The following is a 144,179-nucleotide window of genomic DNA, read 5'->3' as shown; positions in this document are numbered from 1 at the left end:
CGTTGTGACTCTAACTGAAAACTCATTGCGGAATAATAATATAAAATGCCTAGATATCATAGAATACTTCTCTCAAGACACCAAGGGGTTCCCATAAACTCACTTAGCCTAAATCTCACTTTTACGTTTTCTACCTATTCGAACATGGTTCGATATTCTAGTTATGGCAGGAAATCCGCATGTCGCAAACCTCCCATCATTTAGTAGGTTATTTTAAACTTAATTATCTTTCTAACGAGCTATCACACGATCAACAAAGTTCTCGTTTGCTCCGGTTATCACTGTTTGAAGTTGGGCAAGCAAATCTGCCAGCCAACCCCAAACAGGGCTCTAAACAGCCCCCACTCTCTCAACAATTCTGGAAACTCCCCTCCACCAATTACTCACGAATATTTATATAGTAAACCAGACACCTCAAGCTTTAATTTGACATATAAAGTACCTAATTTGACCAAGAAACGAAACGGTAATAAATTTCCCAAAAACGCACAGTGACAGCCCCATGTGCAGGGGCGTTTTGAGCAGTCTGTGCTCTCTAGCTTCTACAGGGCTGCGTACAACTCCTATGGATCTCAAATTTTGACACAAGGTAACTGACATCTCAAGCTTTAAAATGGTATATTGAACGTCCCTATTGGGCCTTTGTGGAGGGACATATGCTCTACCAAAATGCACCCAAAATCTGCCAATTTCAAGAAATTTCGCCAGAGTCTCCTTTGTTTTTCCAACATATCCCACATTTAAAGGTGTGTTATCTAACCTCAAATGGTACCTAATAAACATGGGTGGCACTCAAGGACAAGAAATGACTTGGTGCTCTTATAACCCTCCACAATTTATATCAATTAGCTTACTTTACAATTTCATAATGGCATTATCAAATCTTAAACCATTTCAATCACATTAATTCCTTTGCATGCATTTTCTTAACATAAAACATAAATCAAATCCTAGAATAGGTCTATTGCCCTTACATTATATACATGCTTCAACATTACACAAGGTCTCCATGTTACAAATTACAATTTACATTCCTCCAATGAGGCTTAATACAAATAAAACTCCAAATGAAACATGGTAAAACATAAGCTAAACTTAGACAAAATATGGCATGAACATCAATGATAAAATGCATAATCTTAACTCTACATACAATGTGCATGCCCTAAGTCTAGCCTAGGCCCAATGGCCATAAAATGCAAAATAAACTCCATGTGCAAGCTCAACCTACGGGCCTCTTGTCCGCCGCTCCAACGCCACTGCCACTACCTGAAATAAAGTCTCCAAACAGGGTGAGATATATGAATATATCTCAGTAACCCAGAGGTTCTGGAGATTACTTCGCCCAATGGCTCACTTCGATGCATATCAATAATATAATACAACATTCAAAACGGGATAAAGTAAGAGATTTAGTAAAGTAGGGAAGCATAGAGAATAAAATATGATGGAGCTGGAATGGTCAATGCAAATACCACGCAACATCCGGCCTATTGTCCTCGGCATATAGCCTACGGGTTCCAATCCAAGGAAGTGTTCCCAGAACATCAACCAAGGCACCCTCCATCCATATACACCCGAGACTTCCTAGTGTGCTCCTCTACGGATGACACACCACGATCTCAGGTCAACTGGAACTCCCTCATTAAGACCTATCCAGTGGAAGTCCGTAACGCCCGAAAGCAACTGTCTACTGGCCAGAGACACAGTACATCCTGTGTACCACTAAACATACAACAATGCATGAACATGTTATGCTACATTACCAACATACACCTCCAACCACTACCCTCAACGGGCATGGTGGAGGACACACGGGGATCAAATCCCAGTACCAAGGGATTACCTGATTAATCTTCTTCTTAGCAGCTCCAATTTAGTACGTCGCCGAGCTTGGTACTACTAGAAATGCCTACACATAGGACATTCCCATTTCAATTTCCATTCACCAATGCATATACATAATTATAAAGAATTCATGCACATATTCATAATCACTCAAAATCCCTTTGGTCAAGGACCAAAGGCAACCCACCAAGCTCAAGGCTCCAAGTTGAATTCCGTGGGAGGCAACCTACAATGATCACACAAGGATCATCAACACAAGGTGCAATCAACAAGATTACAAAGCATCAAAATTCGTACCTCCCACAATCATAGGTTCGGCCTCTTTAGGCCAAATTTACAAAATAATTTTCTTAATTTTATTTTAATTTTCCATTAGCATTCTAAGGTTACCACAACACCATTTCAAGTCCCATTTTTCATCCCACTCCATCACAACACCATTCTTCCAATTATTCTCTTTTAGGCCAATTCCTACATTTATACCTATCCAATGGTTCCAACCCTAATCCTCATGCATCCAACCAACTTACCACTCATTTAATTTCCCTTGATAAGATGAATCCAGAGTTTTTCGGTCGTTCGAAGAAATCACAGTTTTAAGCTGTTATGCGTGACGTGGGCACGCTTCCCCAAACACACTAATTTCCATCAATTTTCATCAAAAATCATATTTCCTAGTCCTATGTACTATTTATAATTTATATCCAAACCTAGAGCTCAAAATTCATTCGGCACATTTTACGGTGCAACTGTACCGCAATATTTTTACCCGATAAAAATACACCAAATTTTCAGAAACTTGCCTAACCACTCAATTTTTTGTTCTAAATCTATTTCCAGGGTTAGTTTTTTCATTTGAGACTTCCTACTCAATTTTACCTTCCTAGGGTTACATGTTTCGCTAATTACCGTTTTACCTTTCATTTGTATTTTGGCCTTAATTTCAAGATTTTCACTAATCCTACCCTTTAATCCATATTTAATATATTAATATATATTTTAGAAATGTGGGGTGTTATATAAATAATTGGGAATCGCAGAAATGGTGAGGGAGGTTAGGTGCTCTGTTTGTAGTTGGTTGGCAGCCTTACTTATCCAACTTCAAACGGTTATAACCGGAGCTAAAGAACTCCAAGTAAGGCATGTGATATCTTGTTAGAAAGGTGATAAAGTCTAGTTTAACATATTAACAGATGAGAAAGTAATGATAATTATGTCACACATAGTGTTGAGAAAATAGAAGCATGTTCAGTGTTAGAAAAAGTGAGTTTTATGCTAAGTTGGTTTATGAGAACCTCTTAATAACTTAAAATAAGTATTGTATGATAGTTAAGCAAGTATAATATTAATTATGTATTTAGATTTCAGTTATGATCATAGTTTGTATCATTATGATTTATATTATTTTCAAATGCTTACGTAATGAAAAGAAAAAAGTTTACTCATATTTTTAAATAAACTGTTGTGATTGTAACTGCGCTTAATATCATAATCAATGTTAACAATACTGGTGTACAACTGGTTGTTACAACTTCGGGGCCAAATTCTGCGGTAAACTACAATTGTCACACAATAGGAATGCATATTGAATGCTTTAGCTCAATTCATGATTTCATATTTAGACAATTGGGGCACACATATCAATTTTGATAATGGTTAAATTGATAATATGTTGTGGCCTTTCGGATATAATATTGTAAATTTTCATATATATATATATATATGACCACACAAGATTAATCTAGGTAGTGGCCATATAGTGCATTATATATATACATATATACCTTAATCAAGGTATATATGTTGTGGCCTTTCCTTGCACAAACTTACAACCTCAAATCAAGTGGCCCACACAAGATTGGAAGTGTAAAAGAAAGGGAACAATCATTCTTCTAGCATGTTGAAATGCCTTATAGCGCATTTTAAAGCACATAACATGTATTCTTCTGCTGGGAGAGCACGTTAAACTTGCTAAGCGCATTTTAATGCTCTCGGACAGAGAACCAAGACTCATTTTTCTGTTGCAACATTTTTTAACGCCCTATGAGCATGTTTTGACGCACTGAGGCAGAAACATGTGCTCCTTTCCATAATCTAATTGATCATAGTTCAATTATATAGATGAAATCCAACGCTACATGCACTCATTTCCAAGAGAATCATCAATGGATTCAATAACAAGGGCTTCAAGCCATCACATAGACATCCTATACATTTTCATACAATTATGCTAATGAAGTACATCATTCGTAGCATATACATCATACTTAAACACTTGAATTACAACAATAACATAATAATTTGAATCTAAATATACATGCTATCCTTACAAGTCATTAACCAAAATATTACAAATTCTATCAAAATATGGTTTTATATAAGTGCTATATAAAAGAGATAATATCACTTCAAATTACAAAATACCACTCTAAATACTCCAAGTAAACTAAGCGTGTCCCTTTCCTCAGGTAATGCTAGCTCCTCCTGCTTTAGGACTTGAAACATATCTCCATTGGTTCAATTGGCCCAAGAACTAATCAATCAATCCATCACATTAAGCATTCAATTGCATATTAGTCTACCCATTATTCCTGCAATCTAGCCTCTAATGTTTGCCCATTGGTTCGTTCACCAATGAAAAAATACTATATGAATGCAATTATGCCATACATCTAAAATCAACCAATCATTCAAGTCATTAACCAAGACTCTCTAGGAGTATGATGGAACACTAAGTGGGACTAATCCCAAGGTTCAAGAGTTTACCTTTGAAGATCAATTTCCTAAGCCTTTTAGCCTTTAAGTTCCAAAAGTCAATAAGCTCAAATACACCTCCACTACATGTTTCACAGTATGAGCTCAATCAAAACCACATATAACACATGAATCACGATCGTTTGTTCCATTACACTTCCATGGTCATGTTGGGTTTAAGAAACTTACCCCAAATTCTTGCAACTTCAAAAATAAATCCTAACCTAATAATGGGTCCAGGTGGCGGGTTTCCAACATAATCAACACTCCTACACCAAAATATACATACACATAGCATCAATTTTATTATATCATACTTTCAATCAAAAAACCCCAAAACTTAAGAAACCCCAAGTTATAAACTCTCAAAAGTGAGCCATAGGTTATTACCTTTCAAGCTTCAAACAAGAAGAAGAGGAGACTACCAAGCATCGCAAGTAGCAAAACCTTCCTCCTTGCTTCAAGCTCTAGGGATGCCTAAGGTAGGATTCGAGAGTGATAAATTTTCTCTTGCATACGTAATGAAAAGGAAAAAAAATTACTCGTATTTTTAAATAAATTGTTGTGATTGTAACTGCGCTTAATATCATAATTAATGTTAACAATACTGGTGTAAAATGGGCTGTTACAGGAGCCCTTTCGAACACCTCAAGTTCTGCATTCCAAAAAAAATCCACCACTTTATCTACCACTTGAGTTTCGCAGCACCGCACCACAAGTAGCGACCCCCAGATTGCCCATACAAGCACCATTTATATTTGATTTAATAAATTCTTTCATAGGAGGAAGCCAAATTATATGCTAGACTAGAAGAGAGGTGTCCTTCACAAAAGCATCACAAACTTGCTGTGTATTATCAATCACAGCGAGATGCGAGTGTAGGAAAGGAGGGGTTGGTTGGCCATGTGCAACTGAATTACACCACTACTGTATCATCCAATAGCCAACAACAAAAAGTGTAACCCATGGAATCCTACATGTACTTTCCACCTTATGATTCCAGTTCCATTGACACCTCATGAATAATGTCATATATATATATATATATATATATATATATATATATAGGCAAAATGATTTGTAATGTGACTGCATATAAGCATCGATGCAGTCACCTAAAAACTACGTTGTTTTGGGTAGATAAAGAAAATTTGCGCTCAAAATTAATTGTAGAAAATAGAAATATTATATTTATTTTTATCTTTGTATGGTTATGATTCTCAATATTTAATACTTTATATTTATATCCTCTTTTGTATGGTTATAATTTTCCATATTTAATACTTTTACACTATAAAACGACGTAGTTTTATATGACTGCACCAATCCTTAAGTATAGTCATTGTACATCCGCTAAACCCATATATATATATATATATATATATATATATATATATATATATGATAAAAACCGTACATGTATTATTTAATTGCTTATTTTTATTTTTGCATGTTCATTATATTGATATGTTATGTCTTTAATTTTCATGTAAATTATATCGATAAATTTTGCACAGTAAATCTTGTACAGTAAATTTCATATGGTAAAAATTTCTATAAATTATATTTTTTAAGTTTACTATAGGGATGCGATTGTTCTTATTATTATTGTTATTAGGGGTGTAAATGGGGCAGCTGGCCTAATAGGGACCTACGACTTGGCTTACATCAGGTCAGACTCAACCTATTACATATGTTGGAAAGAATATCTTAGGATATCTTTATTATTTGTAAAGATCTATTTTCTTATTTCATTAGGATTTAGGTTAGGTCTGGGCTAAGCCTATTAGTATTTCTTTATATATTGTACTCTCCTGAATCAATTTAATATACAGATTTATTTCAATATTCCTCTCGTTTCTTGTTATTTTACATGGTATTAGAGCCTAACGAGAGGAATCCTTGTCCTCTTTTTCTTACTCTTTTTCATAATTTTAATATGGTAGTAGAGAGATATCACCCTCCGTGAGTGATTGGCTTTCCTGTTTGTTCCCTTTCTCTCTTTGCTTCTCTTTGATCCATTTTTTTTCCCGGTGAACCCAATGTTCGCTGTCTTTTTTCGGATACTGTCTCCTTGTCAGTTTTCGGACGTCTTTTTCATTCTTATACCGTATTTTCGTCGTTACTGGATCTTTCTTTCCGCGAACTTACATCCAAACACCATTACCGCCGCTTCTCCATCGCTGTCCACCACCGTCTGGTGGCCTTTTTCGGCGAGCCACCTATCGTCATGCTCGTCTCGACAGTGCGGTCTCGTCTGTGCCGGTCGCGTCCCCGAAAGCTTCCTCACAAGCTCTCCCACTCTCTGCGCGTGGCTGCCATCCACACACCACCTTCTTCCGGCGCGTGCGATATTTTTTGGCAGCCGTTTGCTGTCGACCAAAATCGTTTGGGTCGCGAGTGAGTGATCTCGCGCTCACCAATTTGCGTTTCCAGATCTGTTCATCTTCGGCCAACATCCGTCGGCGTCCATCAACATCGTCTTCAGCCACCTCTATTCGAGTTCTATCTTGTGCTACTGTCTTTATTTTTGGCCTCCCACTTAGGGGGAGAATTTATCTCAGTTGTTGCCCGGTCCGTGGATTTTTCCGGTTAAAGTGGCTCCGTCGGCTTGTATCCCAGTTGCAGCAATATCTTTCCTAGCCCTTTTCGCTGATGTCTTTCTCAGTTGTTGCCTGGTCCGCAGATTTTTCCAGTTAAAATGGCTCTGTCGGCTTATATTCCAGCCCTTTAGGCTGATGTCTTTTCCAGCTCTTCAGACTGATGTTCATTGCAGTTGATTTGCTGTCGATTTCTCAGACTTATATTCCGTGAAGCTTTGTTTTAGTTTTAATTTCTTTTTTCTCAAGATAAAGTGTCCCTCCATCTTGAGAGGGAGTATTCGAGATATAGATAATATTTTATTTTAGTTTATTATGTTTGTTATTTTTCTTTAGGGTGAGTTGTAGAGTTATTACAACCCCCGCTCGTTTATTTTGATGTCATGTTTCTTAGTCTTTCTTGTTCAAGCTTGTTGCTTATGATCTATACCCTCCAGCTTGAGGGGGAGTGTTGAAAAAAAAAACTATAGGATATCTTTATTATTTGTAAAGATCTATTTTCTTATTTCATTAGAATTTAGGTTAGGTCTGGGTTAAGCCTATTAGTATTTCTTTATATGTTGTACTCTCCTGAATCAATTTAATATACAAATTTATTTCAATATTCCTCTCGTTTCTTGTTATTTTACAATATATAGTCAAATAGAACATGTTTAAATCTAAAAAAGCCTATTTAGAAAGCAAACTATTTGGTTTCTTTTAAATGATGGGCATATAAGCCCTACAAGGCAGCTATATCATATTTTTTATTTTAATAAAATAAGTACATTATTATTTTCATAATTATGAATAACAACGTAATATTATTATAATTATTTTTAATTATTAAATGACTAATAGGCTTAAACAAGCTAGCAGGCCTAGGTCAAGACTTCTGTTTTTTAAATAGATGAGACCATAATTATAATTTGAGCCTAACAGACCAGATCAGGTCAAAAATATTTTACAGAGGCCTGACCTATTTAAGCTAAAGCCTAACTCATCCCAACCTAATTACACCCTTTTGTGATGTCAAATTTAAGTAATAATATATTATAAATTACAATTTTTTATTTTTTTTTATGAAATCCTTTCTACCACAGATAGAAAAAAGAGAGGATATTTAAGTGTTTAGTAAGATGGATGACCATAATTTTGTCAAATGCCCTAATAATAAGCCGTTCCACTAAGCTATCGAGACTAATTTATTAGGCCACGTAACAAAAGAAATAGTCCAATTGATAAGCCCAACCAAACTTAAAACATGAAATTGTGAGAAAATTTTCCCATCCCATGACATTTTGCAAATTTTTTTACAAAAGTATCACACCATTTCCGGGTACTTCCGGGTACTCTTGCCCTATGTTACATGTATAAGTTACGCCTGCGCAAAATATCTCCTGAAACCCCATCCTTTCTTTTCTAACAAATAATCTTCACAAGTATTACACTTCATAATAACATCAAAAAACCAATCTAGAAGAGCGTTTGGTAAAAGATTTTTTTTTAAGATTTTTGAAAAATTGAAAGTTATAATCATATGTACCCACGATTGCTACAAAATTTTTAATTTTTTTCCGAAAAATTGATTTTCTCGAGATTTTATTTTGTGTGTAATTTTTTTTGAAAATATCATCTAGGAATATCATTCAGGGGTGATATTCTAGGATTTCTATAACAAGAAAAAATTTAATACAATTAAACATAGCGTCAATAAAATTAATCCAATATTCCTATAAATATTTTAGTCTACAAAACAATTTTTTGATAATATTATCAAAAAAATTCATTTTTCCATCATATTTCTAGAAATCGTGATTCTTTTGAATAATTTTTTTTTGTCCTAAACGCATCTTAATATTTGTAAGCAGTTCATTCAACATTCTTCTTTTCTCAATTAATTGTCATTGTGACGAAAAAAAAACAGAAACGTACGGTTTAGTTCCTTGTCAACCTTAGCCCGTGCTTAGCTTGGGTGCGTAGCGCGTGCCACTCGTACTACTGAGAAAAAGTAAGAAACTCCAATCTCAAACAAAACTGAAACCTTAAACAGAATCAAAAGCCACTCTTCTTTCTCTTCCTCCATTCTCCAACGCTTCCACCAACATAAGCACAGTGCCACCTTCATTGACGGTAAGCTTCTCCTTCTCTCTCAACCCCCCCTCTTTTCTTTTTTGTTTGAATCTTATTCAAACCCCATCAAAAGGGTCACAAAAAATTGTGATTTTTTTGGTTTTCCTTTCTTGGAATGAATGTTACAAGTTTGCCATTTGAAACTGAAACGAAAGGAAAAAAAAAAAAAAATTGTGCATACGAGGTTGTCCCTACCCTGATCTCCCTTTTTACCACTTGTTTCAATGCTGCCCTTCTGGATCTGAGATCCCTTTCTGGATCTATGGGAAAACTGGACGTGGAAGTTGTTTTAAATTGTGAAATCTTCTTGTGGGGTTCCTTGAATATCGGAGTTTGGAATGGTCTTAGCTGATTTGGCTGCAGCCAAACGTGATCGATGAACACACACACACACACACACACACATATATATATATATTAGCATCCATCACTTAGTAAATCGAAATTAGAATTGGAATTGACATTTTTTTTATTTAAATGGACTGTAATGTCTTCAAATTTTTGTGTATTAAATCTATTGGTTTCTCGCAGATCCGATGCTATTTCTGAATAAGAAAGATTCTTTATAATGGACTCTGAATGTTAAACTATGTCAGAATAGAACATCACGAGGGGTTGAATTGAAAGCCATACTATGTCGACACGTTTTTAAAGATATGGTGTGATTTTGGCAATGAATTGTCCTTCTTGTTATTCTTTTTTATAATCTTTAGTTGGCCAATACATAAGTATAGTTGTTTCTAGGTGGTCAATCATTTGGGTGGTTTTTGTGAATAGTCCCTTGTGCAAAAGAAGGATGCAATTACTGCATATAGATGAGAAAATGGAGCTATGACGTTACCTGAATATCTTGAAGGGATATGCTGTGGGTTATGTAATGTTACCGTTAAACCTTAAAGTAAAATACACAGTTTTTTTAATCTTGACTGTATCTGATGCATAGAACTTCTTTATTTTATTAATGTGACTGAATACTCTTTGTCCTAGTCTGTAGCATTTCTCTTTTTATCTAGGGGTCAACTTTCTACCAAAGTAAGCCTTTCCTCACAACCAGGAGAAATCTAATGGGGTAGATGCTAGATGTTATACATTAATTGTTGCTAATTTCATAAATAAATAATATTACCAGCAGGTTATTGTTAAATATTATGAAATGAATGGCCATTCTTTTGCTTGTCCGCTTCTAACCCTTTTGATGGCCATAAGATGATTTTAGGTTGCAGTTGTTTTGTTGAATTACCGATTGTTTTTTTAATGTATTTTAGATCTGAGAATTTCTTGGCCATCCACTTTTCCAGGCTTCTCTGTTTGCAAGTTTAGTTGAATGGCGTAAGTCATTTGAATGTGGATGGAATGTTATGGAGTTTAGTTAGAAAACACCAGTGGTAAAGTTGTGAGAAGCTTAAAAAACATGGCTCCAGCTAGCAAGGCTGAGAAAAAGGCTGCAGTGGATGCAGCTGCATGGATGTTCAACGTTGTTACTTCTGTTGGAGTTATCATTGTAAACAAAGCTTTGATGGCCACTTATGGCTTCAGTTTTGGTAAATTCCCTTTTCAATTTCTTAATGACATTTCTGTTACTGGTCTACTTTGTCTTTTCCCAGGTGGTATGCATCATGCTTTTATATTAATTTCTTACCTTCTTTTAATACGATTCGTCTATACTGCATGCAGCTACGACATTAACAGGTCTACACTTTCTTACTACAACTTTGATGACAATCATACTTAGGATGCTGGGATACATCCAGGCTTCACATTTACCCTTGCCAGAACTTCTAAAATTTGTTTTATTCGCTAACTTCTCTATTGTTGGAATGAATGTTAGTCTAATGTGGAACTCCGTTGGATTTTATCAAGTGAGTTGGGCTGAGCTTTAGCTATTGGTTCATTGATGTCTTCAGAAGTTATATTCACTTTTTAACCATTGGCAGATTGCAAAGTTAAGTATGATCCCTATATCCTGCCTATTGGAAGTTGTTCTCGACAAGATTCGGTATTCAAGAGATACTAAACTGAGCATATGTGTTGTTCTTTTGGGTGTCGGTGTTTGCACTGTTACTGATGTGAGTGTTAACACAAGAGGATTCATTGCTGCCTTAATAGCAGTATGGAGCACTTCTTTGCAACAATATGTACGTATGACATTCCTCTACATGGCATGAACTGCATATGTTCAAACTTAAATGGCATAGTTAACTCACAAATAGATTTAAGCAAGCACAAACACACACATGCACAACTTTACAGAGGTATGAAAGTAAGACAACAAAATCTAAAACATTTGTCTGAATACAGCTGCTAAACTCAATTAGTAGTCTTACGTATTATGCTTATATTTTCACATGAATGCTTTTTTCTCATCATAGTGTTAGAAAATCTTTTGATATTTCATACTGCTGATTACTCTTATATCTGTTAACTGGTATATCTTAATCTGAATTTTTTTCTTATTAATTTATACCTGGTACTCATGCTTTTTCAAATCTATTATTTGCAGTATGTTCATTTTCTTCAACGAAAGTATTCACTAAGTTCTTTCAACCTATTGGGACATACAGCACCTGCACAGGCTGCATCACTACTGTTATTAGGACCTTTTCTAGATTATTGGTTGACAAACAAAAGAGTTGACAGATATGATTACAACACTGGCTCTTTGGTAAGTACTAGATAATGGAAAAATATGAATGCTATTAAATTAAATATTTAGAGGCTAAATCATTTGTTTTCTCCGTGAAAATGAGTGTACCTGTGTATGTGTGTGTAGATTGACATGGATATGCATATTATAGTGGATGGATTGATGTGTTGGATCAATGTTGATTTGATATTTGACCTGGAAATGTATCCACATGGTTGTGCATATGATGTATAGGGTCTTTGTTGGCAGGCCTGTGTCTATCTCTTTGCACATGATTTATTTAGACATTAGTCATTCCTCAAAAACTAATTTTTCAAAGAGGCCATTTAGATCTAAATTGTTAAGTAAATTTTTGGATGTTGACAGAATTGGTGAGAGAGAGAGAGAAAGAGAGAGTAATTGGAATGAAGTTGTAATTGCTTACTTTCCATGTAGTCAGTTGGCTTTCTTATAGCCGATTACATCTTGTTCTAGCAGATTAAGATAAACTAACTAATTTGAAATGTAACTAACTTATTGAGATAACACCATTTGAAATATAATTAACATAATTTGAAATAATTTAGCTTGGTTTTGGCCTTTTGTTTTACTGAAATAAACTTTCAGTCGTTGTGATGAAACATAAATCTTTTTTAATGGTTTCACTTAGAGTTTTTCTTGGTCTTCCTCTACCTCTCTAATCATTTGGTTATCCTCCATCTAATCTTCTTCTCACATGTCCAAATTAGGTGTGATTCTACCATCTTTTCCTCAATAGGTGCAATTCCTACTTTCCCTCTAATATATTCATTCTAATCTCATCTTTTCTTGTATTACCACTCATCCAAAGCAACATTCCTACTGCATTTGTTGGACCTTTACCGCTCAACATTCAGTGCCATAAAGCATCACTGATCTTGTGAATTTGTGGTAAAGTTTTTCTTTTAGTTGAAGAAGCACCTTTCTATCACAAATAACACATGAAGCATTCCTCCATTTCATTCACACAACTTGGATCATGATTTACATCTCCATCTATATGTGTGATAGATCCTAGATAACTACTGTGTGACATTTTGTATGGTATGATCTCCAATTTTCACCTTCAAGCTATTCCTAGTTCGCGTTTGTGCTAAACTTGCATTGCCTGTACTTTTTTTCTTACTTCTCTGCTTAAACCGAAGCCATGTGATTCTAAAGCTTTCCTGCATAGCTTTAGTTTACCATTTATTCCTTTTCTCAACTCTCCCACTAGAATTATATCATTTGCAAAAGGCATGCATTGAGGCATTAGCTCCTAGATATGTTAAGTAAGAATGGCCAAGCCAAGGGTAATAAGATAAGGGCTTGAAGTTGACCGTTGGTGTAAACTTATAGTTATAGGGAAATCCTCCGTGGTCACACCATGTTTGTACACAGGTTTCAACTCCATACATATACTTGGCCCGAATATAAGTTACATGAACTCCCTTCTTCTCTTGTGCTTTTACACGACTTCTCTTGGTACCCTATTAATTGGCCTTTTCCATGTCATTGAAAATTATGAATAGATCTTTTTGTTTCTTGATACTTTGCCATCAAACCCAGTTAAAAGTATATTTCTATGTTCAGTAACTATTTTTTTTTTTTTGTAATTGAACATGAAGCTTACAGCTCCCCAAATAGGGGGATACGAAACATTGAAATGAAAATTGTAAAGAAAGATCTGACTTAGATGAGGAATTGAATTTTTTTCTTTTTCTTTGTGATCCTACTAAATTTCATCTTCTCTATCAAACATACTCTTTAAGATTGTGGAAAAATCATCTTTCATTCTAAAGTTTTACCCAACTTTTAATTTTTTCTCTCAGTTTTTATTGTGCCAATTTTTGTCTTTAGACTGTTGAATTTGTTTAATTGTTTTTCTTTTCATTATGACCACTTACATAATTGAAGGGAATTTTGCTCCCTGTATATTTTTTAGCATGTTGGGTTTGTGGAAGTTGATAAATATGTTTAACATATATGATATGATTTTCGTAGAAAGATTAATCATTATTTCATCAACTATTTATAAGTTTGAGGAAAAAGAAAACGTTCAACAAAATTTGAGGATTTAATGACAAAAGTGAAACAAAAGTTTGGGGAACAAAATTGAGAACAGAGTGAGAATTGAAGAACCAAATTTAGCTGTGGATTCATAAGCATTTACAGTGCTCAATCAATGTAAAGATAAACATGATAAATCATGAGGACTCATGAAGCACCTTTTGTTACTTTTTGGCTCTGTCTTATGTGGGTTGATATTTTCTTAATACTTTCACTAAGTAACTCTTCATTTTCTTGGTTTTGGCAGACGTTCATAATTATGTCATGCACTATTGCAGTTGGTACCAACCTCAGCCAATTTATTTGCATTGGGAGATTCACTGCTGTTTCTTTTCAAGTACTGGGACATATGAAGACAATACTTGTTTTAATAATGGGGTTCTTTTTCTTTGGGAAGGAGGGTCTCAATCTCCAAGTGGTTTTTGGAATGGTCATAGCTGTAGTTGGAATGATTTGGTATGGTAATGCCTCATCAAAACCTGGTGGAAAGGAACGTAGGAGTCATTCTCTCCCTACCAACAAAACAGAAACACGATAGTATGACATAGCATTCACTGATTTTGGTGTTTTTTTTAAGTGCAATGGTTTTATTTTCAAAAGATGAGCATAAGAAGATAGGTGATTCTAGGGAAAGTGTTTTAAATTATTTGAATGTTAAACCTCATTGGTTCTAATTATTTTTGCAGTCATTATGTAATTCTTAAAAATTTGATTTCTTGTTTTGGATTGTTAGGGCCACTGGATACTCCCTTACATATAGGTGTAGGTTCCCAGCAAAAATTTTTCATCTTTTTCATTATTAGAATAATATTTTTATATTATTTCTTGACTCATTATTTGAAATGTGTACTTTGAAAGTGTGCATTTGAGATTGATTGGGTGATTCATATATGAAGCACATTAAGGCATGTGAAGATATTGTTTAGGATTCTCATCTTTGATAAAGTATGTTATTCAATCCTCAAATAAGAGGAACTGTCTATAGAAATGTGATATTATTGGTAACATTCAATAATCATCTATTTATTTTTATGTTTATGATTCTCAGTTTAGAAATGAAAAACTTTGATGCATGCTAGGGGGAAGGGAAGGGTTATGCAAACTTTGCTGAGATGATGAGAGTATCAACAAAACTATTTTAAACTTTAGATTAAACTTTTATACGTAAGATCAGCTATACCCTGAACGGGTGCTTTTACGTTTAGTTAAAATAATGTATATGAGTCACGATTATTTTAATATATATAAAAAACGGTTAATTAGTCGGGAGAATAAAATTTAAAATAATAGAGAAATATCATTTTTTATCCCTGACAATATTCACGAAGTCTCTTTTGGTCTCTAACAATAAAAGATGCTGATTTTGGTCTTAATTTTACAAAAATAGGGCCATGTTTGTCCTTCCGTTAATTGGCATCCAACGGCCCAACTAACGGAGCACACATGGAACGTTAGTTTGTTGAGTCATCGTTAAGTATGCCAGCGTGGAAGTAATACGGCGTCGTTTTGCACATGCCTTATGTCTTCTTCGAGTTTTGGACAGCTGACCCTAGCATCGAAGGCCCTATTTGATCTTTGACAAATTTATCGAGGCCTTATTTGGTCCTTAACACTAAAAAAAGAAAGTCTGCAAAAATGCTTACCAAGGAGAACCTTTCACATATTTAACAGCCCAAACTCTCTCTAGTCCATAATTCAGTGTGTTTTCAAGCCTGCAAAGTGGAGTCAATTATTTGATCATTCCACTCTGAATTTCATTCCTTTGGTTTTGGTTGATTTCCTCGTTTGAGTTAAGGTTTATTTTTTTTATTTTATTTTTTGAAATTTATCATTTTGTGTGTGAATTCTAGTATTCAGGGGTGGGTTTGGAATTGTGTTAACTTGTTTGTTTTGCATGTTATTTATGGGTGTGTCTCAGCAAAATAGAAATTTTGGGGCTGGTTGAAATGGATTGAGTCATTGAGAAAATGTAGTAGAACTTGATGTTATGTGGTTGGTGATTATGTTGTTTCTGAAGATGTGTTTAGTTATCTTTTGTATGTTGTGGCATTTACTGTTAATCAGAGCTGGGCAACTTCGTGGATGATTTGGGAAAGTTTGAACTCGTAGATGCATGAATATTGAAGATTTGGCTAAGGTTGTATGTCATTGCAATAACTAGGTTCGAAATCAATTGAGGGTCACTTGAATTTCTAACTTAATTTCTAGTTTTTAGGAACTCATGTATGTAAGAGCCTGTTTGGAAGCAACATTTTTAACACGTTAGCAAAATAAATACAAGGTGTTATTTTTTTAATTATAATGAAAACATATTAACCGAAAATGAAAACAAGAAACTGAACTGAATATGCACCTTTCAGTTTCAGTTTGGAGGTAGGAACAATGTTTTATGGATTTGACACTTCTAAGAAATTGAAGTATCAGTACTCTGGCAATCCATCCCATACCAGTGCATTGGAAGGATAAGAGAATTCTTGTTTTCTTTTCTTGAACTATCTTTTGAGTACTGTAGAAAGCAACCTGTTTAGGTGGATTTTTTATAAAATTAATTGTTTCTGATGTATTATCATAAAATTGTTATTTGCATAGTTCAGTACTGGTTTCATCAGTTTTTTTTTCCTGATTACCGTGAAGTATTTAACTGTGAAATTACATGTTTAGGTTTTGTCAACTTTATGAACACCCTAAAGTTTGCAGATAAAGATTTGTTATAAACTGATAAAAAAATTTAGTTTTGGTAAGTGAAGAAAATGATTCTCACGAAGCAGTACCGATGCATACACTCAGCTAGCTGTCAATGTACTAAAGGGCATTTGAGTGAAGATGTGATATTCTTAGTATTTCATAATTTGAATTGGAATCCCAAACTAATTGCTACTCTGTCATGTGTTCGCAAATTGATTGATGATCTTGCCAAGCGAGTTCTATGGAAAGAGTTTTGTCAAACAAGAGCTCCTAAGATGTTGCATGATCTGCAATCTAGTGGGAGCCACATTGTTGATGGGAATTGGAGGGCCCTGGGGAAGTTGCTTATATACTGTTCAGGATGCAATAAAGGTGGCTTGTTCAATAGCATTCATATCCCTAGTCACTTTGTTTATCAAACTCGATTTTCTAGAACATCAGGAAAGAGCTTTCTTTTGCCACAATGCAGAACTGATGTTTTATATGTGTTTGATCCTTGTGAGCATCTTGACCAAGGTGAAGAGGGAGATGTAGGATTCTTCCGTGGAGATTTTAAGTCATTTGCAACCTCAAAGGTCAGGAAGATGCTTATTAGTAAAGGTGCCAAGCTCCATCCAATCGAAGTCTGCCCTTATTGTAAGGCAAAGTTGTGGAGCATGTTGCAGGCCAAAATGATCCCTCAAAGTGGTAGTTGCAGGTTGGGTTCTTATGAACATTGTATTGAGTATTTTGTGTGCCTCAATGGTCACATGCTTGGGATATGTACCTTATTACCATTGTCTGTATTGAGCATCTTGAGTATTTTAGTGTTAAGGACCAAATAGGGCCTCGATAAATTTGTCAGGGACCAAATAGGGCCTTCAATGGTAAGGTTAGCTGTCCAAAACTCCAAGAAGATATAAGGCATGTAGAAAAGGCGTCGTATTATATAACACCTCACATTTATAAATCATGTATTAATATATTAAATGAGGATTAAAGGGAAGGATTAGTGAAAATCCTAGAAATTAGGCTAAAATACAAAGAAAGGGTAAAACGGTAAATAGCCCAACACACAACCCTAGGAAGGTAAAATTGAATAGAAGGTCTCAAATGATGGAATTAACTAGGGGTGTCAAAACGGGTCGACACGACACGAATTCGACACGACACGAATACATCAACACTAACACGACACAAATTTTTATTCGTGTCGAAATCTTCAACACTGACACGACACGAATTTTTTGCGGGTTGACACGACACGACACGAATAACACGCAAAATAAGGGTCAAAATGGTAATTGACAAAAAAAATTTAAAAAAATGGATCGATATTAAAAAAATTAAAAAAATAATAATAAAAAATTAAAAATAAAATAATTTTAAAAAAATACGGGTCGACACGAACACGAATACATCAACACTAACACGGCACGAATTTTTTACGTGTCATTTTTCCCAACACGAACACGACACGAATTTTTTTGCGGGTCAACCCGAACACGAATTTTCGTGTCGTGTCGCGGGTCGACCCGCGTGTCAAAACCTATATTGACACCCCTAGAATTAACCCTGGGAATGGATTCAGAACGAAAAATTGAGTGGTTACGCAAGTTTCAGAAAATTCAGTGAATAGTGTTTTTACCAGGTAAAATTACCGCGGTATAGTTGCACCGTAAAACATGCCGATTGAGTTTTGAGCTCTAGGTTTTGAATACAAGTTATAAATGGTTTATAGAACTTGGAAATATGATTTCTGATGAAATTTGACGGAAATTAGTAAGTTTGGGGAAGCGTGCCTACAGCGCGCGTAACAGCTTAAAACTACATTTTCTCCGAACGACCAAAAAACTCAGGATTCATCTGATCAAGGGTAATTAAAGAACAATGGTTAATGTTAAAAATTAGAGTTTCTAAATAGGTTATGAATTTTCGGACGTTTAGTGGATTAAGCGAGGGTTTTAAATTAATTTGAAACGCGTGAGGTGGCGGTGGGGCCATCCCACTTAAGTGATAAGATGACAACTTGGCAAAAGGACACTATTCATCATCTCTCTCTCCCCCCTCCCTTGGTGAAACCCGCCCTCCCCTCCCAAAGACCCCATTTTCATTCAAATCTTCCTCCTCCTCTAACTCACATTATACTTCATCAAATCAAGTAAACTTGGACTTGAAATTTGTTGGAAACCACCTCCTAAACACATTGGTGGCACCCTTGAGCCTTGAAAACCATTAGATTTTGAGAAAACCCTCCCCAAAAGCCGTGGCCCTTTTGTGTAGATTTGTGTTCATGGAGTTGTTTGGAGCTCCAATGATTTAGTATGATGTGGAGGAGCCCTCTACCAACCTTTTGAGTAAGTTTCCTCACATTTTAATGGTTTGATTCATGGATTTAGTTTCATGAACCCTAAGCTTGTTTTGGTTGATTTGTGTTGTTAGAGAGCTCAAATGGAAAATGTGTATTAGATGATTATGTCTTAGAATGATGTGTTAGAGCTATAAATGCAATAAAAATTATTGGTGAAAATGTTATCATAACTTAGGAAAATTTGGATGATGCCATGACTTTGTGTTTTGGATTGTTGTTAGGATTGTGTAATTGGATTGTTGTAGGGTTGTATGATATAATAATAGGATTGTATGAGGTGAGGAATAGTTGATTTGAAGTGAATCACCCTTGGTGAGGAGGGCCTTGGTACAATTCGGCCATTATGGAAAGAATGAGGATTGAATGTTGTGAAAATTATTTGGATGATGTGTTGTTTGTTAAATGGTAATTAGTAGGGTTGTGTGATGGTTGGAAGGTTGGAAAAATATTGGATAGTGTGAAATTGTGGAATTGGACCTAGAGCAAACTATTAGGCAAAATAATGTTTGAATGATGTAGATTGCAAATTGGCACCTAAAATGGTATTTTGGTAACCTAAGAGTGCTTACGAAAATAAGAAAGAAAATAAAGAAAAATATTTTGCAAAATAACACTCATTTGGCCGAACCTACCATGGTGTAGGGGAAGAATTTGACGTTTTTGGATTTTGATAGATTCACCGTATATTAATGGTGCATATATGATCCATGTAGGTTGCCGTACGTGGATTGGAACCCCGAACCGTGAGCTCGGAGGGTTGCCCTTGGTCCCGGACCAAAGGGATTGTGATGAGTATTTTAAATCATGCATTTGTGCTTGAGAATTGGCATGAAATTGTTGAATGGGAGTTGATTGGAAATGTCCTCTGTGTAGGCATTTCTGTTGTGTAACGAGCTTGGAATATATATTGCATTGGAGCTACGTGGAGAGGATTATATAGGTAACCTCTTGGTACTGGGGCTTGATCCCCTTGTGTGTTCCATCATGCCCGTTGAGGGTGATGGTAGGAAGTGTATGTAAGTAATATAGGATAACATGTTCATGCATATAGTATGTGTGTTGGTACATAGGATGTACCGTGTCTCTGGCCAGTAGACGTGTTGCCTTCGGGCGTTACGGACTTCCGCTGGATAGGTCTCCGAGAGGGAGTTCCAGTTGACTTGGGGTCGTGGTGTGTGATCTGGATAGGAGCACACTAGGAAGTCTCGAGTGGTATTGGATGGAGGGTGCCTTGGTTTGATGTTCTGGGAACACGCCTTGGTTGAGACCCGTAGGCTTATATGCCGAGGTCAATAGGCTGGACGTTGCGTGGTTTTGGCATTGACCATTCCAGCTTCGTCGTATTTTGTATCCCTATGCTCCCCTATTTTACTAAATCCTTTGCTTTATCCCGTTTTACAGATGTTATGTTATGTTATTTATATGCATCGAAGTGAGCCATTGGGCGGAGTATTCTCCAGAACCTCTGGGTTACTGAGATATATTCGTATATCTCACCCCGCTTTGGGGACTTTATTTCAGGAGGTAGCAGTGGTGCAGGAGCGGTGGGCAAGAAGCCCATGGGATGACTGAGACATAGGATTATTTATTTTGCATTTTGGTGGCCATTGGGCCTAGCTAGACTTAGGGTATGAAAATTGCATATGGATGTAGGAGGAGATTTATTGTCATATTTGTTCATGCCGTTTTTGCCTAAGTCTAGTTACATTTGGATTATGTCATTTGAGGTTTCTTTATCATGTTTATTTTGGAGTATTTATCATGTATTATTTGAAGGTTAAGGTTTGTAATTGTAACATGCCATTGAAAGCCTTGTAATTTGTACATGAACTGATGTAACCATGAAGCATATGTAATATGATGAAAGGGCCATAGGCCTATTCTAGGATTATGACTATGTGTATGTTTAGAAAATGCATGCAAATGGACCTAGATGATTGAAACATGTTAAGTGTTAACAAAGTAAGCGATGTGATATGAATTGAGTAATTTAATATAGACTGTGATGGGTTGTAAGAGCCTCAAGACATTGTTGGTCCTTGTGTGTGCCACCCAATGATTATTAGGTACATTTTGAGGTCATAGATCACTTGTGCAAACTTGGGGATTATTGGAAAAACAAAGGAAACTCTGGCAAACTTTGAGAGAGCATATCTCCCTCCACAAAGGTCCGATAGGGACTTGCCATACGCCATTTTGAAGCTTGAGATGTCCTCTATCTCGTGTTATAATTCGAGGAAATTCTGGGTTTCGAGTCGGCCTGTAGGAGGCAGAGAACACGGACTATTCAGTGGGCTACTGCACATTGGACAGTTCTGAACCGAGTTTGGGAAATTTATTCCCGCTTCGTTTCTTGGTCAAATTAGGTGTATGATATATCAAATTGAAGCTTTAGGTGTCTAGTTGTTTTTATAAAACTGTGAGACGAATTGGTTGAGTTGATTTTCTGCAGTAATTGATTGAGTGAAGGATATTTGGAGCTGTTTTGGGGTTGGCTGGTAGATTTACTTGTCCAACTTCAAACGGCGATATCCGGAGCAAACAATAATTTTATGACTCGTGTGATAGCTTCCTAGAAATTTAATTGAGTCTAGAATAACATACTAAAAGATGGGAGACTTGTCGTATGCGGTTTGTCCGCAGAAAATTTAAGAGCGAACCATGTCCGGATAGGTAGAAAACGTAAAAGTGAGATTTTGGCTAAGTGGGTTTATGGGAACCCCTTAGTGAATTGAGAGATGTAAAATAAGTTATAAAAGTAGTTTAAATAATTATTCCGCAAAGAGTTTACAGTTACGGTCACAGCTTTTATTTATTACGCTTTTATTGTTTTAAATGCTCGTGTAATAAACAGAAAAAGTTTACTCTCATTTTTATAAATAAACTGATATGATTGTAACTGCGCTTAATATCATAATTAATGTTAACAATACCGGTGTACAACGGGCTGTTACATTTTATGGTATCAGAGCAGTTTTGTAAGGGAACTCTGATAATGTATAACTGTATTTTGTGTTGCATAGCTATCTGTGAACTGTTTATGATTAATGTATATGTGATTCCTCAGTGTGAGTCTGATCAACTCATTCCTTTGTGTTACATATACAGATATCATGAGTAGGGCACGAGGTCGCCGTGGAACTCGAGGTGCAGGTCGTCTAGCAGCACCAGATCCTATTACTGCAGTTCTAAATGCTCTGCAGGAAGAGACTGCTGCCAATAGAACAATGGCCGAGAACCTGATGAAAAATAATCAAGATATCATGCATGCCTTCATGAATGAGATAAGGGCAGATAGGACTCGGCACAGGAGGGATGATTCTCCTCCGTAAAGGTCCGATAGGGACATGCCATACGCCATTTTGAAGCTTGAGATGTCCCCTATCTCGTGTTAAAATTGGAGGAAATTCTGGGTTGCGCGTCGTCCTGTAGGAAGCAAAGAACACGGACTGTTCAGTGGGCTACTGCACATTGAACAGTTCTGGACCGAGTTTGGGAAATTTATTCCCGCTTCGTTTCTTAGTCAAATTAGGTGTATGATATATCAAATTGAAGCTTTAGGTGTCTAGTTGTTTTTATAAAACAGTGAGAGGAATTGGTTGAGTTGATTTTCTGCAGTAATTGATTGAGTGAAGGATATTTGGAGTTGTTTTGGGGTTAGCTGGCAGATTTGCTTGTCCAACTTCAAACGGCGATATCCGGAGCAAACGAGAACTTTATGACTCGTGTGATAGCTTCCTAGAAATTTAATTGAGTCTAGAATAACATACTAAAAGATGGGAGACTTGTCGTATGCGGTTTGTCCGCAGAAAATTTAAGAGCGAACCATGTCAGGATAGGTAGAAAACGTAAAAGTTAGATTTTGGCTAAGTGGGTTTGTGGGAACCCCTTAGTGACTTGAGAGATGTAAAATAAGTTATAAAAGTAGTTTAAATAATTATTCCGCAAAGTGTTTACAGTTACGGTCACAACTTTTATTTATTACGCTTTTATTGTTTTAAATGCTCGCGTAATAAACGGAAAAAGTTTACTCGCATTTTTATAAATGAATTGATGTGATTGTAACTGCGCTTAATATCATAATTAATGTTAATAATACCGGTGTACAACGGGCTGTTACATATTACTTCCACACTGACATACTTAACGGTGACTCAGCAAACTAACGTTCCACGTGTGCTCCGTTAGTTGGGCCGTTGGATGCCACGTAACGGAAGGACAAACGTGGCCCTATTTGTGTAAAATTAAGGACCAAAATGAGTCTTTTTTATTGTTGGGGACCAAAAGGGGCTTTTTTAAAAATTGTCAGAAAAAAAAGGGTATTTACTCAAAATAATGTTACCACCTAGCACATTGTTCAGTTTTGTCGTCCTTCTCAAAGTAGGTAATTAAGAAATCTGTAGAGAGATAATAATAATAATAATAATAATAATAATAATAATAAAGAATTAGTGTTTTTTATGTTGTAGAAGATAATTCTTTCTTTTATACATACATAAAAATGTGTGGGGTTTATATTAAGAGAAAAGAGAAAAAAAGAAAGTATGAGTTTCACAAACTTTTATATATGTATAGGAGATAAAATTATTTCTTATAATATGAGAAATACTAATTGCTAATAATAATACATGTCATTTTTTTGGAGAATAAAATAGGAAAGTAACATAATCTCAAGTAAATATACTATTTAATTTAATAGATTAGAGATGATTAATTAAATCACATATTGACTGTACCAACTTAGATTTCTTGTAACAAATGTTCGATAAACTGATGAGTTTGTTATGGTTCGGGATTCAATTTTTAATCATTATCTCAAACATTATCATCTAATTATGCTGATATATATCGCAAGAGTGATTGATTATCGAGCATATTTTTTATTTCAAAGATGTTCAAGTAGAGCTGCTAGCGGAAACGTTGGGGCTCCAATTTGCATGAGAATTTGGTATTCAAAAGCTTCTTTATCAAGAAGGAAATGCTAGTAATGTTTACCATGACAATAATTTGGGACTAGAATTTGTATAATAACTCCATTGTTAGATATACAAGTTTATTTTTAACGCATGCATATCTTGTTTTAAATGTGGGTAAAAACCAGGAAATTGTATTAGGGTGGCTGCCTATTTAACACATTATGATAAGAATTATATATTCACCCACATTTATTGTTTCATTATTGAACATGAATTTGTAGTTGGATTAAAGTTTTATTTTGTGGAAAAATTACATGATAGATGATGGGTTATAAAAAAATTAATAAATATGAAAATTCTTTTAATAATGTAATATCAAAGACTTTCTGCTAAAAAAAAAAAATCATAAGGAAGAACTAGATGGAACTTCAAGAAGCTAGTTACAGAGTTCAGATATAGGAGAAAGGAATTGGATAAGGGTCCTATATGCAGTTCTAAAAGAACTGCACGAAGAGTGCTCAAAAAAATAAAATAAAAAATCACAAGGAAGAACTAGATGGAACTTCAAGAAGCTAGTTACAGATTTCAGATACAGGTGAAAGGAATTGGATAAGAGTCTTATATGCAGTTCTAAAGGTAAAAGAACTCGCTAAGTGAGGTTAGATACTAGTATTCCACTAGAGTCAGAGAAGACCTTTCAATTTCTTTGAGAATTTTCAAAAGAGATTATATATTACCCACCAACAAAATTCTCACATCAATCAGTGGAGTTTGAACCCATACGCTTCTGAGTTATGGATCAAACCCTTAGTTAATGTGCCTAAACCCACGCCATTATAAAATATGGACCACATCCTTAACTAATTGTACCGATATGCAATTCTTTTAAACTATACATGACCGTCATAAAAAAGGAATCACATGAAAATGAGTATGTGTTATAATAAAGTATTAAATAACAAATGATAGTGAGTTTTAACTCAAAAAAAGTTTAATATCTTATAAACATTAAAATTATTCACTACTAAATTCATTTAGTAATGATCAGGAAGATTTTAAGAAATTATAAAGGGAAAAGTGTGTGTCGTTTTAAAGGATGTAAAATTATATATATATATATATTTTTTTTTGGATATTAAAGTTATGTTATTTTAAGAGAGAGAAAGAAATAGATAAAGGGGGAGAGAGAGTTGACAAAATAAAATAAAATTGTGGGTCCCACCTCTTTGTGAGAGTGAAAGGATATAAGTTGTGTTATCTTAAAGGATAAACATTTTTCTCAATTATAAATTATTCATAAAAATATATAATAAAGGGAATAGATATATTGACAAAGTAAATAGTTTACAAATGTTTACAAACAATTAATAACCATTAGATTAATTGTTTCGTCGACGGTTCTGATTTAATTTCTCCATTTCACAAGTAGCTTCCATTTCACGTCTAACGTCTACCACACTTTCCTTTCCCGCTCTCTTACCCTCTCCGCTCAAGCCTCCGGTAGATTGTCGTCTGCGTCCACGTCACTCCATCGCGACCATCTGCCATCGCCGTCTCAGCCCTCTGTTTGTGACCCACCATCGTTGCGCCAGCCCTTGTGCTCTTTTACTGCCGGAGGCTGACCTTGCTGTTGGCGTTTCCCACCTGCGCGTGGAATGATATATTGAGTCGACCTTGTTGCCGCCATTACCGGACCTGTGAGTGAGGCAATTTGATTGGAGTTTTCATCTGTTAACGTGGGTGATTCGTCATTTTTTTTCTCCTTTGATTTTTTTTCTTTTTTTGGGGTTTATTCTTTTTAAGTTTCGATTGTTGAAGACTACCAAATATAATGAAAACTCTTAACAAGTAGTCTAGCATTTACATGATTTGATAGTCGACCAATTATTTCGTTTGTGTCTTAACAGAATGGATGCCATTAAACCTTAAAACGGTGAAGTCTTGTTTATTTCAATTACTTTTATCAACTTCAAGTTAATCAAACACTAGAGTCTGTACTTCAATAATCATAAGTCTCTTGTTCATTTTTTTTCTAAGATATAATTGTTGTTTAATTTTCATAGAACACAAATTTTTGTTTTTGTTGTTTCGATTGTTGGTAATGATTGTTGAAGCTGTAATTCTTTTTAAGGTAATCAAATACTAGAGTCTGTAATTCTTTTTAAGTTTCAATTGTTGAAGCTGTTTCAAATTTAATAGGAATTTTTTGAAATGTGTTGAAGTTATTATACTTATCTTTCATTTTTTTGTGTAAATTTTTAAATGGGTTGTGGTATTGGGGCTGAATCTGGAAAATGAATTGGAATTTGCCCTTGAGTTGACTGTTAGGGATGCAAAAGATAAGAGATTTTAGAACACCGAATTTTGTGAACTGATGCAAGTTGACAAATGAGAAATCTCAACTTGCTTAAATCTATAATGACCAATGATATTTAATGCTAGCCTTTTCTGTTTGATTATATGACAAGAGGTTGGGATAACTGGAGTCCAAGGTTCAAGTTTTGACAAGTTTAGAGTAATTTTCTCTTTACATGGACTTAAAAATATAGAAAATATATGTTGCTCTGTGATATCTTATGGGTTCAGTATTAGGTTTTGAATCCTGATGTGAACTTCACGGATTGGTGTGTGTATATTTGGATTTGACTGCTACAAGAATTTCAATAATTTAGTCTAATTTCAAATGCTTAGACCTTATAGTCTTGAGATTTCATTTAATTTTGTTTGTAAGAATTCTCTGAATTGAATTCATTGACTCCTCCACATTTTATATCTCTTACCCATAATCTCATGAAGTATTTCTTATACATGTTTTCCCTCTTTTTGCTGGTCTTTTAGATTTGAAGCTGAAGAATGGACTTCTTTACTAGAGACATAAATGAACTCTATGCTTAAATATCCATTCAAAGAAAGTGCAGGCTGAGCTTCCCAAATCCCAATTCAATCATTGATGTAAGGGCAGCAACTATTAGTATATCATCATTTGGATTTGGCGGATTCAGTTTTGATTCATTATTTGATAAGTGGAACAACCAGAAAAGATAGCCCAAATCATCAAAAAAGAACATTCTTCACAGGTATATATTACATTAAGTATATTATTCTGGCCATGACCAAATCATTTTTCGTTACAAGATTTTCTGCTAAAGGTTTTAAAATTATAAATAATATGTTTGGGCCTACTAGATTTTTCATCATTTTATTTATTATAAGGAAAGAGAAATTAACAAGTCTTTGTGTAGTTGGAGAGAATCACTAAGATATTTATTTTTAAACATTGTAAAACAGAACAACTTCCAATCATGATGTGGATTACTTTTTCAATCTCCCTGATGTGTATTTAATTTAATTGATATTCAGGATAGTTAATCAAAGCATGAGGCAAAAGGCAATGAGTGGCTGCAAAGAATGACCCAATTGCAAAGTCATAACGCGCAGTTAGCAAAATCCTTCCACTTGTTGCAAAGGCTATTCAACCTCCTCCAGGCATGAAATGCAAGTGTCCACCAACAATATGGAGACAATATACTAAGAAATTTTCACCATCATGTTTTGCTGCTATCTATGCAGCTGTTCCATTCATAGCAATGTTAAGGAAGACTGTCTTAATGCCTAAAACAGCTATGGCAATTTTATTTTTTTTGATAAACAGCTATGGCATTTACTATTGCAGCAGTAGTGTCAGATTCTTCACAATGACTTTGGTTATCTGGAATTTTGTTATTTGTAATCACAATGATTTTAGCTATCAATTTATTGATTTGTTGGATTTAGGAATTCTTTTCCTTTGGGAAGATTTTGATATCTGTCAAATTCTGAAATATTATTATTAAAATTTTATTTAATTAACTTACATGACCAAAAAAACTAATGTATTACAAAAAATTTAAAATTAGTACATATTTTTAAAATGAATTTAAGAAAGCTTAAAAAGCTAATTAATTAAAATAATTATCAATACTAGTTTCATACAATTGCAGACTAACTCATGACTAGTTTCATGAAATGTCTCGTAATTTTATGTAACAGACATCAGTACTGAATCAAGTCACTAAGTTTTGCATTTATGAGAGTGAAATAGGTTCCTTTTCTTTAGGTTTTTGTCATAAATTAGAAAGAAGGTAATGAAAGTAAGCTTGATTCTGCAGCAGAAATTAAACACAAGAAAGCTTCAGCAGTAGACACATCATCCACCTTCCTTAATGATAATTCAATATCTACTATACCTTTTTAGTTTCAATTATATTCAAGCTGATTTCTCAAACAATTTACAAGACTTCACCATCAATTGAAAATCAAGCTCATTATTTAAAATATTTAAAATCAATTCTGCAGAGACTTCCCTCTCTATAACAAGGAAAAATAATAATAAAATGCCTTTACATAACATCAACAATGTCATCCTTAGCTTATCTCTTTGGGAAAATAGAATTCCAAAACCATGTCAAAGTTGTCATTGCAAGCTTAAAATATAACCCACAATATAAACAGTTGTGTTGAACCTAAACACACTGCATATACAACAAGTTAGAAACTAGCTACTACAGTGCCAGTGGCTCGATGGCAGTTTAGGACATTAGCTTAACACATCACTTGTGGCTTGATAATATGTTGTAGAAAATTAACGCAAGCTCCAAAAGCCCTCTCACCCTTTAGGACATTAGCTTAACACATCACTTGTGGCTTGCCAATTGGTGAACATGTTACCTGAACAATGAAGATAATAACATAATAGAGTTAAAGTTGCTAACAAAATTGAGTTGATGTTAAGATAACTTACTTCTTTCTCCCAATTGGTGTGTAATATGACTAGAAGAAAACACACCACTTTTACTATAAGTGCTACTACAATTGCCAAAAATAACCCCTGTAATATGAAGAATCAAGATAATTTCAAAAGCATTAGCCCCAGTTGAACACATTTACAATTAGGCAGAACAGGAACTTGATAACACAATGGTTAAATCTTACCCACCCATTCATATGGAGGATAAAAGCAAACACAACTGCTAAAGGAACTCCCACAAGATAATAAGATCCTAGATTGACAATGCACCAAGCTTCTGCCAACCACATCGTCTAGATGACGCGTATTCACAATCAAAGAATTAGCTAAGGTAAGTTTACATATGAAGATAAACATAAGGTTCCTCAATAAATGAAAAAATGTATTATCTAAGTTATTAATTTTTTGATACTAATAAAATATAAGCAGTACATTTCAGCATGAAAGACTGACCTTTTTGTAGCACTAACTCCAAATGGTATCATCCAAAACATACCAATTGTATTAAGGCTGGAGAGGAGAAAAGTATAGATGATCATTGACAACAACTCAGGAAAATGACATATCAAACGCCCATGTTTCTAAGCTGTAACATGGCAACACATTAAAGCAGTAATTAGAAATTCTGAACATTGGTCATTCAGATGACTAGTCACTAAGAAAAGATATAAGATTTTACAAGGCATTCTATCTGATGGTGTTGCAATAAAATCATGAAGTTGACAACTTGAAATGCAAAACTTAGCAACACAAGGTAGTGGGTATCCAAAAACTGGCACCATCTTTTGATGTAAATCCATCATCCTCTGTCACAAGAAATAATTCTTTTCTCAGCATAGTTGGACTTCTTGACAGCAAAACAGTGAACTTTTTTTTGTTTTACTCTATTAAGCTACACTTACATGCAAAGCTTAGCAACACAAAAAGAGACCATATCCATGTCAAAATCAGACTCAAAAATCATGGTTGTCAGATGTACTTGATATTACAAAACACCAGATCAATGTTGTTTGCTCAACATTGAATGTATTGCATCTATATATTCTTTGCATGTGCGTTTATTATGTCCCCGCTTCTTACAATTGCCACAAATATTAGTATGCTTTGATGCTTCTTCAATCCCGCTACGAATCCTGTGTCCCTGTGAAGTACTTTCTGAGTCCCTTTTCCGCCCTTTCGTTTGTGAAATATTTGGATCCTTCAAGTACATCATAGAAGGCTCTTCATGATGAAAACTCAACAACTGTAAATTAGAATCCCCAAGACCACTACTCTCTTCGCACGCTAGAACTTTTTCTGCAGCTTTATAGAGAGAATCAATACCATCACAAATTAATTTAAATGCTTCATCTGACTTATATGCAAGGTCATCAAGTTTGGAATATCTAGAGCGTAGATGAAAGCTGCGAAGAAGTCTATCTCCATTTGCAGTACATTTGTCCTTCTCTCCGCTTGGTATCACATTTCCTTCCTTGCTCCAACGCTGCAGAATGAAGTGTTCAGGAATCTGTTCAACATTTTCAATAAGAAAAATAGCAAGCATGTGCCGACATAAGATTCCCATGAACTGAAAATAATGGCAAGAACACCTAGCTTCTCTGTTTTCCAATTTCATCTCAACTGTTGCATAATCTTCTACATCTTTCCTGTTAAAAACTCGGTAAATAACCCACTCACAATCATCCCCAAGTTTCTCCTTAGAAAATCGTAAACTAAGAGAAAGTTGATCGCAAAACTTTGAAAAAATTGCACGGGTATACACTTTAGCAGCATGCTCCTCCAATGGCATATTAAATGTCAAAATCCTTTCTTTGTGCCTAGATTCAAAGTCTTCTTTTTTAAATGACTCGTAGCGAGCATCTATTGCTTGGTTATATTTCTCCACAAATTCCTTTAAAGTTGTGCCAGATGTAACAAAACCATCAAAAAATGAATTTATACTTTCGCTACGTGGAGTAGTGTTCATACCAGCAAAGAAAGTGGAATGGTTAAAGATTGGTACCCAAGAGGATCTAATTATATAAAGTACATTCAACCACTCATTTTCAATAAGACCATACTGAATAAGAAATCTTTGCCATCTATCTTCAAACTCTTGAGTGCTCTTGAAGCTCCAAATACAGTCATTCAAATGCCTTTTAAATGATGCGTGGTCATGGTAGAGATGAGATAACTTTTCTGGAAACTTTTTCATGATATGCCACAAACAAAATCTGTGTTTCGTATTTGGAAAAACTTTGGAGACTGCATTGCTAATCGCCAAGTCCTGTAAATTTAATAACATGAGTAAGTATGCAATCACTAATAAGTAGTCATATTTGAGATAATATACAAAACATAATAACCAATGCAATAAATTGATCATACTTGATCAGTAATTATGGCAACTGGATGTTTTCCATTCATTGCTCGAAGCCATTCCTCAAAAAGCCATACAAAACTATCCTCAGTCTCATCGTGTAATAAAGCACATCCTAATAAGAGGGACTGCAAATGATTATTTACACCGACAAAGGGTCCAAATGGCATGGAATACTTATTAGTCCTATATGTTGTGTCAAATGTGATGACATCCCCAAAAAGCTCATAGGCGTGCCTGGATCTTGCATCAATCCAAAAAAAAACTAACCATCCGATCATCATCGTCACATAATAGAATAAAAAAAACTAGGATTCAGTGATTGTTGTTTAATACAATAAAGTAGCACAGCTTGTGCATCCCCGACATCGTATACCCTTCTCCTCACATTTTTCATATGATTATAACAATCTCGACTGTCAAACCCTAAATCATGGCTTTTGAAGATAGTGGCCACCTTTCCAGTAGGCAAACCCGCGTTATTGAATTCTTCTATCAAACATTTTGCAGCATCGGGCATTTTTCTATGTGATCTCAAATATGAAACACTTTTTGGAGTAACCATCTCATGGTTATGCTTGTCAATGAAATATGTGATTTTCCACATTTTTGTTTTTTTCTCTCTAGAAGCCTTGAGACAAGCTTCACACCCCATACGTGATGATGATGTCCACCTTGGTTTGGTTGCACACAATTCACACACATCTTTTCCCTTTCTCGGTTGATGATAACCCTCTCTAACACATGTTAGCATCACGTAGTTCTCGTTGGATGTTCTTTTCCGAATTCCAAAACCGTTTGCCTTCCCAAATGTTGTATACAAGTCTAATATATCCTTTTGTTCGGAAAATTTCATTCCAACCTCAATCACAACAGTAGTACTCTTTGTTGGTGATGGTAGAATGGCATTAAACTTATTATCAGACAAGTCATTAGGTATATCATCTTCTATTTCATCATTTCTGGAATCTTTGATTTCACCATATTCCATTTCATTAGATAAGTCATTTGGAATGCAATCTTCACTGCAGTCAATATAACTTATTGGATCCTCATCCGCTGAAGTGGCTTGATTAGTGGTCATATCTTCTACATTTTATATTTTTAATAACATAAGTAATATGGGAGAAACTAATATAACATGAATAAAAAAATGTAAAGTCAAGAGAGAATCAATGCACCAAATAGATAATGTAGCGAGTTCTTGCTTCCTATCATATTTTCATTTTATAGATCAATCACCCTGTATTGATACAAAAATATAATAAGAGTCCAGAAGTCCATTAACAACTACAAAATAATGGGTCTTAACAGAAGTAATATCATACTTTCTTTTCCATAGCTTGACATAATTATTTGTAGTCTTCAATTTTTTTTTACACATATATATAAAAACCAAGCATTCAATATCTATGCCTTAAGTTAGTAGCAGTACTCATCATTTATACATTTGACTGAAAGCATAGGTACAAAAAAAATTTAAACAACAATTATATCTTAGAAAAACAAATGAACGAGAAACTTATGATTATTGAAGTACAGACTCTAGTGTTTGATTAACTTGAAGTTGATAAAAGTAATTGAAATAAACAAGACTTCACCGTTTTAAGGTTTAATGGCATCCATTATGTTAAGACACAAACGAAATAATTGGTCGACTATCAAATCATGTAAATGCTAGACTACTTGTTAGGAGTTTTCATTATATTTGGTAGTCTTCAACAATCGAAACTTAAAAAGAATAAAACCCAAAAAAAGAAAAAAAAATCAAAGGAGAAAAAAAATGGCGAATCACCCACGTTAACAGATGAAAACTCCAATCAAATTGCCTCACTCACAGGTCCTGTAATGGCGGCAACAAGGTCGACTCAATATATCATTCCACGCGCAGGTGGAAAACGCCAACAGCAAGGTCAGCCTCCGACAATAAAAGAGCACAAGGGCTGGCGCAACGATGGTGGGTCACAAACAGAGGGCTGAGACGGCGATGGCAGATGGTCGCGATGGAGTGACGTGGACGCAGACGACAATCTACCGGAGGCTTGAGCGGAGATGGTAAGAGAGCGGGAAAGGAAAGTGTGGTAGACGTTAGACGTGAAATGGAAGCTACTTGTGAAATGGAGAAATTAAATCAGAACCGTCGACGAAACAATTAATCTAACGTTTATTAATTGTTTGTAAACATTTGTAAACTATTTACTTTGTCAATATATCTATTCCCTATAATAAATACTAAACTAAAGATAGTTGAACTAATAAAATTATTTAGTTTTGAAAGAAAACAAACAATGAGTTATATAAGTTTCCTAGGTATGAACAAATTCCAGACGTGCATAGTAACGACTAAATTATACTAATATACAATAGCAGAGATCTATATATTGTTAGGAAATTAAATCCCATAAAACAGAAAAATAATAACAGATAAATAAAAGCAATAAATGGAATACATATATTTAACGTGCAAAATCCACAAACCAAAAAGGAAAAAAAATCACAGGCAAAAGTAGAAAATTTTTACTATTATGCAAAACCCCAAAATTACAATTTCTCTTTAATTACAAGGAGAGAATATTTTTATCCCTCACAAAACCCGCTTTGGAGAATATATAGAAGAAGGAGATTTTGTGTTCGATTCCCGCTGAATGCATTCTTGGGGAGGGGGCTGAACCTTTAGCCATCACTGACCCCCGCACTCCAGATTAGTCTCATAGCTGGCTCAAAGAGTCGAAGCTTGTGAAAATACCGGAGGGAGCTAACTCGCCTCAAAGAGGTAATTAGGGTTGGGTAACTCCAAAAAAAAGAAAAGAAGAAGATTTTTTTGGTATGAATGGAAATGAGGGAGGGGTGCTTTTATTTATGGGTTTGATTTTTTTCATTTTAAAAGGATATAGAGTTGTGTCATTTTTAGTGAGAGAAATATATAAGTAATGGAAATCATGAGAGAGAAAGTGAGTAGGGGTGTAAATGAGCCAAACTGCTTGTTAAGGACCTAAGACTTGGCTTGTTTTAAACTTGGCTTGGCCTGACTTGTTTAATAAATAGAACGGGCTCAAGCTTTAAAAAAAAATTGTTTAGCAAACAAGCTCAAGCCTAATTTAACGAGGCTTGGTTTGAAAGTCAATGAGCTGGCCGAATATATTTTATAATAAATAATATATTTTTATGTCACTAAATCATAACTCTATTTTTTTACTATTGTCTTTAACTCCACAAGTAGCTGACCAAACTCTGGTTTTCTTTCTCTATTCTTCTTTGAAGATTATAATATAATATAATAAACTTAGCAGTGAAGTCGTTGTTTTTTTTTTCTACACTGCAAGCGGTGCCAATTGCACATTCTCTTGGTTTATTAAGTCATCATGAGCTGGATCAATATTTAAGAAGAAATTGCGAAACTCATTATTCGATCTTAAAATATGTGTACTGAGTGAGTTCTATGATTTTTTTTTCTCTAACGTAGGAATACAGAATTTGATGCATTTATAATCTCAATATTTGAACGTATGTGAGTTTAGAAAAAATATATTTTATAATTATAAATGAGTCAAACCAAGCCTTTAATTTTTTATAAACAAGTTAAGCCTAGAATTTAGCTCATACCAAGCTAATGAGCCAAGTTAAGCTCAAAATATTTTTCATAAGCTTGACTCGACTCGGTTCAGCTCATTTACACCTTTATAATGAGTGGTTTTTTTTAATTTGAATTTTAAATAAAAATATTAATTTATATCTTTCTCTCATTTAAAATAACATAAATCTATATCCTTTAAAATAATAAATATTTTCTCCTTTGTTTATAGCGGCTTTGTCATCCTAAAGACCCACCAACGTGGGCTCCGATCTTCTAACAAATATTACATGTTGTGTGGGCAAGTAGAGGTGTTTGTCTAGAATTAATTAATTATTTGTTCATATTTTTTTTGTTTCTCCCCAAACTTCTATAATGTCATAAGTTAAGGTGAGGACATGTATTGGTATTAGTATTTTGCCCCCATAATATTTAAGAAAAAACTAACTTATTTAAATTATAGTTAATTGTAAGTCATTGTCATTCGTTCACAAAGAATAATGGATAATTTAACCAAAAAAGAAGAAGGAATAATGGATAAAACAATCCGAAGTCTTAAGCTAAGCAAAACAAAGAAGCTAAAGAGTCAAAAAGATCAAGTGACTTGTCAACAGAAAAAAACTATAAAGCAGTTAACAAATAAATACAGGAAATGTTGCTTCATGACTCAAATGCTTATAAAGAAATAAAGCTGTTGCGTCCCATTATGGTTAACCAGGCCCATAAGACGGAAATGTTGTTTTATATTTATTTTATGTCGCAGGAAAAATGATTGTGTAATGTTATAGAGATTTGCTTTATGTGTCGTAATTTCTTTTTTCTTTTTTCTTCAAAAAGTGTGGGCCCCACAAAATATTATGTATGTAAGAAAGTTTGTTGTGTCATGTTAAATGACAAATGCAAACTCCTTATCTTATCTGCTAATATTCAATATTATTAGATCATAATTTCATTTAATTTTTATTATTTTTTTTCCTTTTCTTTTGTGATATAACAGTATCAGAGATAAGTAGATAGAATTAACATATTGTAACTACAATCTACCTCCCATTTTAAACAAGTATTTAAATAAAAAAACAAAAGTCGAACAATTTTTTTTTTTTAAGTAAACTCAGGGTGTCCCCACCTCGTAGGATGAGATTAATCCCTTCGTAGCTTGGGAGCGTCATTGGACTTCACCACCGGCCCTAAAATGCTTCTCCTAGCATTTTAAACAAGTATTTAAATAAAAAAACAAAAGTCGAACAATTTTTTATTTTTAAGTAAACTCAGGGTGTCCCTACCTCATAGGATAAGATTAATCCTTTCGTGGCTTGGGAGTGTCATTGGACTTCACCACGGCCCCAAAATGCTTCTCCTAAACCTCGAACACATGACCTCATCGGTCACAAGAATCCGACCTCTTAAGCTCAATCAACCTTCCAACTGAGCTACTATACCTTCGAGTTAAGTCGAACAAAATTTCACTATTGTGGTTTTTTATTAAGTCAATATTTGTGGCTTTAAAAAATAATAAGATATTATGCCTATTTTTTTATGTATATTTTACCCATTTATTTCTAATATTTTTAGATTAAAATCTCAACAATATAATAATATTAGAAAGGAATAAATATAATAAGCTTGAGAAAATACATGTATAATATTCTCTGTCTATTTCTAAAAAAAAGTATTTTATATGTAATTGTGGCGAAAAAATATTTTTGAAAAAAAAATATAAATGGTAAACCCTAGTTTTATAAAAACTTCGTTGTTATAGACAGAAAAGAAATCTTTTTGAAAATAAAGATTTACTCCACGAGCGTTGTTGTTCTTTTTTATGGATGAGTTTGCTTCGTTGTGTTGTTGATGGGTTTCCCTTCGACGAAACCTCTTCGTGACTCGTTTGTGACCTGCAACCTGCGAAGACCAGCGACCTGCGACAGACGACAACTTCTGTAACTTCGTGATTCCCCCTCTCTCACTGTTCTGTAACTTCTGTTCTAAGGTTTTTAGCTCTGTTCTTTTTCTTTTCTTTTTTTCCTTAAAACCATAAACATCCTTTATATTATTAACTCACTCCCTCTACTTTGAGGATTTTTTTTTTTTTTGATGATGATGATGTTTTTTTTATATGATGCTGTTACTTGCGTGCCTTTTTTGTTTTTTGTTTTTTTAACTCTCTTTTTTTTGTATTTGATATCGAAGGCTTCCTCTTTTTTTTATATGATGTTTTTTCTTTGATTAAACTTAAGATGAGATATCATTTTCAATAATGTAATGTAATTGGAGGATATCTCAATAAAGAGAGTTTCAGATTTCAAGATTGCGAGAAATTTATAACTTTTTTTCTTTCTTTTTAGGAGACAATATTATAGTTAATGGAGGAGCTAACCATCAAAGAGCATCAATGTTTGGGGCATATTCTAAAAAAATCCGTTAACAATCTCATGAAAGTTTAAAACATAAGAAACAAGGAAACGTAAGTTATGCATAGTTTTAAAAAGATTTTCCGCAACTTGAGTTGGGAATAGTTAGTTAATACCTTAATAGCTTTGAGTAATGGTGACTAGGTAATTTATTTATAAAAGTACTATGGGTGCCACACTTGGACAAATTAAACCTCATTACTTGTTTGACTTTATTCTATAGTGTTTGTGAATGCCCACCATCATGAATTCCCTTGTTTGTTTCATCTGAAAGCTTGTTTGGTTATGTGAGACTTACCTGGCAACTATATCTTCATCCACCTAATTGATTATGTAATTTGCATCTATTTTGTTAGTAGTAGATTGAAAAAAGTATCCTTTGGCTTTCTATGTCCCTAAGATTTATGTATTTTTTTTTCCTACATGACCCGACACCTCCCTTTTCCTTCCTCTGTTAGAACGGTATATGTTAGACAATACCATAGATATTGATGTCAAATGAAATCAATTGCGAATTGTAACACTTTTTTAAATGGCCAGAAAGGGAGTTGGTTGCATTCAAAGACTACTGAGGATACTGATGTTTTCTTGTTTTTGGAATTGCACCACCTTTTGTTCGTAGGGAAGAAAATGTAGATATCTTAGTCTTGGTTCAAAGTTGGAGTTTCTGGCTGAGCTTTACATGTTCTTATAGTTCTATTGAGAGATCATTAAATTCGATGCGGTATATTCATACGAATAACTTGTGCTTGCATAGTTTAACTAAGAGTTCCAATCTTGTAGACCTATATTAAAACTTAGCATAAGGAATTGATGGATATCTCTTGTCTCAAATAGTTGTATGAATAGACAGACTTTTCAAAAAGTTGATCTTTCGTTGATTATTGTTAGAATATTAGATATGATATGATTAGATATGATTAGATATGATTGGATTCTGTCTTATCCGTAAATATTCTGACTGTATTCTGACTGTATTCTGACTGTATTAGGATTAGGTTTGACTGTATTAGGAATAGGTTTGGGCCTTACACTTAAGCCCATTAGGGTCTCTATATATTGTAATTCCCTGACACAGATCAATACACAACGTATTCTTTTACATTTAACTTGGTACCAGAGCTATTTCGTTCTGGGAACCCTCGCTTCCGCTTAGAAATCTTGTTCTTCGCTTTAAAACCTAAGCCCACTGCTTAGGAGTCATCTTCTCTTTGCCGTGCGTCCTTCCGGCAAGACATCAAGGACTGTAAGTCCTCTCCAGGCATCTTCTGCACGTGTCCACATCCCCAAACAGTCACCAGAGCCACCGTCAGCCACTGTTCAGGCTGCCGGAGTACTTTTCTGGCGAGTTTTCAGACTGGAACGAACGCAAACAGCACTCTCTCCTCCCGGCGACCTGATCTGTGGAAGTCCGGCCACCATCGGAGTTGTCACGCGCTCTCACGCGCCTCCAGTCTTCTCTGCGCGTGGGCTTCACGCGCCACCTTCTATCGGCGCGTGAGCACTATTCCAGCGGCTTTTTCCGGCCGGTCTTGGACAGAGAAGCTCGTCTTCTCCTCCTCTTTCTGGATCTGTGGTTGGTTCTTTGTGGGTCTGACTTTTTGTGCGCACCTCTTCTTGAATGGTGATCAGGTTCGTTTCTCTTTATTCGGTTTATATCTTTGTGATTTAATACTATGGCAGCAAACCCTCCAATTCATTCGGAGGTCAAGTCTGCATCTCCTCCTGTGAGAAATTCTCCCAATATCATCTCTACCAATATTGGGTCCATTACCTCTTCAAAATTGAAGGGATCTGTTAATTACAAGAATTGGGCCACCTCTGTTCGAGTTTGGTTCTTTGGACAAGGATATGGGAACCATCTCATGACTAAGTCTACTGATGTCCCTAAGGAGGACAAGTCTGATTGGGAAAAGATTGACAACCAGCTTCTGAGTATCCTCTGGCAATCCATTGATCCGATCGTCTTGGATATCTTTTATTCCTTTCAAACTTGCACTGAAGTATGGGAGGAAGCAAAAAACCTCTACACTAATGATGTTCAGCAACTCTATTTCATCATCTCCCAGTTTATGGAATTGAGCAAATCATCCGACATTCAGATGGAGACATATATTGGCAAGAGTGGCTCTTTGATGCAGGCATATTTGGATATGCTGCCATACCCTACTGATGCTACTGCATATCGGAAACAAGTGGAACGTCTCTTTATGGTTGCCACACTTTCTGGCCTTCCCGAAGAATATGATAATGTCCGTGATACTATCTTGACTAGTGGGGAGCCTGATCTATCCATGACGTATCAGCGTCTTCTGAATTTGAATAAGAAATCTGCTCCTGCATCGTCTTCTGCTGTTGATTCTACTGCTCTAGTTTCCCGTACTGATTTTTGCGGGAATATTGGAGGTGGACGTGGTCGTGGTAGAGGCCCAGAAGGCTGTGCCCAGGAGGTTGTGGCCCAGGAGGTCCAGTCGGACGTGGTCAGCGACCTCGTTGTCATTACTGTCAGCAACTTGGTCATTATGAGGAACGCTGCTACACAAAGTATCCTCACATGCGACCTTCTTTTGCTGCTAATATAGCTCAATCGGATACTGCTTCAAATGGTACAGTCTCTCTCTCCTCTGAAGAATATGTAGCATTCCAGGCCCTTCTCAGGAAGTCCTCTCCTCAATCTCAGGCCTCCGCTTCAGAAACTGGTAATCCTGTTGCTTGTGTTTCTCATTCTGCATCACTTGGTCCTTGGATATTTGACTCAGGTGCTACCGATCACCTCTGTGGTAATAAGGAACTCTTTTCTTCCCTTACATATTCTGAAAATTTACCCTCTTTTACTCTTGCTGATGGAACTAAGGCCCCCCGTTCATGGGATTGGACAAATCTGTCCAACCTCCTCATTGACCTTGACATCTGTCTATTACATTCCTCACATCCCTTATAACTTAATACCTGTTAGTAAATTGATCAATTCTCTTAATTGTATTGTCACATTCTCAAACCAATCTGTTTCTGTGCAGGACCCGGGTACGGGGAAAATGATTGGAGTGGGCCGTGAGTCACGGGGTCTCTTCTACCTTGATGTGCCGAGTCCTTCAGTTGCTTGTTCTCTCACAGAATCTCCACAACTCATCCACAGTCGTCTTGGGCATCCTAGTCTTGCGAAATTGCAGAAGATGGTTCCTCTTTTATCCGGTCTTCAAACTTTAGATTGTCAGTCATGTCAGCAAGGAAAGCACATCCGCTCCTCCTTTGCTAATCGTGTCAATAAGCGAGCTGATGCTCCTTTTTCAATTATTCATTCAGATGTTTGGGGTCCTAGTCGAAGTGTGTCTGTTTTAGGGTTTCGGTATTTTGTTACCTTTATTGATGATTTCTCCCGTTGTACTTGGATTTATTTAATGAAAAACCGATCTGAGTTGTTTTCTATTTATCAAAGGTTTTCTGCTGAAATTCATACTCAATTTGGTGCTTCTATTCGTATTTTACGTAGTGATAATGCTAAGGAATATGTTTCTGTTGACTTTTCTCATTTCTTAGCCACACAGGGTACTTTACACCAAACCACTTTTCCTCACACTCCACAACAAAATGGAGTAGCTGAACGTAAGAATAGACATCTCATTGAGATTGCCAGGACTCTTCTTATTCACATGCATGTTCCTCTTCACTTCTGGGCTGATGCAGTCCTTGCTTCTTGCTTTCTCATCAACCGCATGCCTTCATTTGTGCTTAATAATGATATTCCTCATAACTTATTGTTTCCGGATGTTCCTCTCTTTCCTCTATCCCCACATGTTTTTGGTTGTACCTGTTTTGTTCATGATCTCACTCCTGGTAAGGATAAGTTAACATCCAAAGCCTTTAAATGCATTTTTCTGGGTTATTCTCGTCTTCAAAAGGGTTATCGTTGTTACTCTCCTGATCTCAAGCGTTACTTAGTTTCTGCTGATGTCACCTTTCTTGATCAACAACCCTTTAATTCTATCCCATCTCCATTGTCACAGGTTGATCATGTTCTTCCTGTTCCTTTTCTTGACTTGTCTTTGCCAGATGCAGCTGCTTCTACTCCAGATAAGCAATCACCTATTGCTCCAGTACCTGAGAACCGTCCACTTCTCACTTATCAGCGTCGTAACACAGTACCTCCAGTCGACTCGACCCCTGCTGACTCATTGCCCCCTGCAGTTGATTCTTCCCCTCCGGATCCTTCACCAGAGGCTCTTCCCATTGCTCAAAGAAAAGGTACACGTACTACTCGTAACCCTTATCCTCTTTATACCTTCTTGAGCTATGATCGTCTTTCTCCTCCTCATTTCACCTTTGTTTCTAGTCTTTCTTCTGTTTCTATTCCTAAGACCACAGGTGAAGCACTTTGCCATCCAGATGGCGCCAAGCGATGCTTGATGAGATGACCGCACTTCATACCAATGGCACTTGGGACCTTGTTTCTGCTCCTCCAGAGAAGTCTATAGTTGGTTGTCGTTGGGTGTTTACTGTGAAAGTTGGACCTGATGGCCATGTTGATCGTCTCAAGGCACGCCTAGTTGCCAAGGGTTTTACTCAAATATTTGGTCTTGATTATAGCGATACATTCTCTCCAGTCGCTAAGATGGCGTCCGTCCGCCTATTTCTTGCCCTTGCTGCTGTTCGTCACTGGCCACTCCTTCAAGTTGACATAAAAAATGCCTTTCTTCATGGTGATTTACAAGAAGTTTACATGGAGCAACCACCTGGTTTTGTTCCTCAGGGGGAGTCTGGGAAGGTATGTCGTCTTCGAAAATCCTTATATGGTCTCAAGCAGTCTCCTCGAGCATGGTTCAGTCGCTTTAGTTCTGCTGTACAGGCGTTTGGCCTGATTCGCAGTAAAGTTGACCATTCTGTATTCTATAGAATTACATCTCCTAACAAGTGCATCTATTTGTTAGTCTATGTTGATGACATCATCATCACCGGAAGTGATCAAGACAGAATCCGTCAGTTAAAACAACATTTATTCAGTGCATTTCAAACAAAGGACCTTGGGAAGCTGCGTTACTTCTTGGGAATTGAGGTGGCGCAATCTAGACAGGGCATTTCTATCTGTCAAAGGAAGTATGCCTTGGATATCCTAGAAGAGACTGGTATGTTGGGGTGTAAACCAGTTGATACACCCATGGATCTTAATGTTAAGTTATTGCCCAGACAAGGGGAGCCGTTATCTGATCCTGGACGTTATCGGAGGCTGATTGGGAAGCTCAATTATCTTACTGTGACTAGGCCAGATATTTCTTTCGCTGTCAGTACGGCTAGTCAGTTCCTTGATTCCCCTTGTGATTCACATTGGGATGCTGCTGTGAGGATCCTCCGATACATCAAAGGAGCACCAGGAAAAGGTTTGTTGTATTCGGATCAGGGAAATACAGAAATTTGTGGTTACTCAGATGCTGATTGGGCAGGATCACCCTCGGACAGACGCTCTACTTCTGGTTATTGTGTCTTCTTCGGAGGAAACTTAATCTCATGGAAAAGCAAGAAACAACCTGTTGTTTCCCGATCTAGTGCAGAAGCTGAGTATCGTGCAATGGCAAATACTACCTGTGAGTTGATCTGGTTAAAGCAGTTGATTCAGGAGCTTCATCTTTGTGAACAGAAACAACCCATGACACTCATCTGTGATAATCAAGCTGCGCTACATATATCCTCTAATCCTGTTTTTCATGAGAGGACCAAACATATAGAGATTGATTGTCACTTCATTCGGGAAAAGATTCAGTCAGGAGAAATCAAGACAGCTTTTGTCAACTCGTCTAATCAACTAGCAGATGTTTTCACTAAAGCTCTTAGAGGTCCTCGGGTTGAATACATTTGTAACAAGCTTGGTGCTCATAATATATTCGCACCAGCTTGAGGGGGAGTGTTAGAATATTAGATATGATATGATTAGATATGATTAGATATGATTGGATTCTGTCTTATCCGTAAATATTCTGACTGTATTCTGACTGTATTAGGATTAGGTTTGACTGTATTAGGAATAGGTTTGGGCCTTACACTTAAGCCCATTAGGGTCGCTATATATTGTAATTCCCTGACACATATCAATACACAACGTATTCTTTTACATTTAACTATTATAATGGTACTTCAAGTGAAGTTAGGTATAACATAGAATGGATTTCCCCCCCTAAGTTTTAGAGATGAGAAGATCCATACTGGATAGTTCATATTCTTTTGAAGTTAGGTATATTATTTTATTGTTCATATTCTTTTTATATATAAACAGTTCAGATTCTCATACTTCTATAAATATTAAATAGTTGTTAGGAGAAGATCTTTTGCTCTTTTGCTCCTGTGCAGCTATGTTCTGTATGTCTTTGTTGCTATGTCCTTCTAATTAAACACAATAGAACATAAACATAGGATTTTAATATAATCAAATATGTGTTTTGTGTACAGTTTGTGTTGTGTGTGGAGGTCAGGCTACTGTAGAAGCTTTCCTTTCTTTATCCACAATTGGCTTTTATTTTCTATTTTTCCCTTTTCAATCAAGACTATACATGTGTTTTATTGGCTTGATTAAATTGCAATTGTATTTTAACTTTTAAGGTTTTATTATTTAAGTGTTTTGACTCGCCAATCCGTCATAAAATGGGATGATTTGGTGTTTTCCACCCCTTTATAAAATGCAAATCAACCTATCCTGTCCTGTATTTGTTGGGTTAAAAGCTGGTTGAGACGGATTGGCCCGAATTGCTGGCTCTTGTTTACTTTTACTTTACCACTCAATTACCCATATAACTACTTATTAACTATTAATTTTTGTGCAGCTTTATTTACCACAACAGTGTTTAATCTTGGTTGGTGTTGGTACTAGTTGCAATGGAATTCTCAGATGAATGGAAGCCCTTCTTCCCGATAGGTGCATCCACTGTATCCCCCCTTCTTCTATCTGATTCTGAATCTGCTGAAATGGGACTGGGTCCCCTCCTCTTTAACCCTGATCCTCACTCACTCACCCTTCTCTTCTCTTCAACCTCTCTCTTGCCCCCTCTTCATCTCCCTCCTCACCTCTTACCCTCTCGCTTCCTTCTTTCCTCTGACCCTTCTTCTGTTCTTCCCTCCACCGCTTCCTCCATTGCCTCCCTTTTTACTTCCCACCATGAAAATGACACTGGTTCCTATTTCCTCCACACTCGCATCCACCTCCTCAAGTACCCCAATTGCCCAAACGTCGTTGTTTTCTTCCCAACTGGTGTCAATGATGAGAAAGTTGGGTTTTTTATGCTGCATGTTAAGGATTCCAAATTGCATATTCAGCTTGACAGCAATGGCGATTTTTTTCAGGCTGCTAGTGGATCCTCACACCGAATCTTGAGGATTTCACTGAACCCAGTTGCTGATTTTGGTCTTGGAATCTCTTGTTTGACAGATAATCCTTCCCCTGTTATTGGGTATTTGTTGGTTTCTACGCTCTATTCTGTTCATTGGTTTGCTGTGAAGCACAATTTGATTTTGGAGAGGCCCAATGTGTTTTATCTTGGTGGTAAAGTATTCAAGACTTGCCCTGTTGTGCATGCTTGTTGGAGTCCTCATATATTGGAAGAAAGCCTGGTTCTGCTAGAAAGTGGTCAGTTATTCTTGTTTGATTTGGAGTCTCATAGTTCAAGTGCGAGTTTCAAGGGGACTAGGTTGAGAGTTTCATGGAATGATTTGGGTATTTCTGAAAACATGGCATGGCTGAGTTGTGAATTTAGTTGGCACCCAAGGATTTTGATTGTTGCACGATCTGATGCCATTTTTTTAGTTGACGTGAGATTAAAAGAATGTAATGTGAGTTGCCTAATGAAAATTGAGACATTGCGTATGTATGCTCCAAATGAAAATGAGCAGTTTCTTGCCTTGTCAAGGGCTGGTCCTGAGAACTTCTTCTTTACTGTGGCTTCTAGCAGTCTTTTACTTCTATGTGATGTAAGAAAGCCTTTGATGCCAGTATTACAATGGGTGCATGGTATTGACAAACCATGCTACATAACTGCATTAAGCTTGTCTTTGTTGAGGTCCCACTCAAGGGAAAATACTTTTAAGTTGGCTTCTGAATCTGGATTTTGCATTTTATTGGGATCGTTTTGGAATTCTGAGATCAATATCTTCTGCTATGGACATTCATTGCCATTTCAAAAAGGATCTATTGCTTTGAAGCTTTCGAAGATTAACACCACCTTTTGTGCTTGGGGGCTTCCATTTGAGATCAATTTATCTAGTTGCGAGTGTCATTGTGGAAGTTGTCTCTTAAGGAAAGAGATGTCAAAGGATGCTCTTCCTGAGTGGATTGATTGGCAGCTAAAGAAAGAGATAGTTTTGGGATTTGGCATTTTAAGCAATGACCTTGCTGCCTTACTTTGTGAACCAAATGAACATGGTGGTTTTACTCTGGTAAGGCTAATGTCCTCAGGAAAGTTTGAATTGCAGAGATATCATGCCTCTTGGGCTCCAGCTAGAAACTTAGCAGATTGCCTCGAACAAGAATTATGTTTGGACCGACACTTTTTGTATCCCATGAGTGATGAGAAATACAAGTTTTCTAAAGTTTTTAATTACTTAAAATTCAATTGTCTTTATGCATATGCTAGTGGTAATCTTACTCAATTCCTAGTTACAAAACTAAATGATACCTGTAGAGATGCTCAGGACAAGGAACCTTTTGGTACAGAAGTGCATGAGTTATTGTGTGAGAAATTAAATGCTTGTGGATTTGGCCAATCAAGATCATGTCCTGCAATTACTGCAGTTTTTAAAGATGTCAAGCTACCAGCAAGCTACCATGAGGTTGCTTTAAGAAGATTGTGGGCTGACTTGCCGTTGGAGCTATTACAGTTGGCATTTTTTAGTTATTCTGAATGTCGTGAAGTTGTTACAGACCCAGACCAAAATAGTGTAGCTTTGCAATTTTTAGCTGTTCCAAACCTTCCTCAATTGCCTCCGTTCTTTTTAAGGAAATCTTCACCTCACAGCAATGATTGCATTGTAGGTCCAGTTATTCCTTTTCCTGTTCTACTTGTGCTTAATGAATTTCAAAATGGGTGCTCAGATTTGGAAGGAGGTAAATTTTCCATCGAAGCAGAGCTTGACCTCAAATACAAAGAAGTTAGGCGGGTGGCTGCTGAGATTGCTGTTTCACCTGTTGGTTCTATGCACTTTGATGATCATGCAGTCTCACTTGCTGATGATGGAGAGGAAACATGGGTTGGTTCTTCAAAACCAAAATCTTTTTATAGATACCGTCCGGTTGCATTCAGTTGCAGTGCCCCAGATCTTGTACTGGGAAATTCTGTTTGTAGTGATGAAATTTATGATACATTTATTTTTCATATTCCGGAGAAGAAGTCCATTGAGCAGACTGAATCTGTTGGGCAAGAGATATTTGATGATCTTTGCCCTATTGAGTTGAGGTTTGATGCTCCTGTGAAGAAGCTTGAACCCCAGGGTTTAAAGGTATACGATCTATTGAAGAGACAGATGTCTAAATGGCAAAAAAGTTTTGATTTGTATAAGGAATTCTGTACTCAAAATAGGTCTGAAAAAGTAGTTAACGGGTGATGCCTTCATTATTCATCCTCGTCTTCTTAGAACACTGATGATAGATGCAAATGAATTTTGTCCCCCACAATATGCTGCTTTTGGTTGATCCTGGACACAATACAAACATTGTAAATTTTTGTAATGAAGCAAGTTTAAGGTATGCTTTCTTCAATTTCACTGGTGCTATTATCATTTCTCTGTGCTAATGATGGATGGATAAGTAATCAGAAGATGACAAATTATTGATCTGATTTTGTGGCTGCATTTTGGGCCTTGGGATGTTAGATGAGCAATGATAAATTTTAGACAATATAATGTTGTTTGATAGGTAAGGCATTACTGGCAAACAGGCTTGAGGCTACAGTAAAACTAAAAATAAATATGAAGCAAACTATGGGGAAATGAAAACTAAGAAGAAAAAAATTTATTTAAAAAAAAGGAACAATGAAGGTTTTATGCTTTTTTTAAATTTTGGGAATTGCAGTAAAAGAAGAGGTTCTGCTCTTCAGATGCTGGATGAAAATATAAAGGAGAAATGAAAGAACTGGAAATAATGTGGATCTAACTGAAAACCGCCAGCTTGAGGTTCCTTTCACTCCATGATATATGTACACCTTGTTTATCTGTTTCTGTTTTTAAACATAATTGAATGACACACGATTTTTTTTTTAAAGAGTTTTTTCCCCCTTTGTTTATGACAACCTTGAGCCTGAAATCTTTGATAAATTGAATATGTTAGCATCTAATTGGAGACTTTAGCTTAATTGTTATTTTTACATAAGCTTTATATTTTCTTAGTCCAATCACTTACCATAGAACATAGATTACATGGCTTGTTTATGATTAAATAATTGGGATAATCCAAGTTATGTGTGCTTTCTTAATTTTCATTTTCAACTATTTTGCTTATGCAGGTAGAGGGAGGTGTTGTGCAGATCGTGAAAGCACTAGCAAGCCATCCAGCAGCAGTACAGAGCTAGATAGAGGATGAGTCACTTCAGTTGCTTTTTCAAATGGATGCCAAGGGATCGTGGATTATTTTTTCTCGTTATAAGGAAGGACTTGTTCCATTGCACAATATATATACAACTTCATAGACATGCTATGCAGGTAAAGGGAGGTACATTTGTTTGCAGTAACGATAGTGATGAAAATGTTATAAATATTGCTTATGTTGAGTAGTTTGAGCATTTTGTGCTCTGATGGTTGAATATTCATGCTGTTGCTGCTTATATGATTCTAGATCTAGATACTTGGTCTTCTTTTGGTCAACGACAATGTAAGCACATACATCTGCAAGCATCATATGATCTGTCGTTAACTTTTCAATCAATACTTCTTTTTTTTGTTTTAAAGAACTTTTCTTGCATTGCTGATCTCATACTTGATGTTTATATGTTATTATCATGTAGTTTATGTTCAGCTTTATCACTTCACTATCATGTTCAAATGGTCAACAGCATCCCTAAGCTAGATTGAAATGATATATTTAGAAACTTATGTTCTTGCTTTCCGGAGGCAGGTTGGTGTAGTTCTAGGATTTGAATATTGTGACAAAAAGATATCCTCTTGGTTATTTCTTGTCATCTTATGCAAATAAAGTGAAAATCAGTGTGAAATGCTATCAGATGTACTCTTAAGTTAACAAGGAAGATGGCATCACCTTGTTAGTCATTCCCCGCAAACCAAATGCTCTTGCTGGGCTGTTTCAAGCTAGTAATGCATATGTTTATCTAAATGGAAAGCTAAGACACCCTAGGAAATTAGGATATTTGTCATCCCCACCTGGTAAACCTTTTCAGGTCACTATTGGGATGTCAGTTGGAACTTGGAAATGCTAGAGTTAGTGACTTGATTTGGAAACTACGTCCTTGCTATCTTTTTAATGAAGTGCTTACACCAGACTGTATTTGTTTTATGTATATACTTGGTAGAGGATATAGAGGGCTTTTCCATATTAGATTAATTAGATGATGATTTGACTTAGGCTGCTAATGGTCAGAGACTGGATAGTACCAGCAAGCAGGGAGATCTAAAGGTAGATGGGAGTGGAATTGTCTGGGATTTGGAGAGACTTGGAAACCTTTCTTTACAGCTTTCTGTAATGAAACTTAACTTTTGCATTTGATGGAACTTCTACAGAATTCTTTTGATTGTCAAGCAGCTTTTCAATGCTCAATCTGATTGATCCTGAGTGGAATTGTCTGCTTCTCCTATTGGATGTGTGTGACTAAATTTAGAAAGTTACTGCTTTTGTTTCTTTTTCCTATTGGAGTTGTTTAATCAATCTCAGTTTTATTGCCATTTTGGGGGTTGCAGGGTATTCCACATTTTGGACATCTCTGTGGAGATATTTACATCAGTAAGCAAGGTGTGATTGGAGAGACTATCTGTCCTATAGGTGGGATGGAACATGTCCTTGCTCTTGTGGAAGCTGCAGAAACTACGGATATGTGGCCCTTAATCTACTTGCATGTGCTCTTCATCAATATCCTTAAAATCTTTAGGACATGCAAACATATTGGAGCTACCGTCTGCTTGCTCTTTTCCTGCATCTTAGAATGTCATTATTTGACATGCAATCTCATGGGGACATGGATGATTTTTCTGTACAAAAAGATTCGTCTAGTCACATTTCAGAGATGGAAAATACTGATATTGCTGCTGAAATTTCAAATTGCATTGTCTTGTCAAATGCAGATATGGTTGAACATGTCTTGTTGGATTGGACATTGTGGGTAACAGCCCCAGTTTGGATTCATTGAAAATTTAGTGTTATGCATTGGTACAGAAATCATAATCATACAGTTTTGCGGCGAATGAACCCTGTTCAACATTTACTAGTGACTTTGCAAAGGGGTTTAAGTTGAAGTTCCCATCCTAGAAAACCTGTGGTGCTTACAGGGATTTACATGCTGTTAAGATAGCTAAAGAACTCTCTGCAGTGACAGAAGAGATAACCTTGAATGATTGTGATGATACTTGCAGTTCCCAAAATACATTGTCTAGCTTGCCTCTGGATCAGGATCAGTCTGTCAAAACCTATATTAGTGTTGGAAGCTTTCCTCAAGGACAGGTAAGTACAGGTTCTGATGATATGGCTGCGCCAGTGAACTATATGGCTCATGAGAGATCACAGAATAATATTATTGTATCTGAGATGGAGTCAACTAAATCTGTGCGCGTAGATATAAAAACTATATTCAGATGCAAAATCTTCCTTAACTGCCACTCCTTTTGATTCTTCCATGTCTTCTGGGGAGATTGATCCATCTTCAAATGTGAATATAAATGATTCTGGACATGGTGGTGGTGGTCCATGTTCTGCATGAGCTACTGCTATGTTAGGTTACATTGCAGAAGTCCTTTCTGTTTTGTGACAGAGCCAGTGAAAGCATCACAGCTCATAGAGAACATATTGGAAAGTTTTCCTCCAAGTTGATGGTGAAACTATGTTAGTTTTCCAGAGCCTGTGCCTTAGTAGATTCATAAACTTCCTTGAAAGGTGACTGTTGTGTGATGATGATGAAGCTGAGAAAAAATTGGATAAGATTCGCTGGTCCTCAATGCCTTGTGCTGGATGATAGTGGATCCTGTATGCATAGGTGCTATTCCTTGGCCACTGAAGACACTATCCTAAAAAGCAAGTGTATTTTCACCTCCTTTACTTGGATTAGATTATTGATACGAAATTACATGAATTGGGTTGGCCTTCATGCGTTTTAATTGAAGCTTGATCCTCAATGAGTGCAAATAATGGGTAATTCGTGTTTTGAAGATAACTAAATGTAATATTATTTTGTTATTTTTATAGATTATGGGTTTTTAATGATCCAATTTATAACAATGCGATTAATAGGATTTGAAGACTTATTATGTAGTAAAATATTTTACACTATGGTTTTTCCTTTTTTACTAAATAAAAATTGGTACTTAATTAAATGTTGTAAATTCATGCATCGCAAGGGAATAATAACTACGTCATTGGTATTATTGATACCGGCGCCCTGTCTGATTGATTATGATTTTGACTGTTCATGAATATAAAAATCTAATTAAATATAAAAAGGATTGAAACTATTATTTAATTATGCATTCTCATACAATTAAAAGAGTTTAACTATACTAATAACATGAAAGGTTAAGTCCATTTTAATAATGTGACACAGGTTTGGATAATATATTAGTGGTGAATTAAATTCGAACTCCTCAACTAAATCTAATTAAACTTTAGTAAGACGTTTAAAAAAATAAAATAAAATTCTGACAATCTTTTGTACGCTTCATAAACTAAAAGATGCAAGTAGCGTTTTCCAAAAGTATAGGGACTTAGGTGAAGCAATGAACTTGTTCCGGATGGCCCAACAACTCAGCGGCCCAAAGACCCAAGCCCAATCTCAACTCTCAATCCACGTCAGTCCTACCGAATGTCAGCCCCCCTAACCCCCAACACGATGACACTCCCTAGGACAACACGATGACACTCCCTAGGAGAAACACCAAAATGTCCCGTCTTGAGAACCCAACCCCCAAAGGCGACCGCTCCAGATACTATAAGAGGAAATTGCCCTTTGTCGCACGCTGACACCGCCAGACACAAGGGGCGCATAGCTGCTATCATAGCAGCGCCTGCCTCGCCCAGCAGCGCCTGCCACCCTTAGCAGATCCCAAGGAGGGTTGACCCCCTCCTCACCAACCCACACAAGATTCACATCACCTTCTCCTATAAATAGCCCCCTTGATATACCAAGAAGGTATCTTATGTATCGTTATTCTGCCCATTTACATTGAGTCACACATATACACACCTAACTCCATTGTTGATTGCTTGCTTCATACTTGGAACAATACCTCTTAGCTTGGTTTCTACCTATGCTAAGGGTATCATCCATACAGTGACTCCATCCCCAAAGGGAACATAGTGGGCTTATAGTCGCAACGGTGCATTGGCGCCGTCTGTGGGAAGCTATAAACTTCTATTCCCATTTGCCTACCAAAGATCTACGAGAGGCATTTCATTTTCTGGCAGCTAAACATGGCTATTACGACAAGAAGAGCAGAGCAGACCAGAGCCGTTACCCCTGAAGGTCATGTGCAAACAGTTCATTCCAACTCCCCACCATCTATGCACTCAGCCCCCGCTGAACAAGCAGCAGGAGAGGCGCTCCCCCCGGTGCTGCAGTCTGTTGACCCATAGTTTCCAGCAGCTGATGCTAGAGTAGAACAGTTGAATCGTCGTGTAGCCATACGCGAAGTCCAAGGAGAGAACTTACTCCCAACTCAACCGCCACCACCAGGAGTTCGTTTCAGAACGCCATTTCCCGCCGCCAGCCCACAAACTATCCCACCAGCTTATCATCTACAACCGGCCCGAAGTCAGCCAGTGCATCTTTATAATGATCATCGAATCCCTATGGTTGCCCCATATCACCCTGGACCTTACACATGCGGTCGCCCCTTACCCGCCCACCTTTCCCTACTAGTTTTCCATTCCACGGTTACGCAATACCGCCTCATAATGCGCCGTTCCACAACCTCAAGGATCATGTATGAATCCTGGCCTGCCACAATATGTGGCCCATCAAGCCCCAACCCTCTCTTACTCTGTTGAAGCCCCACATGCACCTCGCCCACCACCAAACCAGCATGCGCACAACCCGAACTTACGGGTAATGCTAATACTTCAGGACGCAACAAACCCTTAACTGATATCCTGCGTCTAACCCCCATACCCCTTGGTTTCAAAGGCCCTTCCAATATCGCTACATATGTTGGTGACACTGATCCTTTCGAATGGATCCAAAAATTTGAAGCAGCGATGACCCTTCACGGTGAGACTGATCTCCTCATGTGCAGGACTTTCCCTACGCTTCTGGGCGGGAGAGCATTGACATGGTACACCACTTTGTCAACTGGTAGTATTGCGTCATGGGATGATTTGGCAGGCAAGTTCCAAACCCATTTCGCAACCAGTCGCCCTGTGCCTAAATTCGTCCACTCCCTTGAAAAGATTCGCCAACAATCAGGGGAGTCTCTTAGATCCTTTTTGGACCGCTTTGATAAAGAGGCTTTGCAGGTCCAAGGCCTGGACCCTAAGGTGCAAGTGCATATACTCCTATCAGGCTTGCGACAAGGAGCGTTCGCCTACGAGCTTGCTCGCCATGAAATTACCGACCTAGAAGAGGTCAAGAAAAAAGCTCAAGAGTTTATGCAGATTGAAGAGGACAAAGGGAGCCGAGTCGAAGACGCCCACAACCAAGAGAAGAGAGCCAGCAAATGTAAAGACCACGTGGAAGAAGGCAGGAAGGGTCACAAACCCTCCAAATATGTCAGTCGCCCTTTGGGGTGTGACACCACAGGACGCCAACCACACAGCGTCCTGTAAACTGAATACAAAGAAGAGCGCAAGAGTAACCCACGGCACCAACAGCCGACCAGGGAAGTCACTGTATACTGCAAATTCCACCGCAACAACGACCATAGTACTGAAGAATGCAGACACCTCAAAGATGAGATTGACGAGCTTATCAAGGGCGGGGCTCAAAGGAGGGCGAGTGAAGGTGCCCGTACTGTCGGTTTTGGCAGGCGACACCGTGAGTGTAGCAAGTCACTGGAACGAAGAAGAACTAACCAATCCGGTTACTGGCCCCGCCATGAACGTGACAGAAGAGAAGACTCTCCAAGAGACCGCAGAGTGCAAGCTAGCCCAAGCAATAGAGGAAGAGGGAGGAAGATGATGAAGACTCAGCTGTCATCAAGCACGGAGTGATAAACATAATCTCAGGCGGATTGAGCGGAGGTAGTGAAATAGCTAACGCCAGGAAGAAACACTTGAAACAATGTTTGACGGTAGTTGGCAAAGTCATCAGCAAAGTGCAAGTTGATTCGGGTCCAACCAAGCCTAAAATCGTGTAGGACTACAATGGTTTGGGCGACGTCCTTCCTGGACATGATGACCCCCTAGTCATTCAAGCAATAATAACCAATTTTGGCGTCAATCGCGTGTTTGTTGATCACAGCAGTTCTGCTGACATTTTGTTTTTACCATGTTTCAGGGCGTTGGGGTTTACAGTCAATGACTTAACCCCAGTTGCAGGTGAACTCTGAGGTTTCAACGCAACAGTTACCTAGCCGCTCGGAATGATAAACCTGCGTTTATCCATGGGAACGCCACGCACTTCAAGGTCAGCCGACATCCATTTCCTGGTGCTTGACACCCCATCAACATACAACGCAATTCTTGGCAGAAGGATGTTCGCCGCCTTCGAGGCGAGCGTATCACACCCGCACTTGGCAATGAAGTTTGTAGCCAGGGATAACAAAGTCGCAACGGTAAAAGAGACCAAACAGTAGCCAGGAGCTGCTACAATATATGCTTGAGACCAGCGACCAAGGTTACCTTCAGAGATCAACCAACAACCCAACAAATAACAGCCCAGCCAATTGAAGGAAGCCCTAGCAGGAATGGGAAGGAGCATGACCAATGTTTCCTAGTAGAATTTGATTCAAGGGACGACCCTCGGGTGGAACATGCTAGACCCACTCCAGATTGAGCGCTGGAACATGTCGTCTTAGGCGATGTTGATCATCATACAACAACCATCGGGGAGACCATTGACCCAGAAATGAAAAGCAAATTGATCAAACTGCTGCGAGACAACAGAGATCTTTTCGCTTGGAAACCATCAGACATGCCGGGCATCGACCCTGAAGTGTGCTGCCACCGGTTATCTGTGGACCCCAAAGAAAAGCCTGTTTCCCAGAAAAAGAGAAAGTTTGGCCCCGACACCCAGAAGGTCATTGATGAGGAAGTTAAAAGAATCCATGACGTCGGCTTCATTAGGGAAATCAAGTACACCACTTGGTTGTCCAACCCAGTATTGGTAAAAAAGCCAAATGGAGCGTGGAGGATGTGTGTCGACTACACTAACATGAACAAGGTATGTCCCAAGGGTGCTTATCCTTTTCCCAGCATCGACCAGTTGGTCGATAATGCATCTGGTTTCAAAATGCTATCATTCATGGATGCGTACTCTAGTTACAATCAAATCCCACTGCTCCAGGAGGATCAAGATAAAAAGGCGTTCATCTCCTAGAACGCCAATTATTGTTATACCATGATGCCCTTTGGGTTGAAGAATGCCAGTGCCACATATCAGCGGATGATGAATAAACTGTTCAAAGATTTAATTGGCGGTAGCATCAAAGTTTATATCGATGACATGATCGCCAAGTCGCGAACGCCAGAACAACACTTATCGGACCTTTAAGGCGTGTTCGATAGGTTGAGAAAGTACAATATGCGGCTTAATCCTAGCAAATGCACTTTCGGTGTACCCGCCGACAAGTTTCTAGGCTTCATGCTTACCGAGAGAGGCATCGAGGTCAACCCTGACAAATGCAAGGCGGTTATCGAAATGTGAAGCCCCCAAATGGTCAAAGAAGTTCAACAGTTAACCGGGAGGCTTATGGCCCTCACCTATTTTTTAGCAAATTCGGCACATAAGTCTCTCCCCCTGTTCGGCCTACTCAAAAAAGGAACTACCTTTCGGTGGTCCGAAGAATGTGAGAAAGCTTTCCAGGAGTTTAAAAGAGCACTCTCTTGCCCACCAGTCCTCGCCAAGCGAGACAATGGTGAGACGCTGTATTTATACCTCGCCGTAGGTGCCGAGGCTATCAGCGCAACCTTAGTCAAAGAATCAAGAGAGGAAGGGCAGAAACCAGTCTACTTTATCAGCAAAGTTCTACAAGGGGCCGAACTTCAGTACCAACAGGTGGAAAAAGTTTCCTTCACACTTATCTTCACCGCACGAAGGTTAAGACCGTATTTCCAATACCATCCGATCACCGTCAGGACCAATCAGCTAATCCTCCAAGTTTTGCACAAGCCTGACCTCGCTGGAAGAATGATGTCTTGCGCGATTGAGCTGTCGGAGTACAAAGTCACCTATGAGCCAAGAACCGCCATTAAGCCTCAAGCCCTCACAGACTTCATAGCCGAAATGATGCACAGTTCCTAGCCTGATGGCCAAATCGTCAAGACGCCGCTCCCAGCGATATGGAAGCTATATGTTGAATGCTCATCAAACGCCAAAGGCTCAGGGGCAGGAATGATAGTTGAAAATCCAGACGGTGTGGCTATCGAGCATTCCTTATCCTTCGACTTCAACACCACAAATAACCAGGAAGAGTATGAGGCCATGATAGCTGGCCTAATTCAATCAAAGGAGATGGGAACCCAGCACCTCAAAGTCTTCAGTGACTCTCATTTGGTGACATTTCAGATCTCGGGTGAGTATCAAGCTAAAGGACCGCTGATATGCAAGTACTTAGAGAAAGTCAAAGAGTTAATACAAACCTTCGAAAGCGTTGAGGTAGAGCATATCAGGCGGGATGAAAATACCCGGGCAGATATCCTCGCCAAGTTAGCGAGCACCAAAAGCCCAGGTAACAATCGCTCTGTGATCCAACATAATTTGCCTAACCCATGCATAGTCATGAGCATTTCAGACACGGCTGCCGAAGTCGCCAACGAGACCTGGATCACGCCCATTGTCAATTACCTGTCTGAAGGAGCCCTACCTCTCGACCAAAAGGAAGCTAGTACGAAGAAGTGCCCATTTCTGCATGGTACAAGGACGACTGTATAAGAGAGGACTCTCAACTCCACTTCTGAAGTGTCTGAACCCCAACGACGTTCAGTATGTTTTAGAGGAAATCCACGAAGGAATCAACGGTCACCATATGGGCGGGCGCTCGCTAGCAAGGAAAGCACTGAGAGCTGGTTTTTATTGGCCGACCATGGAGCGCGACGCCCACGAGCACGTCAAAAAATGCGAAAAATGCCAGAGGTTCGCCGACGTACACAAAGCCCCGCCAGGAGAGCTAACGTCAATCACCTCACCATGGCCTTTCTACAAGTAGGGAATCGACATTCTAGGTCCTTTTTCCCATGGCGGTTGGCCGGGTCCAATGGCTGATTGTTGCTATAGACTACTTTACCAAGTGGGTAGAGGCTGAACCTTTAGCCAGCATTACATCCCAGAAAGCGAGGAAGTTCTTTTGGAGAAGTAATGTCTACCGCTTCGGCATCCCTGGAGAGGTCATTACCGACAATGGTACCCAGTTCACCGATGCTAAGTTCCGTGAATTAATGAGAAATTTGCAGATCCGACATCATTCTGCCGCAGTAGAACATCCCCAATCCAACGGCTTAGTGGAGTCGGCCAACAAAATGCTGGCTAAGGGAATCAGGAAGAAATTGGAAGCGCATAAAGGGGCGTGGATTGACAATTTGGATAACGTCCTATAGGGATACAGGACAACCGTCCAGTCTTCCATTAGAGATACGCCTTTCAGATTAACGTACGGCACTAAAGCCATGATTCCCTTAGAAGTTGGCGAACCCTCTTGGCGGAGAGATCACGTTGCTGAGGTCGCCAACAGTCAAAATCTTAAAGAAGCATTAGATCTACTGGATGAGCTCAGAGAACATGCTGATCAGTCTGACCGTTGTTCCAAGGAAAGGTCAGCCAGTTGTTACAATAAGAAAGTTGTCCCCTGAAAGTTTGCAGAAAAAGATTTAGTGCTTAGACGAGCAGACGTTGGAAACAAAAACGCCCGCGAAGGAAAGCTCGCCCCAAACTGGGAAGGACCTTACCGGATAGCAAACAAACTAGGAAAAAGAGCGTACTCCTTCGAAACACTGGATGGAAAAGCAATCCCCAGGGCGTGGAACGCAGACAAGCTCAAGAAGTATTATAGTTAAACTACCATGTAACATTTCCTGCACTCTTTTCCTTTCCCCAGTTTTTGTCCCAATGGATTTTGCTGGGAAAGGTTTTTAACGAGGCAGGGTCCCACTTTTTCAATAAACATGATTGCCAATTTTTCACAACTCTTAGTGCAAGTCAAACGTCCAATTAACGGGACGGTTCTCACCCCCGCCATGCGTTGGACTGGGACGGTTCTCACCCCCAGCCAACGACCAAGTAACGGGACGGTTCTCACCCCCTCCATGCGTTGGTCTGGGACGGTCCTCACCTCCAGCCAACGACCAAGTAACGGGACGGTTCTCACCCACGCCATGCGTTGGACTGGGACAGTTCTCACCCCCAACCAACGATCAAGTTGCGGGACGGTTCTCACCCTCGCCATACGTTGGACTAGGATGGTCCTCTCCCCCAGCCAACGACCAAGTAGCGGAACGGTTCTCACCCCTGCCATGAGTTGGACTGGGATGGTCCTCACCCCCAGCCAACGACAAAGTAACGGGACGGTTCTTACCCCCGCCATACGTTGGACTGGGACGGTCCTCACCCCCAGCCAATGACCAAGTAGCGGGACGGTTCTCACCCCTGCCATGAGTTGGACTGGGACGGTTCTCAACCCTATCCAACGACCAAGTAACGGGACGGTTCTCACCCCCGTCATGAGTTGGACTGGGACGGTTCTCACCCCTAGCCAACGACCAAGTAACGGGATGGTTCTTACCCCCGCCATACGTTGGACTGGGACGGTCCTCTCCCCCAGCTAGCGACCAAGTAGCGGGACGATTCTCACCCCCGCCATGAGTTGGACTGGGACGGTTCTCACCCTCATCCAACGACCAAGTAATAGGACGGTTCTCACCCCCGCCATGCGTTGGGTTGGGACGGTTCTCACCCCCAGCCAACGACCGAGTAACGGGAAGTTCTCACCTCCAGCAAGTGCCTAAGTAACGGAACGGTTCTCACCACCGCCACGCGTTAAAGGAAAGTTACAACGTATTAGACCCACACATTTGGTATTAGCAAGAAGGATTAAACAAGGAGCGGAAAAATTCATTAATAGTTAAGGAAGTACAAGTCCATGGATGACATACCACCCATGGAAGAAAAAAAAACAAAAAAAAGGGAAACCTAACAGTTGGCATGCCAACCGTGCAAAAAGGGAAATCTAAATCTACAAGTTAAACTTGGCGGTCTCCTTTCGGTGCCACCTCTTCTACAGCTACCGAGGCCTGTTCAGCCACGCCAACGGCGACAACACCACCCCGGCTCCCCGCATCCAGGCCAGATAAAGTCACGCCAGCAAGTTCCGTCGACAAGTCACGCCCAGCCTCATCCTCAACAGGATAGCCATCACCAATTGCTTTGCCAGTATTAGGGGCTCCCAGCGAGCCTTCATCTTCGTCAGTGGTGGGACCCTCCTCAATTACCTCCACCCCGCCACCTTCTAGCCGCTTAATTATCTTGTTTCCTTCCACCTCATACTCAGGGCTAAAACCGGTTATGTCAAGCTCAGGATGCCGAACGCAGACCTGTCGGATCGCAATGTTGAACAACTCGTACATAAGGTTCGCCAGGGCTTCTTCCAATTCTTACACCTGCCCAGTTGATTTTTTGAGATCTTCCTGAGTGGCGTGAAGGTTACCATGAACGGAGGCCAATTCAGCAGATAATAGGTCTTTTTTCGATTGGAGGCCCTCCTTGTCCTTTTTGGATTCGTCTAGCAATTTTGACAGGTCATCTTTCTCGGAGGTTAGACGCTTAACCTCTTCATTCGCCTTCTTCAGCTGCGCAGCCAGAGACTTCTTAGCAGCTTTCTCGTCACTAACCTCCTTACCAAGGCGTCCAACGTCAGCGGTCGGACCATCTACCTTACGCCCCATCTCATCAAGGCGATCATCCTGAGCAGAGCAGCGAATGTCAACGGCAAGGGCGACCTCTTGGATACCGAAGATTCGGCCAATAACCACTTGCGTGCAATTCAGGATTTCCTGGCGATTGATTCGTTCTGGCACCACCATCTTAGGTCGTCCGAGGTTAGGAAAGGTGGAGTGAAGGTCCCTTTCCGATAACTTGAGGGCCCTGCCAACTGGGATCTCAGCAGGAGAAGGAACCTCCTGCGCACCCGCCGCTACCAAAAGCCCCTTACCACCAGGAGCACTAGTCACCATCGTCCCACCGTCGCCAGAGTCCTCAAGAAAGCCACCCGAGACGTGGCAGTCGCTATCTGTTAACTGCCTCGACTCATGTAACTCAAGGCGTGGCATATTCGAACCCCCAGGCTAGACTAAGTTTCTGTCTCCTCCCTGTTTTAGCCCTGAGCTTCCATGCCCAGGCGACACTGATCCGAATGTCGACTTGCTTGTCGACGAACCTCCCACCAAATTTGCGGGATCTTTGATTATAGAGCCAGTCTCCCTCCTTTCCAACTCGCCAGCAGGAATGTCAGCTGCAGATCGGATCTTCTTCCGGCGGTGGTGAACTTCTTTCTTCTTTCCTTTGTCCACATCTTTTCTCTTCGAGGCAGAACTCGGCGCTACCTGAGGAGCCACAGCCTTAGCAGCCCTAACCTTTGCAGCTGCCTGACGAGCCAGTCTCAAGGTTTCCATCGACAAGCTCTCAACTGCAACATAGAAAAAACACAAGTGTTAGTAAAGACAGATAATACTCACAACATAACTGGTACAAATCACCACCACACCTCCATAACACAACACTTTCTTCGTAGGCCACCGATCAAGGCCTCTCTTAACCTCCACAAACCAGTCCACTACCAATACTTCTTCAGGAGACAAGGCTTCGCGCCCAAATGAATATTGACTGGCGGGTGTCTCATAATGGGCCTTGGTCCAATATAGCTCAAACCGACTTCTCCCACTCTCCCGGTCAACGAAAAAAGGCAATTCCCCCTCGCCAAGTACTGGTTGAATCCAGAAAAAAGTCCCCCTCCAGTTCTTATATGAATTGGCGTACTGAGCAAATATCGATCCCAATTTGGTCCCCGCCTTCAGCGAAACCTAGCCAAGCTTTTTCAATGAAGGCGACACTTGAAAGCAATAAAAGATCAACCGCACAGAGCACACCCACCCAAAATATCGGCATATCTTTTCAAAGACCCGAACAAACGCCCAAGCATTAGGGTGCAGTTGAGAAGACGTAACCCGTAGATGGGCTAACACCCCCATCTCGAACTCAGATAAAAGAAACCTAACTTTCTGATCCGTAAAGTGAGTCTTGTACACCATGAACCGCCATCGAGGGATCGCCCTATGGCTAGGCTTGTCACAAACTCGGCCACTGCCCTCGACCGCAATGCTTTGCCATTTTGTCTCTTCTTCGGCGCTTTCAGTGAAATCAAAATTGCCTTCTGATTGATAAGCCTGGTCCAAAATAGCCCCACTGGTATAACAAGATGAAGAAAATTCCACCATCGAGTCTACCCAATCCCTCGCCAAGAAGCATTCGTGATCTTGCGCAACTGCCATTACTCAAGAGAATACCCACAAATCAAACCTGGGAGCGACAAACACACAGTCAATCGCCAAACACTTCAACCGACGCCAAGAAGATCAACAAAGAGTCAAACTCCAATCCTCCATATCACCCAACTCATACTCCCTAGACCACCGGCATCCCCTTACCAATAACTCAATCAAAAAAGGACTCAAACATAAGAAACTTACCAGAAGAGTCAGAGGTTTTCGAAGATCTCGATGTGTAAAAATCTGAATAGCTTAAAGAGGAAGGCACCATGCAGGCAGTATCTTATAAAGCCCCAGGTCTTCATAAATGGCATCCCACACGCCATACCTTATAAGCCTACCATCCTCTGGGTGGTATCTACCTAAACGATTGTCAGTGGATTCGTCATATTTACGACGATGGAAGGACTGGGAAATGTTGTGAATATGGCCACGAGATGTGCACAAGGCAACCGGAAATGCAACAGTCGGACGGGTTGTCCCTTAGGGGTGAGGCTTGTAATAATACTCTAATGGACGATTCTGCGGTAGGCGATTAATAGAGGATAAAGGCCGAACAAGTCTCCCTGCTCCAAAATCTGAACGCCGCGAGACAGGGCGGCGCAAACCGGTCCTCTGATCATAAGAACGACCAGAAGACCTAGAATGACTCCTCCGTGAAGGGCGAGACCCAGCCCCTTCACCAGACCCACCAGATCGTCGCCTCCTAGACCCAGCAGACTGGCGCCTATCAGATCTAGAAGCGTTCTCACCAGTCACCACCTGGCGCCCACCATTGAGACGGGAACCAGACGCCTCATTAGAATACAGAACCACAGGTCCCAAAGCCCTCTCCGGCAAGAGATGTTGAATCTCCTCTTCACTGAAACCCAGAAGCTCAGTTATCCTACCCTGGGGTAACGACTCAACCCCAGGAATTAAAGATCGGTATGGGGGAACGCTACTGCTTTCCCCACCACGAATAGCAAGGTATTCCTACATAGCCGGCCCCACTGTATAGCCATCAAGTGCTTCGAAAGCTTAATCAAACTCCTCCTCCTTAACATCCACCTCCAACTCAGGCAAGACTAAACCAGGGATGTCCGTTAACTTGACCATCACAGGAAAAAGGAGAAAGGAAGCAAAGCCAAAGAAATTTAAGAAATATCAAAGCTACAAGCCAGAAACACTGTACCTGAGATAAAGCAGAGAATGAAGAAAGGAAGACCGGCACAAACACTCTCACAAGGAAAGAAAGAGAAAATAAGGAAGGCAGGAATGCGAAGAGCTTGAGATTTGTGAGGAAGGCCCTCAAGGGATCCCGAACCATTTCAACCTTAGGATAATACAACCGTCAGATAATAGGCGGTTGTGATGAGGGGCCTGGTGGTAATTACAGGGGGACAAGACCCCCCTCACGTCGCATTAATGCGCCGTGCTTTGTGACGCTTGAGTGCCTGTAGTAAATTACAATTATGGAAGGATCCATCATTACTACTCCTCGAAAACTGAAAAGCCACCTTTCCTGTCAGAAATGGCGAAAGGTCTCCTTTACCCCTTGCAAACCACGCGGCCAGCTGAAGATACAAATGGTAGGAAACCCCACCTCGAACCGCCAAGACTCCAAGATCTCACTGAGTCATCAAGAGATCCCTCACCACGTCTACACCAACCACTCAGATCGCCAGAAAGGCGTCGCCCAAATACATTTACCTTGGCACCAACCACTCATATCGCTAGCAAGGCATCGCCCAAATACATTTACCTTGGCACCAACCTACACTTGCTACCAAGCTGGGGGGATCCTATTCCGGATGGCCCAACAACACAGCGGTCCAAAGACCCAAGCCCAATCTCAACCCCCAATCCACGTCAGCCTTACCAATTGTCAGCCCCCCAACCCCCAACACGACGACACTCCCTAGGGAAAACACCAAAATGTCCCATCTTGGGAACCCAACCCCCAAAGGTGACCGCCCCAGATACTATAAGAGGAAACTGCCCTTTGTCGCACGTTGACACCGCCAGGCACAGGGGGCGCATCGCTGCTATCATAACAGCGCCTGCCACGCCCAGCAGCATCTGCCACCCTTAGCAGATCCCAAGGAGGGTTGACCCCCTCCTCACCAACCCACACAAGATTTACATCACCTTCCCCCTATAAATATCCCCCTTGGTATACCAAGAAGGTATCTTATGTATCGTTATTCTGCCCATTTACATTGAGTCACACATACACACACCTAACTCCATTGTTGATTGCTTGCTTCATACTTGGAACAGTGCCTCTTAGGTTGGTCTCTACCTGTGCTAAGGGTATCATCCATACAGTGACTCCATTGAATCATAAAAAAAAAAGAAAAAAAGCAAAAGAAGAAAAAGGGGAATCTATGGGCATAGAAAGAAGCAGAGTGGGGGTGAGCATATGTTCAATCTTTTTCAGTACCATTTTTGAAAAGGATTTAAAATTTTAATTCTGAAACTCATCCCAATCCGAACTAGTCGCGAAATGATGAACCGATTGAAATATCTAAAAAAAAAAACTGGAGTTCATATTGTTTGAGACAACACAACACGAACAAGCTAGATTTTGAATCTGGCAACATACTTTAACTGGAAAATAGCTTGTGATTTGTAACATCCCATACAATCAGGAAGTTGATAAGAATGCTTATAGGAACTTGAAAGCTTATTGAATCAGAATTATATATATATATATATATATATATATATATATATATATATATATATATATATATATATATAGAGTGGACTTAATTTAAATTAGGAAAAATTATCCTTGTGGAAATTTCAAGTGAATACATGTACATTTGAAGAATTCAAAATAATAGTTAAAAAGAGATAGTGTAAGTTTAATTACTATAGGTGTAGAAACTCTAGTTACTAACTAGTGGGAACGAGAAATAATAATTAATATTATATTACATAAGATAGGTGACCTTAAGAAGTTATTTAATTTTGTCATGAAGGATGGGAACGCATGTCATGGATTAAAGGTCGAATAAATATAGTGTAAGAATATTTTAGGAACCCTTATGAAAACTCAAAATTTCGACTTAGTGACTTCATGAAACAATAGGGTATACATAAATTATTAGGACCAAGTTCCCCCATGGGCCACGGCCCAAATGGTTTCAAGGAAGGTTTAGGGCAGCCTTGTATTTTTCTCTACATGATCCTTAGTTTATCCCCAAATAAAATCTGCATGCTTAATCTTGATTGGCCAAAGGGAAACACTTGGCAACCTCCATCCATTTTTCCTCTTGTCTTGCGCAAGGTGTGGAGAAAAGAAATTAGATTTCTTGTGTTAGTATCCCTAACAAACCTGAGTTGCCACCCCATGCAACCAATTAGAAGGAAGCCTTTCCATTTGTGCCACTTGTGCGCTGATTAGGAACAAAACCACTTGGGTTACTGGTTATTGCAATCAGAATACAACTTATCCACATCAAGCATTATTTGTAATTAACAAGTGAAATTAGCATGCCTGCTATCCGATTGGTAGAGAAGCAATCCTCATCTACCTTGCCCCCCTCTCTCGTGCGCCGTGGCTTGTGGAAGACATAAGTCAGTTGCTGCCATACTTGATTTTTGTTGAAGAAAACACAGCTTCCATTCCCTCATTATGCGTTTAGATTATTTGATCCAAAGGCTGAGCATTATCATCTTCTTCCCTGACCAAACTCAGCCCTCCTATCTCCCTCTGAACCGTAGGCCATATAAGAGGAGACAATAAAATGCCTGAGCAACCTCCTTCTATTTTCCTTTGTCCAGCCGAAGACCAACCTCCAAGAGGTGAAGTGTTTTCTGTACCCCTTTGGTCGTTACAACTTGAATCGGCTCTCACTAAGTTTGTCCTTTTTTTTCTTGTACATAATTCTGCCTCAATGAAGTACTACCGCCATTGCATGCAGTGAGAACTAATCTCTTGGAACGATGGAGGGTAAAAGACAATCCCCTTCCCAATTCACGGTCCTTGATGTGTAGACTAGAAGGAGTAAGTGAAACCTCAAGCATCCCTTTTGGGTCCTGGCTGTTTGACCGCATGTACAGGTTAGGAAGATGAAGTTGTGTCACTTGTTTTCCTTTTGTTCAGCTATAAAAAAAAAAAAAAAAAAACCTTGGTCGTTGATGCATGTAGATCTAAATAATTTATCATGTGAGCATGGAATTAGCTCTTTTAATTTTGTGGACTGCCTCTTGAATTAGAAAAAAATTTAGGGAGTTCTACATGTGTTAAACTTATGTAGGCAGCCTGTTAAAATGTGTTATTCATGCCTGAGGACCGATTTTGGGAACTTGAACATAGCCATTTAAATGGGTTGGTCTGTCCCTTAATTAGAAAATTTAGTAATTTTGGCATGTGTTAGAGAGTATGAAGGTTGTATGCTATTTTTAATTGTCCATGACCAAGTAATAATAGTAGAGTATGTTGGAGAAAGAAATAAAATTGATTAAGTGATAGTTGTAAGACTAAATTGATGCATGTAGGAACAATGGGATTATTTCCAAATTAATATTTATTAAGGGATTAAATTGTAAGACAGAAAACTAGTGACATTGAAGCATGATGATCCGGTTAGAAAACTAGGATGTGAAAATTGATAAAATTATGAGAGCATCTTGGACGATGAAAACCGAGCCTCGATGGTATAAGGAAATGTGGATTGTGTCGGTTACATTCTTTTGTTTTTAATCATTAGATTAGCCTTGAACTTCGGTACAGCAAGCCGAAATAGACTTTGTGAATTTGGAAAATAAACCTTGTTATGCTTTGGGGCTGTCCAGTTGAATTAGTATTTTTATTCAGCCTTGCATATTCTAAATTTATATAGACAATATGTATAATGTGTAATTTAATTAACAGTGATTAAATGACTATGGTAGAGTTTTGTTAAGATGAATCTATAGGCAACTAGTAATCATGAAAATCGAACCTGTATGCTTAAGGAATTGTGGGTGTAAATTTTGTATAAATGGAAAAGGCTATGTGTACCTTGTTGTTAACTAAACCGAACCTGCATGTGTAGGTCCTTGGAATGATTTTTTTGTTACTTGATAGAAATTAATAGGACAAAAATTAAAGACAGGAAGATAATTAACTTATGGTAAGGTAGATTTGAATTAGATTGTTAATTTAATTTAAGAACCTTGAAACCGATTGGAAACCAAGGATTTAGGAGAATGGAAAGGTATGTAACATAATTGAATAAATATGATAAACTCTGATTTGGCGAACGTGGTTGTTTAGGTGCGCAAGGTCCGGAATAATTGGATTGTTTGATGATATTCGGAATGCTTGATGTAAAAGCTAAAGAGTTAAGGTATGTGTTTGGTGGTGAGACCTACTGTGACTATTAGCTAGAGTATGGAATTTTGAACTGATGCTCACATGTGCGTTATGCTTAGTATTCAGTTATATGATATATGTAATCTGCCTTTAGACTTGTCTTGATGGAAAATTCTGCCTATGGAAGTATTTGTTAGTTAGCAGCTTGGCATTACATATACAAGAGATATATGCTATATGATTATGATCTAGTCATGCATATGCACTTCATGTTTCATCTGTGTCTGTTTGTGTGTGTGTGTCAAGCATGTCATCACTTAACCCATTATGCATTCATCTTGGAGACTAAAATATATAATAAATAAGCATACGTTTGAGCACGCATCATATAGGCATCCATACGGTACCAGGGTATGGGACACTTGGCTTCAGTCCGCATAGGTTACAGTTGGAACCCTCTGAGGAGCCATTAAGGGAGGGACCTCCACTGTACTTGTTAAGTACGGGCACAACGGTGCTGTAGACGTACTCTTGGCGTTATATACGCGTCTTGACTAGTATCTTGGCGTTATATACGCAATATGATTAGTATCTTGGCGTGATGTACGCACTATGATTATTATGTTAGCATCTATCTAGGAAAATTAAATGTTGATGCGACTGTTTTGGAATTTTGTACCTAGTCTAATATTGTTGCTGTATTGGTTTTATTGCCATACTACTGAGATTTTTCTCACCCCTTCGGGGGCTGCATTTTTATAAATTGCAGGAAGATAAAGAAATATTTGGTAAAGCATGTCATTGGAAGTATTTGGTTGATGCTTTGCTGTTTGAGGATTACTGCTGTTAGTTTTGTTTCTGTTGGATTAAATGCTGAAAGATTATATGCAATAAGATGTTATGAAGATTAGCAAACTTGTTTAGTGATTTGAATTCTAAAGATTTGATGAAGCATTTTTGAACTATGTAATTATGTATATGTATATTCTGTTTTGAAAAAGAAACGTAGCATGATATGTATATGATGATGGTATTTAGATTGCAAAAATAATTATGCTGTATTATAAAAATTCGGATTTTTGCATTGTTTTTATGAGCACTTTGCGAGTTGTTGTTCTGGGGCTACAGACCTCCGATTGAGGTATATTTTGTATGAATGTAAAGCCCTAGTTGTGTACTTTCAGATTATGTAAACCTTACAATGAAACTTTGAAAACTCGAATTATTATAATTTTTACAAGTCAGGAGGTTTTTAGAAAAATATATTGAATTTTTGAGGAACTTGCGAGTTCGGTTTCGTGGGGCTAGAGACCTTCGATTCGCGTATAATTTATATGTACGCGAAGCTCCAGATGTCTTGTTTCTTTGTAGCAAAGAATATTTTTGTAAATTTTTGTACTCGAAGTTTTTATAATGTTTTCAAGACAGCAAGGTCTGTCAGGAAAGTCAGGAAATTCATCAAGCTATGTATTTTAAAATTGACACTCTGATTTTTATAAACCACTGGATTTCGACGCAAATTTTTAATTAGCAACTTAAAATGATTTTTCAGTACTCGGCTAATGACATTAAGAACTCTAATCCGCTTAGCAAACAACTCTCTTGGATGCATACAAGGAAGGGTGTTACATGATTCCTGCGAATTTGAGATTGTAGTGGCTATTCCTTCCTGTTCAATCTTCCTAATTTGTCTAATTAAGATAGATTTAATTCTTGTAAAAAAAAATGTTTGTATAATTTATGATTATATTAAGAATTGGTCATATGTAACCTATTGCAAAATCAGTGTTTGTCCTCCCTTATCCCTCAAAGATTAACGTGAACCTCAATATTAGGGGTGTTCATCAACTGATCCAAACCGATTCAAACCGCGGTGACCGAACCGAAAAACCGAAAACCGAAAAACGAAAAACCGAAAAAAAACCGCAAATTTTAATTGGATTGGATCGGTTTTCGGATGGGTTGATGAAAACTGATCCAATCCAAACCGATCCAATATATTAATTCCCTTCTACTTACTTGGGCCTTTTCCTAATTATAACCTAAAAATTTCTAAACCCAATACCTATTAACCTATCAACTAAACCCAAGAAAAAAAACCTAGTCACATCTCATAAATAATATTTCAAAAAAAAAAACTATATTATCGTCTATTGATGCTTCATATCTCATTGCCAAAAAAAAACCTACATTATCGTCTATTGATGCTTTTGTATTTCAAAAAATAAATAAATTTACAAATCAATATATACAAAAGATGTTATTTGCATAATAATCATGAAACAAATTTTAGGATTTTCAAAAAACCGAAAATCGATCCAATCCAAACCGTAAAAAATTGGATTGGATCGGATCGGATTTGAAAAAAAATCCAAATCGAATGGATGATTACATGAACAAACTGAAGTGATTGGATCAGATGATTTTTGCTTCCAAGACCGATCCAATCCAGATCGCGAACACCCCTACTCAATATCACTAACACATTTATTCCTAATTAGTTTGGATCAGTGGTTGGCAAACTCAAATGAAAAGATGGATGAAAAAAAGGAGGGGAAAATGAATAAATAAATAATTTTTAAAAAAGAGATGTGTGAGGAAAAAAGAGAGTGAAAATGTAGTGAAAATAAAGATACATAAAAAAAAGTAAATAAGAGAAAGAAAAAAAAGAAATAAATAAATAGAGAAAATAAAAATGGATCAATAAAAGAAAAAAATAAATTAGAGAGTATAAATAAATATAGGAAAATATAGGTTTTGGGTGGTTTGCTGATGGTGGAAAATTATAAGTTCTGATAGGGGACGTTCCTCTGTTCTTGCAGAACACAGATTTGTTCCCTTAGTTCCAACCCAAGTGCGCAAGTGCATGCATCAAGTAATAAAGGGAGTATTAATGTCCAAATTAGCGTTCCCACGAGGATAGAATCCTAATTATTGTCTTACACTGTTTTATAAAGAGTGAAAATGAGAAGAAAAGTTAGTAAATGAACTGTCTGGTCAAACGTTCCCTACTGTCTTGACAACGTTCCTCAGGAACAGTAGGTTCAATCTGCTGGCAAACAATTACTCGCTGCGTGATGTATGTAATCCTTCCTGTTTAGAAGAAGGTGAGATAATAATCATTGGAGTTGATAGTTATAATTATATAAAGTAAAAAAACTATTAAAGCAGAAATAACTATAATCAAGAGACAACAGGGTGATGTTTTATAACAGTTAAACAGAAGGAACCGATTCACTGATTCACTCTTAAATAGCTGTTTTCTCTGCTCAAGACTTAGCACTTATTGGCTTTGTCCCAGTTTCTTGTCTGCCAACTCTGATTCCTCAGCTCATGGACTATATGGCTCACAAGTTTCCATATTCCTACGGCTCCCTTGACTCCAACAGGTACTTAGTACAGAACCTTAAAATGGACGAGTTGGCCCCTTATTCCTAAGGTGACCAGTAGTGTTTTTGCCATAACACTACCTTCCCCCAATGGCTAAGCTGTCTGAAATCCCTTCCTTTATGGAAGTTCCTTTCTCAGTATGTGCCCAATTTTTATTGGTACACAATGAATATAGCTCACTTAGCCAAAGAAATACAAAAAAGCTTCAGTCAAGAGTTTTGAAAACAGTTCTTTAAGAGTTTCACAGATTACCCGTTCCACAGATAGTTCAGCTCATGGCTGATATTTTAAACATAATTATTCCCAACTGAAGTCCCATAAACCCGAGATTCAGTTAAGAGATAACGAATGGAACGAAGAGAAAAACACTTATATTAATTTTAAAGACAGTTTACAGAAGAAACAGAAAATGGAGAAAAATAGGTTATTGCTCGTGAGGAGTCTTAATGGTTGATACAGAGAAGAGAAGAGAGGTTGTCACTTAACTATAGTTACAACTTAAAATAAATCTAAGTTACTAATTACTACTACTACTAGGTGATCTCTTCCTTTCGGACTTCAAACCCTCCAGGATTCATGATGTTTTTGTGTGTGGGTCGTCCTATTTATAGATGGAAGAGGAGTGGCAGTCTTGTAAATCCTTTAGATCAAGTTGCTTGAATGAGAGGACGGGATGGTGGCGGCAGAGTGAGCAGACTGCGCATATTGCTGGATGGAACAAGTTTTGGTGATAATTAGTCGTTGTTTGCAGTCTGCCCCATGCCTTGCTTTCTTTTTCAGCCAATGAGAACTCTTGATTCTCTGCTCTTCACGTTTCCAACTGCTCAGTTGGTGCACCGCCTTGCTTTTAGAAGACTTTAAATCCACGTTACCTGCAAAGTGTACAGAGGCATTAAATGAGTGGAGCAGGTGCATTAAATGAGTCTCAGTCCGTTCCCCTTTTAATATATTTAAAGGAATACGTTACCATACGTTCCCCCACTGTGTTTTTGTCACAAATGTGTAAAACAAGTGATTTCCGTGCTGAAGTTGCTCATCAGATGAGGGAACGTGTGGTATTTTTCCATCAAAATGGGCTTAGATGGGAACGAATTTACGTCCCATCAATAGGGAAAGATGACTAGACAAGGAAAGTCTAGAGCATAGGAAGTAAAGCGAATTCATCCCTCTTGTAGTGCTAATAGCTTTCTTCTAATCTGTCCTAAGACACAACATATTTCCAATCTAATTTTTACTTCATTAATTCTTGTTTTATCACTTTCTTTCAAATAAGTTTTAGTCAATCTCTTCCTCTTTTTATGTTGAGCTCTTGGTAACAAGCTTTCATTCTCATAGGAGCATCTAAAGCTCTCCGTATTATGTGTTTAAATCGTGTCAATCTCTACTTTCGCATCTTTTCACCCATTGGTGCTGCTTCTATCTTTCATCTAATATCTTTATTTCTTATCTTATACATCCTTGTATGATCACACATTCATCTTAACATCCTTATTTCTACTACTCTCATTTTATGCTTTAGTTGCATGTGTGTTGGTCAATATTCAACTCAGTATAACATTGCTGACCTTACTGTTGTTTTATAAAACTTTTCTTTTAGCATTATAGGAAATTTGTCATCACACAAAAATCCTGATCCACTACATCATTTCATCCATCTTGCTTTGATTTTATGATTTGTATTCCCACCAATCTGTTAATTCTTTTGCAAAATAGATTCCAAATATAGAAAAAAAACATCTTTCTCGAGTACCTCCTATCCAAACAACTGCATGGAATCTTTATCTCAATCACATGCTAGAGCAAACTCACACCTCATATACTCAGTTTTATTATGACTTAGCATAATTATTTTGAACTCCAACGTGCTTCTCCACAATCTTAGTTTTTAAAGCTTTGGTCTCATCAATAAACACAATATCATCTGCAAATAGTATATTTTACAGATGCATTTTATTTTTTCTGTTTTAATTGTTTTACTTGCTGTAATTCAGTTATCCCTTAGCTGTGCATTTTGATTGCACCCCTTTTCTTTCGTTAGACTCCCGTATTTCTAGGGAGCTTGTTATTCTTGCTTTCAGCTATAAAGAGCTACACTGTACACGATGAAATGATCAACAAATATAATGAAAAGTTTTCTATTGTCTTCTTTCTTTCTGCTCTGTTCATTTTTCATTTGTAAAATGGTATCAGTTGAGTTTTGAATCTTGCCCTTGCCTTCTCTCATGGCTTGTGGCAATGCTAATAATTCTTCCACCACCAACCCTGGTGGTGCTGCCTCTTCCAGATCTTCACCATTGATTGAAGATTCCAGTAGTCCCTATTTCCTTAGCAACAGTGACCACCCTGGCTTAGTTTTGGTTACTCATACCCTTACTGGCCAAAATTTCAACTCATGGTCCCGTGCTATGTTACTTGCCCTAACAACAAAGAACAAATCCATCTTTGTTAATGGTTCTCTGATTCGTCCTTCCCCAGATCAACTTCTCTTTAATGCTTGGAATCGCTACAATTCAATGGTGATTTCCTGGTTTCTAAATTCTGTTTCCAAGGACATCACTGACAGTTTAATGTATTTTGACAATGCATATGATACCTGGAACGACCTTCGTAATAGATTTCATCAATCTAACAGTCCTCGCATTTTTAGCTCAAGTTGCAAATATCCTCTCTGCTACAGGGTGCTTTGACCGTAAATGGCTACTATACCCGACTGAAAACTCTTTGGGACGAGCTCCTTGATTACTCCCCTTCTTACCCCTGCACTTGTGGTGCTCTCCGATCCATATCTCATGATCGTGACCAGGACCACGCTATGCATTTTCTCATGGGTTTGAATGACTCTTTTTCTTCAATTCGAGCCCAGATTCTGTTAATGGACCCTCTTCCATCGCTCTCCAAGGTTTTTTCTCTGGTCTTACAAGAAGAACGTCAACATAAAATTACGACCTCTATTCCTCTGGTCGCTGAGGCTTCACTCTTTTCTTCCGCTGTTCCACCACCGTCTATTGCTGTTGCTCATGGTGCTCCTCTGCGTCGTCAACGTCCATTCTGTAGCCATTGTAATATTTTGGGCCATACAAAAAAAAGTGTTTTAAAATACATGGCTATCCACTTGAGTATCAAGCCCAAACCATCCAAGCCCAATACCAACCCTCGCTCAAACGCCATCGTTTCAACTTTACCAGATGCAAACTCCAATGCTTGTCCCTCACCTTCCCTCACCCACCATCAGTACCAACAATTGATTTCCCTTCTCTCTACCACACCTAACCCAAATCCTCAGCCTCCTTCTCCAACCGTAGACATCAACCCCACCGTAGCAAGCCTCAGTGGTGAGTTCCCTTCTTTGTTGCCTTCTACCTGCTGGGTTTTGGACACTGGAGCAACTCACCATGTTTCCTGTGCTCCTTTGTCCTCTTCCTCTACTCCCTCCACCTCCGATTCAGTCGTGTCCCTTCCCAATGGCACGGTTGCTCCGGTGGTCTCAAAGGGCTCTTCCATTATTTTTGCATGTCTGGTTCTTTATGATGTTCTTTATGTTCCTGCTTTTTCTTTCAATCTTCTAAGCATCAGTGCTCTTGCTCACACCACTAACATTGTTGCTCTCTTTTTTCATCTCATTGTCTCCTTCAGGATCGTCTCTCAGGCAAGACGATTGGGATTGCTAATCTTGTTCGTGGTCTGTACGTCCTTGATTCGGCCAGTCTTCTTTCTCTCAAGCTCGTTGTTCCTCCCATTTGTTTATCTGCATTTTCTCTAAATGTAGCCTTATGGCATTCTAGACTAGGTCATTTGTCTCTACCTGTTTTGTCATCAATGAAAACGAGTTTGAATTTGTCTTCTGTTTCTGACCATTTAAATTGCAATGTTTGTCCCTTGCCTAAGCAGAAACGCTTACCATTTTTATTCAATCCCAAATTGTCTCCTAAACCATTTGATCTCGTTCACTGAGACATTTGAGGACCCTTTACCCCCAATTGATGGCTTTCGTTATTTTCTGACCCTGGTTGATGATCACACACGTTACACATGGGTTGCTTTTCTCAAACATAAATCGGAATTTTCTTCTGCCTTCAGTAATTTTTTACACTCTCATTCTCAACCAATTTCAATTCTCAATTAAATCTATCCGTTGCGATAATGCACCAGAATTTAACATTCCTTTTTTTACTTCTAAAGGTATCACTATTTTTCACTCATGTGTTGAGAGACCACAACAAAATTCTGTGGTTGAGCGCAAACATCAACACATCCTGAATGTTTAACTTGATGATGCGACTGCTTTGTAATTCTGTATCTAGTTAGTATTGTTGCATTATTGGTTTTGTTATCACACTATTGGAATTTTTCTCACCCCTTTGGGGTTGCTATTTTTACAAAATGGCAGGAGGACGGAAGAACATATGAAGACTTGATTATATGGATATTTGTTGTTATGTTTTGTTGTTTGGACTTTGCTGTTGCTATTTATTTGATGGATAACTGTATTAAATTGAGAAGTTTGGATTATTGTTGGATTATGATTTTATTGCTGTATTAAGACTTTTATTATCAGCAAGTATTTTGGAAACAAATTCTAGAAACGTTTTGCGAAAATAATTTCTGACGTTTTATTAAGTGCTGATTTTAAACAGTTTCGCGAGCACTTTGCGAGTTATGTTTCGAGGGGCAAACGAACTCAGAATTACTATTATTTTATATGCACGCGAAGCCCCAGACGCGCTCTTTCTAGATTATTTGGAATTTTTTTTGAATCGTTGAATTTGATTTGATACGAATTTTACAAGACAGCAACGTATGCCAAATAAATTAATATTTTCAGCAAGTTAAGAAATTTTGAAAGTACACTCTGATTTTGGAAGGAAACTGATTTCAATTACAAGTTTTAATTAGCAACATCAAAATGGTTTTTCAGTTCTTAAAATATGACGAACGGACTCTAATTCCGCTTAGCAAACAATTCTCTTGGATGCATACAAATGAGGGTGTTACAAATATCTTTCCATCAACCATAATATCAAGAAAATAGCCTTCATGATACATCTTATGGACATAAATCTATATTGATTTATAGATACCTTGGTCTCTATTCTCAAGGATGTTTAACAATTATCTCCCACGACTTCATAGCATGATTCATAAGTTTGATGCTTTGATAACTAAAACAATTCTAATATCTCCTTTATTTTCATAAATAAACACAAACATTGTTGCATTGATGTTAAAATCGCTTGGAACATCACAGGATTGGTTGATCCTAGATCTTATAGCGATCTAGATCTCTTATAAGATCGCAATCTGTTCAAATCTTGTGGAATCGATGATGAAAAACGTAAAATCGGTGGGATAATTTGATCCTACCTTTTCAAAGAGAGAAAGGACTCATGCTTGTTCTCCAAGTGCAAGTGTACTTCAACCATTGAGGAGAGAGAATAAAAATAATCTATTTGTTGAAAAGAAACCAAAGGGATCCACTTTTCAGTTTCACATTCTAAAAACATATTCAGACATAACATATCCCACATTTTTATTCACATGTTTCTTATCTTATCTTTTGCATTTTTATTTTCTATTATCAGAATTTACATTAACTTCTCTTTTCCATTTCATTTTATTTTATTTATATTATTTTTTATATAATTAATAAAATTTATTTGTTAAATTATCCTTATAATTTGATATTTTCATTAAATTTAATAATGATTTAAATATTTTATTTTATTTTTAATATATGGAAAATGTTATTCTCCTTTCACATAAGATAATTTTTCTTATGTTATCTTACCTCGATTTTAGCACCTCACTTTTTTCTTTTTTTATGCAATGGTGGAATCTACTCATTTTCTTTCTACAACATAAGATAATTATCTTATGTGAAAAGAAAGTAATAAAACCCTATATATATATATATATATATATATATATATATATATATATATATATATGCAAAATTAATTTAATTATCTCCTGTCACACTCAAGTTCATAAAACGTGCCCAATTATATATATATATATATATATATATATATATATATATATATATATATATATAAATTTTAAAAAAAGCTGATGGGACCCAACTTGTTTCTATCTACAGGAAAAATCGATGATCTCCGGGGACAGAAGAAAAACAATGCCCATATATATATATATATATGAATTTTACATTTTTGTACGTAAAACTCTCTAACATAACCATACACTTGTCTATATAACATAATTTTATGTTGTAAGATTTATTTATGGGATATTTTTTTCTCCTTTTACAGGAAAAACAAAATCTCATTCCCGCACTCACAAAATATTGTAAGGTCCACAAGTTAAAAAAGTCAAAAAAAATAAAAATAAGAAATCTCCAGATTCGATGGGTATGTAGAAAAGTGTTAATTTCATCTGCAACAGAAGAAAATGAACACCCTTTATTTATTAGATAAATGAATTATTATTAAAATCTTGAATTTTTTAATTTGATAATAAGTTAGAGTTTTATATATTTGAACTCTTTTGTTATCTATTATATTTGCTATCTTTTTTCTGTTTCAAAAATAAAATAAAAAAATACGCTAGTTAACTCGTGACGAATTGTGTCAAAAGTACTAAAACTTCAGAGTGACACGATAATTCATATTATTTCCCCAAATCCATTATAATTCATTTTATTTTTCCAACTTTAATTTACATTATTTTCCCAAATCCATTATGCCAGAAGTGGACACAACACAATTTTGACATGTTTTAAGCACTTTTTTTATTGATTAATTACAAATCAACTTAAGCCACACAACGAATGAATTGTAAGTGCATCCTTAATAAATTTAATATAATAATTGTTTAATTCAATTCGACATTTAATTAATTTCATATATTAGCAACCCTTGAGGATAGGCAACACATTGGGAATAAATTACTTGAGTGCTTTTATCCATCTATCACAAATACTCTGTGTAGGCTAAAGTCTCCTACGTCATTTTCAAACCCATGCTTTGTGAATGCAGAAAAGAGGTATGCATTAACACCATTACAGATATATCAAGAAATTATCAACATCACACCCATTGCTTTGTGAAAGTAGCATTTTTCCTTTTCTAAACAAGGTGCATACGTAATTTCAACAATCCTACGTAAAGTCTCTACAACTCAGAATTCCAGCATGCGACTGATCACAAAGTAAAGCAAATAACAAAAATATGAAATCTTGAAAGTACTAAACAACCAAAACAAATAATGGCAAAACTTGCCTTTCGTAATTCAAATTTTTCTTCCCCAACAACATATATTCTCCAAGCAAAAAGATAAAAGCTTAACGCTTCTTAGAGACACCAACAGTTTTCCCCCTGCGACCAGTAGTTTTAGTATGCTGGCCACGAACACGAAGACCCCAGTAGTGCCTCAAACCACGGTGGTTTCTGCATAAACAGCAATAATGTGAGATTGAAGTGTTATTACCAATGAAGCACGTACACCGAAGCAGATACTCAACATGACAGAGAGAGACACCAAATTCTAAAATTGTAGGAAACAAACACAATCATGTCTCAGATATCTTCCAAAAAGTTTCCTAAACAAACTTGTTATAGTAGAACTAGTGATGTACAACTACAAGTACAATCCAAAAACAAAAAGTTTCATATTTTGAATCGCTGTCTATGCCATGTCCGAGCAAAACAAAAAAATGTAAACTGGAGTACTGGACACATGTTAGTGAGTCATAGACAGGGGCACACACCACCAATATGGTGTATCCTCACTTTATAGGTTATTAATCAATGCATAAGTTATTTCTCAGAAGAAGAAAACCTAGAGTATTATGTAGGTTTTTACACAGTTGGGTAAGTGAAAATATAAGGCTGATTTTACATCAACATACACCATCCCATATCATAACATTAATAACCTATCAAGTGCAACAGGGTCTTCCTAGATTTTTAGAGACTATCATCCAAGATCACTATTTATATATACAATAATTACACCGAGTTCTTGGAACAATATGGTTGACAGAACAACTTGAAATAGATGTTATTGCTAATATTCAGTAAAAATCCAGCAAACTAAATACTTTCTTCAAAGAATAAACTTCCGTGTCAGGCTCTGACAATATTGCATGCAGTCAGGTTACAATTAAATCATCACAACAGGAGAAGAACAAGGAGACAAGTGACAACATAAAATCCAAATCAAAACCGACAAAGATAACTCTTTCAATATGATTCACCACACATGACATATCATATGTTACACATATCAATCAGAGGATTCTTGAGCTGCTCTGCATATGCAATGTATATTTTGGGGGTAGATCTCTAGTTGTCAATTAGGCTCTGTCAAAACAGGTTTCTTTTGAACAAAATGTACATGATTTTGTAACAAAAAAACATAATTCTCAACCCTACATAGAAATAGAAGTTGCTCCTAATAGAAAAATCTTATCAACCCAAGTTTTAATAAAATTTCAACATCAAGATACCCAAAATGAATCACCTGATTTTCTTCAATCGCTCCAAATCATCCCTCAACTTCATATCCAGTGCATTTGACACCACCTGAGAATACTTCCCATCCTTGTAGTCCTTCTTCCTATTCAAAAACCAATCTGGGATCTTGAATTGCCTAGGGTTGGCAACCACAGTCATAAGATTATCCAACTCAGCAGCACTCAATTCACCAGCTCTGAAAACAAAACAACCAAAACCCATTTCAATAAAAATCATGAAATTAAAAAAGAAGAAGCAAACATTCCAATAAAAACATAAAATTTAGAAAAATAAAAGCTCATAACTAACTAACTGACAGACAAAAAAAAAACAGAGAGGTTCCATAAAACCGAACCTCTTGTTCATGTCGACATCGGCTTTTTTGCACACGATGTTAGCGAATCGCCTACCAATACCCTTGATTGAGGTAAGAGCGAACATGATGTTTTGCTTCCCATCAACGTTGGTGTTTAGCACACGCAAGATGTGCTGGAATTCCTCGTTAGCCACCAAAGACTGCGAACACACAGAAAAACCAAACAAATCAAAAACCATATAAGGTGATTCCAAATACAGTGACCAAAAAATCATCATTTAAAATGGCTAAAATAAAATGCATCTTTTGAAGAATGCCCATATACCCAAATCGCAGAGAATGAAACATGGAAATAGTACCATTTTTTTTGTTTTTCGCAGAGGAGGTGATTTGTGAGAGGAAGAGGATCGAGATTGCCGCCGAAGCTCTTACACTTAGCCGATTTGGAATTTGGGAATTTAGGGTTTCTGCATTTTATACTCTGCACGCTGAGGCTACTTACTTGAGTACTAATTAGGGTTTCTATGTGGGGAATGTTACAAGTGGAATGACGACTTCGCCCCTCGAGAAAACCAAGTATATCTCTTGGGCCTAGAATAAAACGTTGGCCAATTAACATCTTAGAGTCAATATGAAACAAAACAATAATAAACCCAAAGTATATGGATTTAGTGTTTTTAGATTCGAAAACAATTATTTTATCTTTTCCTAAAAGGGATTAGTGTTTGTTCTTTATATAAGATTGTGTTATTTTAGTAAAATTTATTGTATTTTATAGTAAAAGAAACAATTATATAATTGTAATTATAGAGGAGAAAGTGAAAGGTTTTTTTTATAATTTAAATATTAAATAAAACACGTTATTTTTAACTAAAATAGTTATCTTTTAAAAGGACAAATATTATTTCTTTAATAAAATCAATTTTTTAAAAGGAAGAATGTTTTTTTCAATAATCCCATAGTATTATTTTGAGATTTCTTTATTGGTTTATCGATTATTCAATTAATCCAGTTGAATTGTGCAACTCGAGACCATTGATTAAGTTGGAATAATTCATATCATTGATAAACTCACCTCTAAGTTAGGCAGTTGGCAGCAACTTTCTCTCTTTCAAGCTTGGGCGTATCACCTTGGCTAAATCTGTTCTTTCTTTGGCTCTTTACTTTCACATGCAACATGGTATGTTACCTGTTGGTGTTTGTAAGGAAATTGAGAAAATTATTCAAAATTTTATTTGGGAAGACACCTGATCACAGAACTGCTTATCTCTTAAGATGGGATATTCTCCAACGTCCTAAAGGTAAAGGTGGTCTGGGTCTTAAGAATATGGTGGTAATGAATGAAACATTCTTGGGTAAACTATTATGGAGGCTTTACTCTGAGGAGGACTCATTGTGGGGAGAGCATCTTGCGTGCCTTCTATAGTACTAATGATACTCTTACATTCATTGCTTCTTCTGTTGTTCTCGGTTGTGGTCTCATTTATGCCATGTTTGGGCCAAGGTTCATTTTCATGCTTACTGGAAGGTGGGAGATGGCAACAAAACTTCATTTTGGAATAGTAGTTGGTTATTTCATGAGGTTAGGCTTGGAGATTCATGAGGTTGTTTCAGATTCTGGTAATTGGCAGTTTGAGATGCTTACGTCTTGGCTTCTTAATAATGTAATTCACTATATCAGGAGTATCCTTCCCCATTCGGCTAATGACCCTCCAGACCGTAAAATATGGTTTTTGGGTTCTGGTGAATCAGTTTCGGTCAAGGGTTGTACAATTTTCTTAGTGATTTGGAGCAGAATGGTTAGGATGATGGATGAGAGGATTGGTGCTGGCGTAAGATTTGAAAGTGGCCTGGTCCTCATCGAATGAAAATTCTACTTTGAAAGTTAGCTCTTGGGAGGTTACCTACTAAATTATTGATTACCTCGTGGTCTAATAGGGAAAGTCTTTGCCCGATCTATAGGATTGAGGATGAGTCTATTATCTATGTTTTTCAGGACTGTGAAGTTGTCCGTGAATTATGGTGTGAATTCATTCCTTTGATTCACCAGGATGACTTTTTCATCGGCAATCTCGGTTCTTGGCTACGTGATTATTGGTTTACAGAAAAGCTAGATATCCATAATTGGTCATCTATTTTTGCTACTTTTATTTTTCAAGTTTGGTGTTGAAGAAATGATGTTGCTCATTCACAGTTGATGGCTCATTCGTCGCCTCATTCTGCTGGTGTCATTAAGCGCACTATTGCTGAGGTGTTGGGGTTTTTTTTTCCTCTTCCATTTCCCATCCAGTGGTCTCTTTAATACGCTAGGATTTTCCTTCCTTTGTGTATGTTAAACTTAACACAGATGGTGCTGCTGAGGGAATTCTTTGTATTGCTACTTGTGGTGGTTTATTCCGTAATTATCAAGGGAATTGGTTACTTGGCTTATATGTTCTCTTTTACAGCTGAGTTATGCGGAGTTTGGCATGGTCTTAATATTGCTTGGCACGGAGGTTGGCGTCGTCTAATCCTTGAGAGCGATTCTACCTCAGTGGTCGCTTTGCTCACCAATCGTGGAGGTGCAACTTGTGAGTCTCGTTTGTTAACCCGTATACGGGCACTTTTAGATCGTAATTGGCAGGTCTCGGTTACATATGCTTTTAGAGAAGCCAACAGTTGTGCTGATTGTTTAGTTAATCTCCTTATTCTGAATTCTTTTTTGTCAGATGACTCTATCTTTGTGGTTCCTCCTACTCCTTTAAGGTTGATGCTTTAGGCGGACGTTGCGGGCATTTGTCATCCTAGGAGAGGAATGGGATAGAACTATATCTTTTTTGTTTATCTCTTTTTTGCAATTTTTGTTTCGCTGTTTTAATTTCTTGTATAAAAAAGTTGGAATAATTCCATACTAATTGATTTATGTGCTTGATAATTCTCCCGTAATACTAAATACTTGGTACATCATTTATTAGAAATGAAAAAATTTACTTACCTTAAGCCATTTATCTTATTCCTTCTTTTATGGTTAATGACATATGAATTACATGTTTATTTACTTTAGTTAAAAAAAAATCTCTATTACGAAATCACTAAAAATATACTAGAAAATAAAGATCATCAAAATAAGTAAGACTCAAAGTGTTGTGTCTTCAAGTGGTGCAATTCAAGTGGTGCAGGCAAACTCGTAACAAGCAGACGTCCTCCTACATGGATTGCTGACTATGTAAGTTCCTGAGAAAGAATGTCACGTCAAATGCAATAGTTAATTAAGAGTTATTGGTTGTGAGCTATTGTAACAAGATAGAATAGGACACATGTGCAATTTCATAGTTTTCTCTCTCCTCTACTTTTCTTCTCCTTCCTCTTATACAAACGTATCAATTGGTGTTTTTATTTCGATTGCAACTCCACCATGAGGATTTAGGAAGTAATGGATGAATTACGCTCTGAACTTCAACAAGAGGTTCAATCCACACATTCAGATCTGAATTAGAAGTTGGAGCAACTCACTGAATGTGTCCTCACTCTTGACGCTTGTCCGAGGGATTTCTTGCAATGTTATTAGACACACTCGGTCATTGACCCGGCTGGGGTATTGAGTTATCGGGTCATTAGTTCAAATCGTAAATCACCGGTTGACCTGGTAAGCATATGCAAATCTATATTTTATGCTAAAATATCTACAAACATACTCAAATACAAGTAAAAAATGATATCAGTTCAAAATATTCCAATATGAAAAATAATAAATCACACACTATTGTCCAACAAACATATAACATTTGTCATGTCCTTAAACATTTAACATCTACCACAAGTCTACAACATCAAACTTTTCCACTATTAAAGGGAAACAAAGAAAACAAATTGTTAGCACAAAAACATATCATCATGCCTGTTGGGTGTGAACTTGTTGGTTGCTTAGATGTTCTTTTAAAGACGTTCCCTGTAAGAACCTGCACCGTTAATTATGGAAGTTAATTAATTGCTTAAGAGAAATTAGGAAATAATTTCATAAGTGAGTAATATTGCTGAAAATCACTTTTCTGACGAAAAGTGCAGATATCGGTTCTGCTACTCGGTATAAATGCATACCGATGAAGTATCCCGGAAAATTATAATAAGTGTATGAATATTCCTAGAATAATATGTAGGACTGTGATTTCAAGTTTTAAGTTAAAATAATGAGAACTGGTGCCAGAACTGATACTGGCTACGTAAAAGCGTGTACCGGAAATGTACTGCAAAAATTAATATAAAAATATGATAAATCTTGTAAAATTGAGTAGGTTCGAATCCTAAGTTTGGGATTAAAATTCTTAGAGTAACTATTATTGTTAATACTGTGTGTTTAAAGCTTAAGTGTCTATAAATACAACTTTTGGGCTCAAAACCCTAGGAAATTTCTATTCCTACGTGACCTTTGGAGGCTGATCAGCCTTGGTACTGTTCCATTGCTTGTTCCCTTTCAAACTTGAGTTTCTCCCTTGAAACCAACCAAGTCTTAGCATTTTCTTTTGATTCTTCCTCTTCCATCTTGTGTGCACTTTATAGTATACATTGTGGGGAAGAAAGACACCTTCTTGCTGAGTTTAGCTTATGAGTTGTGTTACTTGGGGCTGAGTTTGTGAACTACCTTAGTGGAGGCTTTGTTCATGACTTTTGTGGTGCCAAGAAGTGATCTTTTGGCTTAAAGGACCAAGCTTGGTGGTCAAATTCGTGTCTTGCCTAAGTCTGAACTTTGGTGCTGTGTTGAGGACCCTTATGGTGTCTCATTTTTAGATTTTTGGAGCTTAGAGGTATACCATGAACACCTCTTTGTCTTTTGATGATTTTAAGCTTGTTTAATCGGTTAAAAAGTAAAACTTTGATCAATTGAATAAAGGAATGTGTTTATGAGTCCTAATCATGTTAGTAAACATCTGTTTAAGGAGTTCTTGGACTCTAGATCGAGTTTGGATCATTGGAGGTCAATCATACCTTTAAAACTCAGTTTTCTGCATTCTGTCGAAGAAGTATTCGAACACTTTTCAGGAAGTATTCGAATACTTCCTGGAAAAATACAGTAATCGAATACTTCGCGAGACAACAGCGACCTAGTTTAGTAAAATTTTGATATCTTGAGCTACAGAGCTCTAAATTGAGTTAGGTTTGGACCTATGTGAAGCTAACACATAGGGCTACAACTCTGTAAATTTTCAGATCCATTGGATAAGTGGATTGCTCTCAGTTTATGTTTGAAGTCGCAACCCTATTGCTAGAAATTCAGTTGTTGTAGGAACTTTGCAAAAATCATAACCGGAGTTGTTTGAGACATAAAATATGTCGTTGGAAAGCTTGAGATGTCTAATTTAACATATTAAAATCTTAGAGTATTTTGTAAAGAGTTGCAATTGAAGTTTTAAATTGGTAGTCGAATACTCCTTGCAGGAGTATTGGAATACTTTTCTGTGAAGAAAAGTATTCGGATATCTTTGAAGAAGAATTCGAATACTGGAAAGTATTCGAATACAGTGAGGTTTGGTATTCGGATACTGTGGTATTCGGATACTGGGGGAAAAGTATTCGGATACTTGGTAGTATTCGAATACTTAAGTGAAAGTAGTCAAATACTTTCTCGAGAGCTGGAGTATTCGAATACTACTTGTGGAGTATTCGAATACCTCCCTCAGAAACAACATGAAATGACTTAAAATGAGTTAGAAAGCCTTAATCATTTATAGAATCTTGAGCAATGATTATTGATGATTAATTATTGTATAAACAGATTGTGATTGTGTTGTTTGTGGGCCTTGAGCTTGTGTGGACTCTTGGTTTGGATTGTTAGCTTGCAAGGTAAGCTTTCGTGTCCTCGGATTAGTCTGTTGTTTGTTCCACCGACCTCCATGGGAGGGTGGTTTATATGCATGGGATGCTTTTATGAAAATGTTATATGCATGATATATGCCTGAGATATGTGAATATGATGTTGTTACTTACACAATCAGACAACGACTCTGGTGTGTAAGGCATGTAGTGTGTGAATATGATGTCGTTACTTACACAATCTAACAACGACTCTGGTGTGTAAGGCATGTAGTGTATGAAAGTGATGTTTTTACTTATATAATCAGACAGCAACTCTGGTGTGTAAGGCACATGACTGCAACTCTTATGTCAGATGGGTCGCATACATGCATAATCCCTATCCTGTTCCCTGGCCAGTCGAACCACATTTACATACATCACATGATTACTGAGTTAAATGTTTAGCTCGTTGAGCAAGAGATTATACTGTCATGATTTATATGCTTAACCTGAACATGCATTGCAATTACTGTTTTGAGCTTATATTATGCCTGTAAGTGAGCTTGGGGCGGGAGAGTCCTTGAGGACCCCTTGTCTTACTGAGATTTCTTTTTAGAGATCTCACCCCACGTTTAGGGCACATTTTAAGGTTCAGGTAATGCGGAGGTTAACTCCTCTAGCGGCAGGAGGCCAGAGCTTAGTTGACTGCTGTTTATGTTTTCCCGCTTATGTTTATGGATTGTTGTTTAGCCTGTATTCCTTATGTTGTTGTTGAGTTGAGACTATGTTGCGCTTCGTTGCCTTATTTGCTGAGCATGGGGTTTGTCCATGCCACATTGATGTTAGTACTTTTAGTTTGAGTTGTATAAACTATCAGGGTTTGTCCGGTCTACATGTTGTAGTTTCGTGACTAGAGACACATTTATGTTATTTATATATTAAGGTATTTCAATTAGCTGTCTATTTGCAATTACATACACGCGATGTTTTGGAAAATGATTAAGTAAGCAAGTTGGTAATGATAATGACGTCATAATTGGAAAGAAAAAGATATTCCGCATTTTAAAATTAAGCGTAGCTTAATACGATGGCATGTTAACAAATCGGGTATACACGAGGTGTTACATTCCCTGTATTTAGTTCATCAAGAAGAAACACTTTTGTTTCCTCTTGATTTCAACCCAAGTGCGCAAGTGCACGCTTCAAGTAATAAATGAGATTATTAATGCCCAGATTATCATTCCCACGAGGATACAACTCTAAATAATACCTTGAACTATTTCACAAAGAATTAAAATGAAAAAAAAGACAGTATTTGAACTGTTTGGTCATTCATTCCCTACTATCTTGAAAACATTCCTCAAAGATAGTAAGTTTAGTCTGACTTCAAACAACTCCTCGCGTCGTTATATATCAAATCCTTCTTGATGTGAGAAGGAACGACAATATTCATTGGAGTTTTGATTTTATAGTCACAAGATTTATGAAAGAAAATAACTACAAGATAACAATATTTAAGAGACAACAAGATGGATGGATAAAATAGTTTTTAACACAAGGAACAGAACCACTGTTCCATTCTTAAATAGCTATATTCTCAACCTAAGACTTAACCCTTCTGAATTTGTTCAGGTCTTTTCACTGCCAACTCTGATTCCTCAGCTCCTGGACTTTAATGGCTCACAAGTTTCCATATTCCTATGGCTCTCTTGACTCCAACAGTTACTAACTTCAGATTAAGTTGTCTGAAATTCCTTCCTTATGGAAGTTCCTTTCTCAGTTGAGTTCAATTTCCATTGATACACAAAGAATAAAGCACACTTAAATCACAGAAATACAAAAGCTTCAGTGCAAAAGTTTGGAATATAGTTCTTTAAGAACTTCACAGTTTTTCCGTTCCACAAATAACTTAGCCCATGGCTATAACTATAAACACAATTATTCCAAACTGAAGTCCCATAGACCTGAGATTCAGTTCAGAGATAACGATTGGAAGAGAGATTAGGTTACAAGAAAATAAAATGGAGAAGTATGGAGGTTGCTCATGAGGAGTCTCAAACGAAAGGTATAGAATAGAGGAAGGGTTGTTGTCGCTTAACTATTGCTAAAAACTATACAACTGAAAAGTAAAAACTAAAACTGAAACTAAGTGATCTCTTCTTAAGAAATTCGATGCTTTCTTCGTGTTGGAACATCCTATTTATAGGCTAGAAGAATGGATGGAAAATCTTGTAATTTCATTTGAGTTGCTTTCTTGACTGCATGAAAGGGGGGTGTGAACAGTGCTCTTTTGAGAGGCAAGTTGCTGGATGGGACACTTATTGTTGAGAATTGCCTTTTCTTCTGCATTTCTCATGCTTGCTTTTTCTCTCACCCAATGGTAACTCTTTATTCTCTGCTGCGCACGTTTCTTTCTGCTTTTCGGAAGCTTCTTTTCAACGTTTCGTGCAAAGTGGTCAGCGAGATTGAGTTAGTGGAGCAGGTGTATTTAATAATCAATCTGTTCCCCGTTTTCCTATATTTCTCAAATGATTACCTCATCATCTGTTCCTTACTGTGTTTTTGTTGTAAAGATCTAAACATGTATTTTTAATGCAAAAGTTGTTCACCAGATGAAGGAACGAATGGAATTTTACCATCAAAATGAGCTTAGATGGGAACAAATTTCCGTCACATCAATGCTTAAGGAGTCAAAGTTGTGTCAAATTCATGCTCTCTTTCTTCATCAAATAAATATAATGCTTGGCCAACATTGCCTTCCGTTTAATTCACATTTCCCATGGCGTTGTCTTGTGCCTCATCTTTATCATCATCTTCCAAATTTAATTGATCTTAAACAAATATCATTTTTCATGTAAGTTAGTAATTAACATAAATGGATCAAACAATAAAGTTATAATCATAACAGGACAAAAAAACACACCAACACCATCTAAAGGTGGTTGAATGGAAACATTTATAAGATCATTCAACAAAGCCTCAATTTCTTTAGCTATTAAGTATGGTGGTGACACCTCCAGTATCCAATTAGAGTCGTCCTAAAATATTTTAAAATTTATAGGATCATAATTTTGATGCTTCAATCAATTTCTATGTTTGTTAGTTTGTCCAATTTTCAACATTAGAAAAAAAAACTTGGAGAGACACTTACATAAAAAAAGTAAATAGTCAATAAACATAATACCTTTGTGCCAGCCTCAAGTTGTAATGAACATGGACAAGATTAATAGCTTTTGATGCTCTAGTCTATTTCTCTTATTCGAATGAATATGTTCCCACCAGTTGTGTTCACAACCCAAAGTACATCAAGTTTGCCTTAAAACACGAATAGCCAATTTTTGCAAAGCGCACCACATCCATAAGATTACCACCAGTGATCTAGAATATTGCATGTGATAAAATAAATTAGTATTAAAATTATTCAACAACAATAAAAAAATATGCTCATAAAAAATAAAAATATCAACCATTATTTTTACCTAGTATCACAATATTTTGTTCATGTTTAGCAAATGGCATTCCAAAATCTAACTCAACATTTTTGAATATTCTCATCTCAATTTTCAACTTGGAATTTAAATCAAGATCCCCATAAACATATCTCTCAATGACATCCAAAAAGCTTGATGTTGTGAACTGATGTTTTTTAAATTCTTGAGCATTGTAACGACAACCTGGATTTAACCAATAACCAGCGACGTGAAGATTTTTGCAAAGCGTTGAATCCCAATGAATATCTAAGATGTTCAAGTAAGGTCCCACTTTATTTCTTTTTTTTTCTTTGAAATCTCCTTCCTCTCCTCTCTAGCTTTAAATACAGCTTGATAAAGAAAACCCATGGCAAGATTATCTTCACTATCAATAATATGCAACACATGAATAAGCGACTCAGTAAGTTTCACAATATCGGCACATTTGTTTTTCAAAAATTAGAATCTAAGACTTGTTCACAATTTTTTTTCCCATGGCCTCCCTAGAATAGGCTGAGCTTGTCCAATCTCTAGAAGTTACCATGGCCCTTACTATATCTTTTTGAGCCAATATGCTTTGTAATGCAATAAAATTAGTGACAAAATGGGTTGGAGCTGGACGAAGTATTTCTCTTCCACCTATATATCTTCTCATCAAGTGCAATGGATGACAATGATTATATATGTACTTGTTAATTTTGACAGCATTGGACACAACAAAACTTACTTCCTCTAACTTTCCAATGTCATGTAACATCAAATTTATATAATGAGTAGCACAAGAAGACAAAAAAATCTCAGAAAACTTAGCCTCTAATAACCTTGTAGCAACACAATTTGAACGATTATTAATCATAATTTGAACAACATTCTTAGGGCCAACATCTAACACCACATCTCTAAAAATCTTATATAATGAATTTGTAGTTTTGGACACATTAGAAGCATCAACCGACTTGATAACCTGATGAAGAATAATCAGGACATGTTGCAGGCCTTCATGACTGAGATGAGGGCTGAGAGAGCTCAGCATAGGAGGGGTGATTCTCCTCCTCATATGGCTACGGTGACTCCTACACCTACGCCATCTGTTACACCCCAGCAGGGGAATAGTGGGGCTAGTCATCATTCTGGTGAGGCTAGTCAGCCCACTGTTGATCTTACATATGTTGCTCAGTCTTCTGAGGTTGCTGAGCAGTTTGATGCTGGTGTTGCTGAGCAGTTTGATGCTGGTGTTGCTGATGAGCAGAGACTCATATCCTTCAAAAAACATAAACCTCCAGCATTACATGGGTCAAAGGACCCGAAGGTGGTTACTACCTGGCTTATGGGTATGGACAAAATATTTCAGGTGATGAGGTGCCAGGATCCTCAGAAATTAATGTATTCTGTTTATATGTTGGAGGGTGATGCCCACGAGTGGTGGTGCAATGTATCTCGCCCGTTCGTTATTCAGGGAGAGGAGCTGAATTGGGCTTTATTTGAGAGCTTGTTCCATGAAGAATACTTTCCCTGAGATGTTAGAGAAGCTAAACAGGGGGAGTTTGATAAATTGGTACAGGGTTCTATGACGGTGGATGCGTACTTGGCCAAGTTCAATAAATTGGTCAAGTTTGCTAATTATGGGGGTACTCTGCCTACTTCGGAATTTCTATCTGCAAAATTTCAAAGAAGATTAAGCGAGAAAATTGCTAAGCGTATGTCAAACACTGCTGTGAGGAATTTTGCTGACTTAGTGACCCAGTGCAAGTGGGTTGAGACTGTATATGGAAGGTATCCGAAATCAAATTCTGCTAAAGACCAAGAGGTTAAGAGGACAGATGGTCCTTCTGGTTCTAATTACAGAGGTGGCTATCATCATAATAATAACAGAGGTAGGGGGTTACTGGTAAGGCAGCCTCCTGGTCAATTAAGATAGGTGGTGGCCAGAGGGGTGGCTTCAATGACAGGAGTTCTGCTCCTCAATGTGATAAGTGTAAGAGGTACCATCAGGGTCCTTGTACTGCGGTTCCAAATTCATGTTTCAAGTGTGGTAAGGTTGGGCACTTTGCCAGAGAATGCTATAGTAATACTGGGCAGATAGCGAATCTGCAGGCCTTGCCATCTGTTCCTAATATGGGACGTATTTATACTACCAATGTGCAGCAGACAGAGAAGGCACCGAATCTGGTTAAAGGTATAATTTTCATCTATAATATTGATTTATCTGTGTTGTTTGATTCGGGAGCGACACATTCGTTCGTGACGAAATATGTGGCTAAAGGATTGAATTTAAAGGTAACACGAATGATTCCTCCCATGTGTATTACTACTGCTATAGGAGAGGTTAGTGATTCCTCTTTATTTGTAGAGAGGTTGAGTTTGTCAACTACATTGTGTCAAAATTTGGTAGCCATTGGAGTTGTACGCAGACCTGTAGAGTAGTTTGAGTAGAGACTGTCTAGAAGTGCCCTGCACATGGGGCTGTCGGGTGCTGTTTTTGGAAAAATTATTCCCGCCTCAATTCTTGGTCAAATCAGGCCCATGATATGTTACATTGAATCTTGAGATGTCTAGTTTACTGTATAAAAATTTGAGAGCAATTAGTGAAATAGTTTGTCTAGAATCGTTGAAAGAGTAGAGGCTGTTTGGTATCCTATTTGAGGTTGGCTGGCAACTTTGCTTGTCTAACTTCAAACGGTGATAATCGGAGCAAACGAGAACTTTATGGAGTGTTTGATAGCTTGTTGGAAAGATAATTAAGTCTAGAATAGCATACTAAAATATGGGAGGTTCATAGCATGCGTATCTATCGCAATATCAAGATTGCTGAACCATGTTCAGTTATATAAAAATCGTAAAAGTGAGAATTATGCTAAGTGGATTTATGGGAACCCCTTAGTGACTTGAGAGAAGCATTATATGATAGTTAGACATTTATTGTAATTATTCTGTGCTTAGTTTTCAGTTATGATCATAAATTTTACTCATTACGTTTTATTATTGTTTTAAATGATGACGTAATGAAAAGGAAAAAGTTTACTCGCATTTTTAAATGAACTGTTGTGATTGTAACTACGCTTACAGGCTGTTACACTTAACCTTTTGGATTGAATTGGTTCTTTAGATGGTATCAGAGTCTCGGTGTCACGGGTTCGATCCTCACAGCCCCAATTTAATTAATAATTAATTAAGTTTTGTGGAGTTTCTTAACAAAGGTATATGGGCCTGTGCATTATCCACTCAAGCCTAGTGTGCTCTCGTATAAGGGGGCATGTTAGAGAAGTATAAAAACCATTAATGTAGCTTCACCCAACAACTTGAACTTTTTGGTTGAATTGGTTCTTTACACTCTTAGACTTTTCTTTTTTTGTTTCTACGCTCGTCAATATTTTGCTTTATTTCAAAACGAATTTATGCTATAGCCTTCTTACATTGACTAACTTGCCCTTTTTCCTCGACTAAGTGGATCTTAAGTCGATTGATGCCACATCCCTTAATTATCTTATCACAATATAGACAAACTAGGATAATTTCCCTATTCTCTTCAACAAGTTGTTTACAATGTCCCCAACTTGGAAAGGTTTTTCCTCTATGTTGATTTCTTTGAGATGAAATTTCTTGTGAGACTGGAGCTTTAGGTTCAATAGATGACATTTCTATCTATAAATAAATAATCAATTCTTCAAAAACCTCAGTGTTAGATATATCATATAAAAAAGAATTGAAACAAAAAAAAACTTTAACTAAAAAAAATAAGAAACTAAAACTTGACAACAGATAAAAGTAGAAAAATAATAAATAGTGAATAAGAAAACTAAACATTATGTTAGATGAGTAATTATATTAAAAAAAAAATTGTCATGGACATTATGTTAGATTAGCAATTATATTTAATAACAAAAAACCAAGTGATTTTAATGATGAAAGCACGTAATAAACGAAGAAAATATAACAGAATGTAAGAGATTCACCACCTCATGTAGTAATTTTAACAAAAAGGAAAAACAAAAAAATAATAATAAGGTTTTTCCAGGATCAGTGGGTACCTTTGTGTAATTGATAGAGATCAAATAACTGAAAAGCAAGTCTAAAATGTTGGAGATTGTTTTTTAGATGATGATGATATTGTATGCATTAAACAACAGAAGCACATATACTTGGGAAGCATTTCCAATGACCATGAAAATTCAGCTAAACTTGTCTTGAGTCCACATTAAGCACCATTAATGTTAACACAATTTAGAACCAAACCAAAAGCGAGGAAGTGCAATGATAATTCTCTCATGGAAAGTTATTTTTAGGCTCTTATTTGATGATTTGGTGCCATATTTTATGCATAATTCCCTTAGACATATATGATATTAGCATTAATATTGTATCTTCATGTTTTGAATGAGAAATATACTAAGTGTTGATATTTGATGTTATTTCAAGTGCTAGAGTTATTCATTATCTTTGAAGTTTTTATTGCATATCAAAGTCGTAGCAAAGATATAGCAATCGGGCTTAAGTGAAACAGTGTGTTTGGGATAGGATAAGCAACTAACATTTGAAATTCAAATTCAAACAGAGAGATAAGACAGTTATAGCACTGGATAAGGATTGGGAACCTACGGAAGTTAAACGATAAGCACATATCTTCTCTAATCCTTACAATTCAGCAACAAATAGGGTAAATATGATTTTAAGGATAAAATCAATCCTCTTACGAAGCTACTTTTTAGGGAATTCGAATTAAGAAGTTACTTGGAGCACAAGTCATTCATATCTATAAATAAAGATGCAGAAACACACTTCAACTCACCTTGTTGAGAAAGGTCCAACATGTCAAATGGTCAAGCTAGGGTCTAATAGAGAGATCATTGGACACGATTGACCCCTGCACTACTCCGATGGTTGAGAGACGGTGGAGAGTGGCAGCTTGTGGAGTCGCTGCGAGAGCAGAGTTACAACAATGCTTCTGTCTTTCTTTATCTTAGTTTCCATGGATTTTTCCTCTTTCTTTTCTTCTTTCTTCTCTATTTCTTTTCTTTCAAGTATGAGCCAAATTGATTAGAATTGGGTGATATAGTACTTGTATTGTGATGTAACCATGTTTTCCTAAACTTTGTTATTGTTATTTTTCATTAGTTATTTAATAAAGTATTTCATTCCTAATCTTGTTGACTTATCGAGAGAGCTACAAGTGTTATGGGATTTGGACTATAGAGATATAGGTGAAATCAGAAAGTTATTAAACATTGTTGATTAACTAGTTAATTTGGTTAAGTATGGATAGAGATATCATTCACACCACAAAATCATATAGAACTTGAACTTGATGAATTCAGTAATTAGTTATCCATAGAGTTATGGGAACTAATATACATGTAAGATTGGTGAGAGCTCCTGCATACACAATGTTCTAATTACTGATGGAGGATTGCTATAGCATTGTTACTGTATTCATGTGAAGTTACAATATTGGAAAATTTTTGACCCCAATCTACTTTGATACTTGAATTCCTTATTCTTGAGTGCACTCTTACTTTATTGTTATTTTACTTTTAGCTTAGTTTAGTAATTAGTTAGTAGTTAGTATAAGTTTAGTCCTTCTTGTTCTTAAATCATAAAAATTTTATAAAAATTGTTACTTTTATTGCTTCATATTGATCCCAACTTTATAGTTTTCTCTGTGGGAACGATATCTAGAGTCACACATCCTATATTACACTTGTTTGTGACAAATAGGAAAATAAGGCATCAAAGATTATAATTGAAATGTTTGTGACATTTGTGTTTTCCAAACAGATGACTAAAGACAACACGAATTTGCCAACACAAAAGCAATAAAAAGATGCTTCAAACATAAACATGTATTTTGTCAATCAATAGATAAAAGTAAAAATCATCGTCAAACATAAGTGCAAATGTGAAGTATCAGTATATGCACACAAATAACCAATCAAAAGAAGGTTACCAAATCATAGTAAAAATAAAAGGCAAATATCATAAGGGGAAGAACAAACTTTAAATTAAAAATAAAATAAAATTATGGCTAGCAAATATTTTTTCCAGAACTTAAAAACTTGAGATCATAGAAAATGAGCATGAAATATGAAGTATACAAAGACTATCGCTTCCTCTCGTGGTTTGTAAGATATTCACCACTTTATCTAGTAATTTTAACGAAAAGGAAAAACTAAAAAAACTAAATAAGGGCTTTTTTCCAGGATCAATGAGTACCTTTGTGTAATAGATAGAGATCAAAGCACATTAAACATATCCAAAAAAAAGATGAAAAAGAAAACAATAGTAGCTACATAGCTTAAATATATTTAAAAAAATAAAATCAAGTGTAGATATAAAAAAGGAAAAGGCTTACACTAAATCCATTATTCTCAAATCCTCATGAAATAAAATTCTTGGAAGTTTGTCCAAAAATCGCACCTTCAGATCTAAACGAGGAGGCCGTAATATTAAGAAAAGAAAGGCTAATACTAGTCTATTTAAATACTAATAATGGGGTTGGAGTTTGTGAAACACCCATCACCACCTTGAGTCCCCTAACATTTATAAACCACTTACCATTGTGATATACACAATACAATTAAAAATGCATAGAACATATAATTTGGTAACAAAAAAATGAAAAACAGAGTTCCACGTTAACGTAAAGTCCTATGTTTGTCTTCTTCTCGAATAGGCAGAACACTAGCGATGGAGTTGGAAGATCTAGCCTCTGCTTCCCATGGTTGTGGTTCTTCTTCTTCTCTACTTTGCGTGGAACAATGATACGTTGAGGAAGCCAACTAGAAGCAGAAGAGCCCCAATGTGGGCTAAGGACTATTTAGTAAACATGTAATAGCTGTTAGGTTAGTTACATGGAAACATGTGGTAGCTATTCTGTTATTTTTCGGTTAGCAAGCATAAGAAATATCGACAGTATAAATAGGAACTTGTAACATTGAAGCATATTCATTCAGAAATAAAACAGTTCAGTTTTTCTTTTCGTTTTTTCTCTCCATCGATAAGAATTCATCTTATCATTGGTGCTTTCATTGAGATCATCATGAAGATCCAAGAACTCGCAGAGGAATTTTCTTCTCTTCAACTCAGAATCGACCAGGACAGAGAAGAGAACCATGCCTTCCAACTTCGCATTGATCAATGCTTTGTGGAGAGTCAACGTGAAACCCAGACACAGTTGGGAAATTTGGCTGCACAGATGCAACAACTTCAAGATTTGCTTCTTGGCAGAGACGAACGTGCGAGAAAGGAGAATTCTACCCCTAACTTGCGTTCAACATGAAAGGTAGCATCTGCATCTTTCGGTCACCACAAAGCAACAATGTCTGAATTTCCATTACCATTGAAAACTGTTCGCATGGAGATTCCTTCCTTCAATGGAAAAACCCACAAGGGTGGATATTCAAGACCGACTTATACTTCGACTTACAGAACATTCTAGAAGAAGAGTTTAAGGTGCGACTTGTTGGATTAAAAATGGAGGGATCAGCTTCTCCTTGGTACCAATGGCTGTTTAAGGGAGGGTCAATTGGTACATGGCAAGACCTCAAAATTGCAGCATGTCAACGTTTTGGTGGGTCTGCATACACAGATCTCTGTGGAGTATTATCTAAACTCACTCAAACAGTTACCCTAGCCGACTATACCCAACAATTTGAATCATTGATCAATCAAGTTACTGATTTTTCTGATGAAGTTTTAATGGCATTCTTTGTGTCCGGCCTTTCTTCCGATCTTAGAAGAGCTATTCAACTTCATAACCCTACCACACTTCATCAAGCTATGCAATTAGCGTTGGTGTATGAAGCTCATTTTCTAGACCTTCGTTCATCTTTTTCCTCCAATTCATAATTTCCAAAGAAAAATTTCCAGAAACCCATTCCCTCTTTAGACAGTGGCCATACCACCCATACCTTAGCCTTACCCCCTACGACAAACTCAGCCACAACTCAATTAACCTTACCATTAAATTTACCTGTTAAGAAACTTTCCAATGAATACCTTCAGAAACGTAGAGAACTGGGCCTATGCTACACATGTGATGAGAAGTGGACTTCTAGACATCGATGTAAAGCTAAACTTCTCTTGATGATTGGCGATATAGATGATGAAGATCAGGAAGCTGATGAGCATATAGTTTGGCAACTAGATGCCACTAACATTGCTCCTTTAGAAGCATCCTTGCACTCTTTGTCAGGTAACAACAATTCAAGATCCTTTCAATTCTCTGTTAGCATAGGAGATCATTCGATATTGGCTTTGGTAGATTCTGGTAGTTCACACAACTTGATTAAAAGGGAAGTTGTAGACACACTATGCTTACCTGTTTACAAGACTCAAAGGATGAATGTATATCTGGGAAATGGTGCATTCATGTTATGTGATCGAAAATGCTCAAATGTAACCATCCAGATTCAAAGACATCACTTTACTGCCGATTTATGGGTCATTGACTTAGCTATGAGTACAAGCATCATTTTGGGTATCCTGTGGCTAGAGAATTTGGGCAGGGTACTGTATGATTATGATGAGATGACTATGGAATTTATGTTAGAGGAACAGTTGGTCATTTTACATGGTGATCAGAAACCCTGTAAGGATACTGCCCAGCATGCCAAATGCCTAGCCTTATTAGCAAATACAACATCTTCTGCCAGTACTGATATGGTTCTTGATTTGGTTGCTATTAAGGATCAGGTGCCCGAGAAAATTTCGTTACTGTTGAGCCAATTTCAATCTGTTTTCCAATTACCTCAGAAGCTTCCCCCAAAGAGAGAATATGATCATGCCATTAATTTGATCGAAGGAGCAGAAGCAGTAAAGGTGCAACCATATAAATATGCTCACAACCAGAAATCAGAAATTGAGAAGCAAATTTCTGACTTGTTGGCAGCTGGTTTCATTAAGGAGAGCCATAGCTCCTTTTCTTCTCTTGTGTTGCTGGTGAGGAAAGCTGACCAAAGTTGGTGCATTAAACAAGATTACTGTTAAGGACCGATTTCCAATTCCTCCAATAGATGAGCTCTTAGATGAGTTGAATGGAGCGAGAGTGTTCTCCAAACTGGACCTACGCAGTGGATACCACAAAATGAGGTTAGTCCCAGAAGACACGCATAAAACTACCTTCCGTACACATGAAGGGCATTATGAATTTCTAGTTATACCATTTGGATTGACTAATGCACCTTCCACATTCCAATCAGCCATGAACCGTATGTTTAGACTTTACTTACACAAATTCATCATTGTTTTCTTTGATGATATACTAATCTTTAGCAAGAATTTGGATGAGCATGTCATTCACCTACAGGTTGCTTTGGACTGCCTCCTTGCTAACAACTTTTTAGTAAAGTTAAGTAAATGTGTCTTTGCACTTCCAGAGATTGATTATTTGGGGCATGTAGTCTCTGCTTAAGGAGTCAAAACAGATCCAAGGAATCCAAAGAAGGTAGAGTCTATGATTCAGTGGCCTCAACCAATCAATGTTCAGCAATTGAGGAGGGGGGTTTTGGGCCTCACGGGATATTATAGGAGATTCGTATGCTAATATGCTACCTCACAAATTTACTTTAAAAAAATGAATTTCAATGGAGTGAGGCAGCTCATCAAGCATTTACACGATTGAAGAAGGCTATGGTTTCAACACCAATCCTCATTCTACCAGATTTTGTTATTCCCATTTGTGGGGGAGACAGATGCTTCCTCAACTGGAGTAGGAGCTGTTCTGTTGCAACATGGAAGGCTTGTTTCATTTTTTAGTAAGAAGCTGGGTCCACGTATGCGTGTTGCATCCACATATGTACGTGAGCTCTATGCTGTGATCGAAGCAGTTAAGAGGTGGAGGCCCGATTTGTTAGGTTCTCCATTTGTCATCAGAACCGATCATCGAAGCCTTAAAGAGTTGCTGTCACATACAGTTCTGACCATTGAGCAGCAGAGATATGCTTGCAAATTAATGGGATACAACTTCAAAATAGAGTACAAACCAGGTACATCTAACATTGTTGCTGATTCTTTGTCTCGTAGCTATGAAGACCAGCCTGAAGCTACTGTGATGGCCATGCTATCATAACCTTCCTTCCAAATTTTGGACGAGATAAGGAAAGAAAATGGAACAGATCCTTACTTGCTCCAGATACACCAACAGTTGTTAGAGAATGGATTGGTTGATCCTCTTATAACCATCAAATATAGTATCCTATTCCATAAGCATCGTTTCTTGCTTGGTCCCACTTCCAATCTTCGCGAGATTTTGATGACTGAGGCTCATTCTTCACATATAAGTGGACATGCTGGAATCACCCGTTCCCTTTTACGCATCTCTGCCTCATTTTACTGGCCCAAGATGCGTAGAGATATCACTGTGTTTGTAACAAGTTGTCCCACTTGCCAACTGATAAAGACATCGACAGCTTCTCCTTTGGGACTTCTACAACCCTTGACCATACCTCAAGGAGTTTTCGAAGACTTGACACTTGATTTTATCAATGGTTTACCATTCTCTCATGGGTTTTCTTCTATATTGGTTGTGGTGGACCGTCTCACTAAGTATGCTCATTTTGGAGCATTACAAGCTCATTATATAGCTTCGATGGGGGCCAAACTATTCTGCGATATGGTAGTTAAGTTGCATGGAATTCCTCAAAGCTTGGTTTCTGACAGAGATAGCATATTTCTCAGTAAATTCTGGACCACCCTCTTCCAACTTAGTGGAACAAAGTTGAAGACAAGCACATCTTACCATCCACAAACGAATGGCCAAACGGAGGTAACCAATCGTTACTTAGAGCAATACCTTCGAGCTTTCTACCATGATGAAAACCAGAATTGGTTTTTGTATTTGGGGTGGGCTGAGTTGCATTACAACACAGCTTTCCATTCTTCTGTTAAGATGTCACCATTTCAAGCCTTGTACGGCAAGCTTCCTAATATGATACCTCATTATCCTAGAGGAATGGTCAAGGAAGAAGCTATCGATACCTTACTGTGTCATAGAGAGGAGCTACTGCAGCAGTTGAAGAAAAACTTAATGGAAGCTCAAAACCGAATGAAAATACAAGCTGATAGACATAGGAAGGATATTAGCTTGGCGGTTGGCGACTTAGTGCTGGTCAAATTGAAACCATATAGACAGATTACAGTGGAGAGACGCACCAATCAAAAGTTGGCAAAAAGATATTTTGGGCCATTTCCAATTGTACGAGTATTGAGTCCAGTAGCGTATTATTTGAACCGGCCAAGTCACTAGTTTTCACAAAAACCAACTAGGTTGAATCGATTCGTATTAGTTCCATTACTTGACTAATCTTTTATGAAACTCGGACCGGTTATATGATATGTTTACCAATTCTCAGGTCGACCATGCCTGGTCGATCCTGTTTTTTCAACATTGATTTCATGTCTCAACTAGTTCATCAATCTTTCCACCATCAATCTACTTCTAGCAGCTCTAAATAACCAACCCCCACCCATGATCAAAACCAATCACATTTTTGTCCATCACACCCCATTCAAGAACTACTAGAGTAACATTGTTTGAAATATGTCAATATGAAAATTCCAACCTTTCATGGTTTTAATCCCAACAACTGGATTTTCAAAGCAGAGATGTTTTTCCAGATGCAAAATGTTCCCAAACACTTAAAGGTGCAACTTGCTGGGTTAAAAATAGAGAGTCAAACATCTCCATGATTTCAGTGGATGTTCACTACTATACTATAAATCAATAGGAAGATTTAACGCGCATTGCGTCAGATATTTGGTGTTTCAATGTTTACTGATATACGAGGAGCCCTTCCCATGCTATCCCAAAATGCCCCACTAATGGAGTATGTTAGGGACTTCAAAATGCTATTGAACCAGGTTCCTAGTTTTAGTGATAATATGCTTATGAGTTTCTTTATATCGGATTTGCAACTTTATATTAAGAGAACAATTCAACGATAATGACCCACCTCTTTAGACCATGCCATGCAATTGGTCTATGCCTTTGATGCCCATCATGAATAGCTAGTTGTGTTCATCAGTCTCTGTTGGAAACAAGAAAAACTACGATCATGCTTCAAACTTTTCAATTTCTAAACCAGTAAACCCAACCACATATTCATCCCCAAAAACTACCAATCCCTCATACACCAGTCCTACATCTAGTAATCTCCAAAAAGCCATTGTAGCCTTACCATCATCTTTACCTATCAGAAAGAACTCTCCCAAAGAAATCTAAGATATAAAAGAACTCGGCCTATGCTACAATTGTGAAGAAAAATGGCACGTGAAAAATAAGATCAAAGCAAAAATGCTTTTGTTGATTGGTGAAGGCGAGGATGAAGAACGAGAACTTGAGAAAGAAATCATGTGGTCTCTAGAATCCAATGATGAAACATTTTCGGCCATAATGAATACACTATCAAGTTCCTTGAATTCGAAAGCATTGCACATGTTAGCCAATTTACTTGCGCACAAGGCATGTATCTTTGTTGACTTTGGTAGATCTCACAACTTTATTAACAGTGAGTTAGCTAAGAGCCTCAATATCCCTTTATCTTGTTCACGTGGAATAAAGGTTTTTATGGGGAAGTTTGAATCTTTTCTTTGTGATTAAAAATATATTTTAACATTCCAATTATCATTCAAAGCCATTATTTTTGTGTTGATCTATGGGTACTAGCCTCCATTGTTTGAGTGTTATTTTAGGAATGCATTTAGATCGGAAGTCTTGGACGAGTCACACATGATTACGTGGAACAATCCATGGAATTTGTGTGGAAGGATCAATTGATCAAACTCCAAATAGTTACTAATGTATCACTGCTTGAGTGATATGCATTTGATTACAAAGATTTTTGTTATTTGCTATCTTGATCATAATAACCACGATGAGGTAATTCCTAAACTTGATGCTTTAAGGAACTATATTGACCCTGTGTTATAGGATGTTTTGCCCAGGTATAAGTCAGTATTCTAAGTTCTTTACACCATAACTCTCTTCAGGGGCATAGACCACTCAATTCACCTAATAAAAGGGGCTAAATCAGTAAATGTCAAGCCTTCAGATTCCACATCACTCAAACAAGAAAATCTTTACATCACAAGAGGGGGTGAATTGTGGTTACTTCTTTCGAAAGAAACTTGATTTTCTAAGCCTCTTTTATAAGAAAACTATAGAAAATGACCATGAACAGAAAGCAAACCCTTTTCGACCCAAAAAACAGAATCAGATCAAAGATATTTATATATTTATATCATAAATATATAATAAAAGTTAGAAAAAATAAATAATTTTATATTTATAAAACCACAAGAGATCTAAGTGATATATTTTTATAATCACAATGAGTAAAAGTAAAAAATTTGAAACCAAAGAAAATAAAAGATAAACTTATTTAACTAAATGGATATGAATAATAAGTTTGAAACCACAAAGGGTTAAGTAATTCATCACGAAATCACAAGGAGTGAAAATGAAAATTCATTTTCCCTAATTAAAATTAGATAACTGTTTTAGAATATGTGCCAATAATATTACAAGATTTAGTTGGCTCCATTTTTCGTACATATACCCAATTTTGAAGACGGTTTATTTTTATATTGTTTTAAAAATTCTTTCATTATTTGTCTCCTCGCGTAAAAGATTAATGACAACTTATTTTTTTCTTTTGTTTTTCACATCATACCGGTGCAACCCCATTTAGACACCTTAATTACTTATTATTTAAGTTATTTGATTTATTTGCTTATGTAAAAAATCAATTCAATTTAAAAATTTAAGTTGTTAATAAGACTACATTAATGATTTTATATATCTCTAATACGCTCCCTCATACAAAGTTACTAGGCTTGAAGAATGAACAATGCATAGACTAACTTACCTATGCTAACAAATTTTACAAGACTTAATTAATTATTAATTAAATAGGAGCGATAAAAATAAAACCCATGACACCTAAACTCTGATACCATATAAAAAATTAATTCAACCCAAAAACTTAAATTGTTATATGAAACTACATTAATAATTTTATATATGTCTATCGGTTATATAGTTGTATAATTATAAACTCCTATTAGCCATTTTGTAATTTCAAAAAAAAAAAAATTATACTATACTCTTTCTAATAAAGTATCGAATCGTAATCTAACACATAAACAGATAGAAAACTCTGCTATAATAGATAACACACAAACAGGTGGAAAACTCTTGCTATAATAGATACCAATACCATGTCAAAAAGCTATTTGTGATATGAATGCATGAATTGTTTCAAAAACAAGCACCGAGTTTATGACAAACCAAATTTACAAATGCATACACAACATGCGAAAAAGGTTGCCAAAAAAAGAGAGGTTTAGTTCCATGGAGAGCACAAGCACGGTCCTTAGCAAGTTTGATGAAAATTTTCCCAAAGTACAACCCCATAAGCATAATACAAAATGAGCTTTCCAGTCTTACTCTACTGCACATGAAGTCATGTTCAGCCACAAGAGTGCTGGAATAACAACTGTCTTTGTAACATAATAGAATGAGAAGGTTTACATATCATAGACTAAGATGGTTTCACATGGTTTTGTTTCAATTCGTATAGAAATAGTACACCCTATTTCCTTCGCAGCAGTGTCAAGAAATTCAATAGACAATCCATTTGAAATTCGGTTGTGAGCTTCCCATGTCAAGCACTTTTCTATGTCAGCTTGCCATTCGATGACATCCAAATTGAAGTCTTGATTATGGATAACATTTTTTCGCGGTGGATTAGGACTTGGTCTAATTGAACCGATATGCAAAATGTCACGAAGAACTGACATGCTCAGAGCACGGACATGGGCACTTGGATGAGAAAGGCATCTGATTGTAGCTGCTAAGCGACACTGCACGTGTATCCACAAGGAGGATATTAGTCAACAATTCTATGTTAATTATAAAAATAAGAGAAGAGATCCTCTCATGTGTCGTTTAATATAATTAGGTCATGTGAAACCATCTTAACTGACCATAAACAAATCAATGGTGATGAGAAATGATAATGCACATGAGAATAGAGTGATGAAATGATAACAGTTGATTTGTCTATGGACGACTGACACCATCTCATATGACAAGGTCATGTTAAATGAGACATGCGAGGATCCATTCTTACAAAACAAGCACATAAGTTAGTATTGTTTTGAACTTGATTTTGCTTTCTAAATATGCAGTTGTAACCTGGAATCGAGAATGGATCCTCTCATGTCACATGACCTCATGTGAGATGATCTCATCCGTTCATAGACACATCATGGTAATGTTAGAGAAATATAAAACCATTAATATAGCCCCATTCAACAGCTTAAACTTTTGGGTTGAATTGGTTCTTTACATAGTATCAGACCTCGGTGTCGCAAGTTCAATTATCACCACCCCCTATTTAATTAAATAATTAATTAAGTCTAGTGGAGTTTCTTAGCATAGGTAGGTGGCCTGTGCATTATCCACCCTTCAAGTCCAGTGTGAAGGGGCACGTTAGAGAAATATAAAACCATTAATATAGACTCACCCAACAGCTTAAGCTTTTGAATTGAATTGATTCTTTACGATAACAAGAGATAGGAGAGAAAAAGTGTTAAGATAGAGCATCACCATTGATTTGTATGTGGATGACCGAGATCATCTCAAATGAGATCGATCATGTGATATGAGAGGATCCATTTCCTCTTGGAATCAAACTTTCAGTGCTTAAAAAAAAAAATTCATTCAACCCTGCCCAAATTAGAAGTTCAAAGAGGATCCATTTCCTCTTGGAATCAAACTTTCAGTGCTTAAAAAAAAAATTCATTCAAACCCTGCCCAAATTAGAAGTTCAAATCGGGAAGTTTGTTTACCTTTAAGAGGTTTGAAAGGCCATCTGCCACTGCAATTCCAGATTCTCCCAACTGAAGCACTTTATGAACTGCTCTAGCCGTTGCTTCCAACAACTGGCCAGTTTTACCAAAACTTGAAATATGAATATCAGTAAGGCTTAAGGATAAACCTGAAAACATATGAAATACCAAATCCTCCTTTACAGTGCCACATATTGTCGCTCAATGTAAAGTTTGTAACATAGACTAGAATTATGCCACAAGTGGCAATTTCTTTAGGACAATACTTAAGTTTTGAATCAAAAGGCTACAACAGGAAGAAAAACTGATATAGTTGAGCACACATCCAGCATGAATTTATGTCGTTATAGAATTGCTTTCCATAATAGTCTCCAATATAGCATAAAACTGTCATTTTGTCCTTTTGCATCTTGAACTAAACAAATAAATAAATAAACCTGCTCCAAAATCTATAGTTTCTAATATTAAAACTTCATAAGGAGAAAGAAACAATGACTTGAATAGATATGTGGGTGTGTGTTAGCACTTGTATGCGTATCAAAGAATGATGACAACATTTATCTCAAAAAAATCATTAGATATGCCTTTATATTCATTAGAAAGAATTAAGTGTAAATAGTTCAAGGAGTGAAACTAAGATTAAATGACAATAAGTAGGTAAGCGAATTTAATATATAAAAACATCATTGTTTGTTTGGGAAAAAAATCTTTTATTGCCATGTGATCATTAATTGAAGACAGATTTCCGGTTGAAAGACATTGAAAATGCATAGAGAAGCTAATGTTTGAACATGTTACCTTCAGCTGTGGTAAAGTGCAAGCCTCTCCATCCACCAACATCCCATCTGTGGCACGTAGTAGTAAATCTAATGCACTTGCCACGATTATCAATGATTCAAAACTATCATGATTCCTCATTAGTTCAACTATCAATTTTACAATCCGCTGATTGGTTGTCCACATTTTCTGCCCCAGATCATCATCTTTGGCAGTCCATGGTTGCAACTCTCTCTTGGCCTGACAAACAACAAGCCCAGGGAAGTGAGTATACGAATGAAATATTTAAAATAAAAAATAAAAAAATGATAACAATAGTAATATCAAAAAAGGAAGCTGATTTGGACACAGTTAGATGAGATAGATCTTCAGCATCATATATTTAAACTTTGTAGACATTAAAAAGGCCGTGTCTCACGGGTATTAGAAATGGTAATTCAAAATTTTGTTGGAGAGTTCCAAAAACTCTAGCAATTCTGGCTAAACAGAATAAGTGTCCAAATCCACAGCCGGAGTCATTTTTTGTGCAACCATTTCATAGAAAGATGAAACCAGGACCTGAAGAACAACTGCTGTAGCTCCTTTGGTTGGTGAAGCTGATACCACATTGCATAATGCATCAACAACCTACATCACATTAAATCACATAATGGTTAATAATGAACCTATTCAATGGGAAATAGGAATATAATTGAGATATTTGGATCCATACACATACAGGTTTCTAACCTTTGAGAGAAAGCATTTGAATTGAGAAAAATTGAGAATTCTGTGCTGCACACTACTCTCTTATTTATAGTACATATTTTACAATCAATCTAGGAGCTAATTTGCAGTAAACCGCTGACTACCTATTTAAACAATGTTAAATCTGACAAGAACTATAAATATCTTTTCAAGTGTCTCCATTAGGTACTGATGAAACTGAATTTATACACAAACAATTTTAAACAGAAACAGTAATTGTATTGAAAGTTTTCCTACGAGCAGATTGGCTCATAGAAATATCACAAATCCAGAGTTACAAGACTCAAACACTAATGGCTATAAACAGCCTTAGAGGAATACAGAAAACAAACACCAAAGGGACTCCCTGAGCACCCTTTCCCTTTCACTATTTCATTACAAATCAAGCTACCCTTACACTTTGCATTCCCTCTCTTATAACTAATTCCCTCATCACCTCTTTCTCTCTCCTCTAACTAACTTCCCTCCCACTACCACTATCTCTCTTTCTGTTACATTCTTTTGGAGCTGCATCCCCAGTTGGGCCTGTCACGTATTGTTCATTGGTTCCCTTATGTTGAGCTCCTTCATTTGGGCCTTCTCCTTTATCACTTGTATTACCTTCTGTTGAGCCTCTTTCATTTGGGCCTCCTTCATTTGTGCCTACTTCTTGATCAGGTCCACTTCTTTTCCTTCTGCTATAAACCTTCAGCATTCCATCAGGTACCCTTTGTTTCAAGTAGCTAACCCTTCAATACTATTACCATCCTCTCCCTCTCAAAATGATTTAGCTTAGGCTCTGTTTTCTTTGTATCAGGAATTTGGTATCTAAGCACCAGTGTTGAAACTTTCAGGGAAAAGGGAAAAGGAAAAGACAGAATGATGGCTAAAAACTGAACAAATTGATAGATGTAATCAGATACAATACCATAACCTAGTACTCCAATTTATACTAATATTTCGGTCAAGTACTAACATTACTAGTACAGGCCCATATCCATTAACGATAAGACTAATAGTCCTAATATTTTGTAACCCTCTCTCTCATACTTAAGCTTGCTTGTTGATACGAGTAGCAAAACCATAAACCTAAACAAAGAACATCTATCCATCTCAAAACAGAACTTAAGAAACTAGTACACTCCCCCTAATCACAAATCTTAGTAACATCCTTGGTAGATAGCTCCTAAGCTCCTTGCTTCTCCACATTAGACGTCCCAAGCAAATGAGACCACTCTTTGGAGTCCTCAACCTTACTCCTCAGCTGCCCCTCAACCTTCAAACTAGTCTCCAAAACATTGAGTTGGGAATCACAACACCCAGCAACCAAAACACCATTAACCGCCGGTTAAATGTAACACCATTTTCCTCTCGTCTTGGCGCTCTGGGTGCAACCAAACATGACACCACCTGCCACCCAAATGCGGCCCGCAATGACAAGTTTGCTTCACCATTCCTCCTCAAACAGGATGATACCATGATAGGAACCCAACAAAACCACAACTAGGAAAACATCACCTAGACAATTCAGAGCACACCAAAATCACAATCAGAAGCCCTAAAAACACCCAAATCTTCTTGTTGATACACTTAAATAATATGAAGGTAAATTGTATTCAGTTGTGTATTGTTCTAATACAAAGAGTTACAATACATAGAGAGCCTAATGAGTTTAAGTGAGAAGCCCAGAATATTTACAAATAGGAAGTAATCTATTCAAATCTAATCAAATCAAATCTAATCATATCTAATCTAATATTTCTAACACTCCCCCTCAAGCTGGTGCATATATATCATAAGCTCCCAGCTTGTTACATATATGATCTATTCGAGGACCTCTAAGAGCCTTGGTAAAAACATCTGCAAGTTGATCACTGGAATTGACAAATGCTGTCTCGATCTCGCCTGATTGAATCTTCTCTCTAACAAAGTGATAGTCAATTTCTATATGTTTAGTCCTCTCATGAAAGACTGGGTTAGAGGATATGTGCAATGCGGCTTGATTGTCACAAATGAGTTTCATGGGCCGTTGTTCACAGAGATGTAATTCCTTGAGCAATTGTTTTAGCCAGATGAGCTCACAGGTTGCATTTCCCATCACCCGATATTCTGCCTCTGCACTTGATCTGGCGACCACAGTTTGCTTCTTACTCTTCCAAGAGATCAAATTTCCTCCGAGGAGAACACAATACCCCGAGGTGGATCGTCTGTCTGAAGGAGAACCTGCCCAGTCAGCATCTGAATAGCTAGACACTTCTGCATTCCCTTTACTAGTGTATAATAAACCTCTTCCTGGTGCCTTTTTAATATATCGAAGAATCCTGATAACTGCATCCCAATGAGAGTCACAAGGAGAGTCAAGGAATTGACTTGCCGTGCTAACTGAAAAAGAGATGCCTGGTCTTGTTACAGTAAGGTAGTTCAACTTTCCAACTAGTCGGCGGTAACGACCAGGGTCTGCCAATGGCTCCCCCTGTCCAGGTAATAGCTTAATATTAGGATCCATAGGTGTATCAATGGGTTTACATCCCAACATACCAGTCTCATCTAAGATATCGAGTGCATACTTCCTCTGACAAATGGAAATGCCCTGTCAATACTCTGCTACTTCGATTCCTAAGAAATATCGAAGTTTGACAATATCTTTGGTCTGAAACTGATTGAATAAATACTTATTTAACTGATCAATCTCAGCTTGATCGCTGCCAGAAATAATGATATCATCAACATAGACCAGGAGATAAATGCACTGTCCAGAAGAGCTATGCTGATAGAAGACAAAATGATCTGCTTTACTTCGGGTTAAACCGAAAGATTGAACCGCAGAACTGAAGCGACTAAACTAGGCTCGAGGAGACTGCTTCAGGCCATATAAAGATTTACGAAGCTTACATACCATGCCAGAACTCTCCCCCTAAGCAACAAATCCTGGTGGTTGCTCCATATATACTTCCTCCTGCAAGTCACCATGTAAGAAGGCATTTTTTATATCAAGCTGAAGAAGGGGACAGTGATGAATGGCGGCAAGTGCAAGAAACAGACGAACAGAGGCCATCTTGGCAACAGGAGAAAAAGTATCCCCATAGTCAAGACCAAAAATCTGAGTGTATCCTTTAGCCTCTAATCGAGCTTTGAGGCGATCAATAGTGTCATCAGGACCAACTTTGGCTGTGAATATCCATCGACAACCGACAATCGACTTCTCAGGAGGAGCACGAACAAGATCCCATGTTCCATTGGAGTGAAGTTCTTGCATTTCATCAATCATCGCCCGTCGCCAACCTGGATGAGAAAGTGCTTCACCTGTGGTTTTAGGAATGGAAATAGACGAAATATTAGAAACAAAAGTAAAATGTGGTGAAGAAAGTCTATCATAACTCAAGAAACTATAAAGTGGATGAGGGTTACGAGTGAATCAAATACCTTTACGAAGGGAAATGGAGTAATCTCTGATGGAGGATCCAGAGGGGAAGAGTCGACAGGAGAAGGCAATGAGTCAGCAAGGGTCAAGTCCGCAGGAGGCGCAGTCTGACGACGTTGCTAGGTGAGAAAAGGGCGGTCCTCTGAGATGGAGGCAAGAGGTTGCTCCTCTGGGATAGAGTCTCCTGCAGCTGGTAAAGATAAGTCAAGAAACAGAACAGGAAGAACCTGATCAACCTGTGATATCTGAGACGGGATAGAATGAAAAGGTTGTTGATCAAGAAAAGTGACATCAGCAGAAATAATATAACGCTTGAGGTCAGGAGAATAACAGCGATACCCATTTTGAAAACGAGTATATCCAAGAAAAATACACTTGAAGGCTTTGGATGTTAATTTGTCTTTTCCTGGAGTAAGATCGTGAACAAAACATGTACATCCAAATATATGTGGAGGCAGAGGATAGGAATGTGCTCCTGGAAATAATACACTGTGGAACTTCATTATTTAGCACAGAGGAAGGCATGCGATTGATAAGAAAGCAAGAGGTGATAACAACATCTGCCCAAAAACGGAGTGGAACATTCATATGAATTAGACGAGTACGCGCAGTTTCAACCAGATGTCTATTTTTACGTTCAGCCACTCCATTTTGTTGTGGAGTGTGTGGACAGGTGGTCTGGTGTAACGTTCCATGTTTTTCCAAAAAATTAGAAAAATCAAGAGACATATACTCTTTTGCATTATCACTACGCAATATCTTAATAGAAGCACCAAATTGAGTATTTATTTCAGCACAAAATTTTTGATAAATTAAAAATAATTCAGAACGATTTTTCATTAAATAAACCCAAGTACAGCGAGAAAAATCATCAATAAAAGTTACAAAATACTAAAAACCCAAAACAGACAAAGTTCGACTTGGACCCCAAATATCAAAATGAACAATAGAAAAGGGAGCATCAGCTCTTTTATTGACTCAATTAGCAAAGGAGGAGCGAGTGTGCTTTCCTTGCTGACAAGACTGACAGTTTAAAGACTTAAGATTGGATAAAAAAAGGAACCATATGTTGAAGCTTGGGAAGACTTGGATGACCTAGACGACTGTGGATTAATTCAGGAGACTCCATGAGAGAGCATGTCACTGGAAAAGGTGGTGCAGTCAGATAGTAGAGACCTCGTGACTCAATGCCCCTCCAATCGTCTTCCTCGTACCCGGATCCTGCATAGAAAAAGATTGTTTAGAGAAGGTAATAGTGCATGAAAAAGAATGAATCAGCTGGCTAACAGAGATTAAATTGAAGGGAATGCCAGGTATATAATAAACAGAGGTCAAAGTCAAAAAGGGAGTTGGGTTGGCTTGCCCAATTCCACGAGCAGGGGCCTTAGTGCCATCGCAAGAGTAACTGAAGGTAGATTATTAGAATAAGAAAGTGAAGTAAAGAGATCCTTATTACCACAAAGGTGATTAGTAGCACCTGAGTCTATTATCCAGGGTCCAAGAGATGATTGAGAAAGACAAGCAACATGATTACCAGTGTCTTGAGGAAGAGGCTGAGAAGAACCCCTTTTGAGAAGTGCCTCATAGTCAGCATTCAAAAGAGTAACGGATCCAGTAGAGGGTGGTGTATCATCAGTCTGAACAAAGTTGGCAGTTGGTGGCTTCAAGTGAGGGTACTTCCTATAGCAACGTTCTTCATAATGTCCAAGGTTCTGACAATAATTGCAACGAGGCCTCTGTCCACGGCCACGTCCGCGACCGCGTCCATTGTTCCAATTGGAATCATTAGCACGAGAAACAAACGCAGTTGAGTTGGTGGCTGGCACATGTGTGGGTGCTGCGGATTTATCCTTGAGATTCAGAAGGCGCTGGAACGTTTGTGACAAGCTAGGAGTCTCAGCACTGGTTAGAATATTTTCACGAACGCTTTCTAATTCCTCTGAAAGGCCGGAAAGGGTTACGACCGTAAAGAAGCGCTCCACCTGCTTTTTGTACGCAGATGCATCTGCAACATGAGGTAACATAGCTAAGAATTCCTGCATTAAAGAACGAATCTTACCAATATAAGTCTCCATTCGAGCATCTGGTGATTTGCGCAAATCCATTATCTGAGAAACAATGGAATAAAGCTCCTGAATATCATTGGTATAGAGATTTTTGGCTTCCTCCCATACGTCATAGCAAGTCTCAAAGGGGATGAAAATATCATAATTGCCGGATCAATAGATTGCCAAAGAATACTCAGTAGTTGAGCATCAATCTTTTCCCATTCAAGAATTTGATCCTTTGGAATATCAGCAGACTTCGTCGTGAGATGTTTACCGTGTCCCTGACCAGTAAACCAGATCTTAACGGAGGTAAACCATGTCTTGTAAGTAACAGATCCGGTTAGTTTCATCGTTGTAATGGATGAGGTAGTACTGGAGATGTTGAGCGCTTTACTTGAGCCCTCCATCACAAAGAATGAAGGAGATGACCAGAAAATAGCAAAGAACTGCAAGAAAGCAAGAAATCACGCAACAAACGTTGCAAAAAGTAGTCCAAACAGCGGGTTTTTTGTCGATATCTTCCTAACGGATAGGACCCACAACGAACGGAGACCAGATCTTGAAAGAGAACAAGGAGGCGAGCAAGACGATGGTGGTCCGGCCCGGAACGGTGGCCAGACGGTGGCTCACGCGCCGGAAAAGTGCTTTAGCTGTCGGAACCTTCCACCGGCACGTGGAGGCGCGTGGGTTCTCCGATGACCACGCAGCTTGCACAGACAAGGTCGCCTGCCTGAGCTGCTCCTGACCGCTTGGTGGTTGGCCGAAAAATTCGCCGAAAAAGGTCTCTGACGGCAGTGAACAGTAACGGACGGTGGTTTGATGGTTGTTTCCGGCGATGAACGGAGGCTGACGATGTTTTTCCTGCTGATAAGAGGCTGAGAACAAAAAGTTGGTGACTAAATAGGGGTTAGGTGTGAAAAGAAGGTTGCCGGTATGATGCACGACAGGGTTTGCGGAAGCAGGGTTTCCCAGAACACAAGCTCTGGTACCAACTTAAATAATATGAAGGTAAATTGTATTCAGTTGTGTATTGTTCTAATACAAAGAGTTACAATATATAGAGACCCTAATGGGCTTAAGTGAGAAGCCCATAATATTTACAGATAGGAAGTAATCTATTCAAATCTAATCAAATCAAATCTAATCATATCTAATCTAATATTTCTAATAGATACCATGTGAAGAAGGAGACAACCAAGAATAGAAAAGGAAAATCTACACTAAGATAATGCAAACACAGGTGCTGAACTGAGAAAGCGTTAGAAACTCACTAAAACAAGGTTAGTCAAAGTTCTAGTTGCTCAAGAATACCTTGCCTTTCATTGATCCCAGTATCACCTTTTTGTGTCAGATCCGACCACCCAACTCATCACAAATGATAGAAAACTCAAATCTCACACTAGCACGAGTAACCAAACCTCAAATCCGTCACCAGACCTGCAGTTGCTGGCAACGTTCCTTGATCACCTAGCGCACCTGTCTAGGCCGATCCATCACCAGCCATCAATGAGAAGCCATTGTTGTGACTAAAGTAGAAGAGGATCCCAGTGAATCATGTCTCACTCCAATAGCTTCTCCTACTACAAACCAGCCAGGGTCTCTTGAGTCTGTTGATGACCTTCCTATTGCTCTTCTAATTTCTTATATTTTCATTGTGTTAGAATAGTTGTAAAAATAGTTCAGTATATATATAGTCCCACATCGTATGAGCTCAACCTATTAGGTCTTTTAGTCTCTTTAAATAGAGAGCTCTTGTACATTGTAATACACTATGATTATTCAATATACAATTATTCTATAATCTCAAGCTGGTATCAGAGCTTTTTCGCTCTGGGGATCCGCTTCCGCTAAAACCCTAAGCCCACTGCTTAGGTGTTCTCCTCTACTTTGCCGTGCATTCTTCCGGCGAGTTTTTCTCTAAGCCGTGTGTCTCTCCGGCTTGTTTCTTCAACTGTCAGAACCACTTCCCGCCGCCAACAACCGCCGCTCGTCACTGTTCAGGCCACCAGAGCACTGTTCCGGCGAGTTTTCAGCCCAGACTACCTGCGATCAGGACCGTCTCATCCCGGCGACCAGTTCTGTGGTGGTCCGACCACCGTCGCGTCAGCCACGCGCCTCCACGCGCCGTTCTTCTCCTCTGCGCGTGGTGCTCACGCGCCACCTTCAACCGGCGCGTGTGCACTGTTCCGGTGGAGTTTTCCGGCCGTTCTTGGACAGAACTTCTCGCCTTCTTCTCCTCTTTCTGGATCTGTGCTTGGTTCTTTGTGGGTCTCACTTTAGACGCGTGGTTCTCCTTGATTGGATATCGTTTGCCTTCGTTTACGGCTTTTATATTCTGTCTTTAAATGGCAGCAGCGTCCCCTGATCTCTCGGAGGTTAACTCTCCTTGTCCTCCTGTCAAAACTTCCTCAGGAATCATCTCTACTAATATTGGGCCCATTACATCTTCCAAACTGAAGGATTCTACCTCTCTTGCTGCGAATATAGCTCAGTCAGACAATGCATCATTTGGTTCAGTTTCTCTCTCACTTGCGGACTATGCTGCACTCCAAACTCTTCTCAAGAAGGCTTCTCCTTAGTCTCAACCATATACTGGTAATCCCGTTGCTTGTGTTTCTCATTCTACATCACTTGGCACTTGGATATTTGACTCAGGTGCTACCGATCATCTCTGTGGTAATAAGGAACTCTTTACATCTCTTATTCTGATCATTTACCTTCTTTTACCCTTGCGGATGGAACCAAAGCCCAGTTCGTGGGATTGGACAAGCTCGTCCGACCTCTACCTTGGCCTTGACATCTGTTTATTACATTCCTGGCATCCCTTATAACTTAATTTCTATTAGTAAGTTGATCCACTCCCTCACTTGCACCATTACTTTCTCTAACCATTCTGTTTCTGTGCAGGATCCGGGTACGGGGAAAATGATTGGAGTGGGTCGTGAGTCACGGGGGCTTTACTATCTGGATGTGCCTCGTCCTTCAGTGGCACTCTCTCTCACAGAATCTCCACAACTTATCCACAGTCGCCTCGGTCATCCAAGTCTTTCAAAGTTGCAGAAAATGGTTCCTCTTTTATCCGGTCTTCAGTCTTTAGATTGTGTCATGTCAACAAGGGAAGAATACACGTTCCTCTTTTGCCAGTCGAGTCAATAAACGAGCTGATGCCCCTTTCTCTCTTGTTCATTCAGATATCTGGGGTCCAAGTCGTACATTGTCTATTTTAGGTTTTCGGTATTTCGTTACCTTTATTAATGATTTTTCCCGTTGCACTTGGGTCTATTTAATGAAAAATCGTTCTGAGTTATTTTCCATTTATAAAAAGTTTTATACTGAGATTCATACTCAATTTGGTGTTTCTATTCGTATTCTACGTAGTGATAATGCTAAAGAATATGTTTCTATTGATTTTTCTAATTTCTTGGCCACACAAGGTACTTTACATCAAACTACTTGTCCTCACACTCCACAACAAAATGGGGTGGCTGAACGTAAAAACAGACATCTCATTGAAACTGCACGTACCCTTCTTCTTCATATGCAGGTTCCCCTTCACTTCTGGGCAGATGTTGTACTCATCTCTTTTTTTCTCATCAATCGCATGCCCTCATCTGTGCTCAACAATGACATTCCTCATAACCTATTGCTTCCAGATGTTCCTCTTTATCCTCTAACTCCACATGTCTTTGGTTATACTTGTTTTGTTCATGATCTCACTCCTGGTAAGGATAAGTTAACATCCAAAGCCTTTCAGTGTATCTTTCTTGGTTATTCTCGTCTTCAAAAGGGTTATCGTTGTTATTCTCCCGATCTTAAGCGTTACTTAGTTTCCGCTGATGTCACTTTTCTTGATCAACAACCCTTTAATTCTATCCCATCTCAGTTGTCACAGGTTGATCATGTTCTTCCTGTCCCTTTTCTTGACTTGTCTTTGCCAGCTGCAGGTGCTTCTATTCCAGATGAGCAACCTATTGCTTCTATACCTGAGGACCGTCCACTTCTCACCTATCAGCGTCACAAAACTGTGCCTCCTGTCGACTCGACTCTTGCTGACTCATCGCCCACTGCTGTTGCTTCTTCCCCTCCGGATCCTTCACCAGAGGCTCTTCCCATTGCTCAAAGAAAAGGTACACGTACTACTCATAACCCTTATCCTCTTTATACTTTTTTGAGCTATGATCGTCTTTCTTCACCTCATTTCACCTTTGTTTCTAGTCTTTCTTCTATTTCTATTCCTAAGACCACAGGTGAAGCACTTTCCCATCCAGGGTGGCGCCAAGCGATGCTTGATGAGATGACTGCACTTCATTCCAATGGCACTTGGGACCTTGTTTCTGCTCCTCCAGAGAAGTCTACAGTTGGTTGTCGCTGGGTGTTTATTGTGAAAGTTAGACCTGATGGCCATGTTGATCGACTCAAGGCCCGTCTAGTTGCAAAGGGTTTTACTCAAATATTCGGCCTTGATTATAGCGATACATTCTCTCCGGTCGCTAAGATGGCGTCAGTTCGCCTATTTCTTGCTCTTGCTGCTATTCGTCACTGGCCACTCCTTCAACTTGACATCAAAAATGCCTTTCTTCATGGTGATTTACAAGAAGAAGTTTATATGGAGCAACCACCGGGTTTTGTTGCTCAGGGGGAGTCTGGGAAGGTGTGTCGTCTTCGCAAATCCTTATATGGTCTCAAGCAGTCTCCACGGGCATGGTTCGGTCGCTTCAGTTCTGCTGTTCAGGAGTTTGGCTTAATTCGCAGTAAAGTTGACCACTCTGTGTTTTAAAGGATCACATCTCCTGATAAGTGCATCTATTTGTTAGTCTATGTTGATGACATCATCCTCACCGGGAGTGATCAAGCTGGAATTCGTCAGTCAAAACAGTATTTATTCAGTCAATTTCAGACAAAGGACCTCGGGAAGCTGCGTTACTTCTTGGGAATTGAGGTAGCACAATCTAGACAGGGCATTTCTATCTGTCAAAGGAAGTATGCCGTGGATATCCTAGAAGAGACTGGTATGTTGGCGTGTAAGCCAGTTGACACACCCATGGATCCTACTATCAAATTACTACCCGAACAAGGAGAACCATTATCTGATCCTGGACGTTATCGGAGGTTGATTGGGAAGCTCAATTATCTCACTGTGACTAGGCCGGACATTTCTTTTGTTGTTAGTGTCGCTAGTCAGTTTCTTGATTCTCCGTGTGATTCTCATTGGGATGCTGCTGTTAGGATCCTTCGTTACATCAAAGGAGCACCAGGGAAAGGTTTATTATATTCAGATCAGGGAAATACAGAAATTTGTGGTTATTCAGATGCCGATTGGGCACGATCACCCTCGGATAGGCGCTCTACTTCAGGCTATTGTGTTTTCTTTGGAGGAAACCTGATTTCTTGGAAAAGTAAGAAACAAACTGTTGTTGCCCGATCTAGTGCAGAGGCCGAGTATCGTGCAATGGGAGTTGCTACCTGCGAGCTAATCTGGTTAAAGCAGTTGATTCGGGAGCTCCATCTTTGTGAACAGAAGAAACCCATAACTCTCATTTGTGACAATCAAGTTGCACTACATATATCCTCTAATCCTGTATTTCATGAGAGAACCAAACATATAGAGATCGATTGTCATTTCATTCGAGAAAAGATTCAGTCAGGAGAAATCAAAACGGAATTTGTCAACTCCAATGATCAACTCGCGGATGTCTTCACTAAAGCTCTTACGGATCCTCGGGTTGAATATATTTGTGGCAAGCTGGGTGCTTACAATATATATGCTCCAGCTTGAGGGGGAGTGTTAGAATAGTTGTAAAAATAGTTCAGTATATATATAGTCCCACATCGTATGAGCTCAACCTATTAGGTCTTTTAGTCTCTTTAAATAGAGAGCTCTTGTACATTGTAATACACTATGATTATTCAATATACAATTATTCTTTAATCTCAAGTCATTGATTATCACCTTTTGTGTTTTCCTCTTTTGGGTTCTTCCCAAAACCACCAATGAGGCAATTTCTCTAGAGGATGGAGGCAAGCCTTGATTAATGAATGGATTGCTCTAAAGCATAGTGGCACATAGGACTTAATTCCACTTCCCCCAAGGAAAACTGTTGTAGGCTGTTGATAAGAACCAAAAATTGTTCTAAAATGAAATAGGGATAAACCCTCAAACTCTCAATTTCTAACCACTAGATAATCTGCTTAATGACCTCCCCTTCTCTCCTATTTAGAACAAACAGATTCCTCATACATGTACGATCAAACACCCATAAATCAACCCAATAAATACAAAATCAATCACCTATAATTATTGATACCCATAATTGAAATGTGATTCCCTACACCTCTCTCCACACTAAAGGAGGTTTCCTAACATAAATTACAACTACATGAAGTAACAACTAACCTATACATTAGGTTCATAACAAGTACTAATGACTTAACCCGTAAGAGTTTTCTCATCACTTACATCATATAATTTTCCCTAACATACACTATCCCTATTTCAGAATTTCTTTTGATGCTTAGAAGTTAAACCTGATATATCTTGTCTAACTATAGTAGTAGATTGTCAAAGGATGCTGCTTCGTCAGTTTAATGAGCATTATTTGGCTTGAGCATAGTAGTCTACCTTTGATGTGATGACAAGTACAGCTCTTTATTGATTTTGAAAATATATATAATTTTTAAGATTTCAGACTCTGATTTTCTTCCTGTCTTGCTGTTTAAGCAATTTGGTGGTGTCTTTTCTGTCTTTCTGGTGTATTAAAGATACACCTCTTCTGCAGGTTGAATTACATTAGTGTTACTAATTCAAATTATCATCAGTCTCTATTTTCCAGCAGCTCTAGAATCGAATTTCTATGACTAACAAGAAGTGAGCTGTTCCATGATGGCAACTTTGCTTTCAACTTTTGTTATAGATTGAAAACATTTATAATTCTAGCATACGGAGGATAAATAATGACTCACCATTAAAAAAATAACAATAATAACAAGACAATAGTTCCAGAAGTATAATATTATTGAAAAGAAGTTTTTGTATATTGATATTGAATAAATTACATGAGTGAGTATTTATACAAGAAAGAATCGCTAAGAATGACTAAGCGATGACTAATCAATCCTATCACAATCCTAATCACAATCAATTCTAATCAATCACAATTAATCCTAATCAATCATAATCAATCCTAATCAATCATAATCAATCCTAATTAATAGGAAATAAAAACGGAAACATGTTTGAATTCTAATTTTCTACACTCCCCCTCAAGTTGGGAGGTAAATATTGATCATTCCCAACTTGCCAATCAAGTCTTCGAATGCTGGACGGTGTAGGCCCTTGGTAAGGACATCTGCCGTTTGCTCTTTGGTTGGAACATATATCAAATGCACACTTCCATCATCTAATTTTTCTTTGATGAAGTGACGATCAACTTCCACGTGCTTTGTTCGATCATGATGCACAGGATTTTGAGCAATGCTAACAGCTGCCTTGTTGTCACAATATAGTTTTATTGGTAGGGAATATGAAATCTTCAACTCTTGAAGAAGTCTTCTCAACCAGATTCCTTCACAAACTCCATGAGCTAAAGCTCGAAATTCTGCTTCAGCACTACTTCTTGCAACCACTGTTTGCTTTTTGCTTCTCCAAGTAACAAGATTTCCCCACACATAGGTGCAATAGCCTGAGGTAGATCTTCTGTCTACTGATGAGCCTGCCCAATCTGCATCAGTGTAGATTTCAATTGTCCTTTTATACCCCTTTTTAAAGAATAATCCTCTTCCTGGAGTATTCTTGAGGTATCTAAGCACCCTATAGACTGCACTAAGATGTTTCTCCTTGGGTGAGTGCATGAATTGACTAATCATACTCACCGCAAAGGCAATGTCAGGACGCGTATGAGATAAGTAGATTAGTTTACCAACCAATCGCTGATATTGTTCTTTATCCACCTCATTCCCATCTTCAATACCTAACTTGGTATTAGGTTCCACAGGTGTCTTAGCAGGTTTACACCCTAACATTCCTGTTTCCAACAAAAGATCTAGAACATATTTCTTTTGTGTTAGAGTGATGCCTGTTTTGCTCCTAGCAACTTCCATACCAAGGAAATATTTGAGAGTGCCAAGGTCTTTGAGTTCAAATTGAGCTGCTAGAAATTTCTTCAAGGTGTTCAATTCCTCAATATCATCACCTGTAAGAATTATATCATCTACATATACAATAAGAATAGCAATTTTACCATCCTTAGAGTGTTTGTGGAAGAGAGTATGATCAGTCTGTGCTTGAATGAAGCCTCTTCTTTTGACTGCTTGTGTGAATTTGTCGAACCATTCTCTGGGAGACTGTTTCAATCCATATAGAGACTTTTTTAGTTTACACACTGATTCATTTCCCCTTTCAAAACCAGGTGGAGGATCCATATAGACTTCTTCATGTAAGTCACCATTTAGGAATGCATTCTTCACATCTAACTGTTGCAGAGGCCAATCTAGATTGGCAGCAAGAGATAAGAGAACTCGGATGGTATTGACTTTAGCAACCGGAGCAAAAGTCTCATGATAATCTATCCCATGAGTCTGAGTGAAACCCTTTGCAACCAATCTTGCCTTGTATCTGTTGATGCTATTATCTGCATTGAATTTTATTGTAAACACCCATTTGCATCCTACTGCCTTTTTTCCTTTGGGTAGGGTCACTATCTCCCAAGTTCCATTTCTTTCTAAAGCATTCATTTCTTCAAAGACAGCATCCCTCCATTTTTTATCATTGAGAGCCTCATGTATATTTCTCGGTATCTTTGTACTATCCAACATAGTATTGAAAGCACGAAACCCTGGGGACAACTTTCCATATGAAATATGATTAGAAATAGGATGAGTAGTACAAGATCGAGTACCTTTTCTGAGAGCAATGGGCAAGTGTAGATCATTTTCACCATGACACTCAAGTATTGGGGTGCTGGAACTAGAACATGGTTCAGAATCCTGGCAGTGTAGAGGCTCTGGGTTATTCACACTTTGAGGAGGCTTTCGCCTGCTATAAACTTGTCCCCATTTTGAGGAGGCTCCTGATGGTGAGGATTCTGTAGCTCCCCCTGTTTCCAAAAGTAGAGGTAATACTGTGGCATTAATAGGTTCCCATGACTGATCTTCATCTACTCCTATAGACTCCCCCTGAAGAGAAGTCGAGGGGAAGAAAGGGTCATTCTCAGAAAAAGTGACATCCATAGAGACAAAGACCTTACGAAGAGAGGGTGAATAACACTTATAGCCACGTTGAGTAGGAGAATAACCAATAAAGACACACTGGAGAGACTTAGGATCAAGCTTAGACCGTTGATGGGAGGGAATATGGACAAATACAACACAACCAAATAACTTGAGAGGTAAGGAGGAGACACCTCGGAAGGAAGGGAAGATACGGACAAGACTAGAAAGAGGAGACTGAAATTTCAGAATGCGAGATGGCATTCGATTTATCAGATACGAGGCAGTGAGAACTGCCTCTCCCCAAAGATATTTAGGAACACTCGTGGTAAACATAAGAGCCCGAGCAACTTCAAGGAGATGTCGGTTTTTTCTTTCCGCAACTCCGTTTTGTTGGGGTGTGTCAGGACACGAGCTTTGGTGAAGGATGCCATGTTGGGAAAGATATTCTCCAAGAATAGAGTTAAAATACTCTTTGCCATTATCTGTACGAAGAATTTGTATAGCAACTTGGAATTGGGTTTGAACCATGGCATGAAATTTTTTAAACACGGATGCAGCATCGGACTTATCCTTTAGAAGATACACCCAACAAACTCGAGAATGGTCATCAATGAAGGTAATGAACCATCGAGTACCTGAAATATTTTTAACACGGGCTGGACCCCATATGTCGCTATGAATTAAGGAAAATGGGGAAGAGTCATGGTGAACTTTAGAAGGATAATGAGCACGAGTATGCTTGGCAAGTTGACAAATATCACAAGAAAACAAACTTGGACTTTTATTAATAAATAAGTTTGGCAACAACTTCTGAAGATAAATAAAATTTGGATGGCCTAGCCTACGATGCCACAGCATAACATCATTACATGAATCAAAAGGAAACATAGAGTTTTTTTCTACGAAAACAGCTTCATGAGTCACATCCTCCTCAAAGTAGTAAAGTCCACCATCCTCTCTAGCACTGCCAATCATCCTCTCCGAGTCCTGTTCCTGAAAAACACAACCATGTGGAAAGAATTTAGCAAAGCAATGCAACTCAGAGGTGAGCTTGCTAATGGAAATGAGATTACAAGTCAGAGAAGGAACATAAAGAACTGATGTCAAAGTAATCAGCTCAGAAAGTTTAATGGTTCCGTGTCCCGCAATCTGGGAAAAACTGCCATCGGCGATCTTGACCCGAGAAGGTTCAGAATATGGAGTGTATGAACAAAACAAGCCAAGATTACCTGTCATATGATCAGAGGCTCCAGAATCAAGGATCCAATGATTTTGACTATCAACATGGAAAGTTGTACCTTGCTGGACCACATGACTAGTGGCCTTAGGAGGTTGCTCGTGGTAATAAAAAGAGTGTTTTGAGGAAGCCATGAATAAAAAGAGAAGGTTTGACCGTTGATGAAAAATCAAGTTTTGTAAACTTTTGATCTGACCTCTGGAACAGGAAGGGGAGAAGCCGGCGAGAAGGTCTGTGCAAGTCGCGACGGAAAAAAAACGTCTGGAAGGCGGCGCGTGGTGGCGCGTGCAGCGGCTGACGGCGATGGGTCCAGCGGCGGTCGACTCGTCGGATCCTTCTGAGTCGAATGGTCACCTCACTTTTTTTGATCGGAGGTCAGTAAACTAGGTTTCTGTGTTGGACAGATTCAAGGCGGTGTTTAGGAGGTGTTTGACGGTGATGGAAGTGTTTGGATGGTTATTTCAGATTTGAATTAGGGTAGGAACGAACCTGGCTCTGATACCATATTGAAAAGAAGTTTTTGTATATTGATATTGAATAAATTACATGAGTGAGTATTTATACAAGAAAGAATCGCTAAGAATGACTAAGCGATGACTAATCAATCCTATCACAATCCTAATCACAATCAATTCTAATCAATCACAATTAATCCTAATCAATCATAATCAATCCTAATCAATCATAATCAATCCTAATTAATAGGAAATAAAAACGGAAACATGTTTGAATTCTAATTTTCTACAAATATATTAAATAGTACCTGTCTCCATCCCTGTTGAGCAGAAGTGCTTTCTGCACAAGGTTGAGTCTCAGGAGATGCAATTAACTTGTGCCATAGTAGTGATACTACAGAGAAACATAACTCTTGTTTTTCTACCAGCGTGGATCTAAGAAAATTTTGGCCACTGCAATTGAATCCTATATGCCTGTCCATTGTGAGGAAGGTGGCTAGATCAGAAGCATCCAATGAGAAACCTGTGACACCTTTTCTTAAGGTACATCCTAACGCTTCATTTGAATATGATGTTTTCTCAGGTTTGGGATTAAGTTCTGCGGAGGCTGAATCCTCAGAAGGCGAGATAGATGTCAGCTCAGTGTCAAAGTGCCTACTACTTTCACACTGATTTTGTCGTCTTTACAAATAGGTGTATGAATAAAGGTTGCTCCCAATGGCTCTGCCTTGTTAACGATGGATGCAACAGCTTTGCTATGAATATCTATGAGATTGTACAATGATGATGCCCTAGAGTGAATTTCATTGTCCCATTTGCAACACATCAAAACAGAAAGGGCATGCATGCATGCTTTTGACCGTCTAAATAGTTCAGAAATATGTGCAGCAACCATAGCTGCAGCAACTATTTCATTTGAGCTGTAACTCCATGGGGTACCAAGAGAAGATGGCTTCAATGAAAATAGTGCCTCTAAAATTGCTAAAATTCTTTGAGTATGTCGTATTGCTGAATCTATGCCATTCTGCAACTCATGGGAATATCCGTGAATTTTGACAGGCTTGGCTATATGTTGTACATTACCGGAGACTGAGTTATTGTTCCCCTGTGAAACTAGAGGGAACAGCTGAAGCTCACAGGCAAGAGCACAAACAGCAGCCAGAACAAAAGAATCAAATGCTGCTACAGGACCTTGCTTCTTCATTTTCTTATTTTTTGTTTTTTTCTGGCTTTCAGATATTGCTTGTAAGTCCTTAATAATTTCCTCAGCTGAATAATTATCTTCACCTCTTGGCTTCTTGCTTCCATTGAATTGAGCTTCATGACTAACACAAACAGTTAAGACAACAAATAGTAGGCGTGAAGCAAGCTCTATAGAAGCACATGATTCTAAGAAAAGTGAATGAACCATAATACGAAATTCTGCCACAGCAAGGTTTTTGGAGGCAGATCCCTTGCGATAGAGGTATCTTATTTTTCTGTTTTGGTCACTAGTGGACTCAGTTGGGAATGTCCTCTGAAGTATAGCTTCCACTGTAGAAACAAATATTTTCATGAGACATGCTTCTGATGGACTTCCACGAGGAAGATATTCAAGAACCTTGAGTAGGGGTATGTACAAATTCCATGAGAGTATGGGAGGTTGCAATGGTGTTGCAACTACAATCTCTGGAAGTTCAACAGCTGAGGAATTTAACGGAATAAGGCCATAAGCAGCTTCCCAAATGGTGCAAATTCTCCATTCAACCTCTGGACCATGGGAACAAAGCATTGATGCAATGCCTTGGGCTGTAGCCTCAATAGTGGCTTCAGCTGCAGGAGCTTCAATCTGATCAATAATAAGTATTATAGATATTCAGCATACATAAAGAATCAGATCTATAGTACCGTACAAAATGAGAGAAAGAGAGAGGTAACTTATAAAAGATGATCAGAACCTGCTTTCTAAAAGAAGAAATAAAACCACCCAAAGGTTCATGTTGAACTTCAACTCCATCAACTTGCCTAAGCGGTGGAAAAAGTAATGCAGGCTGTGAAAGTATACGGAAAAGCAAAGCAGCTGCTGCATCAGCGGCTACACCAGCTCTCATGGACATTGCGGTCCCTATGGCACGCAAGAAATGAAAATGCATCCAATTTCTAGGAAGCTGTATGAACATTTAGAAGAAAAAGCTGAATCAGTCAATTGGTTTTTAAGCTTTCACAAAATTTCTGCATAAAGATGTAATATAAAATCATTCATGTGTCTTCTACTAGTAGCTTAAGCTTTTGAAATAGTTAGTTCATCATATGATGTCAAAGTCTCGTCTCTATGGCCATGTGGTCTTGATACTTGTCTCCTTTTTATCTAAATAAAAAGTTAATTCAATACAACATAAGGTGGGCCTATGCATTGCCCATGCTTCAAGCATGAAGATCTCTTGAATGAGCGGATACCACAGAGACTACAGCGTCACGGATGCCACAGTTAGCTTAAATATTTGCTACTACAGGCACATTCCACATAGAATGCACCATCAAATATTACTCATTTCTCTCATCATGGAACAAGAAAGCAAAATAGCATCGTTTGATTCATGTAGCCAACCCCACCTAATTGGAAAAGACTTTTGTTGTTGTTCTCTCACTATGAACCCACGTTCATTTAATTGAAATAAACAACATACTAAATGAAATGTCTCATGTATTAAATAAAAGACATGATGCAATGTAAAAGAGCAAGGTCAATATATATTCAGCCTCGAAGGCATAGACCAACATGACAAACCAAGAGCCTTGCACATTGATTATAGTCCAACCTTCCATGAGAGCACCAAACATATCGAGGTGGATTGTCATTTTATGCGAGAGAAGAAATTGTAAGGGTGTATTGTTACTAGTTTCATCAATTTAAATAACCAAAGATTTACCAAGTCTCTTAGAGGTCCTAGGTTTAGCTACATTTGTAACGAGCTTGGAGCATAAAGGAGAGTGTTGAAATAGTAGCTATCCCATTCATTTGAATATATTGTTATTTATTGTATACAGATGTATTAGTTGTACTTTTGTACTGTTCTCTTGCACTATACAATCCTACTACAGGTGGTATACAGTCTCTCGTTTTGTTGCAAATAATACACAGATGTAAGGTGGTAGATAAATATATAATCACAAAATGAGGGTTCTCTATATTATTTCTTTTTTTCTACAATTCTGTTAAATTGCAGGACTAAGGGCCCATTTGTTCTCACTGTAAGTTCGTTTGGATGTCTGCTTTAAAAAAAAGCAAAAGTCATAAAAAAAGTCAAAAACCTGCTTTTTTTAAAAGCTAAAAATTTTAGCTTCTAAAAAGAGCAGAAGTCAAAAGCTAAATAATTTTTTCAAAAACTCTACTTTTTTAAAAATCTAAATAGCTTTAACTTTTGTAAAAAGAACTTTTAAAATAAGTAAGGCGTAAAAGTTTCTTTTTTTAAAAGGCCAAACAAACGGGCTCTAAGGATAATGACAGGACCAAATTGCAACATGAATTGTTAAATTGTTGAACTTAATAAAGGGATGACTTCTTTTGGGGACTAGATTAAAAGTGCAAGCTTATCTAGCAGAAGACCAGACTTTCAACCATCAAAATAAAATGAACAAATGCACAGCGGGAGATAAGGCACCACTTTGATCCTTGAATTCATATTTGATACATTGCATGAAGATGGATAACATGTTTTAGCGTAATGATGACTATCTAACCTTATTTCACAACATTCACTCAGAAGTGCTTGAATAAAGCCATAATGATGAAAACATGTTGTATTCATCAATGATATGATACCAGAAAATTGTCTATGTATAAAGATTATACAACTTACCCTTATTCCAGAAGCATAATCTTCCGCAGCTTGAAGAAGCTCTACAAGCTGCACAGCAGCATCAAGTGCATCTGGAGCCCATGATGGAGGTGCTTCTAAAAGCCCAAGAAGAAGTCTTTGTGTGGCACTTGGAGTAGCAATGGCATAATATCTAGATAATTTAGGTATATAAATTTTCTCAGGCAGATGCATTCTAGGAACTACAAAATAACAAAAAAGGTATTGGGCTCAGAATAACCTATGAAATAAACGTGCATATGGTTCTAGAGCTGGTAATCCAGCAACAAGATGCTCATCCAAAGCTGTTGCTGGAGGAGGAAGTAGAAGTGCAGGGACAGCAACTGCTGTTAATGTAGCAGTCTCATAGCGAGCAACTTCATCATCACAAACACTTAATATAACACCAGCACCATTGGCAACTGCCCATCTTGGAGTTGAAGGCATGACCTGAGGACGCTTCCCAGAAACACGGGAAGAAGCTAAGAGGAAGAACGAATTCAATTAAGAAAAAATGTTCTGTGAAGCAAAATTCCTCTTTTCTATAAATCTTGTTTTTACAGAATCAAAATATTGATGCTTTTTTATTACTTCTGTTCACTGGAAAATTGGAAATGAAGATATCAGATTCCTACCTGCGTACAAAGTATGTTCAAATAAGGTTTTCACTAGAATCACTGTAGAGGATTTATGTTCAGAATTACGAAAGGTATGCAGAAGTCAATTTTTATCTTAAGTGTCATGACTCAATTATACAAAGACTGATCTTGGAAGACTCAAATACTTCCTTGGGGTTTAAGTTGCTTACTATAAACCAGATATCTTTATTTCCCAAAGGAAGTATGCTCTAGACCTCCTTTGGGAAACCAGAACGCTAGGTTGTAAGGCTGCTGGTGTACCTACTGAGCAGAATCACAAAATGGGAAATGATGAAGAAAGTCCCAAAGTTGATGAAGTTCAATATTAGAGTTAGTTAGTGAGCTGATATACCTAACACATACTAGACCAGATGTTGTATACGTTGTTAGTGTTGTTAGCCGGTTCATTCATAACCTCAGAGTGAGACACTTACAAGCAGTGAACAGGGTCCTGCAGTACCTTAAAGTTACACCTGGTAGAGGAATATTATTCAAAAGGGGTGAAAATCTATCCATGGAAGTATATATAGATGTGGAATATGCAGGATCAGTTACTAATAGAAGATCAACTAGAATTTATAGGAGATCAACCACCACTTACTGTATCATCTAGGGTGGAAATTTAGTAAGATGGAGGAGTAAGAAAGAAAATATTCACACCCTATCAAATTTAGAGGCCGAGTTTCAAGCTGTAAAGAACCAATTCAACCCAAAAGCTTAAGTTGGTGGGTGATAGTCTATTTAATAGTTTATATTATTTTCTAACACAAGCTATGGTGCAACGAGTTTGTGAGCTGCTATGGGTGAATATTATATTGTAAGTTCTTAAGATTAAGTATGAAACCCCTACGAAGTTGTTTCATCACAAAAAATAAGTTATTAGCATCACTTATGATCTAGTTTGGCATGATAGAGCTATGCATATTGAGATAGATTGACATTTCATAAAGGAGAAACTAGATAGTGTGCTAATAACCATGGCATACGTTTCATCAGGGCTAATCAAGCACGCTACGCATATTAGAATGAAACTATGTAGAGTAAATTGTTCAAAAATTATATTAAGTATTTTCCCATTCAAGCATATGCAACTCAAGCAAATTCTACATAATCTCAAAAAAGTATCAAATATTTTTATATAATTGTTCACGCAATACTTTGTATAACCATAATAAATTCTGTAACAGAAATCAGAATATAACGTACCAGTTGTAAGTGGCTTGAGTTCTCCCGTAGTATATTTACCCATAACACCACTGCACCTGTTAACGCATACCAATTTCCGTTCACATAAGTAGAAGTTAACTCAGAGCCCAAGGGGAAACAAGATAATCCATCCATTTGTGTCAACCACGAGGAAACCTCCTTTAAATTGATTGATATAATCAAACAATTTTATATTATGATTATAAGAGAAAAAAAACCAAAAGAAGAGAGACTAAAACCATAGTAAATATGTTGCTCTAATATATTGCAGAATCCTGAACTTAGTTATGCTGTAATCCAGTGTAGGTTAACCCAACAAGCAAAAGTCCAAAAGCTTCCTTTTCATTCCTCTTATAGATGATTACTTAACTTAAGCCAAATATTTTTTCACTAAACAAACAGGAAGAACCTTCAATAGCTTCAATGGTGGCGATGAACATATAAGAAAGAGGTTAAACACATATCATGGGAAGAGTTTGAAAGGAGTTGCTCTCTCAGTTTGGGCCTACTGAATTCGAGGACTATGATGAGGCATTAACACAAGTCAAGCAAACTGAGTCCACAAGAGACAGTCAAAACGAATTTGAAAGGCCAATATGATATTAGGTTGGCCCCAAAATGCTCTCATTAAAGCATTTGTTGGCAGATTTGACCCAGAATTAGCAGGAAAGGTGAAAAGGTGGAAGTCCGAGATGTAAGGGAAGCAGTTGACAATGCTAGAACGAACAATGATCCAGTAAACCAGATGCATCAAGAAAAAAGAGGGCCAGAAGTGCTTTCAACAAGTCTTGAAGATAATAGCAAGGCACCAACCAAGAAACATATGAAGGAGGAAATGAAAAAAAGAAGAGAGAATTGATTGTGTTTAACTGTGAGGAGCGTTACATGGCGGACCACAAATGCAGGAAGCAATGACATTTAATGTTTGAATTGATTGAGGAGGATTGTAAAGAAGATAAGGAAGATAGGGTGGGAGTTGGTTGAGCAAGTACCAATTATTTTCCATAGTCCTTGAGGACAAGGATCCTGCTCAAGAGGGAGGAATGATACTTATCATTATCTTATTAGTATTTACTCAGGATAGTTATCTTTTGTTAGTTCCATATCAGGTTACCTATGAGATTTTTATCAGTAGTAGAAGTATTTGTCTAGGACTTCTCACAATTTAAATAGTATTCATAGAGTAGGGTTGACTTTATGTACCTTAGCAGAAAATTAATAAAACACTTTTCAGTTCTTAGTTCTCAAGTGTGTATCACAATTGCTGTTATTGTACTTTGTGATTGCTAGTGGACAATACCTTTTGAATTTATGAGTCATTGATAAGGTCGAAACCAAACATGAAAAACCAATAAACTATGGTTCAAAACTGAACCAAACTGTGAATGTTGGTTACTTTGGTTTCCAAAATTTATAAGCCATGAAATACAATTGGGTTTGAGGTTGAACCTTGAACTGAAACAGACTGTATCATGAAAACCTTTGAACTCAGAGGCACAACCAAAACATATGATCAATATCATCTACCCAAATTCAAAGAAGCAAAACCATATGTAACTTTATGAGCATAACCAAAATATACTCACCACCGAAAATAGTCACTTTTAATGCCTAAAGGTGCAGCCAGCAATATATCAGTAATCCAAGGGGACAAGGGCCTTATAGGTTTCTTCTCGTGCTGCATCAAAGAATTATGGCCAGACTCCCCATCTACGGAACCACTTGTGGCATGGCTTCCTCCATTGCTTGTTTCTGTTTCACTATATTGTCTCACCGCTTTGTATACAGGTCGATTGTAATGAGTTAAAATACGCAAAATTTCACCACATGCCAAAGCCCATTGTTCTGAGTATTCATTCTGTAAAATTAGACAGAATATTCAAAAAAGCTTGACAGAGAACTTCTGTGCAGATACTGAAGCTGATTAAATGACATACTTAAATCACTTAGAAGCTAAAAGTCAAAACAATTTTATAACGTAAATAATTTGTGACTGTATTTCACAAACTAGAAGCTTTCTTTGCTATAAATTTGCATTAGATACAAAGAAAATCAAAATATAAGCCAAGAGAAAATACCTCACTTTTTGGGCAGACTAGAGATACGAAAGAAGCAAATGGAGGACTTGTCTTATCATAGACTAGCATACCACCAATAATGCATGAAATAATTGGAAGTAGAACTGCATGCCCATGCTCGGGATGATGAAGAACAAATACCGCTGAATGTACATGTGAATACATAAAGAAGTTGATCAGGAAAGAAATAGTAATAATTTCAATGTAATAATATGATTGTTGAATCAATTATAATTTAAACTAACATGAAGTAAAGCATAAATACCCAAAACATCATCAAAAAGGAGCCTTTCTTTTGATGGATAATGGTTGTGGATCAACTGTCAAAGTAATACAGGCCAGTGAGTGATGTTTGATACAAACTCTTGGATTCATAAGTCAAAACACAGTTTTTTAATTGAATCTACGAAAATAATTTGTATATATTTCTATTTCCAATTTTCAACATTTATCTGCAAATATAGTTTCATTTATCATACCTCGGCAATATCATCAGGAAATTCTTCTGATGTAAATTGTCCAAAGTACTCAACATACACAGCAATTTGATCCTAAGAAAAATCAGAAATATATGTGATAACAATCAAGTAAATGGAATAACAATGATGTGTATATAATATAACAGAACATAAAACTGCTTAAACATAGGTTTGGAAGCATATATTTTTCAGTTATAATTGACCAAAACACTGCTGCTCTCAGACTAGTGACTAGTTGGTAATACTTGAATATAAAATAATATGTTGTGTATTGATCTAATTCAGAGAGTTACAATATATAGAGACTCTAATGGGCTTATATGAAAGGCCCAGACCTAATACAATCAGAATAATTACAGACTCTAATCATATCTAATCATATCTAATCAGACTAATCATATCTAATATATTCTAACACTCCCCCTCAAGCTGGTGCGTATATATTGTGAGCACCAAGCTTGATACAAATGTATTGAACCCGAGGACCTCTAAGAGCTTTAGTGAAGACATCCGCTAGTTGATCAGAGGAGTTGACGAAAGCAGTCTTGATTTCTCCTGATTGAATCTTTTCTCAAATGAAGTGACAATCAATCTCTATATGTTTGGTCCTCTCATGAAAGACAGGATTAGAGGATATATGTAGCGCAGCTTGATTATCACAGATGAGTGTCATGGGTTGTTTCTGTTCACAAAGATGAAGCTCCTGAATCAACTGCTTTAACCAGATTAACTCACAGGTAGTATTTGCCATTCAACGATACTCAGCTTCTGCACTAGACCGAGCAACTACAGGTTGTTTCTTGCTCTTCCATGAAATTAAGTTTCCTCCAAAGAAGACACAATAGCCGGAAGTAGAGCGCTGTCCGAGGGTGATCCTGCCCAATCAGCATCTGAATAACCACAAATTTCTGTATTTCCCTGATCTGAATACAACAAACATTTTCCTGGTGCTCCTTTGATGTATCGGAGGATCCTCACAGCAGCATCCCAATGTGAATCACAAGGGGAATCAAGGAACTGACTAGCCGTACTAACAGCGAAAGAAATATCTGGCCTAGTCACAGTAAGATAATTGAGCTTCCCAATTAGCCTCCGATAACGTCCAGGATCAGATAACGGCTCCCCCTGTCCGGGCAATAACTTGACATTAGGATCCATGGGTGTATCAACTGGTTTACTCCCCAACATACCAGTTTCTTCGAGGATATCCAAGGCAGACTTCCTTTGACAAATAGAAATGCCCTGTCTAGATTGCGCCACCTCAACTCCCAAGAAGTAACGCAGCTTCCCAAGGTCCTTTGTTTGAAATGCATTGAATAAATGCTATTTTAACTGACGAATTCTGTCTTGATCACTTCCGGTGAGAATGATGTCGTCAACATAGACTAACAAATAGATGCCCTTGTCAGGAGATGTAATCCTATAAAATACAGAATGATCAACTTTACTGCGGATTAAGCCAAACGCCTGAACGGCAGAACTGAAGCGACTGAACCATGCTCGAGGAGATTGCTTGAGACCATATAAGGATTTTCGAAGACGACACACTTTTCCAGACTCCCCCTGAGCAACAAAACCAGGTGGTTGCTCCATGTAAACTTCCTCTTGCAAATCACCTTGAAGAAAGGCATTTTTGATGTCAAGTTGAAGAAGTGGCCAGTGACGAACAGCAGCAAGGGCAAGAAATAGGCAGACTGATGCCATCTTAGCGACCAGAGAATGTATCGCCATAATCAAGGCCAAAGATTTGAGTAAAACCCTTGGCAACTAGGCGTGCCTTGAGTCGATCAACATGACCATCAGGTTCAACTTTTACAGTAAACACCCAGCGACAACCAACTATAGACTTCTCTGGAGGAGCAGAAACAAGGTCCCAAGTGCCATTGGAATGAAGTGCAGTCATCTCATCAAGCATCGCTTGGCGCTATCCTGGATGGGAAGGTGCTTCACCTGTGGTTTTAGGAATAGAAATAAAAGAAAGACTAGAAACAAAGGTGAAATGAGGTGAAGAAAGACGGTCATAGCTCAAAAAGGTATAAAGAGGATAAGGGTTACGAGTAGTACGTGTACCTTTTCTTTGAGCAATAGGAAGAGCCTCTGGTGAAGGATCCGGAGGGGAAGAATCAACTGCAGGGGGCAATGAGTCAGCAGGAGTCGAGTCGACGGGAGGCACAGTTTTACGACGCTGATAAGTGAGAAGTGGACGGTCCGTAGGAATTGAAGCAATAGGTTACTTATCTGGAATAGAAGTACCTGCAGCTGGCAAAGACAAGTCAAGAAAAGAGACAGGAAAAACATGATCAACCTGTGACAACTGAGATGGGATAGAATGAAAGGGTTGTTGATCAAGAAAAGTGACGTTAGCGGAAACTAAGTAACACTTAAGATCTGGAGAATAACAACGATAACCCTTTTGAAGACGAGAATAACCAAGAAAAATACATTTAAAAGCTTTGGATGTTAACTTGTCTTTACCAGGGGTGAGATCATGAACAAAACAAGTACAACCAAAGACATGTGGGGATAGAGGATAGAGAGGAACATCTGGAAGCAATAAGTGATAAGGAATGTCATCGGCCCAGAAGTGAAGAGGAACATGCATGTGAATAAGAAGAGTCCGTGCAGTCTCAATGAGGTGTCTATTCTTACGTTCAGCTACTCCATTTTGTTGTGGAGTGTGAGGACAAGTAGTTTAGTGTAAAGTACCTTGTTTGGCTAAGAAATTAGAAAAGTTCACAGAAACATATTCCTTAGCAGTATCACTACGTAAAATACAAATAGAGGCACCAAATTGAGTATGAATTTCAGCATAAAGTTTTTGATAAATAGAAAACAACTCAGAACGGTTTTTCATTAAATAGATCCAGGTACAACGAGAAAAATCATCAATAAAGGTAACAAAATACCGAAAACCTAAAACAGACACACTACGACTAGGACCCCAAATATCTGAATGAATAATTGCAAAAGGAGCATCAACTCGTTTATTGACTCGATTAGTGAAGGAGGAGCGTATGTGCTTTCCTTGCTGACATGACTGACAATCTAAAGTCTGAAGACCGGACAAAAGAGGAACCATCTTCTGTAACTTGGAAAGACTAGGATGCCCGAGGCGACTGTGGATGAGTTGTGGAGATTCTGTGAGAGAACAAGCAACGGAAGGACTCGGCACAACCAGGTAGAATAGACCCTGTGACTCACGACCCACTCCAATCGTCTTCCCCATACCCGGGTCCTGCACAGAAACAGAATGATTTGAGAAAGTGACAATACAGTTAAGAGAGTTGATCAATTTACTAACAAATATTAAATTGTAAGGGATGTTAGGAATGTAATAGACAGATGTTAAGGTCAATGAGGGGGTTGGACAGATTTGTCCAATTCCATGAACAGGAGCCTTAGTGCCATGAGCAAAGGTAAAAGAGGGTAAGTTATCAGAATATGTAAGGGATGAAAAGAGTTCCTTATTACCACAGAGGTGATCAGTAGCACCTGAGTCAAATATCCAAGGGCCAAGTGATGCAGAATGAGAAATACAAGCAACGGGATTACCAGTTTCTGAAGGAGAGGCCTGAGACTGAGGAGAGACCTTTCTGAGAAGAGTCTGGAATGCTGCATAGTCTTCAGAGGAGAGAGAGACTGTACCATTTGAAGCAGAATCCGATTGAGCTATATTAGCAACATAAGAAGGTCGCAGGTGAGGGTACTTTGTGTAGCAACGTTCCTCATAATAACCAAGTTGCTGACAGTAATTACAACGAGGTCACTGACCACGTCCGACTAGGCCTCCTGGGCCACGTCCTCCTCCTCCTGGGGCTCCTGGACCACGTCCTCCCGGGCCTCTACCACAACCACGTCCACCTCCAATGTTCCCGCGAAAGTCAGTACGGGAAACTAGAGCAGTAGAATCAACAGCAGAAGATGATGCAGGAGCAGATTTCTTATTCAGATTCAGAAGACCCTGATACGTCATTGAAAGATCAGGCTCCTCACTAGTCAAGATAGTATCCCGGACATTATCATATTCTTCAGGGAGGCCAGACAGAGTGGCAACCATAAAGAGGCATTCCACCTGTTTCCGATATGCAGTAGCATCAGTAGGGTAAGACAACATATCCAAATATGCCTGCATCAAAGATCGACTCTTGCCAACATATGTCTCCATCTGAATGTCGGATGATTTGCTCAGTTCCATAAACTGAGAGATGATGAAATAGAGCTGCTGAACATCACTAGTGTAGAGGTTTTTTGCTTCCTGCCACACTTCAGTACAAGTTTGAAACGAATAGAAGATGCCCAAGACAACTGGATCAATAGATTGCCAGAGGATGCTCAGAAGCTATTTGTCGATCTTTTCCCAATCAGACTTTTCCTCCTTAGGGACATCAGTAGACTTAGTCGTGAGGTGGCTCCCATGTCCTTGACCAAAGAACCAAACTCGAACAGAGGTGGCCCAGTTCTTGTAATTAACAGAACCCTTCAATTTTGAAGAGGTAATGGACCCAACATTTGTAGAGATGATATTGGGAGAATTTTTGACAGGAGGAGGTGGAGAATTGACCTCCGAATGAACAGAACCATCTGCTGCCATAATAAGAAATCAGAAAGATATAAACCGAGTAAATAGGAACGAACCTTATCACCGATCAAGAAGGGGTGCGCGCAAAAAGTCAGACCCACACCAAAACAACCACAGATCCAGAAAGAGCAGGAGAAGGCGAGCTTCTCTGTCCAAGACCGACCAGAAAAAGCCGCCGGAAAAGGGCTCACACACAGGCAGAAGGTGGCGCGTGAGGCCCACGCGCAGAGGAGCTTTGAGGCGCGTGAGAGCGCGTGGGAGGTGCGTTGCTGACCGGACCTCCACAGACCTGGTCGCCGGGAAGAGACGGTTTTGATCGCGTGAAGTTTGGTCGGAAAAGTCTCCGGTGGCCTGAACAGTGATTCTGGTGGCGGGCGGTGGTTCCGGTGGCCGTCGAAGGTGCTGACGCGTTTGGAAAAATTACTCAGAGGCTGTTTACAGCCCTAGATGGCTTGCCGGAAGGACGCACGGCAAGAAAGAGGACTCCTAAGCAGTGGGCTTAGGTTTTAAAGCAAAAACAAGGTTTCTAAGCTAAAGCGAGGGTCCCCAGAACGAAAGAGCTCTGGTACCAACTTGAATATAAAATAATATGTTGTGTATTGATCTAATTCAGAGAGTTACAATATATAGAGACTCTAATGGGCTTAAATGAAAGGCCCAAACCTAATACAATCAGAATAATTACAGACTCTAATCATATCTAATCAGACTAATCATATCTAATTATATCTAATATATTCTAACAGTAATAGAGAATGAAAGGGAAAAATCTGTCACATATTCATCACTATACCCAATCATTGATAGAGCTTTTTGTTATAAGAAAATTCATTTCTAAACAATTTTCCAAGGTTTGCATTAGGATGATTCAACTTATGGGGGATAATTAGATATTTCACATTGTTTTGGACTTCTTGAATCAAAATTTGAGAAACAAAATGACAATGATCATGCTCTATTAAAATACCTTAAAGAGGATGTCATGATTTACAATTCTTTATGTAAATCTTAACTTTGTAATTATGTATCAAAATATGCATTGGTGAGTTCAAACAATAAACCGTTGGACATTCAGTTTCAAAATTTCAAAGAATTCTGTAAAATATCTCAATAAGCTATGGTTCGGGGAAAATAAATACTTCCTCATCCTAATCATTCATCACTCGAACTTTTCCTCTCTATTCATACATCAAAGTTTTTAAAATGCTCAGTGTTGATTTGCTGTCTACAACTTTTTTCAGAATATCTTAGAAAATGAATATCCTGATTTAATATCAATATCTAATATGAAAAATCAAAAATCTTGCTGCAAAATAACAAGGATATTGCAACATTGACACACCAAACAACTTTGTACATTTCAGCAAATCAATGTTAAAAATCACTACACTCATATGTCAAAAACCTCACAGTAAACCAAATGCTTAACAACCAAGTTTGCTTCCCAAAAAATTTATCATCAGAAAGAATTAAGTAAAGTGGTAATAAAATCTAAAAAGTACTCATTGGTAATTTTAAGCCTCCAGAAAAAAAAATGATATCTACTACTTTTCTCAAAGATTATTCATGGAGAGTTTTCTTTCCAACCAAAGTGGCTTAAAATTTTCTTCCTTTCTTCTACATTAACTGCTCAAGTTCTATAACCTCAATATGAAACATTGGAACATTATACATAACAATAATAATAATAATAATAATAATATATTGCTATTATAATATGTATAAATAGAACACATACTAATATTGTACCTTTCTTTGTAGATCATCATGTGGGGGAGGCCAGAACAATGAAGAAAACTGAAGAGGTTCAATCCACCTTCCACTGGAACAAGCCATTCAAGCATAAATCTACTTTCAACTTTCAAGGTATTCCCTTCAGCTTCTGATATCAAAACCAATAACCCAAAATCCAGCCAAAACCGGCTACCAGTCAAGAATTAAAATATCGTAATTCAGCATTTCCTGTTTAGCATCCCCACATATTTTTACCTTAGTATATCATATCCATCAACAAGAATTGGTGCACCAAAATCAAGTTTCATAAAATTTGTGCATTTGGTGGAAAGCAAATACAAAAAATTAATATAAACAGTTTAAAGATATAACAAATCAATGCATCTAACAGAATATTATAGTTATTTGTACACTAGAAAGTGTTAGGGCGTAAAGGCGATTTCTAAGTTTCTTTCCACCATAAAATCAAATTAATTGTTTAAATAGTGAAAATCAGAGAAAAGAACAATCTCAAACAGAGCAAGAACAGCTTTGAAAAACCAACCAACTTAGTAAAACAAAACGAAATAATGAGATTGAGTCAAAAACCGGCACCATAAAAATATCAAAATGAAAATCTCACTAAAATATCTAACAAAAACTCAGATTCACCTATACAATAAAATTAAAAAAATAAAATAAAATAAAATAAAACCCACTTCAGAAATCAGCATAACACCAAGAACAAAAATTAAAAACATGAAATTAGAAGAAAAAAAAATGTAACAGAAGATTTCATAACAATTAATTAAGAAAATTTGTTTACCTGACCACTTTTATGTACACAGAACTGATGATACCTTAAGAAACTAATATTCTGACTTTAAAGGTGAAACGATGCTGCTACAAAAATGGGGTTATGATGTTGATTTTTCTTATTATATATCAAAATGTTTCACGAGAGAAAATATTTAAAAGAGGTGGTGGTTACTGGTTACTTCATAGGGTGAGAGACAGAGAAAAGGAGAGAGAAAGAGAAGATCTTTAGGTGCTCTGAGAAGCTTAGATTGTGTGCCTACGTGGCAATGATATTTCCCTCTAGCCTCATATCTTACTGTTCGCCACGTCATGTTGTCTACAGCATCAGCATTCATCTTCTAAGTATATGCATGCATCCATGTATGTATTTGGAATACATACTCATCACATGAGTTTTGAAACAATAGAAACCCAATCATCAGACATTATCTCCAAGCAATCGTTTCACACGTGCTAATTAATAGTTAACTCTAATGGAAAAACAATTTATATAGCTGAAAAAAATTATCTCGTGCAAAATAAAAAATAATTATATATTACAAATAATGTATAATTATAATATTAAAATTATTTTATTTTTTTTCTCCTCAGATATTATCATTTGACATAAAGTACAGAGAAAATTATTTTATTATTATAATTACATATTATTCATATTATATTTATTTATTTTCATAAGGTAATTTTTTTCGTGCAACATGGAAAAATGAAACCTAACTCTAATAATATTCACGAGCAACTACTCGGAGAACTTCATGGTAATGAGAGAATTAGAAGTAATTCTAAAAGTAAATTGTCATAAATAAATTTGGCACCATATTTCAACTAAAATGTTAAGAAATTAGATTTATAATTCCTTTTATTTATATAATTTTTACTTAATTCATTCTTAACCAATAAACTTCAATACTCATACTTAAATTTTTTAAAAATAGCAAGGTTTATAGTAAGATAAAATTTATTTTAATTGGTATATGAAATTTAATTTATTCTTTTTATTTTTTTTGAATAAAACAAGTTTTTGATCTAATGATTATATGTATACTTTTTTTTTTGTTTAATCTTCTTTATTCATCAGATTATTTATTAGCATTATAACAAAAAATATAAGGTCTAAATTAAAAATAAATATGATATATAAAAATTAAGGATATTATAATTTTTTATCTATATTATTTCGGGTTCATACGTACGGGTATTACCAGCAAGGATAACGGTTGACTGAACTCGGAAGGACCCTTACCCGAATGGTTAGTTAGTTAACCAGGGTAAAAACCCACGTATCGGAATCAAAAGTAGGCCCTACCACGATTCCATGATAGTATCAATAACCACCCATGTTTAAAGTAACTGCCTAAGCAAGAGCTATATATATCAAGGATAGGTGCCTACGATGAGGCAGACATTAACCAGATAGAATCCATACTGATGTTCATCCAGAACATTTGGTACCGTCTGTGGGGATAGGTAAAAAGATTCCTACGCATTCTCTTGTGTCATGGCAAGCCATAACCATGACGAGCGAGCGGTGGAGGACGCAGGTTACCAAGGAGAGGAAGACTCTTTTCGATCCAGTGGAAGGAGACGGTCTCTTAACACCATTGGAGAAGCTTTAATTCAGTTAGTAGAAGACATAAGGAATAGGCAGCATCAAGAAGGAGGGCAAAGGACATGTGGTTCAGAAGAAAGACGACATGCAGGAAATGTGCAGCAGTCCCCTAACAGGGGGAGATCCCTTGTCTCCTTTTCCTAGTTATATTCCATTATCGCACCCAACTGCGGGAGGGAATGGAGGAACTGAAATAAGGAGAGGACAACCTTGTCGAGAGTCAAGGAGTCCTCCAGAAAGGATGGGCTATCAAGGTAGAGGACGAGGAACAAATCAGAGAATGGAAGAGCGGGCATATGATGATCATGCCCGGAGAACAGGAAGAACGAGACAGTACCAGAATATGGAGGGCGAACAATTAGAAGGGGAAAATTGAGAGGAAGAGCAATACCCGCGAGGCCGCCATTATCATACTCGTCAAGAATAACGAGAGGCAAATCGAGGGCGGTACGAAGAGACTTATCAGAGGAGGAGGCCAGAAGCTGGAAGAAGTTATGCTAACCATAGGGGTGAGTTCCCGCTAGAAGAAACTGAGTATTATTACTTGGGCGGAGATCAAGGTCAGGGAGGAGATAGACGACAGGCAGGTAATAACCCAACGAATCTAGGTTATCAATATTATGGACCAGGACATGAAGAAGGTTTTGGTCCTCATTTCTACGGAGGGCAAATGATGAATATGGGGAAAGCAATGCCCGGACGGAATGGACAACCCGGAGGAGCACAACAACAGACGCAAGCGCAACAAGGGTGCCCTGTGCAACCAATAAGTCAAGGGCTATCAGGAACCCCTTAGTCTTGGAGGATAAGAGCGGAACCGATCCCGACTTGGTTTAAGCAACCAAATGATATGAAGGCGTATGATGGGAGCTCGGATCCGAAGGAGTTTGTAACGGTTTTCCGAGCAGCAATGTCCCTATGCGGGGAATCAGACTTTTTGTTATGTCGAACATTTCCTGTGTTTCCGAGAAAATAGGCTTTGGAGTGGTTTACGGCTTAGCCGGATAATTCCATCAAAAGCTGGGCGGAGTTGTCACTCCGGTTTACGCAACAATTTGCTCATTGTGGACCCCAGCCCAAAACCACGCATAATTTGTGCAGAGTAAGGCAAAAGCCCGGAGAAAAGTTGCGAGATTATTATGAACGTTTTCAAGCTGAAGCAAGGCAAGTCAAGGGGTTAGAAAATCAAACGTATTTGTTGTTGTTCACAACTGGATTACAACCCGGAGGGATGGCGAACTCGTTAGCCAAAAAGTGTCCAGCTACAAAGAAAGATTTGTTAGAAAGAATCCGGAAGTACATTGATTTGGAGGAATTTAAATCCTCTCAAAAGCAAATTGAACAAGGTTTCTGAGAAGCAACTCAAAGTAGGAGGCCGGAGAGACCAGCTGGAAGGGGGCAGTTTGAAGATAGGCGGCCTCGGTTGGTTGGAGAAAGATTCAGAGAGGCATACAGGAGGGAGTTCACACCATTGAATACATCTAGAGCTCAGATATTGAAGGAAGTAATGTTCACTGATATGAGAAACGTCCCAAGGCCGCCACTTATTCGGTCGAGTTACGTGCAGGCGGATAAAACAAAATGGTGTGAATTCCATCGGGGGTACGGACATTTTACGAACGATTGTTATAACTTGCAGAATGTTATCGAATGGCTGATCAAAGAAGGGAAGTTACAGAAGTATGTGAGAAGGGGAGAAGGAGAAGGAGGTAAAGAAGATAAATACAGGCGACCAGACCGTAGTCGGAGCCCGCCTAGAGGGGGAAACCGGGAGGCTGGTAAAAGTCAAAAAGAAAGGCAAGCATCACCCAGTCAAGTCCAGATGGGAAACATATGTACTATAGCTGGAGGGCGAGCAGGGGGAGGAGAGTCAGGTAATGCCCGGAAAAAACATTTGAAAATGTGCATGGCTATCTCAGAAAAGCCGCGTTTCAAGGAGGAAAGAAGAAAGACGGGCAAGCAAGTAGTTTTCGAAGACCTGGATGATGAGATATTAGACCCAGAGCATGATGATCCTTTAGTGATTTCAGGATTGCTAGCAAACTATCGAGTTGATAGAATGTTGGTAGATCCAGGGAGCTCGGTAGACATTATATTTTGGGACGCGTTCAGAAGAATGGACTTAGATTATGATCAACTGGAACCATGTGGGGCTGATTTGTTAGCCTTCACAGGAGATAAAATTAAGTCGTTAGGATATATCCCATTGAGGTTAACTTTGGGAAATGCACCTACGCATAAAACGGTCACCTTGTCGTTTGCAGTGGTAGATTTGGGCTCCGCGTACAATATTATTTTGGGAAGACCATTCATGAAGAAATTTAAGATCTTTTTGTCGATAGATTAGTTGGCTATGAAATTTGTGGCCAAAGATGGGGCAGTAGCTACAGTAAGGGCGGACCAAGTGGTTGCTCGGAGTTGTTATAATATGAGTTTAAGAGTTCCGTAAGCAAGTAAGAGAGAAAAAATGATAGAGTTAGAAAGAGAAAAGGTGGAGGAAGAAATACAAGTAGAAAATGAGAGAAGGAAAGAGGAGCAAGTGATGGTAATAGGGATGGATCCCCAAGCTGAAGATAAGGGGGAGAGGTCAGAACCTGCCGGAGCTATGGAAGAAGTTCAATTAGGAATATCTCAACAGCAGTTTACAAAGATAGGTTCCGAGTTGGAACCCGGGGTGGTAGCGAGCTTGAAGGAGTTGTTGAGAAAGAATGTTGATTTGTTTGCATGGAAACCCTCTGATATGCCCGGAATGGATCCTGCATTGTCTTGTCATTGTTTGGCAATGACCCCATGTGTAAAGCCAGTAGCCCAGAAGAAGAGACGATTTTGTTTAAAAAGGAGGAAGGTCATTGAAGAAAAGACAAGGGAGTTCTTAGAAGCGGGATTTATTAGAGATATAGAATATGCTACATGGTTAGCCAACCCGGTGTTAATAAGGAAGCCGGATGGGAAGTGGAGAATTTGTACAGATTATACAGACTTGAATAAAGTTTGTCCTAAAGACCCATTTCCATTACCAAGTATTGATCATTTGGTGGACAGGGCATCCGGGTATAAGGTGTTGTCATTTATGGATGCGTATTCCGAGTACAATCAGATACCGTTATGGAAGGAAGATCAGGAAAAGACAGCGTTCATAACTGAGAATGCAGTATATTGTTACAATGTAATGCCTTTTGGGTTAAAAAATGCAGAAGCAACTTATATAAGAATGATGAACAAAGTGTTCAAGGAGCAGATGGGTAGAATGTTGGAGGTGTACACGGATGATGTGATCGTGAAGTCGGAAGATGGTAAGAGGCATTTGAAAGACTTGCAGGAAGTGTTTGAGCAAGTCAGGAAGCACAATATGCGCTTGAATCCTAATAAATGTGCTTTCAGAGTTCCAGCAGAAAAGTTCTTGGGTTTCCTCTTGACAGAAAGGGGAATCGAAGCCAACCCAGACAAATGTAGAGCAGTGATGGAAATGAAGAGCCCAGAGAATATTAGAGAAGTCCAGAAGTTGAACGGGCGAGTAACAGCTTTGTCCAGATTTTTGGCTAAGTCAACACATGTGTCGTTGCCGTTGTTTCAACTTTTAAAAAAAGGGATGTAATTTTGTATGGACGGAGGAGTGTGAAGTAGCTTTTCAGTGTTTCAAGGAAATGTTGGCTTCGCCACCAATTCTTAGCAAGTCGGAACCTGACGAAGTGTTTTTCTTATATTTGTCCATGTCACATGAGCCAGTCAGTTCAGTTCTTGTCCGAGAAGGAAAAGATGGGAAACAGCAACCGGTATACTTCATAAGCAAGGTATTACAAGGAGCAGAAGTAAGGTATTAGCATGTAGAAAAAGTGGCATTTACACTGTTAATTACAGCAAGGAGACTTCGTCAGTATTTTCATGCCACCAAGTAGTCGTTAGGACTAATCAGCCAATAAAGCAAATGTTGCTTAAGCCGGATCTCGCAAGTCGGATGGTGGCATAGGCAGTAGAGTTATCCGAATTTGGCATTCATTTTGAAGCACGTAATGCGATCAAAGCACAAGCTTTAGCCGATTTTGTGGTAGAAATGACACATCCCGGAAGTAAGCAAGAAAATGGTTGGTGGAAGTTATTTGTGGATGGATCGTCCAATAAAAGAGGCAGTGGTGTAGGGATTATAATAGAAAACCCGGAAGGGGTAGCAGTAGAACATTCGCTGACATTGGAGTTTCCCACAAGTAATAATCAGGCAGAGTATGAGGCAATGATTGTCGGGTTGATTTTGGCAAAGGAGCTTGGAGCAGAGTGTTTGGAAGTATTTAGTGATTCTCAGTTGGCGACTTCACAAATAAGCGGAGTGTACCAAGCTCGAGGGGAGATTATGATTAAATATTTAGCAAGGGTACAAGAGTTGATGAGAGAATTTAAAGAGATCCGGGTGGAACACATTCGGCGAAACGATAATATCCGAGCAGATGTTTTGTCGAAGTTGGCAAGCATTAAAGCCACAGGAAATTTGAGGACCATCATACAACAAAGTATTCGGGTTCCGAGTGTAGTGTGGATGGTACAAGAAATAGATTGGAGAAGTCCAATTAAGGATTATTTGGAAAAAGGAAGGGAACCAAAGGAAAAAATGGAAGCAAGTCGGTTGAGAAGAAGAGCGGCTTGATTTGTAATGATAGAAGGGTAGTTGTATAGAAGAGGAATAAATTCCCCTTTGTTGAAATGTATAGCTGCGCCAAACACAGAATATGTGTTAGAAGAAATACATGAATGAATTAATGGACATCATCTTGGAGGTAAATCGCTAGCGAGGAAAGCTATACAAGCAGGATATTTTTGGCCAACAATGAGGGAGGATGCTAAAAAGCATGTACGCAAATGTGAACAGTGCCAGAAGTTTTCTAACATATATCAAGCTCTTCCAGAAGAGTTGTTCATGATTTCATCTCCTTGGCCATTTTTCAAATGGGGAATATACCTTTTGGGTCCGTTTCCCAAAGCAGCTAAAGGGGTAAATACTTGATAGTTACTTTACTAAGTGAATAGAGGCAGAACCCATCGCCATTATTACTACTCGGAAAGTCCAGAAGTTTTTCATTAGGAAAATAGTGTGCAGGTTTGGTATTCTGGCTATAATTATTACGGATAATGGGACAGTTCGTAGACAGAAAATTTCGGCAAGTGGTAGCTGACTTGGGAGTGAAGCACCAATTTGCAGCAGTAGCACACCCGCAAATGAATGGGCAGGTAGAATCTGCAAATAAAATTCTGACAAACTGGTTGAAAAGAAGAGTGAAAGCATGCAAAGGAAGTTGGGTTGAAGAATTAGACAACGTGTTATGGGGATATAGAACTTCGGTGCAGTCTAGTATTCAAGAAACACCATTTAAGATGACGTACAGGTTTGATGCAATGTTGCCCGTAGAGGTTGGAGAGCCATCGTGGAGAAGATAATTGTTGCCAGAAGAAAAAGAAGAAGGAAATAGCGAGTTGATGAAGATTGATCTGCAGTTGTTTGAGGAAGAAAGAGAAAAAACAGCAATGGTAGAAATGGCATTCAAGCAGCAAGCAGCGACAAGGTACAATAGAACGGTGGTGAAGAGGACATTTCAAGTAGGGGATTTGGTGCTCAGGCGAGCAGATGTTGGAAATAAGAATGCAAGAGATGGGAAATTGGCAGCTAATTGGGAAGGCCCATACCGAGTAACATCGCCCACTAACACGAGAGCTTATCAGATAGAGCATTTGGATGGGAAATCTATTCCACGATATTAGAATGCGGGCAAGCTCAAAAGGTATTTCAGTTGAAGAACTCAGAACTTGGTAGAGATAGTAAATCGGCGAGCATACTTTATGGTTTGTTAGTATGGTAGTTAATATTCTAGGTTAGGAAGATTATGCTTTAGCGGTGTTAGGA

At 37.9% G+C, this 144,179-nt stretch overlaps 10 protein-coding genes across 10 annotated transcripts; 7 read left to right on the top strand and 3 right to left on the bottom strand.

Annotated features, from left to right (window-relative positions):
• The first annotated feature begins 9,174 nt into the window (after positions 1–9,174).
• On the top strand, positions 9,175–14,794 carry LOC133301499 (UDP-rhamnose/UDP-galactose transporter 6). The gene is made up of 6 exons (XM_061501133.1): positions 9,175–9,314; positions 10,613–10,855; positions 10,989–11,173; positions 11,249–11,449; positions 11,815–11,976; positions 14,273–14,794. The coding sequence occupies exons 2-6, from the start codon at positions 10,726–10,728 to the stop codon at positions 14,561–14,563; spliced, it is 969 nt and encodes a 322-aa protein (XP_061357117.1). The 5' UTR covers positions 9,175–9,314; positions 10,613–10,725; the 3' UTR covers positions 14,564–14,794.
• A 1,981-nt stretch (positions 14,795–16,775) lies between these two features.
• Positions 16,776–17,534, top strand: LOC133301498 (EID1-like F-box protein 2). The gene has a single exon (XM_061501132.1). It carries the CDS (start codon positions 16,776–16,778, stop codon positions 17,532–17,534), a length of 759 nt encoding a protein of 252 aa, XP_061357116.1.
• An 11,102-nt stretch (positions 17,535–28,636) lies between these two features.
• On the bottom strand, positions 28,637–32,205 carry LOC133301497 (protein FAR1-RELATED SEQUENCE 5-like). The gene is made up of 5 exons (XM_061501131.1): positions 31,498–32,205; positions 31,130–31,249; positions 29,843–31,028; positions 28,757–28,843; positions 28,637–28,683 (listed from the first exon to the last, which is right to left on the bottom strand). Exons 1-5 carry the CDS (start codon positions 32,203–32,205, stop codon positions 28,637–28,639), a joined length of 2,148 nt encoding a protein of 715 aa, XP_061357115.1.
• Positions 32,206–36,510: 4,305 nt separating this feature from the next.
• Positions 36,511–50,522, top strand: LOC133301492 (uncharacterized). The gene is made up of 4 exons (XM_061501125.1): positions 36,511–36,679; positions 43,907–46,815; positions 47,573–47,768; positions 48,978–50,522. The coding sequence occupies exon 2, from the start codon at positions 43,959–43,961 to the stop codon at positions 46,674–46,676; it is 2,718 nt and encodes a 905-aa protein (XP_061357109.1). The 5' UTR covers positions 36,511–36,679; positions 43,907–43,958; the 3' UTR covers positions 46,677–46,815; positions 47,573–47,768; positions 48,978–50,522.
• Positions 50,523–52,476: 1,954 nt separating this feature from the next.
• LOC133301496 (uncharacterized) lies at positions 52,477–53,043 on the top strand. The gene has a single exon (XM_061501130.1). The coding sequence runs from the start codon at positions 52,477–52,479 to the stop codon at positions 53,041–53,043; it is 567 nt and encodes a 188-aa protein (XP_061357114.1).
• Positions 53,044–71,811: 18,768 nt separating this feature from the next.
• On the top strand, positions 71,812–72,276 carry LOC133301495 (uncharacterized). Its single transcript, XM_061501129.1, has one exon. The coding sequence runs from the start codon at positions 71,812–71,814 to the stop codon at positions 72,274–72,276; it is 465 nt and encodes a 154-aa protein (XP_061357113.1).
• A 4,321-nt stretch (positions 72,277–76,597) lies between these two features.
• On the bottom strand, positions 76,598–78,883 carry LOC133301500 (small ribosomal subunit protein uS13z/uS13y/uS13x-like). Its single transcript, XM_061501134.1, has 4 exons — positions 78,739–78,883; positions 78,419–78,579; positions 78,071–78,259; positions 76,598–76,995 (listed from the first exon to the last, which is right to left on the bottom strand). Exons 1-4 carry the CDS (start codon positions 78,739–78,741, stop codon positions 76,890–76,892), a joined length of 459 nt encoding a protein of 152 aa, XP_061357118.1. The 5' UTR covers positions 78,742–78,883; the 3' UTR covers positions 76,598–76,889.
• A 10,302-nt stretch (positions 78,884–89,185) lies between these two features.
• On the top strand, positions 89,186–90,042 carry LOC133301494 (uncharacterized). The gene is made up of 2 exons (XM_061501127.1): positions 89,186–89,506; positions 89,611–90,042. The coding sequence occupies exons 1-2, from the start codon at positions 89,186–89,188 to the stop codon at positions 90,040–90,042; spliced, it is 753 nt and encodes a 250-aa protein (XP_061357111.1).
• An 11,972-nt stretch (positions 90,043–102,014) lies between these two features.
• On the bottom strand, positions 102,015–136,819 carry LOC133301490 (protein GIGANTEA-like). Its single transcript, XM_061501124.1, is given in 16 exon segments — positions 102,015–102,474; positions 103,465–103,557; positions 104,263–104,481; positions 104,800–104,868; positions 121,644–122,014; positions 122,017–123,163; positions 123,273–123,482; positions 125,175–125,325; positions 125,413–125,653; positions 127,016–127,071; positions 128,602–128,873; positions 129,094–129,236; positions 129,359–129,413; positions 129,573–129,644; positions 135,901–136,113; positions 136,691–136,819. Coding segments are annotated over 15 exon segments (3,522 nt in total). The 5' UTR covers positions 135,988–136,113; positions 136,691–136,819; the 3' UTR covers positions 102,015–102,138.
• A 2,980-nt stretch (positions 136,820–139,799) lies between these two features.
• LOC133301493 (uncharacterized) lies at positions 139,800–140,639 on the top strand. The gene has a single exon (XM_061501126.1). The coding sequence runs from the start codon at positions 139,800–139,802 to the stop codon at positions 140,637–140,639; it is 840 nt and encodes a 279-aa protein (XP_061357110.1).
• The last annotated feature ends 3,540 nt before the right edge of the window (positions 140,640–144,179 follow it).

The sequence above is a fragment of the Gastrolobium bilobum genome, unplaced genomic scaffold (genome assembly GCF_033153095.1).
Source record: "Gastrolobium bilobum isolate Gb01-03AN ecotype WA unplaced genomic scaffold, APGP_CSIRO_Gbil_v1 utg2327, whole genome shotgun sequence".
In the NCBI taxonomy this organism is placed as follows: domain Eukaryota; kingdom Viridiplantae; phylum Streptophyta; class Magnoliopsida; order Fabales; family Fabaceae; genus Gastrolobium; species Gastrolobium bilobum.
The sequence above is the reverse complement of the archived record's forward strand: the minus strand, read 5'-3'. Positions and strand labels throughout refer to the sequence as shown.

Coding starts and splice junctions, on each gene's coding strand:
- LOC133301499 (XM_061501133.1), top strand. CDS start 10,726: ATGGCTCCAGCTAGCAAGGCTGAGAAAAAGGCTGCAGTGGATGCAGCT. Junction 10,856..10,988: donor CACTTATGGCTTCAGTTTTG/GTAAATTCCCTT, acceptor TACTGCATGCAG/CTACGACATTAACAGGTCTA. Junction 11,450..11,814: donor GCACTTCTTTGCAACAATAT/GTACGTATGACA, acceptor TATTATTTGCAG/TATGTTCATTTTCTTCAACG.
- LOC133301498 (XM_061501132.1), top strand. CDS start 16,776: ATGATTCTCACGAAGCAGTACCGATGCATACACTCAGCTAGCTGTCAA.
- LOC133301497 (XM_061501131.1), bottom strand. CDS start 32,205: ATGACCACTAATCAAGCCACTTCAGCGGATGAGGATCCAATAAGTTAT. Junction 31,250..31,497: donor TGAAAAATGTGAGGAGAAGG/GTATACGATGTC, acceptor AATCATTTGCAG/TCCCTCTTATTAGGATGTGC. Junction 31,029..31,129: donor TTGCCATAATTACTGATCAA/GTATGATCAATT, acceptor TTAAATTTACAG/GACTTGGCGATTAGCAATGC.
- LOC133301492 (XM_061501125.1), top strand. CDS start 43,959: ATGGAATTCTCAGATGAATGGAAGCCCTTCTTCCCGATAGGTGCATCC.
- LOC133301496 (XM_061501130.1), top strand. CDS start 52,477: ATGACCCTTCACGGTGAGACTGATCTCCTCATGTGCAGGACTTTCCCT.
- LOC133301495 (XM_061501129.1), top strand. CDS start 71,812: ATGGCTTGTGGCAATGCTAATAATTCTTCCACCACCAACCCTGGTGGT.
- LOC133301500 (XM_061501134.1), bottom strand. Junction 78,260..78,418: donor GATGTCGACATGAACAAGAG/GTTCGGTTTTAT, acceptor TTTTGTTTTCAG/AGCTGGTGAATTGAGTGCTG. Junction 76,996..78,070: donor GAGCGATTGAAGAAAATCAG/GTGATTCATTTT, acceptor CTGTTTATGCAG/AAACCACCGTGGTTTGAGGC.
- LOC133301494 (XM_061501127.1), top strand. CDS start 89,186: ATGACGGTGGATGCGTACTTGGCCAAGTTCAATAAATTGGTCAAGTTT. Junction 89,507..89,610: donor ACAGAGGTAGGGGGTTACTG/GTAAGGCAGCCT, acceptor AGGTACCATCAG/GGTCCTTGTACTGCGGTTCC.
- LOC133301493 (XM_061501126.1), top strand. CDS start 139,800: ATGTTCACTGATATGAGAAACGTCCCAAGGCCGCCACTTATTCGGTCG.